Source organism: Bombus vosnesenskii, unplaced genomic scaffold (genome assembly GCF_011952255.1).
Source record: "Bombus vosnesenskii isolate JDL3184/JDL3185 unplaced genomic scaffold, Bvos_JDL3184-5_v1.1 scf7180000013265, whole genome shotgun sequence".
Lineage (NCBI taxonomy): Eukaryota > Metazoa > Arthropoda > Insecta > Hymenoptera > Apidae > Bombus > Bombus vosnesenskii.
The window spans coordinates 9452926-9597104 of record NW_022882925.1 but is presented as its reverse complement, the minus strand read 5'-3'; the positions used below and the strand labels follow the sequence as shown (position 1 = coordinate 9597104).

The 144179-nt window shown below is 37.1% G+C and overlaps 1 protein-coding gene across 1 annotated transcript; it reads right to left on the bottom strand.

The window, feature by feature from the left end:
• Positions 1 to 30973: 30973 nt before the first annotated feature.
• On the bottom strand, positions 30974 to 135723 carry LOC117243109 (lachesin-like). Its single transcript, XM_033510319.1, has 11 exons — positions 135462 to 135723; positions 135073 to 135275; positions 91361 to 91452; positions 78733 to 78839; positions 56614 to 56799; positions 45057 to 45140; positions 40746 to 40869; positions 37574 to 37711; positions 37340 to 37459; positions 33486 to 33653; positions 30974 to 31318 (listed from the first exon to the last, which is right to left on the bottom strand). The coding sequence occupies exons 2-11, from the start codon at positions 135096 to 135098 to the stop codon at positions 31023 to 31025; spliced, it is 1341 nt and encodes a 446-aa protein (XP_033366210.1). The 5' UTR covers positions 135099 to 135275; positions 135462 to 135723; the 3' UTR covers positions 30974 to 31022.
• Between the last annotated feature and the right edge of the window lie 8456 nt (positions 135724 to 144179).

Sequence of the window (144179 nt, the reverse complement as noted above, 5' to 3'; positions counted from 1 at the left end):
TTAATATATCGAGTGTTAATATAGTTTGGCACTTTATTTGCACTTTTAGTATACAAGCAGAGTTTGATGTTCTGATCATGACGATTGTACGACCTTATTGAGACTAAATAAAATGTAGTTTTTCACGACCGGTAAGACGTTCTGATGAAGACTGTCGTAATATGTTGTGGATACTGCCCCCGGAAGCTTCATCTTGTCCTTATATACTAACTTTACGTCCTCAGGTTTTCCATGGTTTATTGTCCTTTCGTGGGCGCATATCTTCTGGTATTGCCAGCATTTTACCTACACCCTGACCCATCGGTACTTAAGGTATTTTTTATCCTCTTAATGATGTCCGCAGCATAAGGTTTACAGCTTGGGGAGGTAGGCAATTTGGGCTTTATCAAAAAAGGGAGAGGTGCTGTCCGAGTCATAAACCGACGGCCACTTCAAATCCCGAATAGATAATATAAGCATCAAAATAAATAAATTGAAAAGTAAACTGGAACTAAATAAATTAATTAATTAAATAACATAACATAATATAATGGATGCAGTAATATGAATTATTCTCTATGTGAATCTAATGTGAATTATTCTTCAGTCTGTGGTATATATGTAATATGTATATGTCGGAGTCAGGTTGGAATTTTGGGGCGTTCGATGAGCCTTTACTTACTTTACCGTCGCGAATGTAGCTAATGTTCATCGCTACATGTGGACACTACAAGAGGCTATGAGTAATAGCGGCAATAGAATGGTCGAGAAGATGGTGACAACGAATTCAGGTTCGATAACGAATCCACGGTCCACGGTATAACGAGTGCAAACGTAATACACGATTTGGGTAACTTTCTCGATAACTCAATCAGCAATTCGTCCAACGACTATCTAACTAACCCGTAATCCAAATGAAACTGCCCTTATATATTTCTGTCCCCACTTCTCGGGTTAATCTTTGTTTTTAAGGAGAGCCATATAATCATTCCATACCTCTGTCAAGTACACATCCCTCCCGTGACCGTAGCTACGTCTAGTGACCCGCTATGTCACCTTGAACATGAACCCATCATCATAAAGCCAGATTGGAACATTAGAACTATTTCTCATTTTTATTACTTAAGTGTAGCTATAATAGAAGTCTGGACTAAGGTATTGGGGGTTTTCCCAACATTCCGGACGGGAAATCCCGATGTTCTTTCATCTCCGACATGTATATACAATCGGCAAGAATTAATGGAAGATCGCAGCCCTGAGGAGTAGTTTTACATAGTTATGATTTCCAAAAAGTTCGACAATCCACTATTGTTACACCAATTTCTCACTTGACGGCCCTCGTATCCTTTGGCGAGAAAAAGAGCAAGTTATTGTTCGTGTCACGTGTGTACCTATTGGTATGTTTACAAAAAATAGCTTATCCGAGATTAGTAGGGATTTCACACGAAGCAGTGAAAAGAATAATACGTGAAGGTCTACATCCTTACGTTCATGCAAGAACTTCATAAGATATATTATGTTGTTCGAGAAAAATTTTGTCGCTGGATGTTAAGGAAGTTAGAAGGCAAACCACCTTTTAGGATAAGAGCAGTTCTTGTAGCAGTAATCATCTCAATTGCCAAAATTTGGGCGTATAGGGCTCGAGGTCAATTTTGCGTTCCACTTTTTTAAACAGATCTCCACCGATCCGTAGCTGTAGAATCGTCTACCAAAGCCACGACAAATAATTTTTTTAAACCTTGTACAGAGCAAAGTATGTAACTGGAACCACTTTAATTATTGCATAAGTAATGATATTACTGAAATATGTTTCAGATAGAAGTTGAATGGTTTCTAAGGAGACATAATTATCTTCTTTTGCAGGATTTGTAGATTCTTTTGTAGATTGCATTTGCTTTTTTAAATGGAACTACAATCTCTTTTTTATATATGTCGGGTTAACATTAGAATTTAAGGCACGTAACGATTCTTCGTTTGAGTTAGCCATCGTTTTACGAGACAGAGATTATATTTACGCGAATATACAAGATTTTACAAAATATTATGAATATTGAGTTTAATGAATGATAAGATTAACAAACGATAAGTTTAACTAATGATTAGATTAAAGAATAATAAGTTTAACGAATAATAAGAGTAACGAATAATATGTTTTACGAACAATAAATTTAACAAATAATGAGATTAACGATTAATAGGTTTTACGAATAATGAATTTAATTAACACTATTAACAAGGTTCCTGGGTTCAAACGAATCCACGGTCAACGGGATAACCCTTTTCTATGCGTAGAATAATTTTAAACACAAAAATACGATTGCTGAGACACTCGATAAACTGCTCGATGTATCACTTTCCAAGGCGATCATACGAATAAATATCTGATGAAAATCTTTTTTCGCTATACGACTGCATTTGTTTGTTATATGCTCGCTGGAGGCATCGAGAAGGTTCCAATCGCCGTTGCTAGGCAGTTTCTGCCAAAAGTTTGTTGTATACTCTTTGGAAGCACCGAGAAAGATCCAAACGCCGTTGCTAGGCGGTTTCTGTCCGGAGTTTGATTCCTAATACAACGTGTGTCCCATTATATCGACATCTCCAAAGTACAATTCTATGCGATTTCTAAGGAGAACAATATAACCGATCCACACCTTCGTCGGGCAAAACGTTTATCCCGTGACCGTGGCTACGTTCGGCGACCAGTTGTCACCTCGAACCCACTTTCGCTATCACAAATATCAAACAATTACAAATGACAACAATTGCTTAATTACAGCTATGATAAAATCTAGGCTAAAGCATTACAAGACTTTCTCAAAATTGCAAAGGGAAGGCTCCGGTTTTCCTTTCATCTCCGACATATATATCGATTCTTCCGAACATTTTACGTCAAAAGGTATTCAGGTATATTATTAAAGAAATCAACAACTCGTAAGATATTTTAAACTAAAAAGTGAAATATTGTATATAAAAATCTGAAATATCTCAGGAATTATGAATTTTATTGACATTGTACCGAAACAATAAATTATGCAAAATATTCAAAAGGGTTGTTGCATAATAATAAATATACCGATCTCTTAAAAAAGCAGAAACTTCATCCTTTTTATAAAAAATTGAACAAATTAACTTTTTTCACACAAATCTTTTGTTATTTTCTATGACAGATCTGTTCCTTGAAACATTCTATCTTACAAAGCATAAAGATGCAACGTCAACAAAATCAATAATTCATAAGATATTTCAAATTTTTATATGAAGTATCTTACTTTTCAATTTAAAATATCTCGAGAGTTATTGATTTTTTTGATATTGTACCTTATTACTTATCGACATAGAATGTTCCGAAAAGTTGATATGTGCAAAAGGATATATATTGTAGTTTCTTTTAAAAAAATAAACTTGATCTCTATATATCCTTGCTCATCCTCTTTTAAAAACGCTAAATTATGTTTCTCTCGAAACCAGCCAATTTTTATTTGACGCATGTTTCATTAAAATCATTACTTGCGCAGTAACCGAAGTGGTTTCAGTTACGTGCTAAACTTTGTGTATATATATTATATATTACTACATACTATATACATATCTAGTTAGCTCCAACTGGCGACATGGTATGTAATACTATGTACTAGGTTTTCACAAAAGTTTCTCATGTTTTACAAGAAATAATGAATGCACACTTTTGTTTTATATTATTTTACTGAATTTTGTATGATCCAGTACATGTATTTCGATAGAATAAAATGGAGCATACCAAATTTAATAAAACGATATAAAACAAAGAATGTTGTGCATCTATTGTTTCCTTATAAAACGAAAGAAACGTTTGAGGCAACCTAATATTATAAACCTCCTTCTACTCTTGGGAAATGCATGTATGAATAACAAAGAAACAACAAAGTGACGAACGATTATATAGTGTATCCCTCGTCGAATAAAGTTGTCGCGATTACGGACCTGATCTTTTTTTTCTTTTCGTGTATTACTTCTCTATAAAAGTATATCTTCCCATCATTTACCTATTGAAAATAGACGCTTTAGTTTTTTAGATATACATCTCTTTTCAACCCCAGCTTACAATGTATTGCAGCAGATGTCGATTATACTCGAAATTTACGCTAAACAAAAACAAAATTGCGATTACTAGGAGTTGATAGAGAGTTTTGCAGAAAAAAGGTCAAGTCTTAGTCTGTGTTAATGCTTTTATTCATTAAACTTTACAATATACATATATATGTGTATATAATTTCCCTGAAAGTACAATCTCGATCTACAAAAAATCACACTGTATGGGATTCACACAGTTTTGGAACATAAAAATATCTGAGACTTGATCGTGTGAGAAGCTAAGCCTGGATCGCGCTCGAAGTCTAAACGCAGTAATCGAAAACAAACCATAAAGCAAAGAAGAAATACGACGAGTAGGTGAACGTTGAAAGAAAATTGGAATAAACGGATAACAGAAAGTTAGTCGTAAAACGTGTTTAAGTTTGTGGCTCAGGGTTTGATCCAGGATTTAATGACGTCCACGTCTTTGAAAGGATGGTCTCATTGTTTTTCACCCTTAAACCATGAAATTTTCGCTTTACAAACTCCATGCGGCAGTTTATTGAATTATTCACTAGATAACAAGCCACCGCGGTTCGTACCACTAAGAGGGAAGACAATTACCAGGAAACAGCTCGAGATAACAACAACAACCGACATCCCAGACCCGATGGTGTCGCAGGACTTTGTCGTTGGATATGGTGCCGTGACTACTTCAACAACAAGCTTGCATAGTTGCTTCCCATTTACCCAGCATAGAGAAAGAGAAAGAGAGAGAGAAGCACCTCCTTGCACTGGCATATACTGTTATCTTTATAGTACGGCCTCTATATCGTGATCGGGAGCGACTGTTAATTAACGCGCTTCTTTCATTAAACGCAGCCCGCTCGCTGCTGCGCTGATTCCTTGCGTTTCTCGTCCACTTCCCTTAGCAGTTCCGAGTCCACCAATTGTTCGACCGTGTCGTCGCTCCTTTGGTCCTCCGAGTATTACGGGATTCGTTTCCATTTCATGGACAATCTTAGATCTTTTATTTCCCTTCGTAGAAAACGTCTGCTTTTGACTGTGTTCGGAAAATGAATTTTGGCTCTATTTCGGAATAGTTTCGAAGAGGAAGATTGATGTTGAGAATTTGTAGCAAATGGTATCATTTTATTTTTCTCTAATCGATCAGAATCGAAAAATTGAAGAAATATGAAAGACAGGGAAAAACACGAAGCGGTGTTCTTGTGTTTACGTTGTCACCCACATATTAAAAATGACAAATTAAAGTCAAAATATCTGCTAAACTAGTAGTTTTTCGGCATACATAGGTTAATACTTTCTTGTAGAGAATACAGAGATGGATCGACTAATGTATTTTAAAGAACGCATGATTCCATTAAAAAAAAAAACAAAAGTGATCCTCGTGTCTCTTTTACGTATCCACTTTTCAAGAAACCGCTATTAGCATATTCTGTACTCCTGTAAATCCTATAATATTATGATACTTGAATACGCTCATTTCTCAATGTAACAGTTCATTTTTCGGATTTAATGATAATTGATAAGTAAAATTTCTTCTGTAACTCAAATCCGACTTAATTTCATAACTAATCTCTATTCCCGTATACCTAACGCAAAGTTGACACAAGTTGATACAAATGTCCCAAACGTTAAAGATATGATGTATATATAATTTCGAATATAAATATAATATTTTTGTGAATATCTCGAAAATTAAGGCCGAGCGACGGTATCATATATATATAGGGAAAAGCTGTTCAGAATTCCGCACCCGATAACATATTTCAACGTCGTCATCATCAACATAAATATTTCATTTATATATAATTACCCCATATTTTTTCCAAATAAAATATTTCTTCCGCACCCCTTATGTATATATATGTATTTGTTATGTGAAACGAACAAGTTCGATTTTAGATAATGTTTATATTTTTTATTATGTATTATGTTGTATAGTTATGTTGTATATTTTTTATCTTCAACATCTTTGTAACATTGGATGTCACAATACAATTCAGAACTTTTACGACTCGGTGTGGTATCTTGGTGAAATATTTGGTAATTTTTATTTGGATTTATGTTACTGTATACGTGGTCCAACATTTTGTTGCGAGTTGCGAAAACGTTGAATAGGAATGTGTATTAAATATTCTGCCATCATAGTATGGACTATAGAAAATGCATTTTTCCATAAATGTAGATCGAGCTTCGATCTCGCGCAACAAAATTTTATTTTACACTGCTTTTTGCATTTACGTAATAAATTCAACTAACATCACTCATTTATACGCGTCCTACCGCCCCGTTAATATATCTGAGAAAATTTCCATCGCAGTATAAAACGGATTTATTATATATTTTCCATTATTTTCTCACTAAAATACCTCCAGAATATTTCATTCTTCCAAATAACAAGAAGTATTTGTATGATCGTTAATATTTTGTTCCTCTTTTTCTTTCTTCTTCACAAGAAATTAGTTAATTGTTTTAACTCACTTTTTTATCGATATATTGTACATAATATCTATTGTTACGTGTGTTTTCCACCTGCTTGTTGTTAACCGTTATTCCTTCTGAACTTTCCATTTTTATTATTTAGATATTTTTCCAGTGTCTCCATATGTAACTGCCCGATCGCCGATATTAAATTTCCTACCTGTCAACAAATTCCATAATATTTTGAATAAATATTTTAAACAAATTTTCTATCGGCAGTTAAAATATACGACATTTCAACATGTAATATTATGTACATATGTAAGAACCTTTTGTCAAGCAAAGTATGGAAATCTTTAATTGAAGTTATACCTAAATGTAACAACAGAAAAAAAGTAAAATTTAACTACAAAATATAAATAACGATCAAAGTAATGTGATAACGGTATATTTATTTCGGTACTATTTTGTTTAATAATCGCATCATGCTTCTTCTATTCCCTTTCTATTCAGATCGAATTATGAGTATCAAATTATTCATTCGCAAGCGTTATCCTCGCAGAATGGTTGCATTGAAAATGTAGGCCAGGCCCGGGCCATGCTGAGACATGTTTCGAGGTGCAGAAATATCGCATAACTCAGGATTACTTTCCTCAACGTACAAACCAGACGAGGAATCGTCTTATCACCGAGCCTGTGCTGGCTTTTACTCGCTGGGGAAGACGTTAAATTCAGCCAGCCAGTCAAATTTACGGCGCTTTATCACTGCAGCAGACTTTTTTCGTATAAATCACGTCGCTGCAAAAAACGTTTGAAGATTGAAAATAAAACGGTTACGTATTTGTTTGGTTCTCAATCTGCGTTTTCGCGAACGAGTTTTTATTTACATCGAGCATAACGCAGTTTTCGTGCATAATTTTTCGTAGTGTTGAGAAACGAAATACAAAACATGTATTTATTAATCAACCATGCAGGATCGATTTATCTCATTTTTCATTAATAATTTCTATTCTTTAACAAATATGAAAATTTCAATTCCGACATAAAATATTGAGAATATGTTACGCCCTCAACGAGTTAGATAAATTTTGGATATGTTGTAGAAATTAACATTTTGAACAACTTTTTCGTATACATATGACCAACTGTCTCACTTGGTTTCCGAGGTGCTCACGCTTACGACGATCGAATTAAGACTCGGTGCAGTCGAACGACATTAAGACCTGATGCAGACGAGCGATTTGAGGCAAATCGCCGCAGCGGTAGCGGGTTGGTCGAACAAGGAAATACATACACATTTATTTTTCTTTTGTGAGACAATGGAACATTGTTTCTCTGTTCTTACAGCGGCATGGCAACGATGCGATACGATAAAATATCGCTCGTCTGCACCGAGCCTAAAGGACGCCTAAACTTAATCTAAATCAAATTCTAATCTTTATATAAACTATAAACATATATCGTGGCCGCCATGCGATGGCCAACAAACAATACCGATGCATATTCTGTCACAGTTTCCTGCAAATATCTCGAGAACTAAACGAGACCGCCGGTTATATATATAGGGAAAAGTTGCTCAAAATATCGATTTCTACGCATATCTAAAAATCATCCAAACCGGCGAGGACGTAACATAAGTCCACTAAATAGTAGATTGAATTTCTATGAATTATCTATTGTTCCAGATTTTAATTTCCGGTTCCTAATTTAGGCAAACATAATATGTTTCACTTTCAAGGATTACTGAATGTTTCCATATATAAGCGTATAACCTTACTCAAGTTCTTCCAATTTATAGAGTTATGCTTATAAAGTACTATTTCCATCAAATTATACACGTATATATGTTTATGTCCTAATAATACTTTCACAACATAATGTGTGTTTAAAGATGAGGATAATATTTATGCGATATTTCTTGTATACCAAAAGATACTTATACTTTAAGAATATAAATAAGAATATATGTAAAAGAATAAATTCCATATATGCTATGTATAAAATATTCGTATGAAATCTTGCCTTTTCTCGTATATACATTAAATTCTATATATCTAACCTAGTATTATCGACAGATATTTATACAACGATTTGTATAATTAATTTTAATTCTATTTTATTTTCATTTAATCTGCAATTAAAATAAAACAAAATTATCACTAGAATTATTTCTTGATATTTCAAACGTCTATAAATTATAAATTCATTCAAACATCTATAAATTCATCGTTTATCGGTGAAACGCTGATTTTATTTTTTATCGTGAAGAGCCACGTTTCCTTGCATTACATAACCGAACGTCGGATAAGTTCCTTTTTACATGAAATATTCGCTTGATAAGTATAGTTGCGTCCTGCTGTCCTTGCTTCCCGTATCGCTGGAGTTATTCAAATTCAGAAATGGAAAAGGACTTTCCTAAGTGTCAAACAAGGAGTGAATAATACAAAATGAACAACAATCCTTTACTGTCATTTACCATCCGTCAATCCTACTATTACGTTCATCGTTAAACAAGAGGATAATACGTATCCTTATTCTACGTGCTCTATGTATATTACTGATTAATTTGGTGCGGTTTAAAATGTCGTAGTATATGTCGGTCGTCTATATACTACATTTTTTCTTAGACTACTTCCGATCTTTTACTATTTCATTTGTACAAGCAGCAACGAATCATTGTAAAACGATCAACTCGTTTTCCGATTTATTGTATAACATAGATGATATAAACCAGATATATGATTATCACAAGAAAAAGTGACAAGTTCACTTTTGTTAAATGTCCTGATTTGTATATTACTTGCTAGCTAAACTAACATATTAAATGTAACATAAAATATGACAAATTCGTACTATTATAATGTTTATGGGTATTATAATGTGTAAATACATACAAATATTCATAAACTAGATAATGAGTCCATCAAATTTTAGGTAGAAATTGTGTAATTATTTAATTAGTTTTAACAATTATAATAGTTGTATATATTTAGTTATGAAAGAGAAATCTTAAAGTAGCAATTTAATTGCGAATAAAAATAATCAAGATAATTGTACTTGAAACTGCTGTAATAATAGTTAGTGGGAGGATAAGATTATCGGTACTCCTTTAATAAAACACTCTTCTTCTTATCAAATTTGCCTGAAGGATGTGAATTACTAATGAGCCTGCACAGTCAATCCCCTTTCAAATTATCGTCGGAATATCTTTGAAATAGATGTGACTTTTTGACAGATTAATCAAAGTTGGAACAAGAGCAAGGCATTTGCGTATCTGCTGTTCGACCAACACACGAACAAACCGATTTTACATCGGAGATGGAATTCAGAGTAAATGAGATTGAATTTCCAAATGGGAATTCTTCTGGTATTTATCCCAAATTATACGTCGAAAATGATAATTTTCTACGTCTACCAAAAATCTACACGTTTCATTCACGATGAATTTGTATTGATTATGAAATGGATTAACTAATACATAATATGTAACAAAATGTATTTAAACAATTTTTTTTCAAGTAATAATTTAAATTTTGAAATTTCATTACAGGTAAGTAGAATGTTTAAAAGATTGATATGAAACAGTTAAAGAAATATATAATAGTAAAATTGTAATAGCGATAAATACCAAAATAACGAACTTTTATTTTGAATGCTCTTTCGTATTATTAATAAATCAATTCCAATGCTATCAAATTCTTTTAATGGATTATAATGTCGGTATTAGTTTCAATAATACAATTAATGTAATTTTTAGAAAAATAGCTGTTTGCCGAAGTATTTCATTTCTCTGATAAACAACTCGTTTGACTCTTGACGTTACAAATATTATGGAAGGATCAGAGATAAAATAACGACTATAAACTAATAATTATGCTCTGATTATCAAATATTGATTTCTCGTAAATGTATAATTGGACGCTGATTATTCAAATAAGCATGATAGTAACAATTTTCAATAGCTCTTGGTCTCATTTGCTCAGATAAAATTATTATTTCCTATTTCCATATTTTTAGATGCATGTATTTAAGTAGTGAAAAATGAAAAAATTGGAGTTCATAAATTCTTATGGAGATTAAATCTCTATTAAGACAAAGTAAACTATTTCGCCTAGAACAATTAGTCTATGAATAATGTTAAACCGTTCCGTTAACTAATATAATTTAATTCGACCACTAATTAAATTCCAACTTGTGTCTCCAGAATTCGCCTGAAGTGCTTTGAACGTAGGTAACAGAGTAATAGCCAATTAGTGTTTTTTGACTAGCTCCCTGGTATTTGCATATGTAATAATATGCACGTTATTGCACATTATTGCACGTGTTGATAGTCGCCACATATCTAAACTGACGCGAAGCGTTGTGTATTTTTCAGAAAAGAAGGCGGGTTTTCCCGCCAGTACTGTTACATGACATCTTATTAAATTAATTTTTGGAAATACCAAATTTGTGTAGGAAGTGTTGTTGCTGTCAGGTGAAAAGAGAACGTGCGTTTCGTCCCGGGACTACCGGTGGACTCGTTAGTAAGGCTATGCCCAGTAGTCCCTGCCTTAGACGTAGAGGGAGTCTCGCTAGGTGCGGTATTTGTATCCTGACACCGTATATTCGACCGCTAGCGAGACGGACAGACTCGTTGTCGTCGTAGTAGTCCTCTGGTGTTGGCGGTTGGTACCCGCGGATCGCCCGGGAGGTGTTACGACCGCGTTGATGCCTCGACCTGTCGACGTCCTGTTGGTACCGATCCGCCACACACATATCACGTTTTCATCGATTGTGAATATGAAACAAACTAAAAATTTGAAAAACTACCTTGCTGTTTATTCCCCTTTGAATTTAAATATTCTAACTGAAAAATTCCTTTCCTCGTCATTTCTGCTATAAGCTTTATTAATAAAGATTCACGTGTTCATGTTTTTCCTCCTTCTGAATGAACAGATTTCGAAGTTCGTTACTTCCAAAAGTATCCAACACTGCCGATGAACAGAATTTTACTTTTCAAGAAAATATATGAATCAGTATCACACACATCCTACTCCATGAACACGCTAATAGGAAGCAACAGAATTTTCAAATTTCATCATATAAATTGTAAAATAAGTGACGAAAAAAATCCATAGTGAGATAAAATTTCTTTTTTTTCTATGTTCTCTCTCTTCTCCTTCTTCTCCTTCTTTACTTGCCTAATAGTTTTAACGTAAGCACGACGAAAAGTACGTCAAATGGACGCGCCCGCCGACTCGGCATATTTTATTAGAAACAAATATTCATGTCACATATCCGGTGCCGGCTGGTGCCAAGTGTTTGACTGTTACGCCACGTTGCACGTGCGTGAAAGACCCAGCATATCCTTCGACCGTGTTTCAGAGAAGTTTAAAATAATATTGAACGAATTTTTCCTTCCACCTCGTGGAACCTCCTTACGCCTTTCCATTTCATGCATAATGCGTAACCGGATGTTCTTCCCCTTCTCCAGATAAAATTTCTCAGTAGGCCTATTAAATAACATTCAATTTCCGAATCTTACAGTATCTATGCGTATCGAACCGCAGATATTTTTGTTTGAATCTCTTCTCTGGAATCAATTTCATGCCAATCGGAACATATCGTTTCAACTGCACAATCACAGTTTCCTTGCTTCACTGTTGTATTTTGATTTTACATCCGAACTTTGATTTTCCTTCTATTTGCTTTTCCTTTCTTCTAGTACCCGAAACATTCTACCTCAAACCGATTTTCTAAAAAATTTACTTTTCTCGTATAAATAGCTGTGTCACTCCTCTAGCCACGTGATAATAGGACGTATGATTGTAAAAGTGTGGATGTCAAATACAGAGCATTTCTGTTTATAATTTTATATTAATTAATTTCTAGTTTAAACCTGTGGTTCCTTTATTTCTTGAAATTAATCTACAAACATCTATCCCTACAAACATCTTTAAAAGCCAATGGAATTGCTGACAGGGCTTTCTGGGATGTGTAGTTCTCTTGATTTCTAGGAAAATTTCTTGGTTAAGAACTGTTTTATTTGTACGAAGAACACGGAGGAAATGCGCAGACCCAATAATTTCCAAGTTTATAAGAAGTAAATAAGTAAAATGTTTAAGATGAAATTGCAGAAAAACTATCTTTCCTCAAATTTCGCCGATTTTGAATTACGTTATAAAAATCAACATTATTGAACAACTTTTTCTCCTTAGACCGACGATCGGCTTTAGTTTCCGAGATAGCCACAAAATACTGTCGGTATTACTATAGTGAATTCTGCCCATAATTGTACGTCCGTGGTAGCGTATGTCGCCACTGTAATACCGCCGGCTACCAAACTGACGCATACGCTGCCACGGACGCACAGTTGTAAGCAGAATTCATCATAGTGGCACTGACAATTTTTTTGCAAATATCTCGGAAACTAAGTCCGATCGCCAGTTATATGCATAGGAAAAAGTCGATCAAAATATTAAGCTTTACAACGTATTTGAAAATTATTGAAGTCGGAGTGGAGCTAACTTTTCTGCAGTTTTGCCATATTTAATTTATTCAGTGGTTTAATTTATTAGTAGATTAACAAAAAAAAAGAAAAATACTTAAGAAATTTTCCATTAATCTAAGAAACAAATAACTCTTTCACATTAAAAATTTCATTTTGGTTTCGAATACAATGTATTATATCAATGTAAAACATTCGTGGAAATATGCAAGATGTTTCATGTTGAAATTTGTTCTCGATCAATAGATTGCTTCAATTTAAATCGCTTCGTGTTATAAAGGAGAATAACATTGGCAGAGAATTAATTTCGTTTCGTTTTATTTAAAAGTGTCACTTCCGTAGTAGTATTTGTATCCGCAAAGTTTAGTTTCCGCTTTCTGTGAACGTCCACGGAATTTTCTTCACCTCCAAAGATTCGTGTTGCTTGTCTTGCTTTGCTTTACGAGCACGTATTTCACATGTGTATCCGATATCAAATTGCTGGACTGTATCGATCTATCGACAGAAGCATACCAAACAGAATGTAAAACCCAGAAAGCGCGTATAAAAATATTTCATTAAATTCAAATGAAAACGATATCTATCATTTTTCTCTGTTACTTCAAGAAGTACGTTCCTTTTCTCGATAAATATCTCTGTGGAATAAATGTAATATGGAATATAAAATTGATACGTACCTTACGCATATTTTCTTCCATTTGATTTCGTTTCGCTTCATTTCTGATACATATGAATAAACCTGAACAGCTACTACGATTTTATTTTTCCGTTTTATTTTTACTTGTTTTATTCTCTGCTGTTCACCAATCTCACACCGCATTGATATACGCTTAATGTTTACATATATATACGTAAGCGAAAGCTAAACGAATAAAATTACTATTACGCATCTGAAAGTTTCAAATACATTCTCAGTTGTTCGTTACTCACCATCAGGCATCGGACATTCTCTCGGTGTTCAGTTATATCTCATTACTTTAATACTGGTATCAATAGATTGATAAAATATAGCACAAAAATTCCTTTCTATTTCTAAGGAATAGATTTAAGTTACACATCAGTTTTTTTAGATGAAACTATTGAGAAGTTACTTCTTCTCTGGTTTCAATGATTTTTGGATATTTTGTGGAAATCAACATTTTGAACAACTGTTTCCTATACATGTAACACTTGGTCGGTCGTTTCTACAATTCACTACAGTGAATTTTACATATAGTTGTGTGTTTGTGACAGTACACACGTTAGTATTGGTTACCGATTACCTATTTTTTGTTTATGATATGTACGACAACAATGAAGGTTGTGCGTGCTTAAAGCTCCGTACACAACTGCATATGCGAGACTGCAAGAATGTCCATTATAACTCAATTAAATCAAATTATATCATCAATGTATTAGGTTTGGGTTTCAATTGGATTTTTTAATCCGCGGGACGGCTGTCAGCGCTCTTGTAAGATATTGACAAATTAATTAGAAAAATGCCAGGCAGCTGAATAATTAATGTTATTTCATGAAATAGGAGAATTGTTATTGTTCCATACAAGCATTGTTGGTCGCCTCCGCTGGATTGAAAAGACCTAACTCCCAATACTTTCATTGATGATATTCATTTTTAATTGAATTATAACAGGTATTTATTACAATCTCGCATTTGTAGTTGCGTACGGAGCTTTATCCAACCTCGCCCTACTTTCGTTTGTATAAGTAAACAGAAGCTGTTACAAACGCTGCCACGGATGCATAATTATAGGCAGAATTCACTGTAGTGGTATCCATAGTTTGTTGCAAATATCTCGAATGCTATGGCCGACCGATTCATATCAGTTACATGTACCAAAATGAAAAGATTGTTCAAAATGTTAAGTTTACAACATATTGAAAAGTCTAAATCGGGATGGAAGTAACTTTTCTACAATTTCGCAATTTTTTATAATTACAGATATCCTAATCAGATGTGTAACATAAAATAAATAGATAAACAAAATAAACAATTTAATTGACATTAAATATTGTCACAATGCAAAAGGCACACATATTTATCTTGTGAATTAGACAAGAAACAAATGATTAGCAGGAAGAGATAGTATCTCGAAGTGGAAAAATTGGTTTTTCTCCGTGTTTCAGTTTTGTTTAGTGAATTTCTGTCATTCTTAGTTTTATAACTATCCTACTTACTATTTTGCTACTATTCTCTTCTATTACTAATATTCTATATTATCTATTTTGACAAAATATTGTTTAGTGTTACGAGAGGCCTATATCTTACGCAATTACGACCGAAAGGAGTTAATACAATACAGTTTCCTTTACTAGGTAAATCATAGTACAATTACGAACATATTCCTCCGAACAAATTTAATGTTGAAAGATATTATTGCCAGTTATTTTCAACATATGATATAAAGATCAACTTTTTATTTACAAAACAGCATCAAAATTTTTTAATTTCATCCATTTGTTACAAAATTATAATCGAAATTAACAGTTACCAATTTTGCGCTCCGTTACCTTCATACTTCAATTGCTTTTTTACAATTTTCCCATCATATTGCCGGTAAAAAATTGTGTTTTTATAATTCCTTGGAACCCTAGAATGATGTCCTATAAATATTTTTGGTGCCTGAGCTGCACAAAAATTGATCACCTTCTATTATCCTTCTTTCCCTTACATTCGACTAGCAGTCGTAACGTAATTGTAACCTAATTAGGTGAATACAGCAAGAAGACAAAAGGAAAGAGGTAACGAAATAATCTATATCGTACAGCTTCATATGGGACATACGAAGTATGTCTCTATCTTTATTTCTTCCTGATATTGACTACAATATATGTATTCACAAATATTTACAGGGTTCCCTTGCATCATTCTACATCTTTTATACAGAGTTCTGCATTCGTCGATAATTTTTGCCAATTTCCTGAAGAGAAATCGGCCATTACGACACGAGTGGGTATATAAAATTATCGTACACACCTAATATACATACATTGCACTATCAAACTAATAAGAAACCGTACGCTTGCTTGTTTCATTTATACAATCAATTATGTATCTCTTGTTTCCTTTTTTCGCTGACAAATTAACGGATCAGTTATAATTATACGGCCATTATACCTAACAAATGTCATTAATCGGGCATTATTCACGGAATAAATGTTACAGTATAAAGTAATCGAATCTTCATTATCATACCCTATGAAAATTGCGATTGACTCAATTGTTACGTTCGATAAACAGATATCGAGTACAGATAGATACATATCCGAATATTACGTTCATTCTCAGTCAACGGATAGCAAAATACCTGTAATTTCAACGGTCCCAACAAATTATCAATTGCTTCATCTCATACAGTAATTTAATTACTCTACTGTCCGGATTATCAAAATCCTATCAATTTCTTTTTCTTTACCGATAAAAATTTTGTATACGATCTCTGCAACGTTCGCCATCCGTGCAACTTAATCATTACATACGTAATTTCATTGCATCCCATTTCACAAGCGAAACACGAAACAAAGAAAAGTAAATACATACCCTCATTTGCTTCGCGTGTACTTACATACGTATATAAAATTATGCATTTTGTTGGAAAAGAAACTGGAACAAACTGGGGGAAAGAACTCAGACAATATTTAAATACCTCTTTCACTGGGAAGTGTACATAACTATATTCGTCGGGAAGAAAACTCTTCAATATCACAAATGTTTGAACACTGAAAATGTTTTTGCCATCGATGATTTACATTAACTTTATTTTCTTCCTTAAATACATTTGTTCGCTGCATTTATCGTCATATTCGTTATATAGAAAAATGTTAATACATGGAAGCCATGGATTTGCAACGTTCGTCGCGTCGCATCAAGTATTCTCTTTTCTTTTAGCAATAAGTTTCGAAACAACAACCAAAGAAAAATAAGAAAAATTAAACAGAGAGAAGAGACAGAAACCTATGTGTTAACACTAACCTTACCAGGGCCGGTCAAATGACCGGTTTCAAAATTTAAATTAAAATTGTACATTCATTGTTATTTCTTTCTTCTGTAAATACTTATATCAACAAAAATTGAAAAATTGATTAATCAGCTAATATAGGAATTTACATAAAGTTAGACGAACAAAAGAAGTAACCATGAATGTGCAATATTTAATTAAATTTTGAAGTTGGTCATTTGACCGGGCCTGGTAAGGTTGGTATTAACCAACGAGATACTTGTACAATTCTAGTCGCGCAAAAATTCGCTTCAGACTTCGTAGCCATAAAATAACTTCTCTCTTTCTCTCTCTCTTTCTTTCTTTCTTCTTCGTAAAGATTTTTCCTTTTGCGGGAAAACTAAGGACAAATCCCGCGGCAGGCAACGGGGCCTATTGCAATTAAATTTATAGTCCTCTCTAATATGCGTAAGTACGAATTCACTGTCGTGCCTATAGATAATCCAACAACTGATCAATTAAATATTTCGAAGGAATGGAGAAAATAATAATCAATATAAAAAATAATCAATTGACTGCGATAATGTACATACGACAGATTCTTGTCTAGTGTTATAATCAGAAAAAACGTTTTAAAGCGTCAGCTTTCAGAGATCATCCAGAGTTGACTATGATGTATAAATAATCCTCCTTGACACGGGTTAGACATTACAGATGCCAAGGACGATTCAAAGATCCGGCTCGTGTACTTGTGCGTATGTATATGTTACAGGCAAAGATTATTCCAGTATGTATCATACAAAAAGGCTTTCTCCCGATATGTAGTCGGAGAGTCAGATAAGCCCACTTTATGCCAAATTTCGCAAGACTTATCACCATGGTTATCAACGTTTTTTTAAGTTATAATACTTGTCGATGTCTTTGGAAAACAAATTTCCTTACATTCTTTTAGGTTCGTAAGTCTTTGAAGGCGCTAATAGTAAAAAATTTCACTGATTCGATGTATGTATTTGTTAGGGAAGTGATACATTTACACTGTACATGAGAGTGTGTGTGTAAGGGTTAGAGGGCGTCAAGGTCTTAGTGGAGACAAAAGACTGTTGCCAGATGTTAGAAGAATCTAGGATAGTCAGTTGGCGACCAGCGTGCGTGCAAGACGTTCTTCAGAGAGTAATATAGATGTATAACTGTTGTGTGGGAAATATAGTAAATAATTTGTATTCCCAAATCCTCGAATTTCCTTAACATGGTAGCAGAGCGTGGTTACTAGTTTTGCAAGATATTTAGTGCGTGGTTACGATCTTGCGAGTGAGTTTTCAGTAAAGAAAAAAAAACTTTCAGAGAAAAAAAAGAAATATACTTCGAGCACGTAGGAACGCTTGAGTAAGAAAAGAAAAAAAGGAAGAATCAATTAAAATGGAGAGATCGGAAATCATGATACCTATATTCGATGGTGAGGATTATGGAATGTGGAAGCAAAGAATCACGATGTTTCTCAAATATAAGGAATGCGAGGTTGTTACAACTAGAATGAAGAACGAAAGAGACGATGAAGACTGGGACAAGAAGGACTTGAAGGCAATTAATATAATTTATAGTGCAATATCGAACAGACAATTGAAGTATGTTAGGGAAGGAAAAACGGCGTATGATATAATAAAAAGGTTCGATGAAATGTACTTGAAAGAGTCGACGACACTGCAGATCGTATGCAGAAGGAGATTGGAAAACATAAGACTGGAGAACTACAGTGATTCAGCATCATTCTTTAACGACTTTGAAAAATTAATCAATGAATTAAAAAGTGCGGGCGCACAAGTAAGTGAGAGGGAAAAGCTGAATTACATGCTGAATACGTTACCCGAAGAATACAGCTACATAGCGGACATAATAGACGCATTGAAAGAAGAGGATCAAACGGTAGCGTATGTAAAAAATAAAATAGAGATAGCAGAGAAGAAAAATAAATCCAATCGAGGAGAAAGGCAAACCAACGCCTTTTCTGCAAAAAAGGAAGGATGCTTCAGATGTGGAAGATTAGGACACTTTGCGAGAGAGTGTCAAAATGGCGTCCAAGCGGGAAGCAGTAACGGCTATTGGCATGGGCCAACACGTGGTCGAAACAGAGGAAGAGGGAACAAAGGCAATACGAGCAGAGGACGTGGAAACTTTCATGGTCAATCAACAACCGGCACGGGCGAGCATGGAAACTCAAGAGCAGGCATATGGACAGCAACGGCGCACGCAGCAAACAGCAGTGAGACGAATGAAATAAGTAAGAACGAAATAGTGTGGTTATTAGATAGCGGTTGTACCGATCACATAATTAATAATATAAATTATTTCGATAAATCTATCGACCTAAAAGAACCGGTAAATATATATTTAGGCGATAATAGACCGATAAAAGCGACAAAAGTTGGGAATGTTATAAGTTATTTTGAAGCATTCGGAAAACAAAATGAAATAAATATGAGGAAAGTATTTTACGCGAAAGAAATGTCCGCAAATTTGATTAGTTTAGGTAAACTAACAGACAATAAGAATACGGTTATTTCCAAAGGAAATATTGCGAAAGTAATAGATGAGGATAATAAACTTACAGCTGTAGCGTTCAAAGAGAATGGGACATATAGAATAAAAAGTATATTGAAAGGGAAGAAGCACTTAGTAAACAGCGCCGAACGTAGTGGTATGAGTAAAAAGGAAATATGGCATAGGATGCTAGGACACGTAAATTTTAAATATTTAGAGATTTTGGGTAAAGAGCAGCTAGTGACTGGCATACCGAATGAATTTGAAAAGGAACTTTTGAAATGTAGGGTGTGTATAGAAAGCAAAATGCATAACTTACCTTTCAAAAATAATCGAACTAAGGCTAGGGAAATAATGGAAATTATTCATACGGACGTATGTGGTCCCTTTAAGACCACCGGATTCAATGGAGAAAAATATTTCATTTCATTTATCGATGATTATAGTAAAATAGCTAGGATCTATTGTATAAAATCAAAAGATGAGGTCTTTGATTCTTTCGTACAGTTCGTAAATGAAGCCGAAAATTTAACGGGCAAGAGGTTAAAAATATTAAGATGCGATAATGGTAAAGAATATTTAAATAATCGAATTTATAAATTTGCTAGGGATAAAGGTATAAGAATAAATAATTGCCCAACATACGTACATGAATTAAACGGGACAGCGGAAAGGTATAATAGAACAGTGATGGACATGGCGCGTTGCTTGTTAGCGGAAGCGAAAGTACATAAAAGGTACTGGCCGGAAATAGTTTGTACAGCGGCATACTTGAAAAATCGAATATTAGCGAATACTATAGAAAGAAAGACACCTTTTGAAATATTCTTCGGGAAAAAACCAAGTGTTAAAAATCTACATCTATATGGAAGTAAAGTTTTTGTAAGAAGGCCAGAACAAAAAAGAGTTTCCAAATGGGACAAGAAGGCAGATATGGGAATTCTATTAGGATATAGTGAAGTAGGATACAGAGTCTTATTAGGTGGGAAAATAACAATAGCTAGACATGTAGAGGTCATAGAGACAGACACTAAATGTATCGGTTTTGAGGAAAATTCATCAGAGGCAGATAGAAATGATAGCGAAGATAACTATTCATTGGTCGGTATGGATAAGGAAGAGTTAGAAGGTAGGAAAGATGAAAATAATAGTAGTATTGAAAGCTCAAACACTCCTAGGAGATCTACACGTATTAAGAAAACTCCAGTAAGGTATCCAGAAAAGGAAAATATTTGCGAGATGCATGCAAATTATTGTAAAGTAGATATCCCTCGTACATTTGAGGAGGCGATTTGTTGCGAAAATAATGAAGTTTGGAAACAGGCTATGGATAAGGAAATAGAATGTCTCTATAAGAATAAAACTTGGAAATTGGTAGAAAGGGTAAAAGGCAAAGAAGTATTAGATGTAAAATGGGTTTACACGAAAAAAATCAGAGGACAGGTATAAGGCTAGATTAGTGGTAAGGGGATTTCAACAAAGAAACGTAGCCGATGACATATATTCTCCAGTGGCGAGTAATCAGACCTTTAAGATATTGCTATCATATTGTTGTCAAAATGGATTAATAATTGAGCAAATGGATGTAGAAACTGCCTTTTTAAATGGTGAAGTAAGTAAATCAACCAAAGGGATATGCGGACGGAACGAATAGAGTTTGTAAATTATCGAAAGCGCTTTATGGGTTAAAAGGAAGTCCGAGGGACTGGCATGAGTGTTTTGATAAGTATGTGACGAGATTAGGTTTTAAGAAGAACAATATAGAGCTGTGCCTATATACTTATGGAGAGGGAGAAAATGTTGTTTATTTGTTAATATACGTAGACGATTTGTTGATTTGTAGTAAAAACAAAGGGAAGATACAAAGTGTAAAAAAATTATTAACTGATAAATTTGAAATGAAAGATTTAGGTGAAGTAAAAGAATATCTTGGAATAAATATAGAGTATGATTATTTAAAAAATGAAATGAGATTAAGCCAAAAGAAATACATAGAATCATTAGCAAACAAATATAAATTACATAACAGCAAATTGTACTGTACACCTATGGAGACCAACTTAAAAATTGAAAAAGCTGAGATAAATAGAGAGAACTAATGAAAATCTTCGATGTAAATGTAGACGATAACCCTGTAAAAATCTATGAGGATAACTCTGGAGTAATGAGTATAGCAAAATACGGAACTTTTACAAAAAATTCTAAACACATCGAAGTTCATTACCACTACGTTCACGAGTACGTAAAGGAAAATAAGATAAACATAATAAAAGTAAGTACAGAAGAAAACACTGCGGATATTTTTACGAAGGCACTGTGAGGAGAGAAATTTGAAAGATTTAGGTCATGGATGAATGTAAAATAAGAGAAATGTAAATAAAGCGATAAATGTTAAATATTTTGTTAATTCGACAAGTATGTAAATAAAATTAAGTGTACAGTATAAATGTAAGGAGGCGTGTTACGGAAGTGATACATTTACACTGTACATGAGAGTGTGTGTGTAAGGGTTAGAGGGCGTCAAGGTCTTAGTGGAGACAAAAGACTGTTGCCAGATGTTACAAGAATCTAGGATAGTCGGTTGGCGACAAGCGTGCGTGCAAGACGTTCTTCAGAGAGTAATATAGATGTATAACTGTTGTGTGGGAAATATAGTAAATAATTTGTATTCCCAAATCCTCGAATTTCCTAAACAGTATTATGAATTCAAATTATTATTATTATTTTTTTTATTGTTGTAATTTACATTATTTTGCATATATAAATAAATCAAAGCTGATTAAGAACCTTCGCGCGAAGGTACATACAAATTATATTTTGCATTAAAAGTATCGATTCTAAAACCCATGTTGATTAAACATTTTTTGTGTTTCTTGATGAATACTTGAATCACTTAAACTTCTTGAACTCTTTTTAGACCCTTAGACTCTCAAACTCCTTAGACTTTTTAGACTTACAAACAGTAAAACTAATAGTTTGAATAAAAGTGAAATTCGATTAAGGAATAAAACTCGATTGAACAGAGGCTACTGGGTAATCGATGTCGGTTAGTCTTTATCGATGAAGAAATTCGGATACTGGATCCTCTGATTGTTCGTATTATTTTTGCCTATAACATACATTCTGTTGCTCGTTTGTTTGTTCGCATGCAAACTGCAGAACTACAACGACTTCTATAAATTATATGTACATTCATCTAAATAGAATTTTATTTAATGTAAATTATTCCTCACATGTGCAACATAAACTTATTCTTTGCCCTTTTCTGTTTCTTTACAAAATTCCTTGTTATCGTTTTACTTTTAGTTTAATCATGCAAAATTCACTTACGCGTGGATATTGTCTTCTTTTACAAGAGAATCCAAAAGTAGAGACAGAGCGTGAATGGTCAGACATGAGAATCACTCGATAATTACCTAGAGATACATACAAGTGTTGCTTCGATATGCTACGAGACATTCTTAAAAATAAATACTTACATACGTTCGATCTTTCTTCGTAGACGCTTATAATTACAGAAAAATAAGTCTTCTACGTTTGTAATTGTCGAAGGAAAGATATGTTTATGAAGATATGTTGGAGTTAAAGCGTGAGTGTAGTTAAAGTGTACGCCCATTGGTAAACGTATGCATTTATTATTTGCATGTAGCGGAGAAACACATGAGAAAACACATGTTTTACATATAGATAGGATGGTTATACTCGCTTTTAGCACACTGTGTCATGATAAAAAATGCAACACCATGATAAAAGCGAATATTTTTTACAGATACATACGATAAATACACGTTTTAAGATTAAATAACTTTTTAATAATTTTCTTGGTAATATGATCCAAGTATCATTTTATTTTAATTAATTGTAACATGTTGTCAGAAAATGTAATATATTGTGTATATTCGTTGATGATTTGATTAGTGCATACGTCCACTGTGCATCTTTCACTTTAACTATGTGTGTGTATATAAACATAGGAAAGTATAGATAAACGTTGAAAGTGACAGTCCTAATTTCAATACCTAAATAGCAGTAGTGTTGATTTGATTTTTTTGCCTTATTCAAATCATTGGTCGACAGGCGCCAGCGACATGCCAACCAAAGTGGCAAGCTACGAAAATTCCATTCAAGATTATTGTCCTAGGACGGTAAGGGTGAAGAATGTATTGTAATTGTCTCCCTGATCGATAATAGGCATTTATCTTGGTTAACATCGTATTGAACTTCCGTAAACTATTTTGAAGTTATTTACAATTAGGAAATATTGGAGAGGTAGAGATTGAATTTGACAACATTGAGAAACACACTCTTAAAAACACACTATTAAATAAATGTTGAGAAATTGGTTTAAGTAAATAAATAATTGAAACTCTGTGCAGAAATCTCAAGAAATGATTAAACTGTTGCTCTTTGGCGTACTTTTTAATTTTAACATTTATTATGTATAAAAGGTTTGTACCTTATTTTGTACATAATTCCACGTTTCAATTTATTCGACTTTTACTAATTGTAATAAAAACAAAGATAGACAATATTTGAAAGGAACGTGTAAAATGTAAGTTTTCTTAAATCGAGTGGCAAACAAATCATTCACTTTGGGCGAGCACAGAGACTGTATTTAGGAGCTCTACCTAGAAATATTGTCCTCGATAACAAAAAATCGTCTAAAAATACGTGAACATAACGTCCAGCTTTGAAATATTACGAGCTTCATGTTAATTTCGAGTTTCGAATGAAAAGAAATTTTTTTCACGATATACATTTACTAAGAAATTATTATTCCCAATTATTTCGTACCGATGTACAAGCTTTCTCCTTAAGCTTTTAATGTCAGAAAACATAAAAAGCGAAATTTCATGAATTTCTTTTTCACGCTATTACATTCGATACAGCAAATCTATCGAATAGAAACCAAACTTCATTTCACTCGATTGACTATTAGTTTTTAACGAAAGTAACCGGAAATTCGCAAAAATAAACCTCAACTATTTCATATACTTAACACAAGTTAAAGTCCAAAACAAATTTCTAAATGACAAAGCAGGGCGCCACACCGTGCGCCGTCTTCAGTATTTGCTAAGTGAGTAGATAACGACTTGAGGCGAATTTTATAGAACTTTAAAGATCATCGACCAACCTGTCTGAAAATCTACGAAACCCGCTTTGGAAAGAAAAGGTTTGCACTAGGATAACCACGAACATCCTTGGACATAGGCAAAAGAAAATAAATTGTTAATCGAACGAAAGTAATCGAGAATCCTCTAGGACTACTGGGATCAACGTCGATGATTTTCAGCGGGCTGTGATATCCTGTTGACGACGTGCAATGGTGTACAGGCTCGTTCGATGGGCCATATTTCACAAAGCCATTATGCCGGCGCGGGGTAATAATACCGCACAATTACCGTGGATCTCGAGTTCTCGAAAGAAAGGAAATAAAATCAGCATAAAGTGAGCCACCAAATGGTGCCGGCAGACCTTTAATGAAAGTACCAGTGGCGGAGGAGAAGGCATAAGGAATAGCGGCGCGAAAACCGGGGTAAAGAAGAAGGGGCCGGCCCTTAAATTAATTCGCGATGAATTACGTCCGCACCAGCTGTTCGGACAGTTGTGTTTATTTATGAAGGAACTAAGATCTTCCTCGCGTAGTCCTTAAAGCCGGATTCCGCCTATATAATTCCCTGCGATGACCGAATTCTTTCTCTTCCTTTTAGTCGACACGCCGCGCCACGTTAGCTTTCTTGATGGCTGAACTCATGAACTTGGGGAATTCTTGGGCAGCCTGCAGGGAAATGTATCGTGCAGAAGAACATAGGATAAGGAATTTCCCATTGATGTTACGTTAACATAGAATAGTTTAGAAATGATAATATTTAGAAGATATACCTAGGTGGATTTTTCGGAAATACAGTACCGGTTAACAATTTTGAATCATTTTGTTTTGAATCATTCAATTGTAAAATTTACATGTGTGATATTATACCATCATTACGGAAGAACAATGAACAATGAGTAATAAAAAATATGTTTGATTAACATTGAAAACAAAGCAATTGTTAAAATATTTAGTCTACTTTTGAGTTGTATCAGTCATAAATCCAATAAATATGGTGCGTGTTAACGAGAACAATCCACTTTTACGAATCGTGTCATTACTTTTCCAAAACGCGATATTGCAACGATATAAATTATAAAACAAATCAATTATTAAATGATTTATAAACAAAAGAAGTCAACAAAACAGAATAATAAGTAAATTACGAAAAAATAGCGTTTAAAGAATCAAAAGGGATTATCATGTAAATTTTTAGTCTCATTTGGTAGCTCAGTAAGTTGAAAGTCGTCTCTAATGATATTATGATACTGATTGTGAAATCCTTTTTGAGTACTATCATTTTCTCCTTTACACGGCAATTCATTTTATCTATCTTCAACTTCAAGAAGTAACAGTTTAGTAATATATTTATTTATAATTTAATATAACATTCTTCTTAGAAATGACATTTATAACTACAACAACAACAACAAATAAACAAATGATAAATTATCACTTTTTATAAAATAACACAGAGAAATCAAACAATGTATGACATATAATACTTGTAACACGGAACAAAAGTCAATTAACGTACCAATAATTTCTAAGTTTCTCAGTCTCACCCCATAGTTATCATCCTAGCTGTTAAATGGTAAAAAAGGAAAATTTTTTAGCGCTATATCATGCAAGTACATATGCATATTATAATATTAGGAAGCAAAGCGTGTATCATTGCATCTTTTCAATCATGTTCAAATTGTTGTGTAAAAGTGTTCTTAGCCTACTTGTAACCCCTGGTAACGTTTCGATGTTAGCCATGAACCATTTGATTTGAGGGCTTGGGAACTTCTTTAAATCTTCAAGACGCTGCCTTTAAAAGAAAAAAACGCTTAAGCGTTCTAAAAAGATAAATCACTCTAGCGATAGAAATAGCACAGTAGAGAAATACCTACGCAACCTCTCAACGAAGAAATGCTAGCAGCAGTCGCTAATTTAATCGTTCTCGAGGTTCGAGAACCAAAAAATCTGGAGGACATTCATCTATTTAGTAACTGTCGTGTCAGAAGCGTCCGATGACGCGAAGTCATAATCAGACGTTAAACTCGTCACGCTTTAATTCCCGATTACACGATTTTCAGCTAGCTGTACAAGTTCTCTTCCTTCCTACTCTCATTCTTCTTCCTGCTGATACGAAGGGATTAAACCGAACTTTCCCCGTCGATAAATAACAATTAACGAGAGGAAACACAAAAGAAAACGCTATCAACGGTCGAAAATATATACAAAAATATCACGAATATCTTTCTTTTTCACGCTCATTTACCGTTGCCGCCTGTTTCCATTCAACCAAAATCCTTCAGGAAAAGCAGGATTCGCACATTTACAGAAAACACAACACACTCGCTATGTCTCTTCATCTAGAGTTTAGAAGGAATGAACAAACAAACGGGATCCTCGATGAGGTATCGTGCGATCTGTATGAATATAGAAAAGGTTTACCAATAAGTTGTCGTCTGTAAACTTTTTTATTAGAAATATGCGTAAGCATATATGCATTGTTAGAAGGAGAGAAATTATTGTTCCAAAGGATTATTTTGTAAATGGATCTACGTTATATACGATAACAAAGTTCAGAAAACCTTCGTTTCCAAATGAAAATTTTCATTTTAACTTGCACATACTCATACCTTTTCATTCATCTTTTTGATATGAAAGTTTGCGATACGATTAAACAGTGAATTGGTTCCGAACCGGTTCTATTGACTCGTGATTAATCCATTTACAAAGTTTATGGCAGATGGAAGAGCTCGACTTTAATTCGAAAGATAAAAAAAAAAGAAAATAAAAGATCATTGTAAGTATTGATGGAAAAATCAATTAGTTACGAAAAAGTAAATGTTTTGGTTTTTACCAAAGACGATTACGTGGGAAGACAAATGTACAACAACACTACCTAATCGTAACTATTCATATAAATGCTGCACTATCTAAAATAATGTCATTATCCAGTGTATCATATTCCGAAAAGACGTATACGTTTATTTCTAAACGAAGATATAATAACGTTAAATTGACGTAGGTAAATCAACAGATTGCACGTATCTAATCAAGGTTCGTGAGCGAGTGTGTGTACATATAGATACACGTATATACGCGATGCCTAAAATCACTTGGTCCGACCGAAGGAATCCGTCCGTTAATTAAAGCATCCGGCTTGGCCAAGATGTTTGATACTTAACGCATAAGAAGCTACCGCCGACAGTGATTAAAAACGGGATACACCCTATTAATACTTGCTGCTTACGAGGTCTACTTACATATACAGATAACTTAGTTACCCTGACGTGTCAATATGCACACACATGTACACGTGCGAGCTTGCGTGTGTATGATACATAGATACGTGTACAAGCATATATACATGCACATAACGCGAATTTATTGCCGTTGAAACTGACATAAGAAGTACACACCTGGCAGTTTGTCTTGCGAATATAACGTATGTGTATCATATGTGTATGCGTGTCTATATGTTGCCAGGATTGTAGATTTTATCTTCTTCTATCCTTCCTTGCTTTGTTTCCTCTTAAATTTCTTATTCTTATATCGTCGTTTCAAACCTTTTCTATTTTGCTAGCTTATTATCATCTTCAAAATTAACAGGATCGTGTCTTTTCATAGCTTTTAGATCAGTCATTATTATCGTATAAATTTAATCAGAGCGTAGAATGACAAGGATTGATAATGGTGATCACGATGAATCTTTAAATTACTCACGATTAAAGTTGTTAAAGTATCAAGATTTTCACAAAGTGTATCGAATTTAAATCAGATGAATTTCTAGAAAACTAATTAGTTAGAAAACTAAACTTTTACACGACTTTTGTGTATTAATTTGATAAGGGAACAGGGATTTGTAGGAAAGAAATTTTTACCTATTAAAAATATCAAATTCTACGAACTAAAAATATTCCAAAAAAATAAATTTTTATGAAATTTTTCGTGTAGGTATGAAACGAGGATATAACTTTTATGTATCCAATAGTTTTATTGAACATTCGCGATGCAGTCGTGTATTTATGTGTAGCATTCCCTATGGCAGACCTTATAAAAGACATAAAGTCTCACTTTTTTCTCAACGAGTAAACGAAACAGAATACATATCGATACGAATAATCAAATCGATGCAAACAACATATTCGCATATATCTGTATGTATGATCCTGTTAATATAAATATTTTATCCAGTTTGTTTTCACTCAAAGTACAGCTTTAACATCTCGTTTCATTATACGCTTCCAAATCACGTGTCTCCTTTTCTCTGTTACTTACCTATGTAATACATACATATATACGTGAAATATACTTATATGCTCAAGGTAGATTGTCCACATTTGCATTTATCTCGGACTGTCTACAATTTAGGGTGTAGCTACTTTAATTTCATTCTTTAAGAAACGTTCGAACGACGACGATCTTAAAAAGCAGAATGCAAGCCATGTTTATAGTACAGAACACATTATACCACTCACGTAAAAATACAAGTTCCGTGGTCCGTTCGTAAACTTCTAGTCACGTAAAAGTTAAGCGATATTTTATAATAGGAAATATCTTTTCTCAATTTCACGAATCTTTCTTTATAGGAGATATATCTTCAGAAATTTTCAAGTACCAAAAACAAGAAAATTTTTTAGATTTTTCTCTAAAATGTAAATCACGGATTTCACACATCTGCACGTATCAAAGCGTCATTTTTTGAATAACAGTCTCCATTTCGCAGCACTTTGGGATACTTAGACTTATTTATTTGAATTTGTATGAATAAAATATTTAATTGCAAAAAAAGAATAAACTAAAGGAAACTACCCCTTTCAATTTTAGGATACGAAACGTATCATTTTATATTAAAGTTTACTTACATAGAAGTGACTATTGATTACAGAAATATTAGAACATAGTCCAATTATAGACATATTTAAGAAATAATTTATCAGTTATCAATTAAAATAAAACGTTTAATGGTGGTTTCATATCCCAAAGTCTTTAGGATTTTCTAATACCATCATAAAACTATTAATTGCTCTTATAACTAATTACAAAAGATGTTTTCAAACAAATAGGTGGCTACTAGAATTATCTGCTACTCCCACAAAACACTTCTATTGTAAAAGGAGATACTATACAGTATGAACCTCATGATAGAAATGTCATGGGACATAAAGCACATTATATATGTATATGCACATTTTGATGAATTTATAGGTGTTCCGTCACACCCGATTTTTATGATTTTTTAATATCTTAGAGGAATCAACATTTTAAACATTTTTTTCCTATACATATAACCGTCGATCTGACATAGTTTACGAGACATTCGCAAACAACTGCAGGTACCACTACAATTTCTACCTATAATAGTGTGTCTATCGCAACGATGCATAAGTTGCCGGCCACCGTCCGCTTATCTTCTGTTTATGAACGAGGAGTAGTAAGGTTAAAGGCCTTGTGTACAACATGCATATGCAACGCTGCAAGAAATGTTTTGTTATAACTTATAACTCAATTAAAAGTGAATATCGTCAATATATTACGTCTAGGTTCGAGTGAATTAATAACGATTGTTTGATTTCATAAAATAGTATCAATTATTCACTCGCCTATTACTATTATAATTAATTTGTTATTATTTCACGCAAGCGTTGTCCGGCCATCTCCCAATAACCAGATTAAAAAAAACTAAACCAGATCAAAACCTAAACCCAATAAATTGATAATATTCATTTTTAAGTGAATTATTATAGACACTTCTTGCAGCCTCACATATGCAGTTGTGCACAAGGCCTTTAAGCTCGCCCGACTTCCGTATATAAACAGAAGATACACGACCGGCAACCAATGCTGCCACGGATTTATAACTATAGGCAGAAATACATCGTAGTAGTATCTACAGATTTTTGCTAGGAAACTATAAATATAAATATCTCGGAAACTAAACGAGACCGATGGTTACATATAGGGAAAAATTTTCAAAATATTGAACTTTACAACATATTAAAAAATCGTTAAAATCGGAGAGGACAAAACGATTCCACAAGTTCACCCACATTTTTTTTATAATTTGAGCATTAAATTCAAAATTATTAATTGTTCGATGGATAAAACTTACGCTACTACTGATATCTCCTTTTCTTTATAAGACATTTCTTTCGAAGATACAATCTTAATATAAATTCGTTTAATGTCTTGAAAGGTTTTTCATTCAAATCTCCCAATTTCAAAATCCTGTTCCTATACGTTGCAATGCGTACAATCTCATTTTAATCTAAATCCTTCCCTCGCTTCACCGATTCGCCAAAATCAATTCATTTTTGCTCTCTTATCATTAAAATTACAATGTAAGAATAAGTCACTGAGGAAAGTGAATACGTGCTTGGTCTGCACAAAATTAATGTAAAATAAAGCGCATCGTACATCAATCCTTTCTTACATTATTAATATATCAATATATCTATATCTAATAACAGCAGATTTTCCAAACCTTTATCTGCCTCTCTATTCACTGACATCTCTCACAAGCAATGATCAGCATTAGAATGATGAGGAGATCAGAGGCTCGTCGACGATGATTTGCGTTAGAATTGGCGCTGATTGTTGGCCTCTTCTTACCGATTCTTACGGTCGGCACTGGAGTTGCAACCGATGGATATCCTACGTGTCCACTGATCGTATTGTCTACGGATAGAGGTTTGTTCTCCATTTTCTCGATTTCTGCCGAACCATAGACAGTCTCATCTTCTTCATCGTAAAAAGATGGCCGAGCAACTGTTTGAGTTTTTGTAGGCCCTGAAATTTCTGAAATAAATACCAGAAAAGGCATTTAATTTTAGTTACTTTTTCTAGAAGATAATATTGAAAGGAAAAAATTGTTCTAATCTCCTTTAAATTTTATCAAATTGTAAGAGCTTACAATTCTTAGAATGAAAAATTCTGGTACATTTTTAAAAATAATGTATACACTGAAAAATTGTCTAGAAGGAGTAAATGGAATAAGATTTATCTTTCCTCGAATGATAAATTTATGCTTTCAACTCTTACCATGCCTTTTCTTCCATATTTAAACTCATACAAAAAAATCACTCAAATATTATTGTTATTTACGACAGTCAACAACAGGGCTTTGATATTTTTATTATTAATATTCCTAATACTTGATGTACGTAGAAAGCTTACAGCAAATTTTTCCTTTGACGTGATCGATAAGGATCGTGGAGAATTAGGTATTGAACTTGGTTCTTATCTTTCCATCGGAGATTTTGTACGTGATGATAAAAATACATCGAATTGTTGTTATTTAGAGATACCCATTTCATCGACAAAAAAAACTTTAATAAGAAATCAATAATTTTCATGAGGAAATTAAGAACAAGGTCGATGTAAAGTGTGATCGTGGATAAACAAAATATTTTTGTAGTTGATTAATTACAGAGAAAACCAAAATTTTGGGAAGGGCTGGCAAGAAGAAGAAAACATTTCGATTAGATGAAATTCTTAACAAACTTTGACTAATCAAAGTTCTAGTCATACTTTTCGTGACATACATCATAGTTTTCTCGTTTACCTTCCCTTTTGCAGCCTGTATGGTAAAATCGCCAGCATCTTTCACAAGGTAAGGAATTAGTTTACATGAAAGATTTCTCCCAAAATTATCTTATTATGTACAAAAAGTTGGTAACGATTTTGACAGTTGATACTTTCCGTTAGAATAGGAAGAGAGAGGAGAGAAAATATTTTCGACGCATTAAGAATGGTGGCAGTGAATAATCGACGATGCTCTCACGAGAAAGAAGAATGTGCACACTGCAGTACGCTGTGTGATAAGTAAAGTAGTAGGTAAATCCCTGCGTCAGGGAACAACATTGATTCCTAAAACGCGAGAGGCTCTCGTGACGATTTACGGAGGACACGAGCGTGTGACCGAAGTGAACCAAAGTGCACGGGCTGTTCGTGATTCCCCTGAGTCTGACTCTGACCCGATTGGGAAATCCTCAGGATCGTATGCGAGAAGATAAGGATTGACCAAAAGAAGCCGAATGCTACCAGGGGGTAAATCCTCTGGAGGATTCCGTGACAAAGTGAGGATGCCTGTAAACGCGAGCGTGTTTGAAACGTGCGAAACACTTTCTTATTTCCATCACACCGCGATCAGTCTTTTATCTAATATGCAACCCAGCAAGAACAATTTCCACTCGGATATTCCGCAAAGATTCGTTAACCCGTCGTTTAGGCTGCTGTTATCAGCCGTGAAATAACATCAGAACGGAGACAAATTTCCGATATTCAGCGCAACAACTATCAACCAGTTAAACCCTACTTTGCTTGATACTTAACGATTCTTTCAGCTGGTTTTGTTAAGTGCGACGCTATTTGAATGCAGCTAATCATTCATCTTTTCTCGTTACTTAATATCAATCCGACGACCACAATTACCGTCGTCGTGTCGTTAATTTTCGATTCGGCGTATCTTTTAAATTTTTCTTGCAATGTAAAGTGAAGCCTAATGACAATAATGAAAACACATTTACTTTTATATATGTATGTAATACAGTAGCTACATTTCATGATCTATCGGAGATAGAACTATCGCCAAAGAGAATACGAAAATCACGCAAAAAAGGATCGAGTCACGACAAGTGCTATAATTTAAAAAAAGGCATTTCTGCACATTAGCGCGTTTTTATTAATTTATTTTGTTAGGTTAAAAATTTGGGACCGATAGTTCAAAGAAATACAAGTAAATAAAAGCAAATGTAAAAGAAGCAAAGAAACAACGACTAAAAAGAAAACGATAAGAGAATAACACGATACATATAAATAAAATATGAATATTTTGTTAAAAATCTTTTTTCTGATGAAAACAGAATGTTAATCTTAAGAAAACCAGGAATAAACAATTTTAATGTGACTATAGCTATTTATAAAATTGATAGGAAGTAGATATGTAATTCCAGGTCATACTTACCATACAATCGAATACTGCTCTCGACGTCACCAAGAGAATTTTTGGCTACACACTTGTAAGTACCCACGTTGTCTTTTTGTAAATTGCGAATTGTTAACACCATCCGGACCTCAAATTTTGATTTTTCGATCATCTGCACGTCATGTTGTTGACTCGATATTATCATCGCTATGCAAACAAATTTTATATTATTTTTATTCAGAATATACATATATTTACTCATAATAAACGTATCGTGATCATATTGTATGAATATTGACAGAAATCTGCAGATTTTCACTCGTTATATATATAATGAGTGAATATATTTTCTGGAAAACAAAGCCTCAAACGAAAAATTTTTATTCTATATTTTCGACTTCTTTTTTCGCGTAGAATCACCCCCTTTCCGCTTGTACCATCAGTTACCAACCACCATTATATGTATATATATATATATATATGCTTATATACAATAAGGTAATTAATCTATATTTAACAATAAAATATAAATACGACAATAAGAATAGGATAATTCTTGCAATCCTTCGTAACAGAGATTGTTGTCACACGCAACCAAAGCGATATCATGCACTATAGTTTGTCTACTTATGCATTCCCCGAATTATTGTTGGTTCTTTATCGTTCTACGCCATCTACACCGAAATCGATTCTGACGATTAATTTGGTTTGCTATATAGATCATTATCAGAAAAGACTGCAAGAATACCAGTGATAATCCATATGAATTTTTAACGGTCTGTCCTAATTCATGATAAAAGCTATACTGAACTTACTAAAATCACTTTTTCTACTTTTACAATGACATCACAATTGGACTCCACATAAGAAATGATAACAAAGGTACTGTAAGAAATATTTTCACTTGAAAAATCACTGCGAACGTGCGAACAGAACTCTACAAATTTGGAATTGAAAAACAATAATAATTACTGGATTAATACGAATCCGAGAAATGGAAAGAAATCGTTGGTACTATTAGTACTAATAAATTAAGTAAGTACCACGTATTCTATCCATGGCTATAAGATGCGTACTTAGGTAGTATGTATATCTGTTTAGATACATATGGCGTAGTATATAGTGCAACCTGAGAATATTACAAACAAGCGGAAAAAATACGTAACGACATATAAAAATATGCGAAAATCACTTCTCAGTCTCCGACGAGTCTCTTTATTACAGTTTGAAACGTTCCTTTACACGCACACGCACATACATATATGTGTATATATATATGCATAAATAGGATAGGGAAAAACGGTACGTTGGAGTTTCTGTGTTGGGTAAAAATTACATACGAATAGGAATTAGAACGGACTGCTCCGTAGGAGTTGCGCTGAACCGGAAGCATATTTGCTGCCAGAGCTACAAATGCTTGGAGAATATATTTGCGAACGATCGAGTGTAATTCACTCTCACGTTTGTCTGTAACTTTTTGTCAACTCTGCATGAAAATATTAGAACTTTTAAGGGAAGAGAAAACGCGTTCGTTCTCTGTTTCTTCCTACGTGGAAGTTTCTTTCTACGTTCTAGAAGAAGATCATAAAATGTTACTGGCCGCTTTATTTGAATCGTGCGAGTTAATACTCTTAATTTTAACTAAGGAAGATACTCTCCTGTAGAAAAGTAATTTTCAACTGCGAACATATTTCTAATTCAGTCTCTCGTTTTTAACATAAAGTACCTTTTACCTTCTTAGAAGTCGCGTATCTATTTGAAATGTGTCGCCAGGGTATGTAAACCGATCGGTATGGAATACCGAGTTCTATGTTATATAAAATATATCGATGTAAAATACATAGATGAAAGCTATGTAGCGTTTACATTCATCAACAAATAATGAATCCAACTGCACATTACGAGGCTTTGTTAAATATTAATTCTGTTTTGCTCCACGAAATGAAACTGTAGAAGAGCTCCGCCTAATTCCGACGATTTTTGAATATGTTGTACAACTCAACATTTTGAACAACTTTTTCCTGTTTATGTAACTGTCAGTCGTTTATAGTTTCCGGGATAATCGCAAAAAATTATCAATACCACTACAGTGAATTCTGCCTATTATTGTGCGTCCGTGACAGTGTATATGTCTGTATATTAGTTATTAGCGGTCGAATAGAATGATCTAGTCGAAACGTAAAACTTGTACTTATTTGTCTATATATGCAAACCTAAACCCGATACATTGATGATATCTATTTTTGATCGAAACAGACATTTCTTGATCTCGCATATGCAAATGTGCACGGAGCTTTCCCAAGCTTACTCAACTCTCATGTTTATGTACTGCATATATGTTACAATAAAAGATAAGTGCTAGATTTCAATTGGGTACTTACCATATACCCGTTCGCCGCAAGGCTTGCGGCAAGCAATATTAATGCGACGCTGTTACGGACGTATAATTGATTTCTACAACATATCTTCTTTTCTACAGTTTCATCGTTTCACAGTAATTACTTTACGGTGGCAGATAGATAATTTTACAAACTTCAACAAGTATAAAGAATATTAGGATTTATCGCATAGATATTACCATTGCGCGATAAAATATTTTGGTATTATGCTAAATGATTATAATTAAATTTGATGCAAATACCAAAATACAAGGCGAATAAGTCGATTGGATTTTAAAAATAATAAATATACAGAAAAATAATATGTACCTATTATCATTACTAGAAAGAAGTCTCGCACCGCGACACAGTACTGCTCTTTATCACTCGCCGTCACGCATTCCTATATTGTTTTATTTACTACATTTCATTATATGCACGGTGATAGACTCTCATTAAAAGATCCTCATTTGTTAGAGTATTACTAAAGAAATAACAGTAGTGATGTTGTGTAGAGACCGTAGAAAATTTAAAAAAATTTCTAGTTTTGTGAACTTATCGAAAAGCCCGATTTCGATGACATTAAAATAAGTTGTAAAGCTTAACATTCTGGACAACATTTCCCTGTACATAAAACCAGCGATCGGCCTTAGTTTCCGAGATACGCGGAAAAATATCCCGCTGCTCGGCCTTAGTTTTCAAGATGGGTTGGGTTAGTATTGATATTAATATTAATCCGGACGACCGTGCTGTGAAGCGACTGGTCGACTCTGCGAATCTCCTTATTGATATTGATATAAACAATGCTGGCCAGCCACCTTACGGCACGGCATCCGGATTGCCAAATCAATACAGCTTGAAAACTAATGCCGAGCAGTGGAATATTTTTCCGCATAAAAAGGTTGTTCACAATGTTGAACCTTGCAACGTACTTCAGAATCATCGCAATCGAAACAAATAGCTTTTCGAAAAGTTCACCGAAATAGTGACCTTTAAAGCACAAAATTACTAATATGATACTTCTCTATTGATATTCCAATGAGAGACACCCTTTTCGTGACGATTCATTAGCTTGTATGTAATGAAATGTAGTCGGAACAAATCAAAGTTGTTATACTTCCTTGCTTAAAATTATTGTAGGTGATTATTTATATCAAAGGTCATAACCGCACTGATATGGATAATTTTTGGATATATTGTAGAAATCAAGTTTCCCCTTGCATGTCACCGCTGCGCCGCTGGACCCTAGTTTCCCAAATATTCGCAAAGAACTACTGGTGCCACTACAGTGAATTCCGCTTATAATTGTTCGTCCGTAACAGCGTATGCGTTAGTATTGTTGCAGAACATAAGCGAGAAGGATACCTTCGAAAAGCGATGAAAGCGATAGAAAAGGTGAAGAAAAGAGACGACGAAATTTATACGCAACTCGGAAAATGAAACTATCCTGCGTGGCGAGACTTTTGCAAAGTCACATCAAATTACAAAGCTAAATAGCCAACAGAGAAATATTACCGTTATCCTTGACCCAATAATTAATCGACTTGGGCGAAGCCTCGACAAAACATTCCAGGACAACATCCGTACCCAGAGGTGCACCTACCAGTTGATTAGGTACATGAATTACCGGCGAAACTGTGAAACAGAATCTCAAATAGGATTTGTAGACGTAGAACGCTAGTATATTTCTCTTCGACCGTTTCAAAAGAAATTGGTAAATTATCGGCCAGGATAATCACTATTACTCACAATGAACGTTGATAGAAATACGTTTGCTGACCGCCGGTGGCACACCGTTGATGGCGATACAGAGATAAACTCCCATTTCGTTTCTCGAGATCTTTGTCAGTTTTAGCTCTTCGCCGTGGTACTCGTTTACTGAAGTCACTAAACCAAATAAAAAGCGATAAACATTTTGTTAATCCAATATTACGAAATTTTCTAGAATTAAATTTTCGATACAATTAAATAACACAATTAAATATACATGTACTTGTACATTGTATTGCAGTAATAAAAAGGTTACACCTGTTCTTTTTCTGTGGCGGCGAGAATATTGCCCTGAAACGCACTATCCTTATATGCTATTCTTAATATGTATTGCCGTGTCTTAAACACGTGGAAATATCGACTTTCTTATAATTTTGAGATGTAAGAGTGTGTTACTTCACAAAAATCATCTCATTTAACTATAATGTATAGGAGCAGAAAATAATAGAGTCGTTTGCTACGAACAAACATACATCGTGCGTTTCTGTAGTTTCATTAATGATCATAAGATTCTATCTAGAGATGAATAAAAATCTCTGTTAACAATGTTATTAAGATCTACAGTCGTTAAACGGAAATTTTCATTACTAAAATCTACGAATGTGCTCGAGGCTGTCGTTTTTGCTCTTTGTTCAAATTGTTGTCCGTAAGGATTAATTAAGGAAATTATGTTACACCTTATCGATTAAGATAGTGGCCCTATTTAGCCATGACAATTAAATTTTTTTGCGACAATAAAAGTGTTTTTTGTAGCGAGAATTCGAATTCGCCATTTTACATGTTCTTTTATAACTTGTAACAAATAGGAAATTTCTCTACAAATCCTAAATAACATCACATAATTATAATTCTATGGCACATTAAGATGATTAATACATGCGTATTTCACATCCAAATTTACATACAAACCAAATACTATCTTTTTATCTTCTTTAACAAAAATGTGGATAAGCAACTCGCTAAATAAGTTACATATAATTCTCACAGAGAAAACTGTAACTGAAAGGGTAACTTCCGTAAAACCGTCGAACTGCTTGCTAGCTGTCCCAACGGAAATTGCTAATTAATGAGTTAGTAAATCATAAATCATCGAGTTTCGCTTAAACTCCCAGCGAGGTTATGTTACGTGGTATAACATCAGTAATTACAAAAATATAAGATCCGCGATTTATCAGGAAAACACCGTTTGTTGATCAAATTAAAAACTAAAATTAAATGATTAGTTAAAGATGGAAATACAAGGTAAACAACTTAAGAAACTTGGAGCTTTTAATAATAATTACTGTCATAGGAAATATAGATAACCTTTAATGTATATTATAACCCAAAAATCAGAAATACAAGGAGGATCGTCATAACAAATAATTAATTCTCTTAGATAATAAGGTAAAAAAGTAAAGCTAAGATATACTGAAAGATATTGCTATTACTGCAACTTTAAGGACGACAATAATAGATATTTTGATAAATCTTATTTTATGCATAAATGTTGCACAATGTTTTATAATTCAGATTTCATAGCATATATCACATTTCAATGTTCAAATAACCGAGATTTTACGTTTCTCAGAATCGTTGTATATTTCTCGTCCACAGCTGCCAACTTCTAGTACAGAATTGTACCTACAATATGGCGAAGGTTATAAAATGTGTTATAGATCGTGAAAGATTGCTAAAAAGTTAAAGTTCATCTTTACACATCTTTACACAAAAGTGCATATCCCACAGTGACGATAAAATGAAATTCCATATTCAAATTAAAATCAAGAAACGAAATGTTTTCATATTATATGCAAACCATTGATTTTTGGACGTGTAATTTTCTATAAATGTATTAACATCCACAGTTTAGTAATCAATTTGTTTGGAATCATATCTCGTTATTTTACTGTTTATTGATAGACATATACACGAAATCGAAGTAACGTCTTACAATGGATGAAGTTACAGACCTCGTAGTTAGATTGACAACGTTTCTCCCACGATATCCAATAATTATCGGCATTGTAGGCCAACAATAAGCTTTCCCGTTTGCGCTCAGCTAGGGCTACTGCACTTAGCACATGTCGCGTCGCAAGGGTTTCATTCGCATACATTGCCATGGCATCCTCGACAGGGCGCTGTAATTCGCCTGCTATTAGTAACACCATGCTGAAGTGAATACTAAATACGTCGTTTAGGTCGAAGCATCAACGCAGAACGTAGAGAGATAAGGAGGAGTAACCCCGACCGATGCGATGCGATGCGATGCGACATCTCTATACACCATCAAGTGTCCTGCGATTTTATGAACGTTATCGGCCGATCCTTTTCGTCGACGTGACGCGACGTGAAGTAACGCCACGGGGTGTCCAACGGTTCCATTTTATCGATCGCCACGACGATCCAATCGTATCATTACGCAATATTTCAAGAGCGTTATACAGTTGTACGAATAGCCGATGATATTGTTAAAAAACGAACTAAGTATTAGAAAGAAATCATTTTTCTTTCTTCCTCGTTTGATGTTTAGTTTTGACGCAGCTATTTCATAGTTACATACACAACAATAATATCCGAAATACCATAGTATCCGAATATTAATGTAGTCATGATCTTGATTGCCCTTACAATTAGTAACTACGGCAGTTGAATGCGTCAGAGCATGGATTATATATAGGAATATAAAGTAGAAAAAAAGAAGCAAAGCCAAGAACATTTCAGAAAAATAGATATTTAGTTGTTAATTAATGTGTTTCAATCTGTACAGTGACACTATCATGAGAGTGTTATGATTTCCTAAAAAATTAACTTATTCTATCAGTATCACGCTTGTAGTAAATTGACGATACGCATATCTCAAAATTATTCGCGAACGTGTTTATGTTTCAAGATAAATCAATTCCGCAGGTGAACCGTTAACGTGACCCGTTAAAACCAAGTCTTCTATTGATTCCTTAGGGTGTTGCACAAACTGTTACTTAACAATTTCTAGAAAGTTACGTCTCCTGCAGACAGTTTGGGGCGAATCCGTCGTGGCGTAACGGTTCGCGGTGAAATAAGGAAATTAAAATACCAAGTGAATCCAGCGACTGGGTTCGAGGAAAACATAATTGTATATTCCGCGTTATATCGGCAAAATGGTTGGAGCGTCATCTATATTAAATCTTACCATGAGACTTTTGGTTCAAGGCGCTTCCTGCAAATGGCTTCCGAATTATAATGTTCTTCCCGTCTTCTCTACGCCACGATATGCTGGGTGTAGGCACGCCTCTTGCACGGCACGTTAACTTCACCTGTACGTGTTATGAAACCAAAATTATAAAGAGAATCGAGTTCGTTATTGCCAGCTGCGGAGTCACGTATAAATATGTTTGGAAAAATTAGCTATCTGAGCAAGAACCATTTTATTTGCTTAAAATTATATCACTTGTCGAAAAATTGCTCGCGCAAAGCAAATCAATCATTCGATAAATTAGCTAAGAATCCAATAAACAGAAATGGTTAAAATTGCGATATGCTTTACAATCACTATTCTCATAAAATTCGCGGAAGATTAGTTTTTTCCTATACGGATTCCTTCGATTCTCATTTTCATTCAAAATTTTACTCTACAAAAATTCACATAGATAAATGCATAGCGTATCTTGTAATTTGTAACGTGAAAATTCTAAAATTTATAATAAAAAGGAGGTGGTAATCTAGTTGTAAAAAATAAATTTTCAGTGACAACGGAAGCCGTTGACTTCGAAATTTTCATGATCCGATATTATGTTACTATGCCATTATACTATGAAATGAAAATTTACAAAATTTTTATATAAAACTGTATGGCGTTAATGACCGTTGAGATTTCTTCTCGCTTCTTTACAAATTCATTCTAAGTTCGAGACAACAGTTAATAGAAATTCATACTTTATTCTCGAATATTGTTCATTATCGAATGATAAATTTTATCGCTACATTTCACAATTTAATGATTGTTTATTCGATTGTATCGACGTAAAGATTTTTAAATTGTTTGAGATAAGCAGTGTCAAAGAAAACCATAAGTGGCTTGAATTAATAATGTACATTGTTTCGCCAGTTCGCTGTCATGAGATTTTGTAGTGAAAATATGTCATGCGGGCAAATTAAATTGTCCAACCATCTTATGAACCAATATTTCCTATTGTACGTAGCGAACAATACTAACAAGAATATACATACCACTTCTCGCAATCTATCATTTTCAATAATCACTAAGTTAATAAATATTTCAATGGTGAAACATATAACACAAATGAGGAAATACATATATATTATCTATATGGCTGAAAATAAATATAAAACCATTACGTACGATCGTTACAGAAATCTCTTTATGACATTATACATAAATTAAAAATTGTTAGACATAAAAAAGTGCTCCAATTTTTAAAATTGTGTGATTTTCTCAATCTTACAATTGTCTGATAATTAAATCACATAACATAAATTATATTACGTGTTGTTACCAATAATTACCAATGAAATGTCGGCAATGTTTTGAGCTTCGATATATTAAATTGAAATATTACATTCGTAACATAAGTATCGGAATTTAATTTGGTATACATGTACTCGATGAACATTTATTCGATGAAAGTTGATCGATATCCACGCGCTACTTTCAACTTTTTTCACCAATTTCACAACCGCTGTTTCATATTTGCGAATATCACTTTCGAATTCAAAGAGTTAGTTTATATTATTATATGTTTAAGGCCCACAGCAAAAATCTATGCTAAAGAACGTATGGAGTCGAAGACAATCGGTAGCGCTAGGTGCTTGGATGAAGCAAATTCGTAGCATTGAACCGTGCGCGTATGTGCGTGTGTGTGTATTTGTGTGTGTGTTATGCAGTGAGAAAACACAGTTGAAGAAAGGACTCGAGAGACGCGCGAACATGCCACCTGAGCACTCGGACTGTCCGCCGTAGTGTATGAAGAGTAACAAATGTACTATTTTACGCTCCATGTATTGATATATTCGTCCTGCACGTGTTTTCAAATCGTGTAAGGCGATGGAAGACGCTTGAAAATACAGCAGGACGCCAGAACATGAATAAATCAAGTTGTTAGTATAGAAATATTTATATAATTGGGTGATTTAATTTATCAGATTTCTTCTTTGGTATTAGAATTTAACAGATGCTTAATTCGATGTTGAAAATTGTCTCTTTTCAATCTTTCATTAACATTTCTCATTACGGTAAGTGATTGCGCATTGTGAAAAATGATATTTCATGTTATTTCAACGTGCGACACACATTAATATTTAGGAATTAATTTGATGAGAATTTGAATTAATTAGATAAGATCGTTATTATGTAATAGCGTTAATTTATTTTTATTACTAAATGGAGAAATAGAGGAATAACAAGGATGAAGGAGATTTTACGGTGAACGAATAAACGAGGTACAGTTGGAATAATCGAGATTCTCTTCGAATAGAATTTTGTCGTCGAATGGAACGAGGTAAAGTTTCCTCTATTGGTTTAAAGAATATCGAGTCCCGCTGATCAAATTGTAATCAATTTAGCATTAAATGATAGCAAACGTTCGATTTAGTCAAGGTTTCAAAGTGAAAAACAAAACCGAAATCATGTAACATGTGCACGGCTAGAAAATCAATGACATTCGATTGATCTCAAGAACGTTGCGTATCTGAAAATGGAATCAGCTTAGTATTTTGTTCATTTCCAGGATGAGCTTGCCCTGTTAACGTTAAAATACATTCGTTCAACAACTCGCTTCGATAGTTATTTGGAGTTGTTCGAGGCTAGGGAGGAATTTTTCCTTTTCAGTAGAGAAAGTATTGCGAACAGACTCGGATCGTTTTCTCGATATCATCTCGTGTTTGTAGGATCGTCTTCGCAAATGTCTTTATCAGTTTTAAATTAAGGACACAGGTACGTTGTGATATGCTAAATGTGGGATGATACAGGAAGCCAGTTTCAAAGTTTTAGCCCCAGGTCGCATTGAAATTCAGATAAAGTAGGAAACGTATCGTGTCGCGGAACAGAGAATCTCGACACGCAACGAGAACTTCATAAACACGAGGACCATCACAACCGTGGAAACCGCGCTAGGTACGTGCCATTAATAACAATACTTATCATTTGGATGAAAAAGTATCTTCTATTCGGTTCAATGTTCGATCCCATACTCTCAACGACAAATATTGCCACGGATTCCAATTGAAGTTTTCATTTTGTATAAGCTTGACTCTAAATTCGCCGTGAAACCATGTACATATTTCCTACGACAGCAAAATACGAGGTTGATGTCTATTTTCATGCACCTATCGTTTTTTCTTACCACGATCTCTATCCCGAGATTCAAAGTTATTTTCCCAACTTGTGATTTTCTTTATGGACTTTGGTTTGTAAATTTTAATTTATTTTTTAAACGAACACTGAAACTTATTCGTAACATATTAAACAATGATTATTCAAAAATTCATGCAGATTTCATTTCTTTGATTAGGCATATTTATAAAAACACGAGTTTGCATGAACATCCGCTAATAATAATCATCGTTTCCACAAGGAAAAAGCAGTTATCTCAATTCAACTATTTCATGCACTATACATTAGCATATACGATGGTTATCAAAGTTACAAGTTACAATATATGGAAAGTTTGATAAATCTTAGCGATCCGTTCTGCGCTAATTAGGCGAGTGATTTTATCGCAAAACAGGCAAGAGCTAAATACAAATTCTCCTTTGCTCTCGTTACATGAATTCTCGTAAAAGAGGATATATATTACGTCATTTCATCGTGATTTTTTAATTGTACTCTCGTGAAATGTAGTAGGCGAACTTTAAGTGCCGAATTTCACAGAAATTAGATACTAACGCGATATATACATGATACGTTAGGACTATGCGTACAGAATTTTAACTTTGTAATTTACGTATACGTTGAAACACTATGTATGTACCGATATAAGAAATACAATGAGCGGAACTTGTGGAAAGCATTTTATCAATGATATTCAGAGAGAAGTAATACATATTTCCTGCATCACAGCATCAGTTTTGATAAGAAAACTGGAAAAAGAGAAACCCGTACACGTTATGTATACTAAATGTATGTTTCGAAAATACGCACTCCTATGATACGTAAACACGCAACAGGTTAGTGTAAGATCTCCTAGTAATAGGATTTCTCTTTCCTTCTTTCATAATGCGATAAATCATTGTGAATCTTTCTTAATCTATAGAAACGATAATATCCAAGTATACTACGGTGTAACCGAGAAGTAACTTACATGATGAAAAGTCGATGAAACTTAACCCTAACCGAATTTTAAACCGAATACATATACCCTTCAATTATAATAGATTGGTATCTTTACGAACTGTTACGATAAAGTGCGAGTTAAACGTAGGCACATCGTATTTCTTGACTAACAATAAATAGTATGATGAGAGGATTGATTAAATGTCAATTTACCTGTCCTCCTTCGCGTATCATGACATCGCTCGATGTCTCTTCCGGAATAAAGTCCGGTGGCACGACGACCGACAACATGCCTGTCTGAAAAAATATAACATTATCTTTTATCAATTAACTTCATTCGTTTATTTATTTTACTAATAGGGGGATTAATAGCCCGAAGAAACGTTCTCTCTAAAAAAGACAACAATTATTAATTTTGACTTATTGTGAAAATTTCATCGGAAATATTTCATTTCATTCAATATCGGCCGTGTTGGTAATCCATAAACAAGCATCGTGCTATAACTAATGAAAACACGTTTCATTGATAATAATACGCTACCGTTTCGGAGTAAAAGCGCTAAAGCTGAAAATATAGCGATGAATTTTCGTTATAAATACCATGTCTAGTCAATATAATTGCCGCATATTTTATATGTCGATTAATTAATCCACGAGTGGATGGAGCAAAATTTTATGCGCGTTGAAAAAAAATGGAAAATCGCAAACGAAAATTTCTTTCTAACGAAACATTCTTTATTTAGAACAGAATTTTCGTTGGAATTATAGGAATTTGGCAATTTCTCTGTTATCCCGATCAAGCTCCCAAGATAATAAACTTCTAGAAGAAAAGAATTTGAACGCACTCAGATAAATTTCCTGATGTGAGTACATAGAATTAGAGTGGAAACCGAGCGTACAATTTTATCGGGGGGCTGCTGCGCCTTACCTCTGACTCCTCCGAGTAACGGTATTTCAACGAGCATGCCAAAACTTGCTCCGCGCTACATATATTTTCCGACACGCACCGGAACCAGCCGAAATTTAGTGTTAATGATACGCTTAACGGTTGCACGATGCATCAAGTCCTTTCTTACTGAATCTCTAAATTATATCTATGGGCATTACTGTATTCGCGAGCGGAACTGAATAACGTAGCTCCTAAATCCTGGCTGTATTTCGCTTCCCTTAACCTCTGCTGTAGTAGAAGCTTGAGCAACATATCATGGAGTTGTAAAGCTAGAAGGGGCGTACGAACCCCACCAGTGCCGACGACAATGTTGTCAATGAGTGCCATGATTTTTCGTTAATTAACGATACACCACCGGCCGATATAATACGTAAGTCGACGCGGATGCTACCCAACATTGTTGCGCTGGTTAACAATCCTCGCTTGAATTTTCACATATCTCGCACCGATCGCGTGCTGGTTAAACGTGAACTGTACGTACGCAAATGGGTACGACAAAGAGACGGCGACGAAAAGAGAATACAAAGTTCCGGATAGATTCACCTAGTTCTTCTATTTGCACAGCGAAACTACTGCTCGTTCGTTACTCATTTTCCGCATGATTTCGCTTCTGACTACGCCAGGTTCGAAAACTCAGCAACTTTTATTTGTCTGCTCTCTCTTGCAGGTGTTTTACGTGGGGCGAGCGTCTTTTACTGGTTTCTTCCAACTATGTATTCGTCACTTTCTTGCATTAGAAGATTTATTACACCTGACGCTCGCTGATTGATTGCGGAAAGATTCGTTCGAGAATGTTTTACTAAAATTTTTGCGAATGATTCCTAAGCTGGTCAGTGGGAAGAAGGTAAGCTCTGCGCTTCTTCACGATAAATGCCGATTATTGAAATAGATTTTGGAATACTCATTTTCTTGAAATCTCCAGTATTTAAAAACCTTCAACGCTATTTAATTGAAGGTAAACTCTCTTCGATCCTATATAAAAACTGACAACATTCGGTAAGTAGGACACCGTCCTATATATATACCTATATAAATACCTATATAAGTACCTTTACAAGCAGTGCAGGTTCTAGTCCGGAACGATGCTGGTTATTGACGCAAGTCATCGTTTCAAATAATCGACATTATTGAAGTAGCACCATACACGGAAAATCGCGGTAAGCGCGAAGTCGTACTAGCCGAGTATCTATCAACGAGCAAGCTACTACATTATTTATCGTACTGTTATAATTCCTTTCAGGGATTCGTAGAGAAAGGAATATAGAACGTGCAAGTTCAATCTGCGTCTGGATTTTACGAAATGATGGTGCATCAAACGACAGGTCGTCGCGTCGCGTCGTGTCGCGTCCCGCCGTCGGTATAGTCGAAGGACTTGGTTTCACTCTAATATCTTTCCACTCCACTCACGATTTAAGGAAGCTATCCAACAGTCGACAGAAGATGGAGGCACCTGCTCTTACGTCCTACCGCGAGGTGTGTGCGGAATTACGAGGATGTAATCTACGCTACGATGAAACTTCAATCGTTATAACCGAGTTGTCTCGCAAGTCACTGAACTGCTTAAAACAGTCTCAACGAATACGTCATTAAGGCGAGACAGGCGGGCAGAGGTGTGTGCCCTTCTCGTCCTCTCTGTTTCTCCGTGGTACCCTTATCCTTTATCCCTGCCACGTGACAGTTCAGTGACAGGCAGACACGCGTGCCCAAGCGCGTAAACTTGCCGGTGTCACGAGTGAATTATGAAACTTGGCTTCATTCCACGAATTAATTATCGTCTAGTCGCATAGGACTCTATCAAGGATGTTGATAAATATACGTGTTAATCGAAATAACGTCTAATCGATCAATTCGTTTAGCGGCTTCAAATTCGAGCGAGCCTTATAATCGGCTTTAAAGGATCGTTCATCTTTATGATAATCCGCAGTTCAACGAGGCTATTAATTCCTATCAGGAATTACCGATTCCCTTGGAAAATGCTTCGTTGTTGTTATTTTGTGTCTTTCTCTTGTGAATATCGATCAAATACGTCAGAGATTATATCTCAACAATAAGATTGGTTTTACCAAGTGCGCATTAAAGAATTCAATTAATTAAGAATTCAATCCCATCAAGTATATGCAAATTTAATCAGAGCAATTAAATTTGACAAGTGTAATTTAGAATTGAGCCATTTGGAGAATTCAAAGTTCAATTTGTATTTCAATTATTCGAATACATTCGAGCAACTCATCCGTTCTATTAAAATTATTTTCGATGTTATAATTTTATCTCAATTCGGATTCTGTTTCAGCTATTCGTTCAATTCGACTCGCCTTGTTTTTCTTTCAGGTTCTAATTATCAATCTCTCTTTTGCATAATACGATATAGCTTATTGATAGCAGTTGATATTTATGATACAAAGTTACATAAGCTAATTCGTTGATAAATCATTATTCTCGAATGCTATCGAAAAGTAGGTACTAGGTAATTCGCGTTATGGATTCATCTTAAATATTATAAACGAACTGGGAGATACTGTAATTAAACGATCAAACGAACTTATCTGAAGTAAAGTTCGGTCGAAGTTTCGTTTGAAGAGATTACATATGTAATCTTCTTGTCGATTATAATAAAGGTATCGCAACGTTTAGAGTGAAAAAATCGCTATCCTACACGCGTCTCCCACTCACATTCGTCATTCTTTCAGAATAAGCCTAAAATTGCTATTTTTGGGGTTGAAAGCAAGAGAGAAAATTCTTAGTAAAGAATTTTTTAGGGTAGGATTTAATCTCTTCGAACAAGGCTCTTTATATAATTACAATCGAACTTCACTTCGGATAAGTCCGTTTGATCGTTTAGTTATGTATCGCGCGTCGTTCTTGAAATTACACATTTAGTTGTTCAGAAACGGCAGTTTTTTACTTCATAGTATCTGGATTTTATATTTTAAATGTTATTGTCAAAAATATTTGATATATCGTTCAGTTTGGCTCATTCTCCACAAACGACAAAAGTAAAAGAAGATTTAACAGTGAATTTACATCTCGAACAGAAATTATATACTTTTTTATCCCTGTAACACATGCAGCTTCGGCAAACGCTTTTGAAGTTACCATGTGTCTTGTGGAATTGTTCGAAAATATTGATATTTTTATCCCGCTTCTGTATAGTGTTTCTTTGATCTACGACTGAAGGTTGTTATTTTTTTGATAGATCTCTTTTATCGAAATAAACAGATTTATGATCTCGCCTCTAACTTTTCTTGTTCTCTCTAGATATTCAAGGATTGCCGATGTTACACGCATAATTCTATAGACTGTACGAACCTCGAGAGTATCAATAAGGATTGATACCGATTTGGATCCAAGGAGTTTATTATATCAGGGACCTCTTTTTACACTTTTTTCGCTATTTTCTTTATATTCTCGATTTTTATATTAATTAATGTATATGCGCTATATATTGCCGTAGCCAGTGTTAACAGCATCGCAGCATATTTCCCCATGAAGTTCTTTATTGATTGATTTTTCAAATGGATATAACGTCTTTAAATATTCTAATATCCGAGCTGCGCCCCATGTCAGGGCATACTCAGAATTGATGAACTGTAGGCGCTTCTTAAGAATCAGCACCATGCGATTTTCTTCTACTTTGCCGCTAGGAGTGAGTGGTACCATCGATCTGTATACGTTTAAGGTTCCGTAGGATACGTCAATTTCGAAGAGTACCATCAGAAATTTGAGCAGTTTCTCGAATCGAGCTTATGGTGTTTACGTTATTCTTTTCGCAGAAGTCCGCCATATTATATTGACTTATAGTTATTTATGATATTCTCTCATCGTCGATGATGCCAGCGATTCTAATAAGATAGCTAGCGTTTTCTGCGGTAGCCCTTTCAGTAGGAATGCCTCCCTGATACTCTTCCTACAATCACATGCAGGTGATCCCTTCTCGGGTGCTGCTTTGTCCTCTACATGGAGACAGCAGAAGGTTGGGGCTCGGGTCCAACGTTCGCTCGCATATAGTCATTTGAATACGGGATATCATAGTTAACCAGTCTAATCCAGTACAACTAAGATAGCCTCAGCCTTGTTGTTCTTAATTTTTATTAGAATCTCCAGAATCAATGCGAATAACGGAAATGCACAGAAGTTTAACTCAGTTCATTTTATTATGAAAACGTCAACTGCACTAGTGCCTGGTTCTAGTAACAAAGAGAAAATTTTCTTGCATTTTGCGTTTATGCAAATAGGTCATACCCCAGTCTACCGAACATTTGTACAATCTTATTGAATTCTAAATCGCATAATTCCTCATTTCTATGAATGTATATATGATGTGAATAAGTAGACTTTTTCCTTTTTTGTTTTGTTTAGCTGAACCTAACGAGTAGATGTTCTATTTAACTAGTTTTTTCATGAAGCTTGACTGTATACCCTGAGATATATTCTGTGTTACCCCTTCTCATTCATTTAAATATTCTTCTAGTTTTGTCAATTGAGTGCCACTAGTCGACAGTCAATAGTTGCAGTCATCGATAGCGATGTTAACTACTGATAGCGGCAGCAATCGCATTTCGTTTTTCTCTATTCTCTCGTCTCCTTAGGCGGACTATAGGCACCATAATTGCAAAACCATTGGGACCCGCTAGTCCACGACGCAGTAAGCCAAAGGACGTAATTTACAGCACCCTCAAGTCTTCGCTATCTCTTCCTAGAATCGAGAGTAATGAAATCCAGGCGTCCGCTCCGACCGTGAAAAGATTCACGTTTTCTTATAATATAATATTATGTGTTACGCCACGAGGCTTATCACAGGCTGTATTTTCTAACCGTCACTCGCGGTCCTACAGTGTCGCAGGCAGATCGTCTTGTCTGCCCGACGCATCATATACAATGTATAGACGAGCGCATAGTTGTCGCCCAGCAGCGAGTTCTAGAAACGTCGATTTTTGTCCGTTACGTTTTCCACACAAGAAGGCGGCATACGTGATCATAGGCGCGAACGGTGACGTGACCCGAGCATAGTGGGGGTCGCCTTCCAAACAAGACAAAGAAATGATCGCAGGGCAGTCAGTCCCTTCTGAAGAGCCAAACGTTACACATCGAGAGGTCTGACGAGCAAAATCAAAGACGCATGGTCTAACGAATTCATTGAGAGATATTGCAAAGTCCAGTCAACTTTCTGTAGCATATTACTTTATTCATTGTTAAACAATTTGTGGCGTGTTCATCATATTATTGTCAAATATATTATTATATGTTAACCTGTTAATACAGTGTTAAAGTCATTGAACCACCTCTGTTATCTTAACCGAAACAGGAGAACGACTATTTCGCGGCGTCGATTAACAGAATCGTAGCGAGAATTTACGCCTCTCGCTGACGCGTTTTCCTAGCGACCGCGTCTCTCCGGAAACGGTCGTAACATTATGTTATATTATAAAATAAAAATATCTCTTCGCATACTTTCTTACTATTCTTGACAAAACCACGCATTCTTAAGTTTTAATTATCCTTTTATTCTGTTGCAAGCATAAAGCGTACACTTGAACAATATTGCGTAGTAACTTTACTCTAATTATAGTAGTAGTAACGCAATTGCCCAAGTTTCAATATGACAATTTCTTTTAGAACATATGGCTAATACCTACAGCTGACTTCCGTGGTCGACTATTTGTCGATCACGGAAACAATAAAATTGCTCAGTTTGTTGAGCTCGTCTTGACGATAGTAGTACAAAGAAGAAAGGAAAGAAACGGGGAAAAAAAGTAACGAATATTATTTCAACAAACATCATAAAAAAGTCGCACATGTGTGGTCTGATAACATATAAAAAATTATTTTTTACACACGATGGAATTAACATTATTGTAGTATCGGGTAAAAACCCTGGAGAAAATCTCGATGTACTACAGATAAAAAACAGTAAAAGTGCTGACAAGCCTGGGAAAGATGGGAGGTCCCATCCCCAATTTTCTTTTGTTACCTAGGGACAGTTATTGAAAAATGGTACTATAGTTAAAGGCGAGTCAATTGCTTGAAACCATTCATTTTGAGCCAACTCCGTGAATATTAATAATTAAAGAGACTGTCCTCCATTAAATGTACTACGCAAAGCAACCAGATGAAATTTCCTTTCACCGCCTCTCCCATAAACATATTTCATTCCGAGGTGCATTGTGTTTGCCGCACAATCGGCACGACAAGCATATCCGAAAGGAACCACTGTTCAAATCGCACGAAAACAAGCAGGAAAATATGGTTAGCCGAAACTAAACTGCTTATAGAAATTCGCCCATTTCCTACGGAAAGGTGACATCGAATTTTCCCACTCGACCAAAGTGTATAGAATGGGAGGAAAGGATGGAGGAAAAGATAGAGATAGAAATAGAGACAGAGAGAGAAAGAGGAATTTGAAACTCGTCTAAAATCATTGCAACCAAAGGGATGGATGAAATTTGTATTCAAGCTGTTTCCCACCAACGGACATTTTCGACAGTATTCCTTGCGTTTAGTACTTAGAGATCTTGTAACACTCAAAGCGAAGAAGTGGATCTTTAAGTTGGCAACGATTACTGCTCCTTCTCTCTCTCTGTCTCTGTCTCTCTCGGAAGGAAGGAAGGAAGGAAGGAGGGAAGGAAGGAGGGAAGTAAGGAAAGAAGGAAGGAGGAAAGAAAGACAGGCAGGAAGCCTGGATTCAATCTGAAATGTCGGAAAATTAGATCTCAAAAGAGAAACTCGACCCTATCTCGCGCAATATCACACTGTGTCCAGGCCAGATGGTTGAAAGAGTAGGGAATAGAAAAAAGTCGTACTTTGCACAGTAGTGTGTATGTTAGTGCAGCCATGCTTTAATACTAGAAGGTATAGCTGTCTAGTGAGAAGTCGATGGAACGAAAAGTGACGTTTGTCCGTTGGAGAAAAATTTGTCCTTTAAGCACTCTACTTTTCTCGTGCCTGCGGTTTGGAAAGCACTGCATTTTTCTTGAATCTAATATAACTGAAATATAAAAAAAAGTGACGTAATAAATGAATACACGTTTATGAAATAAAACAATAAATAATGATATGCGTAGTCATGATTAATATATGGTTTAATTATATTCATGGCAAAGTTAGTTTTATCACGTCTGGTAAACACGAAAGTGGTCATCGCTATCGAAGAAGGATAATCCAGCAGATTTTATTTTTACAAGCTCCTTCAACAGGAAAAATAGCTTATAAAAGAAAGTTTCGTAGTAACGATAAGAGGTTAAGGGGGAATTGGAGAACTTGGAGTATGTATTTATAAACAAACTGGAAAATTTTATCACGGAAACATCTGTATTCATGAAACTAGTGCTGGTTAAAAAAATACGTTATAGTCTTAACAAACACAGGGTGGGTTCCTTGAAATAAATATTTCTCAACCGTATTTAAAAGTGAAGCAATTCTATTGGAAGTTACATCTAATTTTACAGTAAACTTAACTTAATATTTATAGAAATTTCATCATTATAAAATATCGATACACTATATTTAAAGTGTTAATTGCAAAGTACATTGGCATTATAATCATAAATAATAATCTTGGTCAACTTCCTAGAATGTTTAATCTAGGGCATGATAGAATTTGGAAAATATAAGAAAGATCGTTAAAAGTTATTGTTACGACCGTTCGCGGAGAGACGCGGTCGCGAGGAAAACGCGTCAGCGAGGGGCGTAACTTCTCGCTACGATTCGGTGAATCGACGCCGCGAAGTAGTCGTTCCCCTGTTTCGTTTAGGATAACAGAGGTAGTTGATTTGAATATGACACAGTAGTAAGTTATATTTCACCGTTTATTCCACAACTTATAACGAGGATAGTTACACTGGTGCGTATGTACGAGATGAGTGAGTGACTGAGTGATCTGCGGGTGTGTATACCCGCTCGAAGGATGTTGACCGTTCGAAGGATGCAAAAACAGTACTCTTGGGAGACGATGCTGTCTCGGAGGAGAGCTAAGGATAAGTGTGTCTAGCGCACGGGACCATCGGATTCGTTGGTGCCGATGTTATTTTGGAGAGTGAGGGAATAGGCTTCGTTTTTAATTGGTTAAACGAATGGTCTTGACCGCCCTCGAGAGAAAGTGGTTAGTGGGAGGAAAGTTGCAGCGTACGTGACAAAAACTGACTTTCCCTTGTTAAGCCGTGGTAGACAATAGTCTCTAGAAATTCCTCCGGACCAGATGTTTGTTTCGTTTGGAGGACCTTTTCTAGGAAATCTATGTGATTTATGGAAGGTCCTTGCAATCATGGAAGATACGCTGCGAATATCCGAAGACATCTGGTTGCCATATTGCCAGCGGTGTGTGGCCTCGGCTAGGTAGTGTTACGCGACGTAACAGTTATGAAGAAATTTTTTTTTAATTATACTTTCGAAAAACATCATTACTGCTTGAATAGAATGCGACTGTCATTTGCCAATTACATGGAAAGCATTATTTTGACAGCTTTTTTGGAATCACGAATGCATTGTACCCCTTTTTTTTAGGAGTCAAATTTTATTCCACCGTGAATTCTATGTTCGGCTGCATTGCAATTTTTTGCGCGGAAAGGAAATGGGTCGTCCCGCTGCTCGTCAATTTTATGCAAGGTTATTTGTCTTGCACGCTTCTAAAAGGGACCAAGTTTGTGGAATAGATAAAAATACAAATTTTACGCGCGCATTTAGATCACAAGCTTATGTGTCGCAGATCATCGATAAGGTTTAACTACGAGTTTTACGATTTTCCGAATTGTAGAATAGCCCATGCCCTGTTCAAATTATTAGAAAAAGAATGTATCAACATTAAGTATGAGAAAAAATCAATCGACATGTTTTACTTTCTTAAATAAAAAATACTGATAAGAGATTTATAGCAAATGTTTCATTAATAGTAACAGAAATACATGTCGTTAAGTAGTATCTAATAAAGTTTACCCTTCGTTACGAAGAAAATGATCGAAGCCTAAGTGTTATTTCCAAGGTGTTCATAAGCGAGAGCTGACATTCCTGAACTAGCTGAGACAGCTTGTTAAGTTTCCTGGTATGCCATGCTCCTGCAGCTTCCAGAGAAATACCTTCGATACTTGCAGAGATTGTAACATCGTAGGTAACTAATACAGCCGCCCCCGCTATCCGCACTAAATTTCCATATTTCAGTTATGTAGTATAGCAACTGCTATTTGTGTCTATCACAACACCAATCATAAAAATCATTAGGACTTGCCACAAATATGACATTGTTCGCTTAATTCGATAGTTTGTATTATTGTACGACTGATTAGATAAATATTGAACTAATATTACTTTACCATGCAGTAATGCTAGGTAATCAGAATTACACGGATGCGAATTCCGTTAAAGAAATTCGATCATATCCCATTTCTGCCATTTAAAGATTTCCTAAAGTAATAGTAATAAGAGCAATGACAATTAATAAATAATATAGCAGTACGATATGTGGCGGCACTCAACAACAAATACCGCCACTCGACACTAACTTCTGTCGGACGACGACAGCGCAGTGGTTCGCTCCTTAGGTTACGAACGTTCGCGACCCGGGTTCAAATTCCGGCGACCGAAGTCCGATTTTTCTTCTACGCATCAAAAATGGAAGAAAAACAGCAGTACCCCAGCAGCGACGTCTACAGCCAGCAGCTACAAGTATCACGGACAACATATACACCTCAGATATATTATACATTTATGTGGTAACTTATGTGGATCTTAGAGTAAGGACAAGTAATGATGTTTTATTTAGAGTTTAGTTTAGTTTAATAAGCGATACTCAATACAAAGGACCGATTACAATATCGTCGCACGTCTTATTATCATACTCTCCGGCTCCTCCACTTACACTCTCTGACTTCTCGACTCATACTGCCCAGTCTCAACTCACATTCTAGCCGTTCTAGCATCCCTTTGTCTTTTCCTAGGCCCACCACACACGTATTCCGCAGACGCTCGTTGCCAGGGTCACGTAGGCCTTTTCTACAAAACTATGCACTTGAAAAGATCGACGACACATTGATGGACCCGACGGCGCCTCGGCTCTCGCGACATTGTTCATGGTTAACTCGATGTTTCTTAGGCCCTTTTCCCGATACTACATTTATGGAAATGAGAGATTTCTCTTCGAAAAACAAGATTTCCCGTGTCTTTTCCTTGTTATTTTTATAAATATGAATAAGCTTTTTTCAACAATTTACTTTGTTCGATGGATCGAGTAACCACTCCGCGAAGACCATTTATTTAACTTGTTCATACATGAATCGTGTATCGACAAATTAAAATGTGCAAATTCCATCAGTTACGTGAAAAGAACTGTGTAGAACATCGTATCGAGAAAGGGTACAGAGGCGAACACCTAATTGGGATTGATGTGCCCCACAACTGACGTGCATCCTGGAACTTTACTGATCTAAATAGTGTAGGTGATACCGTTTCCAATTAGTTATTTCACCAAGTTTCTCGTTCTGCCACGATACGTCCTACCGGTTAAACTATGTGCAAAAAGCTCTGACTCTGACTGTTTGATCACTAGAAACGCTCAAAATAGCAACCAACTAAACGCGCTTAACAGTCATCTGCATTTAAATAAATACTCCGTTTCTTGCATCGATTTTCAGTCTTGAGGAAAGATTAAATATTAAAGAAAATCTTTGAGATTCGAAGTTCTTAATTAACTATTTTTATAATCTTACATTTTTATTTGTTTTTAGTTCATCCTCTAATCGAGTACTTTATACTCGAGTATAATTAGTATAATGAGTATAATTAGTTTTCTATTTCTATTATACAGTTTCACTATTAGAATAATTCCGAAGAAATTACCTGACTTTTCATCGGATCTGTGTTAATCTGACACATGTAAAGCCCCTCGTCTTCCTTTTGCACGTTCTTTATGTGGAGATTCCATGTGGTATGATCGCTATGAGATACCGAGACCCTGTTATTGTGAGTTATTACGTGATCGTGGATCGCCTGGATCGCCTTAGTATCCACTTTCAGCCACCCAACCTGCGGAAATATTTATTTATTACGAGAAATTCAGCGCAACCAATTAATTTGAAAACCTCAATATGCGGTATTGCAGTATTTTAAACTTTCGATAATATGGATTCAATGAAAATTAGGAAAAATCGTTTCGCGTTATTCTTCGTATAAATCACGAAGAAAATCAATTATTCTTCTAAATTCGATTTACTGTCCTATTCTTTAACCATAACTTTGTTCACAAACAAACGTACAGCTTAAAGAAAAAGCTGCGTCATACAAAATCAATTTATTATATCGTTACATAGCTTCTAATTGGAAAAAATATCCGTAAAGCGACGTTTCAGACGTAATGAAACGACGGCTTTTTGAAGTTGGTTTCAATTCAGTTTAGCGAGAAATTTACTAGAACCACGCAGGTTGAACCTATTAGTCAAGTGTAAGTCCTCTCTCCGGTCAGATCGAAAGGGTTAATGAGTCGGTGGCACACCGAGCAAACGAGGACGATCAGAGGGCACAGACGTGTTCATGGATTTCGACGGTCGAGAACACCGCAATTTCCCTATAGATAGGTCGAATACGGAATACAAACAAGCCAGATACCTACGCCACGACCGGAGAGACACGTATAGGCGGCGCGTACGCGTCTTCTATCTCCTTGGCCAAACTTCGGAGCGATATTTGCATTTTCCTTAGAATATTCCAAATCTCGGTAAGTCGCAGAGGCATGCTATGGGGGATCTCGAGAAACGCTTGTATTAACAGAAAAGGGGTTACCGAATGTGCTTGAGGGATGTCGTAATGGTGTTCGAAATTGTTTTCGGAGAGTAGCTCTCGCTGCTAGAAAGATGTAATTAAAATTTATTCCTACAATGTCTGTGGTTTACTAGTGATTCTACAGAAGTGGGAGTTTTTTGCGGCTCCGACTTTTTAACACTTTCAAAAACGTTAGACTGTATTATATTTGCATGGCAGAGGAAGATAAGAGCTGTAACTTCATAAGCAAATTATAAAGAACTAACAATTTAATTTATTGATATTCAAAAATTACTTTTTATACATAAAATTCTCAGTTCCTTACTATGTCACAACTACAAAATTTACTCTAAAACTAAATTTACTCAGTGAACAAATCTTAAGTATTTACTAATTTTCCCTTTTTATATATATGTCGTATCGTGGCCGTAATACGGTCCCGGGTCGCTATCATAGTAAGGGTTTGAGGTATGTAATGAACCTTCACTGGAACTATCCATCTTCTTACACAGTTGAAGTGACGTTTATTGACACAAATAAAGATATTACAAAGATAGCGAAGAATCACGATGGTTAGGCACTTGGGACGCCGGTCTAAGACTCGATAACGAACCGCCGGTCAACAGGTTAGTAGGTTTATTTCTTCATCAAAGTCTAAGTTGGAATTGATACCAAGCGTGGAGTAATCACAGATAGCAAGGTTAGTTAACTCGTCCAGAGCTCGTACACGAGAGAGAGTGACTCTCCGTCACGGTAACGCTGTCGAGGAGAACTATGATGGGGTGCGTCTAACGGCACGAAATCATCGGATTCGTGGAGAGATGCCTTCATTCGGGAAGTGAGGGAAATTGACGTTGCTGTTAATTGGTCAATTTCCATGTTGGTGTTTAGAGAAGGATGCTAGCCGCCCTTGAGGGAAAGTTGCTAGCGGGAAGCGTTGTTCGTCAGAAAAATAGATTTCTCCTATCTTCCCATAGTTGGGACAAAGACTGCTTGTCCGTTTGAAGGACCTTAATTAACAAAATCCTAAGATTTATAGCGGGTCCTCAGGCTAGATGAACATGTACTGTGGAGATGCATCGGCATCTGGTAACCATCATACCCGAAGAATAGAGTCTGCATGTGGCGAGCCACGGGACAGAAACCGTTGGAATGTTTACTGTCGCGTGCTGCTACAAATATTTTTTTTAAGGAGAGCTATAGAATTACTCCATACCTTTGTTAGACAAAGCGTTCATCCCGTGACTGCGGCTACGTTCAGCGACTGGTCGTCGCCTCGAGCCCAAGCTTATTATCACGAATCTCGAACAAATACAATCAGATTGAATGACAATTGTTTAATTACGCTTATGCTAGAATCTAGATTACGGTGTCAAGGGATTTTCCCGAAGTTCCAAAGGGAAGGCCCCGATGTCCTTTCATCTCCGGCACGGCCATCCTGACTATCTCACGTCCTCGGGTGTAACTAAAATATTGGGTTTTCCCACATTAGACTCAATACAATTAACGTTGTTTACAAGTTAGCTAAGTGTCCAAATAAACCAATGGTCCGGTTCAACAGCAAATTTTGTTCGGAGATTTGGTAAAAAAAGGAATAAAAGGAAACAAATTGGTAACATCATGATTAATATTCAAAATGCTGGTTGCATCCTGCGGGTTATCAGTGGGCCTGATGGACCATTCTCGATTTCGCACCCAAATGAATCTCGTTTTTCTGGATCGCACGACCACACAGAGTTCGATTACATTGTCGCCCCGGCTGCATGTGAACTTATCACACGACCTCATCAAGCTTCATAACATTATCACTCATGGTGCATGTGAATCCATTACACGACCTTAACAAGCTTCATAGCATTATCACTCATGGTGCATGTGAACCCATCACACGACCTTAACAAGCTTCATAGCATTATCACTCATGGCGCATGTGAAGCCATCGCACGACCTTACCGAGCTTCATAACATACTCTGCTAGATATTATGGTCATTGTGCTTATGATCCTCCGAGGTCGGGTTACTCATATCACCATGGTCACTGTTCTCGCCATCGCTACAGACATCCAACTCAACGGAAATACAACTATCTGGCATTTTTCTCAATCTGTCGTGACTGTATTTATAGGATCGTTTACCGTGTACTGTTTTCAAAACATATCTATCTCCTTCCAAAATTTCAGCTATTACAAACGGGCCCTTAAATTTTGGATCTAATTTAGTTTGATTTTATTTCCTCGTTTTTGCGCAATACAAAATCCTGACTACTTTAGCTTTTGTTTTGTCAAATCCACCTTTATCGTAGCTAGCACTAATTTCTATATTCTCCATTGCCTGTTGTCTTACATCGGAGATATCTAAATATCTTTCTTCGATATTATTGGGTATCAACATGTCGTAAGGTCTTTGCTGTTCTACCGATTAATAGTTCCAATGGACTCGATTTAGTCACGTGGTTGGTGGTGCAATTCAAAGGCAACTGTATTTTGCCAATCGCGTCTAGCCACGATCGCACGGTCGTTTCTATGATTGTGAACATAATTTTCAACGTATCCATAATACGCTCTACTTGTCCATTGGCCCTACTAGCACCGGTAGCTATTAAGTGGAGTTTAATATGTTTACCTCGACAAAAATCTTGGAATTCTTTACCCGTAAAACATCTTCCTTGATCTGCTATTATCCGGCAGGGGCTGCCGAATAAAAATATAGCAGACTTAAGCGCTTTAATGGTATGAAGGGAATCTATTTTACGAGTATGATGCAGGTATACGAATTTAGTGAAGACGTCGACCAAAACAATGACATATTCTTTCGAATAACTTTTACCGCTTAGTTTGCCCGTTATGTCCATGTGAACTGTATACTAAGGTATGTTGGTGTTAGGTATAGGATGTAATTCAGCTTGTATTTTACCTGAACTTGCCTTCGAAACTTGATAAGCATGACAGTTCTCTACAAATCTACGAACATGTTTCGCCATTCCTTCGAACTAGCAATACTCGTACAGCTTCTCAAGCGTTTTATCCCAACCTAAGTGCATAGTTGACTGGTGCATATGGTTAATAACTGACCACCTAAAACCTCTTGGGACAATGGACAAGAAGAGAGTTCTGCCTTTTCTTTGTATTTTAAAATAAAGGGTACCAGATCGTAATTCTTACGCATTTGCGACATCCTCCGCGAGCTCATCATTTTGCAATTTAGTGACGATTTCTGAAATTTGAGGATCCCGACGTTATTCTGCTAACAGCCAATCTTCTGAGATTTCAGCCAGATTAATGTCTTTTCTTTGACTTTGTTAATTATACTATGATCAATGTCTATGGGATTTCGCGAAAACAAATCTACGTGAGCTATTCGTTTACCTTCTCGATACACAATGTCAAAATTAAAAGTTTGTAAGTAAGCCCACCACCTGTAAACTCTATCATTTAAATTCACCTTAGTACTAGATGTCTTCAAGGAATTACATTCAGTAACAACAAGAAATTCTCGTTCATGTAAATAGTGGCAAAAATGTTTAACAGTGTATACAACTGTTAACGTCTCTAGCTCATATGAATGATACCTACATTCCGCAGGGCTAGTTCTTTTACTATAGTATTCTACTACTTTATTTTTACCTTCAACCTTATGCATTAAAGAAACCCCATATCCATCCAAACTAGCGTCAGTATGTAAACCTATCGGATAATTAGGGTCAAATATCGTTAACACCGGCGCGTCGGTCAGGACGGAAATTACCTTTTGCCTTATTTTTTTTTTTTCATGCCTATCCGTCCAAGTTATGTTTTTATTACCGGAAGTAAGTGCATACAAGGGTTTCATTACCCTTGAAGATTTAGGGACGAATTTTCGAAAGTAAGAAACTAAACCTATGACCTGCCTATGCTGTGTGACGGTCGTTGGTTCAGGCAAAGAACTCAAGGTTTGTATTTTACTCGGGTTAGCGCGAACTTCTCCGTTATGAATTACATATTCCAAATAGAGTACCGATGTCTTTAGGAAAGAGCATTAGGAAAATTAGAAAAAATCCGGCATTTACGAGGTTATTTAATACGGTGTACAATCTTTCTACAGCTTGATCTATGGAGTCGACAATAATTAGAACATCATCCAAATAAACAACAACGTACGAATGGTACGTTAACTGCCACGCGTGTTTTCATAGAAATCTCAAGACTGATCTCTCGTTTCGTTTGTTCGCAACATTAAAACCACTAGCTGTTGTTGAATATAATGAAGGAAAGTATGGTATAGATTATTCTGACCAAATGGTTTCTTATGCCACCACAATTAGAAAAGGGATTAAATGGTACGGAAGACCCGGCATGCAACTCCTTCTGGGGATTTCTGTTGTAAATGCTTTGATGGTTTAGAAAATTGCAGGAAGGAACATAAATATTAGAATATTGTAGTATCGTAGTCGAGGGGCTTAGGGGGGTGTCGTGCGAATTGTAAACGAGCGGTTACTGAGCGTGTGCATGATGAGGCTTAAACAAAAGATATCAGACAAAAGACAAAGGGTTGCTAAGAGACATAAACGAATTAACAGAAGTATGAGTTGAGAAGCCAGAGAATGCGGATTGCGTTGTCGAGATAGTGTTGTTAGCGTTGTTAAGAGAGAGTTGAATCTGTGTTGACGAGAGTTGTAAATTAATTATAATACATTGTCACGATTAGTTCATGTTAAATAACCATTGTTTTCTGTTTAATCCATTTCTTATTAATTAAATTAATATTATTATATTTACGATACTACAATATTTAGACAATTGCCAGTTGCAAAATTATTAGGATTGTCTAAAAATGCAAAAATCCTTGTCTTCGACGGAGTTAGCACAACATCGCCGCTCAGAAAAATGATTCCGGAAGAAACATTAGACGCGCATGCAAACCATGTTATGCAAATAAAAGACGTCGAATAGACCGAACAATGGCACAAAAGGATTTGAAGGAAACAACAACTTATTGACCAAATTGTCCATCGAGGGTAACCAATGCAGTATACTTCCTAGAATTAGGGTGAATAGGGATTTGGTGAAACCCGCTGGCCACGTCCAGACTAATAAAGTATCTCGCTTTTGCAATCTCGCGATTTGATCCGCAATAAGAGGTAAAGGATACCGATCCGCAACCGTATTTTTATTTAGTTCTCGAAAATCTACAAATCATTTATCTGAATCATCGTTCGTTTTCACAAGTAACATAGGGCTCGCGAACAGTGAATTACTAGGCCTTGTGATTTTTTGCTCTAATTAATTCGCTTATTCTCTCACGTACTATTCTGTGCTCCTCCTCGCTAAGTCTATAAGGACTTCTTTGTACAGTGATGTTAGGATCAATTAATTGTATTTCTAACTGACCTGTATTTACGCGAGTACGTAAGAATCCCGTGACGAATGAATCTTTGAATTTTCGAAAAGAAAAATTAATCGACTTTTATCACTTTCACGTACATCAGTGTCAACTTCATTAACATCGATCTTGTTTTCAGCGGTTTTATTACAGGCATTAATTATTTTTGTTTTACACATATCGGGGCTATTTTGTGTAATATTACGTCAAAACCTTGGCTTAAAATTTAATGATCAATCGCGATATCGTATTTTAAATAACTATCAGCATGGACATGAAAAATTTATCTCGAATGTAAAACTCCAATGCATTACTACTATTATCAATCGTTGTTTTGACAGAAAATCTCAAAACTAAGGATTCTTTAATTAGTGAACACTCGGCTCCAAAATTGAGAAGTCGATTCGACGCTCATTATTGAAATTATATTCAGGGTACTGCTTTGTAAAGGATTTTCCTCCATAATCAGATTGACAGCTGCGCACCACGCAGCAGAGTCGGAGCCCGCGGGTTCAGGGTTAAAACGCGGTGGCGAAAAATTGTTAGGTTCCACACTCGATTTTTGCACTAGCGACCGAATTAACTCGCGCACGATGGTCGTAAGCTCTTGCACTGTTATAACCGGCACTGATCCCACTTCTGATATCGAGTTCACATTACGATTAGGGTTAGGGGCGTGAAACGAATCTTCATTTGAATTACACATTGTTGTTATGCAATAGAGAAGACATTGACTAGTGCTATTGAGAATTGTGGATGTTTGAAACCGAAATAATGTTATAGGAACACTAAATTTATACTTAGAATTAATAATTAGAATAGTAATATATTTATTTTATGGACGATTTCTTATATATTCATCGATACACACTTGCACGCGTATCAGCACTTTCTTCTATACCCGACTGTTAACCGACTGAATAGTTTACATTCATCTGTTTTCGAGACGCCGCGCACACACATACCTCCACACACTGATACCCACATACAAGTATCTCTACTACGCATTTAACCCAGTTCAACACAGAAAATTATACATATCCCAACAAATGCAAATACGATTATTACAGAATTTGCCAAGTAACCGTGGTAATTAGATACTCGAGAAGCTAATGACAATGATCCTAGGTCCAATAACGAATCCGGGGTCAACGGGATAACAGAATGCGCTTTCTTCCAAAGCCCAAGTCGTACTCGACTTACTTGGCTGCGGTGCAAGTATTACTAAACTAACTCTTTGTTGAAACGTGGAATATCCATCGAGCATAAAGACGATAAGTAATTCGCTAGTACGACCTCACGGGAGAATGACTTTCCGTCGCGATGATGCTGCAAAGGAAAACTATGATGGGGTGTGTCTAAGGACACGCGATCATCGGATTCGTCGAGGATAGCCTTCGCTCGGAAAGTGAGGGAAATTGACGTTAGTGGTTAGAAAAGGGAAAGCCCTTGAGGGAAAGTTGCTAGCGGGAAGCGTTGTTTGTCAGAAAAATAGATTTCTCCTATCTTCCCATAGTTGGGACAAAGACTGCTTGTCCGTTTGAAGGACCTTAATTAACAAAATCCTAAGATTTATAGCGGGTCCTCAGGCTAGATGAACATGTACTGTGGAGATGCATCGGCATCTGGTAACCATCATACCCGAAGAATAGAGTCTGCGTGTGGCGAGCCACGGGACAGAAACCGTTGTAATGTTTACTGTCGCGTGCTGCTACAAATATTTCTTTTAAGGAGAGCTATAGAATTACTCCATACCTTTGTTAGACAAAGCGTTCATCCCGTGACTGCGGCTACGTTCAGCGACCGGTCATCGCCTCGAGCCCAAGCTCATTATCACGAATTTCGAACAAATACAATCAACTGTTTAATTACGCTTATGGTAGAATCTAGATTACGATGTTAAGGGATTTTCCTGAAGTTCCAAAGGGAAGGCTCCAATGTCCTTTCATCTCCGACATATATGTCGGATTAAGGTTGGGATTTTGGGCGTTCGATGAACCTTCACTCAAATTTACTATCGCGGATATAGCTGATATTTATTGGTACAAATGTGGGCACTACAAGAGACTATAAGTAATAGCGGCGATCGGATGGTCGAGATGTTGATGACAATGAATTCAGATTCGATAACGAATCCACGGTCCACGGGATGACGAATGCGATGTGATACGCGTATAACTCCACGTATAAGTAAAACTTATCTGCATGAACTCCAAACAAATCCAAGTGGAATTGCCCTTATATATTCCTCTCCTCACCTCTCGGGTCAATCTTTGTTTTTAAGGAGAGCCATATAATCATTCCATACCTCTGTCAGGTACACGTCCCTCCCGTGACCGTGGCTACGTGCAGTGATCCGCTATGTCATTTCGAGCCCGAACCCTTTTTTTTTTTTTTGTACGTGGAGAAATCCTCATGGACACTCCGCTGCTGCAATAATCGCGTAACAGCAGAGTAGTGTCGGACTCCTACCGACTAAAAGTCCACGATGACCATCTTATGCGCGTGACAGGGGTGCTCCAGGAACCTCTTATGAATTAACTTCAGTTGCATCCCCTTCTCGCGTTCTCTTGTTCGAGCCGACTATTGAGTAGGCGTTAGTGGGAGGTCGTTGCCCCTAGTGCTGTCACTTCTTCTGGTCGTAGTCCGTTGGGGTGGTGGCGGGGCGGCTCTGGGTCGTCTGACTGCCATCCTTCTCCATCGTGTTATCCTGCAGGGGTGAGAGTTTTTTTTTCTCTGCCTTTCCGCTCGCTCCTTCGCGAGCATAACTCGCTCGCAGAAGAGGCGGACGGCCTCGTATTCCTGTGACCCTCTCAACATCGCTTCTACAATCGTTGAGGGGGTCAACGTTTCTCCTATGGCGTGCCGCAGGGTGTAGCGGGGCAGCTCCCACGCCGGACAGAGCTCCAGGGTTTGCTGCGTTGTGTCCCTGCCCTCTCCGCAGTGGTGGCAGATGTCTGTCGTCTCTCGCCTTATTCTCTTCAGGAACTCGCCGAACACGCCGTGTCCGGTGAGCACTTGTGTCATCCTGAATGTGAGTGGGAGGCCGTGGCGGAGGCCAGTTTGGTAGGACCGCATCCGCGCCTCGGTGTTCGCTTCTCCCGTTGATCAGTTGGGATCGCCACAGGTTCCATGTGTCCTCCTCGGCGGTTCCCGTGTCGTTTGGAGCCGCCTGCTCGGTGGTGTCTTCTCCCGGGTGCCATTCTCTCCGGCGGGTGTATCTCTTTTTGAGCGCCAGCGCCCGCAGCTCCCACGGGGGGGGCGCGGCTAGGGTGGATGCCGACGCATGAGACACCGTCCGGTATCCCCTAATGATTCTGATGGCGGTCACTCTGTGTAGCCTTCTCAGGAGCAGAATGCTGCGACGGCTTGCCATCAGGTCGTCCGCCCATACTGGGACCCCGTACATCACTCGTGACCGAACGACGCCCTCGTAAAGTCGGCGCACCGCGTCTCCGGCCCCGCCGATGTTCGGTTGTAGGCCGCACAGGGCATTGGCAGCCGCTGACACCTTCGGGATCAGTGAGTCGAAGTGCGGCTCGAACGTCCACTGGCTGTCGATGGTGAGTCCCAGATACTTCATCTGTGATCCCACCCGGACGGTTTCACCTGCCATGTTTATGCATGGCCGGGCGGTGGTGTCCCGCGCCTCTTCCTGTCAAAGAACCAGGTTCCGACTTCGCAGGGGAGACTCTCAGGCCCAGTTCGTTCACGGCACGGGTCGCACTGGCCGTTGCGATTTCGCCAATGCGCAGCGTCTCGTGCCAGCCACGACCCTCGACCAGGATTAGGGTGTCGTCCGCATAGCATATCATGGCCGCGCCTGGGGGTAGCGGGCATCGCAGTACCTCGTCGTACGCAACGTTCCATAGTATGGGGCCCAGCACCGAGCCCTGCGGGACGCCACGCTCGACGGATCGCTTTTCCTCTCCTTCCTTACTTGTGTAACACACTCACCTGTCGTCGAGGTAGGCTCGGATCAATCGGACGAGGTAGCTGGGAACCTCGAAGTGGGCCGTCACTATCCTGTCCCATGGCATGGTGTTGAACGCGTTGGCGATGTCCAGGGAAACCGCCAGCGCCACGCCTTTCCGGGAGACCATGTCCTCCGCAATCGCTCGTACGCGTCTGACCGCGTCAATCGTTGAGCGCCCCTTCCGGAAGCCGTACTGGCTTTCGTGTAAACCTGGCACTTGGCCCGCTATGTGTCGTTCCAAGCGGGCGGCGACTACCCTCTCGAGTAGTTTGCCGACCTCGTCCAGTAGGCATATCGGCCGGTACGCTGACGGCGAGGTCGTCGGTCGGCCCTCTTTATGGAGCAGGACCAGTCTCGCCGTCCGCCACGCCCGGAGGTAGACTCCCTCCCTCAGGCATCTTGTGAAGAGGTGCCGGAGTCTGGGGGCCGTGACCCCCATCACTTCCCCCTAGATCCGGCCAGGGATTCCGTCCGGGCCCGGTGCCACGTTGCGAGAGGTCATTCTTCTGGTTGCCTCCCATATCTCCTCCTCCGTGACTTCCCAGTCGTCCCTCCATTCCAGCGGTCGTGTCGTTTCCCGTGGCCGTTCCGCCGCTCTGTTTTCTTGTGGGGGAAAGAGCGTTCCGGTGATCCGCGTCAGCAGCGCAGGTTCCATTTCTCTGTCTGTCTCGACCAGTTCGGACCAGGCACGGTCCTTCGCTTTTTTAATTTCCCTTTGTAGCGAGCGCCGTAGCGCGCGGTACGTCCGGTAGCGCAAGGAGACTTCTTCTTCGTCGCGTCGTCGCCAGCGGCGGGCCCTTAGGTACTGTCTTCGGGACCGGACACATCTCGTCCTCAGTTCCGCGATGCCGGGGTTCCACCAGTAAACTGCTCTGCTTCGCACCGTGCCCGGTGTGGCTCGTGGCACGGATGCGTCGCAGATTGCTGTTATGGCTTGGCGGAGGTTCTCGGCCTCCTCTTCCACGTCTGCTTCGGTCGTCGTTGTCGAGGCCTCCCAGCTCCAAGCTGTTGCTATAGCAGCCGCCCGGAGTAGATCTACATTCTTCTCCTTTATTTTCCATCTGGGTGGTGGGCGCGCGTGCCTCCCCCTCGGCGGGCCGCGCCCGTCGTTTGTCGTCGGCATTCCCGGTCCAGGTGCGTCCACCTCCATGAATATGTAGAGGTAGTCCGACTGCGTCTCGACCCCTTCGGCCACTCTCCAGCCTGAGATCCGCCTGAATGCCTCGGGGGAGGCCCATGTTATGTCAACAATGGAACTCCCTCTGCACGTCACGCAGGTACTGGTCGAGCTCCTGTTCACTAACAGAAGACCAAGTCCCGCGGCCCAGTTTGATAGCGTGCGACCGCGCGCGTTGGTCCTGGCGTTCCCCCATTCCGTGGAGTGCGCGTTGAAATCTCCCAGGACGAGCACTTGTCGGGGGAGTCGTCACCTGACGCAGTCGCCAACTCCGTCCAGGAATTCTTCGAACGCTGCCCGTCCGCTGTTGGGTGACACGTACACCCTCACTACCATCATCCCTGCCCACTCGACCGCGGCGTACCCGTTGCCGCGTTCCAGCAGGGTTCCGTGGGCAAACGCCCTGGGCGTTGATGTCCAGGTGACGGCAACCATTCCGTCCGTGTCTCCGACCCACTCCGGGCCATCCAGAACTCTGTATGGTTCCGCCACCACCGCCAGGGCGACCGTGCTCTCCCGGATGGTTTGGTGGAACAGGTCTTGTGCTCGCTTTGACCTTCCCAGGTTAGTCTGGAGGATGCGCATTCTCAGTTCCTTGATGGCCTTTCCTTGTTCGTGGCTTCCTCCGTGCCTACCTCCTTGTTCGCGGGCTTAGGGTCGCTTTGCGGCGGGGAGCCTTTCTCGCTGCCTCTTGCAGCCGTGGATCCGCGGGCGGCTCCTTTCGTTCCTTTCTTCGAGGGGGCGCAGGCCGGTCCCCCCATCCTGTGCACCGACGGTGCTCCAAGCGCCTCGCAGAACAGGCATTTCGGGCTCGCAGTAGTGCATGCTCTCGCCTGGTGCCCTGGTTCGCCGCATCTGAAGCACAGGTGCCCCTTGTCCTCCTTGGCGGTGCAGGTCTTCCCCGTGTCCTATCCCAAGGCACCTGTAGCACTGTAACGGTCTCCGTTCGATGGCTTCGCCGTCGACCAGCCTATGGCGACCTTTCCAGCCTGGGCCAGTTTCCTCGCTATTTCGAGCCCGAACCCATCGTTATAAAGCCAGATTGGAACATTAAACTATTTCTTATTTTTATTACTTAAGTGTAGCTATAGTAAAAGTCTGGACTAGGGTATTGGGGGTTTTTTCCAACATTCCAGACGGGAAATCCCGATGTTCTTTCATCTCCGACATATATATGTGGAATACTAGTACTAATACTAATACTTAAAAAATGTCATGTAGTGTTTAAGTTAAGTTATAATTCAGTCCTAATTGTTACCAACTGAAGTGAACAATTTCTTTATTTTAGTTTACAATACAGAACGTAAGATTAATCAGTAATTTGTTTATACAAGTAACAAATGTTCATTAGTTTTAAAAATGCAATGAATTTTGTTTTGAAGTTTAACAGACAATAGTCAAGATTTATAACTACTTCGTTTATGATTAATAAGTATTGATTGTTTTTTAAATTTAACTATTTCTTTTCACTATCAAGTTTAAGTAATAATTATCATGACTGATAATTAGTTCGTTTATAATCTAGGTAATTGCTACGTACTAGTAATGTATGATATTGGATGTTCAAATTTCGCAAATAATCCTTGAGAAAACTAATTACCTTTTATCTAATTCCTTGTGATAAAATATGTGAGAAAACATTTGTTTATTTTTCAAGTATAAAGTCTTAAATACAGTTGATTAAACGAGATTTTTACCTCAGATACCTTCTCAGACCCTGTAGGTAGCGTTTAAAAAATTCTGATAGAATCACATATAGTTATTTAAATGTGTGGTCACTTTTGTAGCAATAGACACGTCCTCCGCCAAATCTGAAGCTTGTTACAATTCATAAATTTGGTAAGTAAGTATGTGGACACAACCACTGCCAAATAATTTCCATTTCTGTAAACTCACTCGTATCTGATGCAGAAATTTAAACGGCTAGTTACGAAAAGGAGCCACATAAACTATTCAGTGCTAAAATCGTTAAATAATAAATTAATTTCATAAGAGCCTTTGTCCTCTGTTCTCTATAATCTCTGAATAATCGAATTCTCTCTGGAATCTCTTTATTAATATTAATTTTATTTCTATCGCTGTAAGTATGAATCTGTAAATTGAACAATTCTAATGGAATTTTCAGAACATAATGCAATCAGTTTAATTGGCTGGCCTAAAATTCGTCGGATAGAAGGTACTGAGTTAGGAAATAATCTAGCAAAAATTGCGAATGCACGCTTCATCTGTATCGTCAGACTTACTATGGCTGAACATTAAGCCTTAAATGAAAAATTAGCAGCAGTTGCTCGTTACCACTTTACTCTCGCATAATGTCATTAGACGCTCGTAACCAGATTATTTATCTCTTTATAGCTGTGCCAAAGCGTTCTTAACGAGAGGGAACAGGCTTGTTGCTAGACACTCCTCCCCCTCATCTTCTGTGAACGCTACCCTTTGAATTTTCAACGTCGTCCCTTTGCAATAGTAATAGTGGATAATAATCCACCTATCCATTTTTCTGATTCGTCGAAATTAAAACAGGCGTTGCACGGAGGGTCCTCATTATGATAAACCGTACGATCTTCCATACTTATAGGCTGATGTTTGTTTCAAACGAACAAACATCAATTTATTAAATTAATATTGATAACGTAGAAAATATTAAAGCTACCGTTGGAAAAACTGAGCAATAATAAATTTAATAATAGCGAACAGAAATTTTGTATTACTCCTTTTATAGTTCCTCCCACGTTGTTCTATCTTTCTTATTTCTTTCGTGGAAAAAGTTAAAGGCTTATCCCATGTTCTAATAGAATGTCGCACGACAAAACCGATCGACCGACTAACTCTACATCGAACGGATATACATAACACGTTCTATGACTGCGTTCAAACTGACAACACATACGATGCAACAGCATTTCGAGTTGCTCGAACTGTTTGAAATTTGATCCTCTTTCGTATCGCAATGCACACTTTCGTAATAGAATAGAAATCATACTTTATTGATTTGTGAAGTACAAAAAAGATCTGCAATGGCTACAAAACTTATTTGCACCGTTCGATAGAGCGTCTTTTTATCATTTTTTATATTCCGTTTTCATAGTATCAAACTTTTTAAACCTATAAAAGTACTAGTAAAATGATAGCAAATTTTTAAAGTAGTTGGACCTAATTAGTATATAACATCATATACTATATCATGTATGTATTAATATCGTGTATAGACATTAGTAGCAGCGTTGTTGAACAATTGACCGACGGAAATCGAACCATTTTATTTTTTGTTTCACTTCACGCACAACGTTCGAACCTGACAACAAGCTCATAACAAGCTGTAAACATAAACCAGATTTCGGGTACTCGAGAGGGTTGCTTTCGCCATCATGTGGACGGAACAACACTAATACAACGACGTAACTCTTTTATTTTAAATTTGTTGTTAATCACAACTTCATTAACATATTGATAAAATGTTTTTGATTAAAAACACGATGTTATAAAATTTTATATAAATATAGAGATTGGATACTGTCGCATTGTCGAATTTTATAACAACATCGTATTTAGTTTTATATTCAGCAGAAAAATCTGACCAATGTGTTAATGAAATTTTTATTAACATCAAATTTAAGACAAAAAAGATGTCGTTGCATTAGTGTTGTCTCACTGATACAAAGGCAAAAACGATCTTACTGTATAATTTTGCTGTGCGACCCTTTCAGGTGCCTAGAATCTGGTCAATATTTATTTTCGGATAATTCGACTTACGAGCCTTTCTTTTTTCTAGGTTAGCCTTTTCTCCATCGAATTGTCGCATGACCGACATATTGTCCTTTTCTATATCATATTGTCATACGACCACCTTGTTACCCTTTCCTGTCTACATCGCTGTTCTTCACATCGCCGTGCGATTGGCGTATATGGACACTGCCGTATTGTTACGAAACCGATAGTAAGACAGTCATTCAGACTTGTCTCTGTGCGACGTTCGATTAGAATATAGCCCTATACTTGAATCATATTCGTAACGTCGATAAATTAGCTTTTTTTTATATTTACGTGGAAGAAATCCGCACGAACACCAGGCCGCTTCTGGGAAAAGCGGCGTGGTAGTGTCGGACTCCAACCGACTAAAACCTCCACGATGACCGTCCCGGCTGCGATCGAGAGAGGCCGGGGAACCGACGCGAGCGACACACCAAGCCCCCCCTCCCCCCCAGCGCTCAATACCACAGCTGATGGAGCGGTGTGTGGCCATGTCATACCGCGCCTCGTCGGCGGTGTCATGTAAACTTAAGCGTTGAGTGATAAAATAAAAATAGTTGAGTCGTAACACAACTATTAATTTTGTTTTAATCAAACTGAATTAACATAAATCACAATTCACTCCAACCACGTTATGTAAAACTTAGTTACACCGATACGTTAAGTACGTGACTGTAAAGATATGTTGACAATTCTAAGGATACAGAATAAGTGAAGTTTTACTGACGATACTGTGTCTGAGGAAAGCTAGGGGTGGATGTGTTTAAGGACACGGGACTATCGGATTTGTTGATGACAATTTTGGTTAAAGAAGTGAGGGCAGTCATTACAGATATCCTCGCAGTTCGCTGTGGAGTGCCGAAGAGTGCAGACGTGTCTCTAGTGCCCAGTGTAGTCCAAAAACAACACGTGTCGCCCAACCGTCGAAAGTGAACACAGCTAAGTGATTTCTACCCTTTAGGGAGAAGAAAATTCCACGCACCTAACCCCAACCCAAATACTAGCCTCATAGCTTCACGACTAGTTATTCATTTCGAATTAACTAGCTCGATGATGGCCCAGCAATCGCGACCAGGCCCTCCGGAGCAGACTCGCAACTACCCCGCGCTACCTCCCCAGTGGCAGAAGTGTAACAGAACTCTCCGCACCAACGACGCTAATTTTACCCAGAAACGGAAAATAGAAACAGCAAAACCATACACAATCGACACCCGGAACGAACAATCAACGATACAAATAAACACCCACAACAGGTTCGCCGTACTGCAATCCACTAACGACGCCACGAAAATCGCAGACCCGCCGCCAAACCAACAATCACAGAGAATCCCCCCCTCCCCCACCAATATTTGTGGACGACGTCATCGACATACAGACAATGATCAAGTCCTTAGAGAGAGATATCTCCAAGGAGGACTACAACCTAAAGATAAATAACAATAAAGTAAAAATACTGCCGAGGAACCCAGAAGCTTACAAAAAACTCACCAAGATACTTAGGACCCTGAACGCCAACTTCCTCACCTACCAACTCAAACAGGAAAGGCCTTTCCGGGTGGTCCTACGAAACATCCACCACTCAGCAGATATAAACGAACTCAAATACGAACTCTCAAAACTCGGCCACGAAGTCATCAACGTAAGTAATATAAGGCATAGAGTCTCGAAAGACCCGTTATCCTTATTTTTCATAGATATAAAACAAAAGCCGAACAATAAGGAAATCTACAATATCAGTCGCCTAATGAACGCGATAGTAAAATTCGAACCACCGCTTCTGAAAAAAGAAATAGTGCAATGCAAAAGGTGCCAAAGGTACGGTCATACGCAGAAATACTGAAACCATACTTTCCGCTGCGTTAAATGTGCAGACACTCACTCCACTGACCAGTGCGCCAAATCACCGGAAACCCCAGCGAAATGCATCCACTGTCAAGGTGACCATCCTGCCAACTACAAAGGCTGCTCAGCCTATAAAATTCTATACACAAACAGGTACCCTAAACTCAGAGCAAAAGAGGTAACCAACCAAACACCCAGCCCGCCGAAATTCACGACTACCCCAATCCCCTCAACCAACCAAACACCCAGTCCTACCAAATTCATTACCACCTCAACCTCCTATGCCCAAGCAGTACAAGGCATCCAAAATAACCCGAATAGCCAAAGGGATCTTCCCCAAAATAGTGTCCCCAACCCACCTAACACAGACAAATTCTCTAGGCTTGAAAAGCTAATAGAGAAACAATCAGGACAAATAAATAATTTGCTATCGCTACTAACACTCATCATGGATAAATTAATACGCCCCGACGCAAAATAAAACCAAGGCGCATAGCTCTTTGGAACGCCAACGGTCTAGCTCAACACAAACTTGAACTAGAACTCTTCCTAAAACACCAGCAAATCGACGTAATGCTTGTATCGGAAACCCACTTCACCGACAACAACTACCTGAAAATAAATGGTTACAAATTCTACCATACCCATCACCCCAGCGGAAGACCCACGGTGGAACCGGAATAATAATCAAAGCAAGTATTAAGCACTACGAACTTCCATCATTCCAGAAAGACAACCTCCAAGCAACAAACGTAGCAATAGAAGACTGTCATGGACAATCACTACTTCAGCAGTATACTGCCCTCCCAGACACTCCATCGCCAAAGAAGACTTTGATAACTTCCTGGACACCCTGGGCAATAGATTCATAGCTGGAGGAGACTATAACGCCAAGCACATCCAATGGGGCAGCAGACTGGTTACAGCAAGAGGCAAAAACCTCTTAAACAGCATAATAAACAACAACCTCAACTACCTCACCACATACGAACCCACATACTGGCCCACAGACACCAACAAAATACCCGACCTTCTTGACTTCTTCGTAACTAAAAATATCTCATCAAGACACGTCCAAATCAACTCCTCGGCTGATCTCTCCTCTGATCCATTCACATGATAATAGCTCCATTCACAACCAACACACCAACTGGCAACTCTTTACAGAAGTCTTTACTCACTCAACTTCAGCCTTAACTTCACTAAAAACTAAGGAAGAAATCGAAGCAGCCACGGAATACTTAAACACGAGCATAATAAACGCAATCCGCCTCTCCACACCGACAAAGACGTCTACCAGCAAACATGAATATCCCCAATACATACTAAAAAAAGTTAGCAGAAAAACGTAGACTAAGAAGAGTATGGCAGACCCATAGAACACCGGATTACAAACGCAAACTAAACAACGCAACTAGAAAGCTATCCAAAACCATAAAAAATTACAAAAACGTCTGTTTCCAAAAATATCTCGCCAGTTTATCCCCCACAGCTGACTCCAACTACTCACTATGGAAGGCCTCCACGAAACTCACGCGCCCCCCCACAAATAATCCCTCCAATCCGCCGTCCGCAAGGTGGATGGGCGCGTAGCCCTATAGAAAAAGCCGACCTGTTTGCCAAATACTTGTCTAAAGTGTTCAAACCCCATTCCTCCAAAGCTGCCGCGGACGTTACTGAATACCTGCACACCTCCTTCCAAATGTTGAACCCTTCTATTGAACCCTTCACTTCTGCAGAGACTATAGAATCAATCAGTCGCCTAAGCACCAAGAAAGCAGCAGGGCACGACCTAATAGGCAATAAAGCAATCAAGGAATTTCCCATAAAAGGGATAGCACTCATCACATCGATTTTTAATGCTATCCTTCGCCTTGAACACTATCCTAAGGCCTGGAAAATCTCATTGATTACCCTCATCCCTAAACCCGGTAAACCGATATACGAAACCAGCTCCTATCGCCCAATCAGTCTTTTACCTACCCTGTCCAAACTATTCGAGAAGATGCTCACGAATCGACTTTTTCCACTCCTAGAGAACTTGAAAACACTCCCAGATCACCCATTCGGCTTCCGAAAACAACATTCAACAGTAGAGCAAATCCACCGCATAACTCATACGATCAGCCAAACACTCGAAAAGAAAAAATATTGCTCAACGGTTTTCCTAGACATCCAACAGGCATTCGACAAAGTATGGCATGAAGGGCTACTATACAAGCTTAAAAAGATCCTACCTCACCCTTACTACTCCATCCTAAAATCCTACCTAACCAGTAGACAATTCATGGTTAAATGCCTAGACGCCACTTCCGCAATATTCCCAATAGAATCCGACATACCCCAAGGTAGTGTCCTCGGACCCCTACTGTACTCCATCTACACTGCCGACCTACCTATATCAAACGAGATAACAATGGCGACATTTGCAGACGACACAGCGCTATTAGCTACCCACGCAGACCCGGTAATAGCCTCATCCACTCTCCAGCGAAGTCTCGACTCCATGGAAAAGTGGTTCCATAAATGGGGCTTCAAAATTAACGAAAAGAAATCCTCACATGTAACATTCACGCTCCGAAAACAAACCTGCCCCCAGGTCACCATCAACAATGCAACAGTTCCTAGCAGGGACTCAGTCCGATACCTGGGCATGACCCTGGACAGGAGACTAACGTGGAAGAAACAGATCTCAGATAAAACGAAGCAACTAAAGGACAAACTAAAAAAATTCTATTGGCTCACGGGCCGACGCTCCAAACTAAACATACAGAATAAAATTACCCTCTACAAAACCGTAATAAAATCTGTCTGGACCTACGGAATCCAACTATGAGTAACAGCAAGTAACTCCAACATCGAAATACTACAACGCTTCCAATCGAAAACGCTAAGATCCTTAATAAACGCACCTTGGTATGTTACCAACGAAACTATCCATCGCGAACTCAAGATACCCACAGTTAAAGAGGAAATAGCAAAATATAGCGACAGATATAGCAAAAGAGTCAACAAACACCGAAACCCCTTAATCACTGGACTACTTGATACGACGGACCAGATTCGCAGGCTGAAGAGGCACTACCCGCTAGACCTAAAAGCTAGATTCATTTAGTTATCCAAATTAAGCGTATGCACTTACTTATAATACTTATAAATTATACCTATCTATAATAAGTATTAACTTATTGTAAATAAACAGCCATGTCTCTGCGCCACGCCAGAAAAATTACTGAAAATTCTCAACGCGAGAATTGATTGTAATTTCAACAAATAAATAAAAAAAAAAAAGAAGTGAGGGCAGTAGACACCGTCTCCGATTAGATAATAAGACGGTAGGTGGACCAGGAAGGGTTTTAGCCGCCCTCGTGAGAAAGTTGCTAACGGAACATACAGATGTGAGGAAAACCAACTTTCCATGTTAATACGTGGTAAATAATAAACGTAAAAGGAAATCTAAAACAAGAGATACTCGCTTGGGCCGAAGGACCTTCACTATGAAAATTCCAAGACCCCTGGTGGGTACTTTAAGACTATTGTGGGTACGCGTCAAGGATGTGCAGACATCTGGGTGTCATTCTATCTGCTGTGTGTGGGCTGGTTTCTGATGTGAATTGACGTTACACCGGAGCCACTGTGCCAGGCAGTCCGGTTCCCCTACCGGAGGCGCTGGCGGCCCCGAGGCGCTGAGCCGCCAGCGTCCAAGCCCGAACCCCACTGGGGACGCGGCGGACCCAGCGCGCTTCGCCAACGCCACACGGAGTTCCCAGGCGATTACTCATCCAAGTACTATCCCCGTGCCCGGCGCTGCTTAACTTTCGTGATCTGACGGCGGCATGGGCGTTGGCACGTCGATAAATTAGCTGAACTCTAATCAACTTGATGGGTTTGAGTCGTTAAATTTAAATTCATTTACAACTAGGATATATAGTTGTATTCGGTGTCAAACAAGCTTCGACAATTCGGAGCAACTGATTAATTGATTATAGCAAGAGAGCTACCGCTTTAACTAGTTTAGCTAGTGTTCCCAACAGATATACCAGCTGCGTTCTTACATTTACGATTTAAGTCCTACTTAAAGCAAAATGGTAATGCGTGCAAAGAATAATCTGGCGTCGTTATCTATATAATATGGATAACGATATAGTTAAATTTACACCGTTCCAGCCGAACTCATTAAAGCGCAAAATTAAGATTTTTCAATCTGTTATTCCTTCCGTCATAATATTCCTCTTCATGAGGGAGGGGTAGATAGTAATGTATACACGATGATGCGTAACGAAATTGTCTTCGTTGTGGATATGAAATCCAATACCACAGGGGAAATGGCTCTATTTTTGTGTTCAAACATAAGGATGTGGCGGCAGGACGGACATCGAATTAAAAAGAGTGCTCGTGAATTTAGTGACATATGAGTTGTTTGAGAAATTGGTTTTCGTGACAAAGATTCCTTACTTGGACAAAAGAATGTGATCTAAAATTTACCATGATCGATTTTTCTTTCTGTACGTTTGTATTCGGTCCAGAGAAATAGATTCCAAACCACGATTTGTACAAAAAAGATTCTCAAGTACATGCTATATTTGCTAGTCATGGGTTTAATAAGCTATTTATTAATGTGCATTTACTATTGATTGGATTTTCACTAGATGCACCATACAAGATAGAGGACATTTTTAAATATTTCTACTATTATTATATTTATAATCATATGAATATCTCCTTAAAACAAAGTTACACAGTATTTCGTTTATAAATCCACGTAGCAGATGTAAGGAAGAGTTTGAAAAGACAATTGTATAAAAGAAATTAAGTTCCAATGCATCATCCCTCTACTTCAAGAGCTACTACGATTTTGTGTCCGATCCTGAAACGTGAAAAGATCTGAATAAATCACAATTCCAAGATTGCGATTCGCAATGAATCTTTCCTAAAACCTTTACATGACGAATAAAATGATAGTAAGGTAGACGAGAAAAGAAAGTTAAATGTATTCATTCAAAAATGTGGTTAGTATTGTGTGTTTCACACGAAAATTCTTCGTCAGAAGAATTTTGTATGTCTGCGGTTTGATGAATTTTCACTAAGGGAAACTTACCCTGTAGCCTCCCAAATGATTGACCAGACACGTGAAAGTTGCGTCCCTTCCCAGCGATACTGTTACATTTTGTATAGTATCAGCGAATTCGGGTGGAAAAGCACCGCCTGAAACAGATACAATGCATGTGAGAAACATTCTATATTTGCATATCTTGCTCACTGTAATTTAAAAAATAAACATAACATGACGTTCATTTACTAAGCGAGGCACAGTTGGTAAAGACTGACCGAAGCGGAGAGCAGGAAGCAAGATTAGTTTTGTTCAGTAAACAGAATATTTCATAGTCGTGAAGACGTGGAAAAATCGATCCCGTGATTCTAATTAATAACTAAATATGAAAGTTACTTAAACTCAACGTTGATATGAAATACAATTTTTAAATCATCCAGATATTTACGGAACTTTAATTGTCGTTTCGATCGTAACAAAGTTCCTTCCTTATTTAAAATTTACTAGTAATTTTCCAGTATCAGTTGCAAAATTTGTCGAGTCGAAACTTGTAAAGCTACTGGATTGGCAAATGGAATATTTGATCTAGACTTAATGAAATGTTTTTACATTTCGTATCAGTTACTATTTACTTCGTTGATGTGTAGTAGTACATTCGGTGTTTAACAAAGTTTCCTCTTCCAAACATATAAATTTTTAAATACATACATCAGAAATGATGGAGTACAGGCGATAAAGCACAACACGACATCAATTTAATATATTTTACAATGATACGGACATTTAATTCATTTACGACTTACGTAATAATACAAATTACGATATTTACGATATTTATTATAATGCAATAACTTTCTTTTAATAGCCCTAACTGCCTAAACTGAATTTAAAAGTAATTTCTTTTAAGTTATTTATGTGGGATTAATTTATATTTCAGAAAAATGTAATTTCATAAATACATACATACATATTTGGTAAAAATTAGCGTACCGCCGTTTATTCAAATTTTCCACTTATTGTTGGATAAACTCAGTCTATTAAATGTACTATTTGGTATCGTGATTTTCAGCAGAAACAGATATAAAATTTTCCAATTTTATTAATTTATCCTTTCGAAAACAACCTGTTTTCCACGTGAAAAACTTTAGAATCGTTCTGCATACAGACATACATACATATAACTATCTGAGTACAAAGAAGTTTCATGGTTTCTTAAGGTTGTTTCAAGATGAACGAATTCCGAGAAAAATACTGACTTTTTCCTAGTTTGTTGGATGCAATTTGATTGTAACTTGTAACTGCTTGTCATTTCTTTTCATCTAGTATATCTAGGGAACATATTGCTTCCTCTATTTTTCCGCCTCGATCCTCAACAATGCTAACCTTTCCTATCGATATCCAAGAAATAAATCGAAATATTCTATTATAATCGTTCAACGAAACAACAAGAAATATTCAATGAAAATTCACAAGAATCGGATTCCTTACTGGATCGCTCTTTTTTTATCAAACAACTTTCCTTGTGTGCGTGTGCGTGTGCGTGTGTGTGTGTGTGTGTAGTAAATAAATCGTTAATGCACTCGGAGAAATTTCAGAATACAGAACCACTATTAAGATCAAAATTTTGTGAGGTCAAAAATCGTATAAATAAGAATACTAGTTTCGTTTTTTCCTTTACACTGTCACCCGCGACGTGTTAGAAACTACCCTTTCTCGATCTCTTTCACGAACGATACCCGACATGACATAACCCGGTGAGAAAATGTCGTCTCACCACCGTTCTCATAACAATTATTAGAATCACGTCTTTGAATGAAAAAGCGGCAGAATAAATCTTCGGTTCGTTGTCGCCGTCGCGCAAAATTCCTATTCAAAGCTGCTGTCAACGAACAGAGTGCAAGTCCAATTAGAAGCCGCCGCGGCCAGCGGGAGATCGTATCCCAAAAGCATGAAATTACAATAATTAGCTGGATGCTGTTCGTTCTCGAGATTTTTAAACCTCTTTTCCGCGCCATGTCAAAAGTACAGAGGAAGGAACGGAAAAAATGTCAAGCGACAGCAACCGACAGAAAAGGAAAGAAACAGAAGAAACGTAAAGAAAATGAAAGGAATGGGATAGCAAAAAGGAAAATACGGAAAGAAGGAAGGGAAGAATGGAAAGTTTAAGTAAAAGAGCCGAACTGAGAAGTCACGGAATAATGAAATAAGAGGCATGACACTTTTGAATTAAAGGGGGTAAGGTAGCATTTGTGAGGTAAACTGCAGGACAAAAGGGGCAGAAAGAGGAATTCTGGAACAAAGATAAGCTCAAAGTCAAGCCGTGGGGTCTTGAAGGAGACAAGCTTGACCTATTTGTCTCATAACAACGGTAATAGGATCGGAAAGTATTATAAGTAGAAGTGACAATCGCCGTGGGACAAGCAGTCTGTCGAGTGGCCGGGAGCAAAGTAAATTGATGGTGGCGGCATTACGTGGAAATGAAAGCAAGGAATAAACGTCTACTCAGCACCGAGCCGAGGAAAAATAAAATTCTTGTATTGAGTCTATAACGGGAAACTTTCGCATTATTGTAATTTAAGATTGGTATTTAATTCTCGAATGACCCTTGATGTGCTTACATCCTTTGTTCTGTCCCGGTTTCGAAAAGTTACAAGAAAATGGCCTGGCTTTTTACATTTCTCCGAGTGTCATTTTCAAGAGTCACTCGCTAAGGGTGGATTTCCTACTCGATAAGCAGAAAAACATAATAGTTATAAGATAACACAATTTTTCAAAAAGTGACATATACCTGAAAAAATACTTGGAACGAAGGGATTACCTTTCGTGTGTACTTATTAGCGCGTAGATACTGTGTTATATTGCGTATAGGTGATTATAGTTTTGCATCGACACATTTACATGTTTAAATAATTGCAAAAACAAAGTATTCGAAGCCGTTATTTGAATGAATATGTCAGTTTTAGCACTACAGTAATTTAATTTGAAAGCACTTCGGTTCCTTAATTCAAAAACACGAGTACTAAAAGTTTCATCTGATATTACATAGTACTCTTATTTTCGAAATGTGTATTTACTAGTATCTTTTTATAGAAAACTTGTTGTTTTAAGATAAGGACGTTCGATCCTTAAAGTGTTAAAAATATATTTTGAAAAAATACATTTTTTGATTGCTGATCCTAATTGAATAAAACTTAATCGAGTTGCTTTTGCGCGATATCGTAAATAACTTGTGTTTGACATGATCGAACTAAGGTCAATGCGAAGAAGACGATTGACTAGCAAGTTGACACATTTAGGCAGGATTTGAAATACCAGAAGTGTTGTAATTCGTCGACTCGGACGAGTTAGTTTATCGATTTTGAATTTTTATCGGATACCGATACTGAAATATCAGAACGACGAAGCATTAAAATAAGTCCTGCTCTTTCTTAATACCGTTGCTCGATTGAATGGCTTCTTAAATTATTTATAAAGCGTTATTCCCGACGAGGTCCGCTCGATTTTACATGATTCTATGTCAAGTATATCGAGAATATGAAACATCTCCCACGATATGTTTCTAATCGTTTTACTTACAGAATATGACTGGCGTAAAGAGGATAATAACTTTATAGTATAAATGTCTTTTCATAATATTATTGTTCTCATGAATTACATTTCGTGAAATATAACCAAGTGTCTATGTAGATACTTTTGAACGGTAGTGTATCTCGTGTTCTGACTTTGACATTCCATACTTATAGGTATGTATAATAAATTAGTTACTCCATTAAGTGATTATTCTTTAGGTACATTTTTTAAGCCCCGATTGATTATTATTATTGGATTATTGATTGATTATTATTAAAGGAAGACCGAGAAAAATTTATTGAAAAAGGAAAAAGGACATAGTAAATGCGAGAGAAAAGTTTTGTCGTGCTACGATTAATAAAGTGGCTTATTACGAAACAGGAAGTGCACGTTATGTCCAAGATACTAATCCGACGCTGACGCGAACATTCCGGAAGTTAAGAATTTTACGATATTTAATATAGGTAATAAGCTACCTCGGAAAGTTCGATAATAAGCTGTTCGTGAAAAGTTTTGGTGGCGGAAGATAGTTGCCTGTTGCTCGACTATATACTGAATAAATCTATTGGACACGAGAGATTTATGACAGCAACCGAGGCATTGTTCCTCCTTTTGATTAAATAAGAACAACTCGTTTATACCTGTCCGTGAAAAGTACGGTTTCTTACGAACACGTGAGAAAAATTTATACGACATTTGTGACTGTGAATATTTTCGAAATATATAGCAAGATTTTCACGGTATTTTTCACCTATTTGCGATAATTTCGTGTTCGTACGACCCAAGAGACAAGGAAAATTCTCAAGGAGGATTCGACTATAAGCCTTTTATTTATCATTATCGGTCTATTTGTCGTTAACATCCTGATCGTTCTCTTTTCGAGCGATCTTATGTTTCTAATCGAGGTCGAAATTGTCTCGTTTGTTTCCTTTGTTTCTGTTCCGCCTTCCAGATTTATCCTTCTTTGCTCGTTGTCCCTCGCCTCAGAAAATACGCAAAGCGCAGTAAAAGTTTTCCCCGCATCCGTTATTATCTTCAACTGAAAAGTAGATCACGGTGCAACGAACGTAAACAATATTAAAGGAATACGTTATAGAAGAAAACATAAATCTGTGATACGCAATATCGCGACGATAAAGGCGAACGGAATACGGCATTATAGCAACCTGCAGTTTTTATTGCTTCCTCTACATGTACACTGTACACTGTACACTGTGCACCCGCTTAAGCTTAAGTGATATACACGATTAAGTAAACGCTTAGAGACTCGCTAATGCCAGTATTTGAAATTTTTACCGAGCTAACTTATCTCGTCGACGCCTACTTTAATGATAGACCTTTTTCTTTATTTTCTCTTCCGGCTTTTCCGTTCCTTTTTCTTACCCAAAAGAATGACTTTAATTAAAGCGGTGGAAGGATTTCACGTGAGTTATTTATTCCGGAAGCTTGGTGGTGTCTTTTACGATGAAAGAAGTTCGTTGAGTATAGAACCAAGTATGTGCACCGTACTGAGTGTAAAATTGAACAGGTTCTGATGCGAAGTCGATGCAATGAAAACGCAATACGTCGATTTTTTTTAATGCTCGTGTGTTATATATTCTCTATCGAAATGCAAGGCTCCTGAAAAATAAAATTGAAATCGTTACTTATATTAATGCGAAGAATATAAAGCGACACACAGTCGGCATTTAGGGCGTTGATTAACGATATTTCGAAGCGTAAGTATTTAACTCTAAAGCAGTCACGTATCATGGTAGAATATTGCGAAACTGGCGTGAAATTATTTCTATAGAATTAAATTAAACGGCATTTCATTCCTCTTCCATGTATAGTTGTCCGAAAATAGTTTAAGAGCGTTTTGCAAATACACCATTCCTTTTGGTATGTTAAGTATGTACATAGAAATTTACGCGGGTCATCGATCTGTAATTTTTTAACTCCTTGAAATAAATACACGTTAGAATAGATTTAAAAATGATAGAAACGAGTCCCCAAACGCTCGCGTTCAACTTTATTTATATCTTTATTTATTCGTTAAACGTTCATCGAATGTACAGGTTTCGTTGATATTCGGAAATCAACAGTTTGACAAAGTGAAAAATACAAAAAGATAGAAATTACATTATAACGTTATGACGGCATAGCAGACGAACTTCATTATATTTAAACGATTTTTTATATGCGTAGATTTATGTATCGAATTAATGCTTAGAGATTAAATTACCTTAAGAATTCTAAGTTAAATATTTTTATAAAGCGGTGTGAACGCTTTGAATTCTTATGCTTATACTGTCGCTAGCCTAATGAAGAAACGTGACAAAAAATTCCACGAGACTACAAACTAGATTATTTAAGAATATTGCGACCTTTAAATTTTCTGAAATATTTCTATGAGAGCGAGTTGATATAGTCATAATGTTTGAAAGAAAGATTCTAATTAACTTTCATAGCTTTCATAACATCACATGTAGAGCAATTGTCTGAAAAACTATTTTTATGAGCACGGTGAATAAACGGTCATTCACATTTAGGTAGAAGAATGTTAGCAAAATCGATTTGTGAAAATGTTGAGAAATTGCCTTCCTTACTTTAGTAGCTTTGCATGCTTTCCTATACCTACTTGATATTTGCTGAATTAAGGAACATTTTTCCACCACTTTAACCATCTCAGAAACTGTTTCTATATATTTTCGCATTTTGTATTTCGCACTTTTATATTTTCACTTTTGGACGTCTCAATTCTTCAGAATTCTGTAATTTCTTAGTTTTTCTTCGTAACAGTTTCTCCGTCGTTCTACAACTTGTCCATCTTTCTTATTTTTCTATATTTTAGTTTCTTTAATATCTTCAAGCGAAAGTTCTGTCGTCTTTCTAATGAATTGATTTTCCACTTTTTGTGTTGTTTGTCCATCTAGCCTCTTTGCAATCCATCTAGTCTTTTTCCAATTCGCTCAGCTTCTTTTTTTTTTAATTGACATTTTTTCCTTTTACAATTCTTTCCGCACTCGCACAGATCCATAACTAGCTTGTTTTCTCTTAATTTACGAATTTTTTTCTGTGTATTTTATGCCATATCTTCTTTCTTATTCCCATCCAACTCATTTTGTTATTTTTTCCTTTCCTCTTTCTTATTTTTCGGAATTTTATTTGCTTTCCTTGGCCATTGTAACAAGATACCGATTGAAAGAGACAATAAGAGGGGACACGAGCATGAGTTCGATTTCAAGTCGATCCTGTCACGTTAACACTCATGCTTGCTAACGCTAGGCGCATTGGATTGCACAAATTATAAATATCGATGTTAACACTGGAGAAAAAGTTTGCAATACCTTTAACGCGAATGTTTATGAACAGATAGAAGAAACTTGCGAAAATCGAAAGTTTTTGGGAACCTTTTTTATGAAAGAATGTTTGAAAACCTTTGTTCTTTTTTCAACTTGATCGATAAATTCGAAAAGTTTCGATTAGCTACAACTAACTATCGCACTGTTACTTTTGGGGCTTTTGATATAAGAGTTTTACACTTTTGAAATAATATTCCTTAAAGAAAATGCAAAGAAAAAAATGTTTTTCTAGTTCAAAGTTCTGCGGTAGAACACTCTTTTTTTATACGTATTATACGGTAATTATAGAATGTCTCCGTGTATTTCACTATATATGAGACTTATTTTGATATAAAGATATCTCTGAAAAAATTGAATACGCGGGTTATGTTTAAAAGAAATGTGTTATGAAATGTAAATAGAGTGCAAGTGGTGCAAATATTATGGCTCTCTTCTGTTTATATTAACTTAAACACCATCTAAACAGTTACAGAATTAAAAAATTTGTCTGTATATCTAATACAGTTGTATACTAAATTTCAAAAGTTCTAATAGCAAAATCCATATCTGCGTACAACAAAAATGCAGAATTATATACGTAGGTTGGGTATGCAATATGCGATCGGAGGTTGAATAAAAAAACATAAGTCACCATAATTTTATTATGATATTATGTCGTTATATTGTATTATAGAGAGTAAGAGAGAAGGAAGAGGTAAGTCACAAGTGAAATATTCCTTCACTCTTCTTTCTGTTTTTACCTTTTCTCGATTGCGTTTTAAACCATATAAAATTTCTTCATTTCAGCTGGCAAAATGACACTTGAGCAAGTCCATAAGTGACAGCCAGAACTGATTCGACTTAATTTGGTCTTGAGTTTAACTGCTTATTCTTAAGTTGAATAGCCCCTCTCTTTTCGTTTCGCAGTTCGTTAAGCAGCCGATAAGAACAAGTTCCCAATTGGCCGGAAGCCTGCTTTCAGCACCTCGCACGTTCTTCAGGACCTTATTTATCCCTTTCACTATCGACCATTAGCGCTCGATATTCGATAAAACGAAAACGCTGAACCCTTCGCATTGACCTTTTCACAATTTTACCACCCTTCGCTAAGCCGGAATTATTATTTGTGATAAATCTCTTCCCACCCGAAAATCATTTTATACAGATTCCAGTTGAATAACATGTAACAGCGTGCATCGCGTGATTTCTTGTAGAAAAATAATAAAAAGATGTAGAACAAAATTTGCTTTATCTCAGCTTAGTTTTCGAAAAAAAACGAGTTTGAAAATTTATACTTAGACATGGCTAATTCTGGACTAGATAGTACTAAATAATCGACAAGAAATCATTCTATGTGTGAAAATAAGTCGAAAATGTAGAATAAAGCTTTTCACAGGACGCTTTGTTTTTTTAAGAAAAGCAGATTTGAAAATTTACTACACGCATGCACTAAACCTATTCTTAATTAAATATATTCAAATTCTATTTTCTTCAAAATAAAATCTTAAACGAAAAAATTTTATTTTACATTTCTTACTTATTCTCGCATCGAGAATGACACCCTATTAATGGTTAACTCAACCAGTTGATAATTAGCTATGTTCAAGCATACTTGATAAATTATCAAAGTCAATTTTATCGAAAACTAAATCGAAAATGAAAAAATTATATTGTATATTATTATTTTATCTTTCCTCTTTCCATAAGGGATCATGTCGCGTCCGCTTTTACATGATATTGGATCGGATCCTGTATATGATTTACTCAAGCCTTTCTTTATATATCCTTTTGAATGTATATTTGGATATTTGTATCTAATTTACAAAAGAACTTTGATTCTATAAAATTACCCGAGCAATGATAATTTTATTGAGGAATTATTTCTTTTACATGTATATACATACATACAATACATGTATATGTGTATGTAGGGTGAGGCCGGATGAGTGATACAATCAAGCAAAGGGTAATGTTACATAAAAAATTAAGTAGAAAGAAAATAACATTGTATTTTATTCGAGAAAATCAAGTTTGAAATACACGTGCGGTTGAATAACACTGTTCAATTCATATCTAACTTTGTAACTTTCAGTAGGTAATTCTTGTAGATTTGTATGAGCTACATACGAATCTGCAAACAAGCAGGTATGTACAGTTTTCAAAAAATCAATTTTTTTCATTTCAAATATTCGACTGTAAAGATGTTTCGTATTTTTCTTGCATTTTCTCGCATTTTCTCGCATTTTTTCTTTACATGACAATTCTTTCGACTCTTCCAAATAAAATGATATGGATTGTTATTACATTACAAGCATTTCAATATTTTGAAATAATGATCAAAGTGAAAGGAACATCTAAAACGCGTTATTTTCTCCTTATATTTTTCAATTTGTTTCAAAAACAAAAGGTCTAGGGGAAAATCTAATCACATCACGCGACAGAGCAGGCATTTCTACTAAGGAAAGTATCAAAAAATCTACAAAATCATGATATCGTTTCTATTGTAGTATTAATGCGAATTTGCCGTCCTCGGTTAATCGATAAGAATCGATACTCGATTCGAGGAAGCGATGTCATTGCGGATCATCGAGCTGCACGCTTTCACCGTATCTTTCTTTCTCGTCCTCTTTCTCTTTCTTCGGAGAACTGCACTTATTGCGGAGTGGATGCTTCTGTGAGAATGGAATTACATATGTACTCGAAATAACCGCGATCGCGAAATGTTAGTTCCGCGCTTACAATAAAGATCCAATGCTTGTTTGGAACGAATTCCAACGTCGCAGACTATTCGATGTAATTGCGATTTTGAAAGCGTTATGCATTCTCCAGAACATCTTAAAAACAACTATGATACATATTTGTAAATTGCTTAAGAAATGGAAACCGCAACATGTGAAATGGTCAAATCTGTCAATGGTCAAATAATTCAAATCTATGTGCGTCTCGAATTACAGGAATATGAGCTTCTCTGCTGTAATTCCCCTATTACGTGCTCCTTCTTAAATGACAATCTTTGGAAGGTTCATACTGTTTCTGACAATGGATATTAAGTTTTCCTATATTTTTGATAAATATAATCAACATCAAAGCACGTATCGATTGAGAGTAAGCTCGACGGCAACATAACGACTATCATTCGTAAATGGCCCCCAAACGCGATGATTTCCAATAAAGTTTCAATCGGAATCCGCCATTGTCGGAGCTTCGAGGATAATATATTTAATTTCGCGGAAAGTAAAGCGCGGAAAGGAGCACGATGAAGTTTCGCCGATCGTACGAGGCTTTGGTAGCCTGTGCAAAGGTTACTACGATCGCTCCATATTCATTAACTTTTACAGAAGAATTAACGGATAATGAAACGAAGGAAAAGTTAGAGTAAAGTCACAATTCGTTTGGAGAAACGTATTGGATTGAAGAGTACACGATGCGCGCTTGTATTACTCGCTTTCGTAACAATTCTACTTAATGGAACTCGTAAATAGCTAAATGAGAAATTGAAAAGCCAGTTGTCCTTCATTTTCGCGTATTTATCAGGAAGTCGCGAAAAAGAAGGAACGAACGATTCATCCGGGACGAATTAGGAAGGATCTTTTCGAACGCGTGAAAGGAAAGCGGTCCAACTATTAACTTACTTTCACGGTGAGTTACTGTCAGAAAAGAACATGCAACGAACGTCATTCTACAATAGTAGAGAATTAGGACGGATCAACAGTCAGCGAAGTAGAGTATCAGCGGTAAAGCATAATCTAAAACGGATTAGCTATTCGATCTACATGATATCTTCGATTTTACCTTGTATTTGCTATGACTTTTTTGCTTGTATGCATATGACTTTGTTAATTCAATTTGTATTTGAAAACAAACAATCTTAGCCGCACATGGGTTCAATATTAAAATGCAAACTTGAGAAGTACATTCGTATAAACTGCTGCTGATGTGTATACAATAAATGCTTAAATAGCTAGATTACTTGTAAACAATAACTAGTAATTATACATATTCAAAGAGAATAATACGATGTTGATAATTGAGTTTATTACGATATATCGATAACATATTTTTATCTCTTTTATTGCACAATGCATATGATGGATATAATATGTGAGTACCTCGAGTTTATTATTCATTATTGCATTATACATGTAAAATATATAGAAATGTGAGCGTCTTTCCATTGGATGAATTCATTTTTGATGGAGGTTAAAGCAGGCAAAAATTGAACGATGTTTGTAATTAAATGTCATCTGGCATTACAGGTACATCTCTCCACATTCCTTTGTTAGAAACGGCCCATTGCATTCTATTTCATATTCGTCGATAGATTCTTGTGTTTTAGTTTCATTATATTTCTTTCGAAAATATTGAAACTTACAGACCAAACGATCGATATATTTTTACAAGTCCAATTTCCATTTTTTTGACATTTCATTCGACTCAACCTTTGAAGAATTTTCTTCTTTTCCCTTTTTTGGTTACTTTTAAGTTATCAACGGTCACTTCTTTCATGAATTTTACTTGACATTAGGAGCGTAAAAGATTTGTAGAAAAAGCAATCGATTAATTTCATACCGAAAAAGATATAAAACGTTGGTACGAATAAATAATACGAATCTCTCCAACTATGAAGCACATAGCTCCTATAACACTACTTGTAAATATATTAGATTGTCTTTTTGCATTCACTCCAAAGATATAGAGAAATTTATTTTACCTAAAAATTTTCGCTAAAAATCACCATATAGATGCACATGAAAATGCTGAAAACTTTTCTGAAGAAGTCGCGAGACGCGTAGAGGAAAAGAAGAAAAGGAGAAAAGAAAAAAGAAAAAGACGCGTCGTAAACTGCGTGTGTCTGCAATGAGAGTGATCTCCGTGTCTTTTTCGCGCGGTTGATACAAGTATTTTCGAGAAGTTAACGATTCATCCGGTTTGTCTGTGTAAAGAGAACGGTATAGCTGACTGGATCCGTAAAAAGTAATATTTCATCGGGAGAAAAGGTCGTAGGGCCAATATCAGCATATATCGTCGGTGACAGCGTACGTTTCAAAAGCGAGTTAGTTCCGGTATTGTATTTACAGGTGGTCGTGAAGTGAACGGCTTAGTTGCAAAATTGGTCGTGCGGTTCGTGATGCATCATAACTCGCGGCATTCGTTGTGTTCAGACGGCTTTTCAAATCCTCATGGAAACAACTTTTCACGATAATTGACGCTCTCGAAAGCTAGTTGCTGAATATTGTGAATAGAGACAATATTATTTCTCTTTTTCGAAAAATATATGAGAAAAAATTGATCGCGTGGCAGTCGTATTGTATCGTATCGTATTATTTGAACGAATGAAAAGAACTTGTGATATTATGCAATAATTACTTTAATTGTTTCCACTTAAATCTAACTGTATTTGTTATATAATTTGTTATATATATAAAGAAGATTGATTACGCGGCGGTACACCTGTCATTTTGTTTAATTTCGGTTTAAGAGCTCTGAGATATTGTGACTGTCTATCAACAAATTTTGACCAAGTTGAGATTGCAATTTGAAATATTATCAATTTGTAGGTTTTATTTGTAGATACTAGCAAGACCGATAAGAAATAAATGGAAATAACGCTCGTCCTTTCAAAAAATATTTTAGGTATGTAATTAGGTACATGTAATTTTTAATATTTGTCAAAAAATGCGCCAACTAATTGAATTATTTGAAACATTTATAACGTTAAGCATGTTCAAGTGTATTGTGAAATAAAAATGTTTCATTAAATCTTTCTTTTGCGAGAGACTTACCAAAAATGTCATTTGGATAAATTAAGAGAGCTATTAACACCATTAGAAGTGCTTTTTGCCGATCCACCATTTTGTCACAGTCATCGATCCAGCTGGAACAATAGAAAAAGTTAATTAAACGCATGAGAAAGTGAGTAACACAACATTTGAAATAATTAAACAGCAGCAATTAATTGTTTCTGCTCTTATTAACGAGCAGAACTTTTAACTTTACGTATTAAAATTTCCGTCTGGTTTCATTATTATTATAATATAAATTAAAAACTTTCATTCTTTGTTAAAACGATTTGAATATTTCATTATCAATTTGTCAAAAATACGTTAAATAAATGATGGAAAGAAACGAAAACAACAAAAAACTAAATGTAATTTACCGATCGCCAAAAAATGATTGTCATCTTTCGAAAACTATCTACATAGAACCGAAATCGCTAAATATCTCGTTGTAGCATTCAAAAGCATTCTCTCAAAAGCTTTTTTGCTTTATAAGGAAATAATAGATGCACAACATTTTTTGTTCCAATTCCAACAGAAGAAAATGGATCATACATAATTTAATAAAATAATATAAAACACAAAATGTTGTGCATCTATTATTTCCTTACGAAATGAAAGAAACTTTTGGGATAATCTAATATTTGGTTCGATTAGTGTCTGATTAAATGCGAAGTATTGGCAGAAAACCCGCAATCTGCTTCGATTTGATACCAATTCGTTTCTCTTCCTCTACATACGAGACGGGGTGAAAAGAGCTCGATAGAAATAAAAGAGATGTCTTTTTTCTCGTGGTAATCGTAATATAGTTCGACTGAACCGAGTAAAGTCGAAACTATAAGAAACTTTAAACCGAATTGAAAGAACGAAAGAGATTACTTTATAGGGGATATAATGATAAACTATTATACTCTTCATCAGTTTCTTTAGGGAATAACGAAACTCTTTAAGGACAAATCGATTACATATCGATCGCAAAATATAGATCACTGTGTGTACATTCATATGAACAGCTAGCGATGACTACTTTCGAGTATCCCAGATTCACGAAAAATTGACAAATAAATTTGTTTGATATTTGATACAGTGAATGAAAATAGCGACTTCTTCCCCGAGAAGACTTTTGAAGAATTCCCTTATTTAAAGAAAAAGTATGTGTTCGATCATTCGCGGAGAGACGCGATCGCGGAGAAGCGCATCAACAGAAGTCGTAAATTCCCGTTACGATTGTTCAATCGACGCCGCGAGATGATCGATCCCCTACTACGATTAGGCTAATAGAGGTGGTTAATTGAAGAGTACACTGACGTAACGAGGTTCTAGTTATGGTTTATTATGACACTGAGTATACAGGATGAGTTGAGTTAAATGAATCGGTTGTGATGTTTGACTCGGCCCGAATGTACAACGTAAAGTCAGAGGATGAGAGCGCGAGAGCTTAGGAACGAATGGTTAATGAAACTGATTACGGATCAATGCGATCTGAAACTTCGCGGTGTTGTGACGACTGACTGTAGTCGACTGACTTGAGTGGATCCTTGGTGACGACTGACTTAAACTGATGATTGATCGAGACTCCCTTCGCTCTTATGTTTTTCCGAAGGAAAGCTTGGTGTGGGTGTGCCCTTTGAGCGAAGAACGTGGATTCGTTATTCACAACTTTGTGAATGAAGTGAGGGTGAACGTTCGCGATGCCGATTGGATAGACCCATGCGCATGCAGAAGAAGACGAGGAAGTGGGTCAGGGGTGATTTCATTCCTGGGAAAAACTCGTCGTTTTCGGTGGACATGTGTTGGGTTTCCTCAGTCTACTTGCTTTTTCAGTGTCTTTTAAGAGCCTAATAAAATCAAGGACTTTTCCTAAATCCGGACATAAACCGAAAATATTTCTAGACAAACAGATTGCTTGGCAACATGTGGAAGCAATTAAGCTAGAAGTTGATGTTTTGTGATGGGTCCTTGAGTTTATTGAGGATTGGTAAACAGGTAGGTGGGCCGCTGGCTGCCGGGTAGCGTTGGCTCGGGCGCAGATGCTCCGTGCGACGTAACAGTATGGGTTAGCCTCATGTTTTGTTATGTATTCATTTTTACCTTGATATGTGTTTCGACCGTTCGCGGAGAGACGCAATCGCGAGATAGCACGTCAACGAGAGTCGTAAATTCCCGTTACGATTAAATAATCGACGCCACGAACTGATCGATCCCCTTATTTCTGTTATGACAATAGGGGTGGTTCAAATGAGGTTACACTGATTTAACAGGTATAAATTAATGTTTATTCAAACAACTTTTTGACTAGAGAGATATAATTAAGTTTCGATTGATATCCAAAGCTACAATGTGTAGTACGCAACGTACGCTTAGATGATGACGATTCAAAAAGTGCACAAAGACTGAATTTCTGTGAAGATGATACTGCGGAGGAAGCTTGTTGTGGGTGGATCTAATTTACAAGGAAAAGCTGATTTGTGAAGGGCAAGGTTTCATTGGGAGAGTGAGGGAAATATTTCGCTGTCAATTGGTTAATTTTTTAGGTTGGTTGGTGAGGAAGGGTGCTAACCGCCCCCGAGAGAGAGTTGCTAGTGGGAAGCATCATACGTGAGGAACTAACTTTCCTGTAGTAAACAATAAATCTTTAGAAAACGATATAGTAAAGAGATGTTTGTTCGGTCTGAAGGACCTTCGCTAGAAAATTCCTGAGATTTATGGTAGGTGCTAAGAGTATTAAGGGCACGCAGTGAGATTATGTGGTCATCTCGTTGCCATCCTGCCCGCGGTGTGTGACCTGGCCTAGGTAGAGTATCGCCAGACGTAACAATATGAGTTAAACATGGGTTAGGTTTATGTATATGGGGGGCACGAGGCAGCTACGGGTTCTCAGGGCGTAGGACCACGGACAGGATATTCTCTTATAGCCGGATGGTGACTGGTCGGCGTCTTTGGCCCCCGCCAGTTTGCAGATACGGTGCGGATAACCTAGGAGAAGTTGGTGGGCCCGTCTCTGCCAAGATCACTCACCTCACCTTCTTGTGGGGTTCCCCGTCACCCTGCACCGGCCTTAACCGGGGCAAGGTGCGAAAGAGTGGGTGGCACCAGGATGGAAACCCTTGTTGACGACCTCGGCGATTTCTCAGAATTGACAGAAACCGAATCAAATAATCGTTTATGGTGCAGGGGGGGATATCCCGTACCGGCGCAGCCACGGGTTGTAAAGCGGGCCCCACTGCGTCGTTATCGAGCAACCGTGGCCGTCCGGGGGTGGGCCACCAGGCCCCTGGACACGCTCATGCGTCTGGCGAAGGGGACATAAGAACTGGGGGGTCTCTGAGGGGGTTGGAGGAACCCAAAGTTATGATCGTCGGCCCGGGATCTTCGCGGGATAGGATCCGGCGGCGCTGCGGTCGCGGCGGGGAGATCCGACGACGAAATGTCGTCATGCTCGTCCTATTCGACCGTTGCGGGCACGCTCGGCAAGCGGTCGTACCGCAGGATTACCGAATCCACTGAAAACACCGCCTCCGCCGCCAACGGTCGCGGTAGAGGCGCGAGACGTCGCACACGGCGGAGGGACGCGCCTGCGGGGGATGCGGACTCCGCGCTACTGTCGGCTCCCGATAAAAGGAAGGAGAGGGGCGCGAGGCGCCGACGATGGCGACGGCATGCGGAGGGACGAAATAAGGATCGGACCGGTCGACAAGCAAGCGACTGCGCTTTCTGGAGAGAGAGGTCAGTCGTCTCCAAGAGACGGTGAAACGGCTGACCAAGGAATGCACGGAGAGGGCAGCCAAAGTTGATGACAATGACGGCGAAGGACAAGAGGTGGGGATCACCTCTAAGAGGGGGACGAAAAAAAATGCTCCCCGGGCCCCAACGGGAACGGTTATGGGCCCCCCTCCCCCACCTCCCCCACATCCCTGGTCAGCGTCGCGCCGTCTCCGCTGTCCCAACGGGTCGGGGAGTAATACACATACCAACGGATAGATTCAGGGGTCCAGGATCTCGAGATCCACTAAACCCGGAGTTAAGACCGAAGAGGGCGATCACGGGGGCGCTGCTGTTTGAAATCCCAGGCCAGGACGCTAGGGGCAAAGCATCGCGACTAGCCGAGGTAACCGTGCCGCGAAGGACGGCCGAGCTAAGAGTGACCCGGCAGCCGCCCTTGCTGAGTCCGGGGGCTCCCACGCCGATGAGGTCAACACCACTCACCGATGAGGTCAACACCTGCCACTCACTGGTCCTCGGGGACTTCAACGCCCACTCAACGGCGTGGGGCTCCCGCAAGAACAACGCAAGGGGGCGCGATGTACAGGACTGGGCGGCCGCACTCGACCTCCGGCTTATGAACCGGGGGTCATCCAGCAAGTGCGTGGCGTGTCGGGGCGAGTCCATAGTGGACCTCACATGGGCAAACCCTGCCGTATCCCGCCCTGTTTCCGGTTGGGAGGTCTCCCCGGAGGAGACCCTCTCGGACTACCTCTACATCTTGATGGAAGTGAAGAAGATTTCCGCGGTGGGCGGTGACCGCTAAAGCCGTCGATTGGTTGGAAGAATCCAGGACCGACGAGGACGCGGAAGCGGGAGCGACCCGGCTGAGGCGCCACATGCACGGGATCTGCGATTCGTGTATACCGCGGTCTGGAGCCCCGCGCCGCGCCGGCGCTGTGTGCTGGTGATCCGAGGAGATCGCTCGTTTCAGCGAGGCGTGCATCCACGCTCGGCGCCAGTACACCAGATCCCGCTGTAGGTGGCGGGTGGACGAACCAGGCGGGCCTAGGTCGAGCTTCTGGCCAACCTCGACTCTGATCACTGGGGGCGCCCATACAAGATGGTGTTGAACAAACTCCGTCCATGGGCGCCTCCCTTAACGGAGAGCATGGACCCTCGGTTCCTGGAGGAGGTCATCGGCACCCTGTTCCTGGGAGCAGCGAACGAGGGAGATGGCAGCCTTACCGAAGAGGAGGAGCGTCATTGTGGGAAGTTCGAGCCCGGAATCGAGGGTCACTGAGGAAGAACTGGCCGGGGCCGTCGGGAGGATCGGAGCGCGGAAAGCTCCGGGTCCCGATGGAGTCCAGGCCCGCCTGTAGAAGGACGTCGCCGGAGTCTTGGTCCCGGGACTAATGCGTCTGTTCGACGGATGCCTGTCTCGAGGTAAATTCCCCGCTTAGTGGAAGGAGGGGCGGATGGTCCTGCCGCCGAAGCCGGGGCGATCGCCGGACTCGCCCTCCGTCTTCCGACCGTTGTGCCTTTTGGACGAGGCGGGCAAGCTGCTGGAGAGAGTGGTGGCTGCCCGCCTGGAGTCGCATTTGTCCCGGAGTGTGCCTGGACTGCACGACGGCCAGTTCCGTTTCCGGAGAGTGCGTTCTGCGACCGACGCTGTCGCCCGTGTCCAGTCCCTTGTCGAGGGGGCCGAGCGGCGTGGTTACGTGGCGCTGGACGTCTTCAACGCCTTCAACAGCATCCCCTGGGACAGGATATTCCGGGCCCTCGAATTTCATCGGGTGCCCGCGTACCTGCGGGGTATGATCCGGCCGTTCCTCCGGGACCGGCGTATCGTCTACACCGTCCGAGGCGGAGGGGTGACCGGGAAGACTGTACACGCGCGGGGTCCCGCGGGGTTCGGTGTTGGATCCGTTGCTGTGGAAAATCGCGTACGACGCAGTGCTTCGGACGCCGATGCCTCCGAACTCAGCACTGGCGTGCTACGCCAACGACACGTTGGTGCTGGTCTGGGGCACGGCATGGGGTAGAACTAACCCCCTGGCGGAGCTGGCGGTAGCCTTTGTGGTCACCGAGATTAAGGAATTGGGACTGAGGGTGTCCCCTGAGAAGTCAGTGGCAATGTGGATCTGCCGCAAGGCCGATCGCGGGACGCCTCCAGCGGGTTATCGCCTAGATTGGAGGGAGCTGAGATAGGGGTCGGAACTAGCATCAAGTATCTGGGCCTGGACCTTCGACGCTCACTTCGAGCGCCTGGCACCGTCTGTCTTGGCGACGGCGAACGCCTTAGGACGTTTGCTACCTCGGCTGGGCAGGCCCGACGTCGGAGTGCGCCGACTGTACGCCGGCATGGTACGATCGAGGCTCCTCTACGGAGCTCCGATCTGTGTGAAGACCAGATGACCAACCGCCGCAGTCTACTAGCGGTCAGGAGGCTGCACAGGACCATCAGGGTAGTGAGGGGCTTCCACACCATTTCGGCTGCAGTAGCGGCGGTACTCGCCGGGTTTCCCCCGTTCGAATTGCAGGCCCTGAGGTGTCGCGAGATTTATCTCCACACTCGGGGTCTGTCGGGCGGGGTCGGCCCGTGGGCGCCGACGTTAGGGTTCGGGCTCGGCGGGCTCTGCTCGACACATGACGCGCCAGCCTCGATACCAGAGCGGGTGCGCTGGTTCTAAGGGTCCGCGAGGCCTCCCTTCCAAACTGGGACGTTTGGTTGGACGGGGGCAGGCTTCCCCCGACCTACAGGGTGACGCAGGTGCTCACCGGACACGGTTGTTTCGGCGAGTATCTGCACCGAATCGGGAAGGAGGCGACCGCTTTTCCCCAGAAGCGACCTGGTGTCCGTGCGAATTTCCTTCGCGTAAATATAAAAAACAAACGAAAAAAAATGGTTTATGTATATGTCGGAGATGAAAGGAAATCGGAGCCTTTCCTTTGGAATTTTGGGAAAATTCTCTAATACTTTAGCCTAGATTCTATCATAGCCGTAATTAAGCAATTGTTGTCATTCAATCTGATTGTAATTGTTCGAGGTTTGTGATAGTGAGATTGGGCTCGAGGCGACACAACTGGTCGCCGAACGTAGCCACGTAGATCACGGAATGGACGTTTCACCTGACGGAGGTGTGCAGTGGTTGTATGGTTTTCCCTAGAAATGTGGTTGTGGCATACGGCCTCAAGAACGGGCCTAGCCACGGGTGATTTTACCTCGGAGGTGCCAATATAATGGGACACACGTTGTATGAGACCGGAGTCCAATTTTTCTTCCACGATTCTTAAATTAAAAGAAAAACAGCTGTACCCCAGCAACGGACATCTACAGCCAGCAACTACAATTACCACGAACAACACTTTTATACCTCAGACCCTTCCGGGCCTCAACTACTTCTTTTTTAACACTGCGCGTCAACTTCTCCGATACGCACGAGCCATGTCACGCTGCACCGCAACACTCTCGGACGTTACTATAGTACGTTGCGTTACGCGTACTGAATATTAGATATTCACCAGTTATTTAAGATTACTAGGTATTTAAATACATGCAATAAAAGTCAAAAGTCTCCATCAGGGTTTCCTTTAGTACGCGGCAGTATAACCTGATCCAAATTCAAATATCGATAAGGCAATATTAACACAATGATGGAACTTCTTTAGTTTTGACTTTCTTTTAATTAAGCTTTTACTAATGTACTTGTGAGATTTTTCTGATTAAATTAAGACTAAACACGATATATTTTATTTAACAAGCGAACCAACTAAATTAATATCATTAAATTAAAGCAAAATATTATTATAATCAATATAACCTTACATTTACTTACATTTGTAGAAGTTTCATTCAACGAAAATAAAAAGTAAAAATGTTTCATCTTATTAGTATCGTCTGATCGATGTTTCTTGTCTTGTCACATCGGCAAATAAATGATACATCGAAATAATATTGACAAAGCTCGCGTGTCGTGTTGTATTGTATCGCTTTTGTAGAAGTGTGTGCTCCTTCATAGTTGCGAATTACGAAATTATAAGGACAGAGTTCGCGTGACCCGAAGTAACATTGTATCCTCAAGACTTGCTTGTTAAAACGACCGGCATCAGTCTATTCTTAATTCCCGTAACTTTCCATATGTCTTTAAAACGGAAACAGAGAGTCGCACAAGAAGCTAATCTACGTTTGAAATTTCATCCCTGACGAATTTAGAATGAGCCTGCCGGCAAGCCGACCTCTTTAAGCGTGTTCCACCGATCCGTTAATTTAAGGAAATTTTCAAATAAAGTTCGCTCGTACATCAAACCGCACGAACAATCAGCTGCGTAGAAGGGAAATTCATCCTGCTTCCACCCAGAGATTGTACCTACATATACATACATATACCGAAGTTTCGCCTAAATGTGACGCGTCCCATATATTTTTTTTCTCCTTTCCCATAAAACACGTGAAAAGTGATTTACCCCGTGGAATTTTAATTTGGCTCGTGATTAAAACGGAATTTATATTCTGTCTTTGTGATTACACTTTTTCCAGTAGGGGAAGTTGACTTCGTACGCAATATCAGTTTTATATTATTTTTTATGAATATTTTAACCTTTAACCAAAGAGGACATGCCTCTGAAATTGCCAATCTCTTGGATATAGCAATGTTTTCATTTATGTGTATAGTCTTCCTAGATTTTAATGCGTCTTATCATTTCTAACAAAAATAAATTATGCTATATACTAACTGTCATAGTAGGTATAATATTGCTATAATATCGTTTAAATATATATCCCTCATTATAAAAATAGAATTATAAATGAAATTAATAATTTATTATTTCTAGGCAATACGATAGTGAGAAAATAACTACGAAAAAAATGAAATCTTTCGAAATGATACGAAGTAGTGATAAAAGTGTCTCATTTACTTTGCGATGATAAATACAGATCACTATTGTAGCGTCGGTCCAAAGATGTAATGAGACATGATATATTCGCACTTCAAACTGTTTATTGTTACTGACTTTCGATACCCTTCGGTACTGTTGGAGACACTATCCCTATTACCGCTTAACTGTCTATACTAACATATTTGCTGTATTAACGTACCTATGTATATCCACATATATGTATGTATAGACATAGAGTATAGACTCTTTGCATACATACTACATCTTAGCATCTACGATACATCTTGATTTATGAATCATTGTTACTCTTAAATAAAACAACAACTACCACTTAATGTTAGGTACAGAAAAAGAATGAATGGAAGAAAAGCACGCGGAATGTTGTAATTTTAACTCAACTCTCGTTAATTTTTCACTGACCTGCCAATATCAAGAAAATGTGGAACAAATATATTTATTCTGGAGCGTCGTTCTAAGTCTTAAAATAAATTTCTCTATCAAAAACTCAATAAAGTTCTCTCGAGACTTAACGTGATGTATTACCATGGTGTTTAATAACAGAAAGTGAAAAAAATTGATTAAGCAATTAAGACGTTTCCTTCAATTAATAATTACAGATTCTCCGAATTACTCGAGATTCAAAGCCACTTCCTCAACATTTTATTTTCACTAGATTTCCTTCTGTCGATATTTTTCATTAAAATAAAGTAATTCTAGTTGGCAACGTATCATAACGCAGTTCCCGGCTTTTCAATGGTATTATAATACGTCGAAACGAATGAAACGTGGTAAAGAGAAAAGGAAAAAGCCCTCTGTCATTCCAATTGGGTGGACATTAATTGATATTGGATAGTCTTTGCCTTATTTGAAAACTAATACCATGTTATGATCGAAACGGTTTTATTAAAAAAGAAAACCCAAACTCTCTGTTTCATTGACGAATGAAAGATTATGACGAATATTTTGAAAAAGGTTGTGTTCGGTGCATTAATATTTGAGAAAGTATTGGAAGAGAAGAATGTTGGAAGAGAAAAATAGAAATAAAATAAAGTAGAAAAATAAATGCTGTTATAGAGTGAATAGAGTGTGCAAATAATTTTAATCTAGTGCAATTGTAATTCTGAGTATCTTTTGAGATGTATGTACATGTTTCGTCGATTGATTTAATTTAAAAAATATTCTAGTTCAATTTAGAATACGTAAGAAAAAATAATACAAATTATGTATTGTGAAATATATTATAAGGCTTATCAATTAATGTTAAATTTCATCTTATTATTATATACAATACACTGGCGACGACTTTTTCGGGGACTTCCCTATTTGACTGTACGGGGCTAACGTGACCTCGTATACATTTTCTTAATTTACATTGATTTGTGGGTGTCTTTGTGTTTTGAGGCTGTACAGTTACCGCAAGGTCGTATGGGTTTGCTACGTCGTACGTCGAACAAGCAAAGGTATCGCTCTTCTCTTATGATACCACTAGAAGTGAGATAAGCCCCGTATGACGAATTGTTATATGTGTGTATATCTACATTCTTGGTAGTACGTGATCAATAAATCCCGTACGATTTTTTGCTATGTTATGTTGTTTTATCTTATAAAGATTCAATTAATGTTTATTGCGGTAAAAGTAGTATAAGAATGACGGAAATATCAGTTTCATACGTAGCAGAGATTCAATGAGAAACAAGTACAGGAGCAAGCAAGGTACGATATGTCATGGCGCCTCTATGTCTCGTGCTGCAGTGAACGCGATAAAAGTTATATAGTTTGTTCTTTCTATCATCGTTATGAAAAATTTAACATCACTTTATTTCAAGAAATGAAAGAAACAAGTAGGGAACAAGATATATATTTCGTAACAAATTTTATATCGCGCGAATAAATAATTTCCCATGAATTTCGTAAATATTCAACATGGTGTAACGCTTAAAAGTAACCCAATTACTTGACAAAAAGTTTAGTGACCCATGAGTAATGAGATTAATCATGATCTAGCCATACTTTCGCTGAACAAACAAGTCGATTTTGCGCGGGATTGACCCGCGGAACAAAAAGAGGTTAATTAATTACTTTTAGTTAGCATGTTTCCACGCGATAAGGGAAGTTCGTTCTTACAGTTTTGCACTTTATTTACCAATGATGTTACTCATTATTGAGCCCGAGTGAAACGTGATGACGTGTCGTTTTCTTCAAAGAATTTTACCAAAATAAAAAAATTCTATAAAATTATCTCATTATGTACTAAGTAACTCTATAGTTTTGCTATATTATTCGAATAAAAAGTAACGATAGATTAAATTACGTTGATGATTTTACAATCTATTTTTCAGATCCTTTCTTTGTTAAACATATAATTTAAACTTTGTTAGTATGTTGTATATTCTAAAATATCAATCGCTCAAAACAAAAAGGACAAGTTTTATCACATCTTTTACAATTGAAAGATTTGGTAAAGTAATAACATTTCCTTTGCTACGTCGAACACTCAAATTCGATTGTTAAACATTATCGCTGTTTATATTCACAATTCTTTTCACTTTCTACTCTTCAATTTCACTTCATATTGCAATAGTATCTTTGATTTAGATAAAAAAAATTAATTTTTAAAATATTGAAGAATCCTTCAAAACTTAGAATACAATACAATTGCAATTTTTTATCCTTTGTTTCTTAGCCTCCTACCGTTCTCCAAAAAAAATCAATTTAAACTTTCCTAGAAAATTGCGTATTCGCATATGTACACTTTTATCAAACATAAAATACAAAATTGCAAAAGGTCTTTATGTGTATGTAATCAGAAGTGTGTGTAATTAATCCATTGGAAAAATTTGAATTCCAGTATAAGTGGCTCAGCCAATTAGAAATAAGCACAACGAAATTAGCACGCAGAGCATCACTCAAAAAATGTCGTATCAAAATATATGTCACCTCATTTCAAGTGTGCCATTTGAACTACATAGCACTTTCATCGTTATTCCATTACTTTTCATACACTACTACTAAGTTCGTTAGTTACTAGAAGTTATTAGTTTATTAGACGTTATTTACAAACGAATAATTGTTTCCATTGATTGCCTATTTGACAGTTGAGGTTATCGGTATCCTGTATCGTATGTTTTTCAGACAAAATATGATGATTTATTACTTTATTTGAACATACGTAACTTATCCTAGTTTTGTTTATGTATGTTAAAGCTCTAGTTTTCTTTGTACATATCATCGACTAATCGCAGAAATAACTTGAAAGGAATGAGGACTTATAGTCGATAATTGATAGTAAATATATTCGACGGGTTTTCACACACATTTGATAACATTTGATTTATGACAATCAAGGCAGACGTATATATGTATTTCTATTGTCCTTTTTTTAACCATGGATAATAACTATTCATTATATATATAATAATTAACATATTATAAATATAAACTGGATAAATAATTCATAATACATATTCGACATGCAATGCGACTAGAAAAGAAAGGCTTAGAAAATAATTCAACCTTGGTTTTCAATAAATCTTTAAATTTGTTATAGATCATATAGATTTTGTTATATTTATACAAGAACTTGAAATAACTTTTACGCTTTGTTATATTTTAATGGCGAATTCTCAATATAAATTTAATCGTTAATTAAGTCGTTAAATATCCGTTAACAATTTTTCTCATTTTTAGATGCGTTAAGAGATGTTTCGATGCAAAAATAAACGTTCCTTTTCCGTACTGTTCTCTCTAGGATGTCCTTGGGGATTTATGTTTACTAAGGAATTTTGATTTGTTGCAAGCATTCTCGAATATTTGTAAAACGCGACATAGATTATTACTAGAACACGTTTCAGGATTTGATAACGAATATTCACAGTACGTACATATAACTCTCTCAAATAGATTAAAGTACATTCACAATATTTATAAATACATATGTATCAGGAAATATATTACAATAGAAAAATGATGTTTTAAATATATTCCGTTTTCTAAGTAAGATACTTCGTTATTAATAACAAAGGGATAATAATCAATTGACAGTTTTAGAAAAGCAGCAATATTTTCTTGAATGAGCTCTCGAAAAAAAAAAAATAAAAACATGAAAACAATGTATTTTACTTCTTTTCTCGCCCCTCCCTCTCTCTATATATATATATATTTTTTTTTTATTTAATTACTAATATACATATTTTATTTAATCTGCATTAAGATCGACATATATATATATATATATATATATATATATATATATATATATATATATATATATATATATATATATACATATAATATAATATATGTCGAGTCAAAGTCCGAATCTGGGCCCGAGTCGTCCTCGTGGCGGGGGCTTGGGGCAGGTAAGGATTCCTCACTGAAGCTATCCATGTTTTTTTTTTTACACTAAAGTTATTCTTATTGACACACACAAAATTGTTACAGAGTTGACACAAACTCACAATGATCACACCACTCGCGACCCTAGTGACAATGGTCTTAGGTTCGATAACGAATCCGCGGACAACGGGACGGTCGTAAGCACTCGCAAAAATCTAAGTCGGATTCTGTGTTAATATTCACTGACCGTAAGGCGTTAATCTTTTTTTTGTCAATGAGATCGCAAGAGAGAATGACTTTCCGTCCCGGTGATACCTCAGAGGAAAACTATGATGGGGTGTGTCTAAGGACACGAGATCATCGGATTCGTCGAGGATATCCTACGTTCGGAAAGTAAGGGAAATTGACGTTGCTGCTAATTGGCCAATCTCCATATCGGTAGTTAGAAAAGGATGCTAGCCGCCCTCGAGGGAAGGTTGCTAGTGGGAGACGTCGTTCGTGGAAAAATAGGTCTCTCCTGTCTTCCTGTAACTGGGACAAAGACTGTTTATCTGTTGAAGGATTTTAGGTAACTAGATATTAGTGTTTATAACGGTCCTCGGGCTAGCCGATCACGTACTGCGGAGACGCGTCGGCATCTGGTAAACATCCTGCCCGAAGAATAGGATCTGCGTGTGGCGAGCTATGGGACAGAAACCGTTGGAATGTTTACTGCCACGTGCCGCTACAAATCTTTCTTTTAAGGAGAGCTATAGGGTTACTCAATGCCTTTGTTAGATGGATAGTTCGTCCCGTTGACCGCGGCTACGTTCGGCGACTAATTGTCGCCTTGAGCCCAAGCTCATTGTCACAAGTCTCACACAAATACAACTGAGCAGAATGACGGCAAATCGCTTAATTACAACTGTAGACTCCAACTACAATGCACCTATGGATCCTCCCGAGGTTCCAGAGGGAAGACACCGGTGTCCTCTTATCTCCGACATATATATATATAATAATATAATTGTAGTATCGTGGACAAATTGTCTAAGAAGTATCGGGTAAGCTATAAACAATGTTAGGAGAAATCCTAAGTGCCGAAAGGGTCGGGAAACTTCAACAGGCCAAGTAACTGATGAGTCATGAAAGTATCGTCGGTTTTTCAGTCGAATAGTTACGCGGAAGAAGGCGTACGTGACCATGATCGTCGACGGTTACGGAACACATACATGGTGGGGGTATGAGAAAAGACAAAGGAATGTTTAAGGGAGGAAAACGAATTAATCGGCATTTGTTACCTAAGTGTCGAGTTGTGAGGAGTTGAGAGTTGAGTTGCCAAGTTGTTATGAGTTGTAAAGTATTAGTTGTGAGTTGTGAATTATCTATTTAGTTGTCTTAGTTATAGCATATTACTGTTTTGGTCCATCTTAAATAACCATCGCTTCTTGCTTAATCCATTGTAAATAGATCCATCTATCAATAAACTTGTCATTTAGGATAGAAATCATTGGAAAACTTAATTTCTAATATTTCTGAATAAATTGCATCATTAAGAATCATAATCATAAGAGAAAAATAATTCAGAATACTAGTGTAATAAAATAATGTAAAATATAGGTAAGTAGAAAATAAACCATAAATAAATAAATGAAAAGAATATAGTTCTTGTTTGGACCTATTTCACTTTTTTTTTGCTATTAATTATCCTATTTATATCTTAATGGCAAAGAAAGTGAAGAATATCGACATATTTCATTGGTATAATATTTCATTAGTTTATACATTTACTGTTTAACGAACAATCTTCAACTAATGAGTTCCGCGATATGTATTTTCATTTGGAGCACAATCTCAGCCACGTTTTCGAGCGAAATTTTATCAAAAAGTTCGCAACTGTTGGTATGCTGCACCGGTGCCCATTTCGAATACGCGCCACTGTTACGACCAACCATTGTTCCACCAGACTCCTTTAATATCCGCCATTAAATCGGTCATACAGTAGTATTCATTTACCGTATGACTGGCGTAATCAAAAGCTCTGTTTTGCTTTGCTTTACAGGAAATTTTTAATTGGCCAAGTTGGACGGATTGTGTTCGAATGCGATTATTGTTCGAATACCACTCGAATACACGAGGTTAATGGTTTTTAATCTCCGTGACTCGATCTCGTTCGAGAACAGAGCGTGATCGGTGGAATTCAAGTTTGAAAATGGAAGCACGTTAAAGGAGATGTGAGTTGGCCTTGCCATGGGTCACCAGTGACAATATCACAGATTCCTTTTCTCATTACGAACAAAAACTTTGATAGAGAATTTTCCCGGCTATCAATGTATATATGCGTTTTCTTGTGCGGTCTGTCTGTTCGTCTACCATTCGCTGATTTTCCTTTCCTTTTCTGTTAGCCCTGCTCTTCCTCCCGTCTCTTTCTTTCGTTTATGATGTTAAGCAGCTCAGTAAAAGGCACTTGCAAACAAATTACGATTACGGATCCTTCGTCGGTTGTCCTTGTCATCATCCTCGACATCTGAATTGTCGTGCTGAATACGGCGGAGGGTTAAAAAAGAAAAAATAAAAAATGAAGGTGGAATTGGCCATTATGCGCTGACGGAGAGAAAAGGAGGATGCTCGCAGCGAACAATCCGACCAACTTTGAAAATGTTTCAAGAGAAACTCGAGCCCATTTGTGTACCCGTGGGAAAATTAATGCTCGCTTGTTGCGGGGAATAAATTTCCGGCCGACGTACATTTGTTTCGTTTCGTTTTCAGTCTCGATCTCGGACTTGCTCTCGATTTCGATTTGGATTCTAACCGGACGCATAGGTTTCGGCGCGGCACAGTACGACGTGTAATGGCTGTCGATCTCGACTCGATATTACGAATATTCTTCTTTGCTTAATTAAATTATCTCCGTAAAAAATGAATCACCGTTGAATCAACGCTGCTTTTATTGTATCTTTCGTTCAAGTTACAGTTACGGGTTACTCTTAAACCAAACAAAATAATACTGGCGCGCAAAGCTTTTATTCAATTTCGAAATGTGACAGGGTTCGTCCTGGTTCTGAACATTTGAATTATGCCCAGCATTTCCATAATTTATGGAATATAATATAATATAATATATAATAATATATATATATTATAATATATAATATAATATAATATAATATAATATAATATAATATAATATAATATAATATAATATAATATAATATAATATAATATAATATAATATAATATAATATAATATAATATAATATAATATAAATAACATAATACAATATAATATAACATAATATAACATAATATAACATAATATAACATAATATAACATAATATAACATAATATAACATAATATAACATAATATAACATAATATAACATAATATAACATAATATAACATAATATAACATAATATAACATAATATAACATAATATAACATAATATAACATAATATAATATAATGTAATATAATGTAATATAATGTAAATATAATATAATATAATATAATATAATATAATATAATATAATATAATATAATATAATATAATATAATATAATATAATATAATATAATATAATATAATTCGTAGTCTTACTTCCTTTTAATTTAATTCGATTTCATTTATTCCAATACGTGTATGACATACGTGGCGTGTATGGTTAGACAAGGGTTACATGTGTAAAATATTTTGACATAACGTTGTAATATTAGTTTAGGATTTTTAAAGAATTTTTGCAATTACGTGTAAAACAAAGGTTACTGTTTACCTAAAAACTACCGCATGTTGTAAATTGCACGGCATAAGGGGGGTAAGGTTTTAAAAATTTTTTTTTGCATTTTTTTTTATTTTTTTAATGGAATGCATAACATCTTAAGAATATTGTGTCAAAATTTCAAGTCGATTGGAGCAAAATTGACGAAGTTACGAGTATTTTTATACATGTCGGATGATATTACCTACTCGACCCGAACGTGCTATTGTTACTTCGCAGACATTTTTTTCTCTATATAATCCTAATCTTACCCCCAGATCTATTTATAGTACTTAACGACTTAAGTACAAGCCTCCTTATACCTGTACTGTATATTTTGTCAGTGTAGAGTAAAAAAATTAGTGTAGGAGTAAATATTCCATTTTCATTAAGTTTTGTGTTAAATTATTACTAAAATTTACTACTAAAATTTATTACTAAAAAAGTTACTAGATCTGATAGACAATCAACTGGTTTGAGATTATATTGACCTAGAAAAATTGTACCTCCGCATAAACGTAAATATGAAGGCACTTCAACAAATAGCGCGTCAGCTAAAAAAATAAAAGTGACTGTTGAAGATCAAGTTACGAAGGGTCGTGAAAAATATTATAGGATAATTGATTTTTTATTAGTCTTTTCAACAATTGCTACGCTAGTGAAGAGGTAAACCGATAAAATTCGCTTATGAACGTTTTATACCAGATTTTTTAGTGTTCAAAACTTTAAAGCGTTTTCCCCACAACTCACGTTTTCCAAGTCGGTGCCCCCAATTACTTCAAAACTACTAAATCAATCCTTTTAAAATTTTTAAAACTACTTTTGTACATAATTTGCGAGGTAACGCTGTAGTGTAGAGTTTTTTCAAATTTATTAATTATTTTTATTTTAAAATAACTAATTAGCTGAAAATTTTCGCACAAAATCGCGTTTTTCCCTTCAAAGTGTTTCAAAAAAGTGAAAAATTGAAATTTCGAAAAAATCTTCACAGCGTTACCTGGGGAAAACTGTTACCTAACAAATGAACTTTAATTTTTTGATTTCTGATGATCCAGTACCAAGTTCTAAGGGGCACCGCAATTATACTTTTTTCCGAGACACGTCCCAATAATTGCTGCCATTGCCGTATTTTTTAATATTTCTCCATGAAAATTTTATACAATATTCTTCGAATGTCATACTTTAATGTACTATTGGTTTTAAAAAAGAAATTTTAGCTGTATCGTCAGAAAAAATTCACAAAAACATGCCTTTTTTTGTACGAATTAACCTTCCCCCCCCCCCCCCTTAACGTTAATTTTGTTACTAGCAGCAGTATCTCATGCATAAATACAGTTGTACAGTTGTGCAAAGTGTGCAACAAAGAAACTAATTTCTCCCATTTCCATTTTTAATAAATATGTAAATACTTGATGCACTGCCAAGCGTAATAGAGGAATACAAAATGTTCACTTTCTTATGACTCATAGTCAATTCATACGTACACTTACAGTTTTCTTTTCGCTTTCAACTTTTACATTGACCAAGATATCGAATTAGTTAGATTAAACAATATTCCTTACAATAGTTATTTTATTCACGGAATACTAAAATCGAAGTTTACCGAAATCATTTGATCATAAATGTAATACCTCCTTTTTAACCAATCGAAAATAATTCAAATTTCATTGAATGTATTACTAATTGATAAATACTATACTTCTAGATCCTAGGCATGTGTCGAATACGAATACTACTGAAACTTGTTAATTTTTTATTTCAATTTGTGACGTTTTTGTGTTACATAACTGTTACATGAAGTAAGGATAAATGAAACCATACTATCTGATGTTAAAGATAAACATAACTCTTTCGTTCTCCTATCGATAACAGAATTATCAAACCGTCAGTAAGAGGAGATTTTTCTTGCCTTCTTATTTGCAAAGCGGTAGCTACTCTCGGACGAATCAAACGAAGGAAACAAATGGCAAGCATATATTAAATTGTCCCAAAAGTTTCTTTCGTTTTATAAACAAATAATAGGTGCACAACATTTTTTGTTCTATTGGGAAAAAATGGATCGTATATAATTCAATGAAATAATATGAAATAAAAAATATCGTGCATCTATTATTTCATTATAAAATGAAAAAAATTGTTGGGACATCCTAATAGAATATAAAGCAGTTTGAAACCACGAGTCTACAACGAAACAGCCCACATGTCGCTTAGACTCCGCCATCAAACCTGCAGCACAATAGAAAAAGAATCGTAAAGCGGAGAGACCGCGTTGCTTTTTTCCAAGATTCGCCATAGGACGATGTTCTACATTGGGAAAAACAAGTCGTCAAGGAGAAAGTCGTCATGGAGGTTCAGGCTCTAGTTGTCTCTGACGTTTGTTGACAAATGGTCAAACCGAGGGTTGAATTCCGTGGTTAGTGATCGATTGATTAATGTATCCCGAAATTAGAAAAACTGGCAGTACCATGGTGCTCGGTTTACAAATTTCACGAGCAAATAACGGTGAAAAGAGAAACGAGGTTGATGCATAAAGGGTAGAAAGAAGGGAGAAACGCGAAAACAAATGCGGTAGAGATCGCCTTTTCATAATGGAACAGAGGCTCGTTTCCGAAGGAACTAAAGGAAGTCGTGTCCAATGCTGAAAACTTTTCCAGAACTTGTCTGTCTCTTCCATCCGTCAATTCTCTCCCTTTTGTATCTCTCTCCCTTTCCTTCTTTCTTTCTTTCTTATCGCCCTCCCTTCTTTGCTTTCCGGCCTTTGGTTGGAAAACCAACACCGTTAGACGGTAAAAGCCACCCCTTCCCTGACACCTTGCAGCTTGTAATTTTATGATTTTCCGGGAGTTTTGGAAAACTCTGGGCCACGTGTTGGTGACCCCCTTGTGACGGCAGACTCGATGTAGAATTTATATTCCGGTATTGAGACGTAGGGGTTGAGCGATTGAGTAACGAATTTGACGTCGGTTTCGCGTGCAGCGAAAACAGAAATGGCAAATGTCCTTTCTTTCTCGGCGGTCTTGGAAAATTTATCTTTTCATATGTGTTTTCTTTCTTCATAGTTTGTAATTCAAGTTCCAAGTTAATTCGAGGAATTAAAGGCATACCTCTCTTTTATAAGATGACAAATATTTTGTTCAAATGCGATATAAGTAAAAAATCATTACGTCCTTAAGGATCAAGCAGTGGAAGTAATAAAAAGGGTGCTTAAAGTAACTTACTTTGTTTGTTCAAAATTGTAATACTTGGATAATAAAAGAAATATGTACGAGAAAGTTATTAGAAAAATTGCTAGATTTCTTTCCCTTTCACAAGCACAACATCAAAGATTGATAGATGATCAGTACGCGTAAAAAGAAACGCAAACACGATAATCCAGAAGAGGAACAGTAATCATACAACACGTGGATGGAACGTCATTTCTTGAAATTCGTCCAATTGCAACAATTACTCAGTCCAAGTGTCTATACAGATTGGTCAAATGGAACTCGAGATCTTGTAGTTTGTTTAAAATTTGAGTCTCTTGAGAACGCATTCGAAGCAACAAGGACAATTCCAGCATGGTTCTCCTTACAGTGCAGGTGTACAGAAAGTACACACGCAACAAACTTGAAACTCAGAAAACAGTTTTTCCATGAAACGTTTGATCATCAGCAACGTGAGAGAGCGAAAAATTTCGAAAACGTTACATTACAAACCGCAAAGGACCTGGAAGTAATACGTGTTTATCCTTTGACTCTGGAGTAAACGGGATCTTTATAGAAATTTTTCTTTTTATTTTTAACCTGTAGGGTAAAAAACCTGTAGGGTTTCTTTTTGTTTTCCTTAAACAAGGGAGGAACCATCCTCGAGGCACAGTAAGGAGCTTGCTGCGGTAATTAATGAAAGTGAATTTTCATTAGGGATTCTTTCCTCGCCTTTTTCTTTTTATTATTACTATTTTCTTTGCCGTTGAAATATAGCATTATACGACGTTTCATCAAATTAATCGTAGGAAACTTTAAGAGATAAAACTCGCGACCTTTTTGCATACCCGTTCGAATCGTGAATTTCTTTGCTTGGAAATATTTGCTTTTTAAAGAACGACCGAATGCATATTCGCAAATGTTTGAGAAAAGATCATTGTAGTTTTTCAGTGTAAATAAGTGAAAATTTTATTTCCCGGAATATTATGACAAATCTGTCGTTCTGAAACGACTAACGTTTAACTGATTACAGTAATAATTGAATATAATAAAAAACAAAATTTTCCGATTAAAAACTACAAAAGAAGCTTACGATTGTAGGAATGTTTATTATAAATTAACAGAAAAGACAGTATGATAAACACAATATTGTAACACTCTCACAAAATTGAATATAATATCGCACTTCACGAATTCGCTTACCACTATTTCTACGTCACAGCAACACGATGAACTTCTCTCGATCACGATTAATTCAACTCTCACAGCATTACCATTACTGTAACAAACCCTGGCAAGGCTCACAACACTCCTTGACAACATTAACATATCTTAACAACGTTTATAAACAATCAGCCACGTCTTTCGCTAACGTCACACCATCCCACAGTCTTTCGCTAACGTCACACCATCCCACACGATTGACATAAAATATATCGTATTTCCATTTATTTCTTAAAATAACAAACATATTAGACGACAATAGTCATACAATAAAACACTCGTGTACAACGTTTTATTGTCTTTTCAATCTTTGAAAGCTATTCTCTTTCGCGATAGATCTGTGTTCAAATCGTAGATTTTTACACGCACGAAACGTTTCAAACAGAAATTCTTCCGGTATACGTTACATTGAATTTACAGTTTTATTTACGTACATCTTGACTCGTAGTAGTCAAAAAGAACGAAAATTCATCGTAATTTTGTTTGTTACCCTTCGCTCTTTAAAATATAATGGTCCCTTTGTTATCTCGATTCATTCTCAACCTTCAATCTCTTGAATTTCACTCAAATTGATATAAAATTATTTCAGTAAATAAAATAACATTACGATACATTATGATCGCAAAGAGTTAAGTAATTCACGTGAAAGACGTTTGAATTCACGTGAAAGACTAATTCGTCGATCGTAGTTCGCTCTATTAGTCAGCCCCCGTAAGTAAGATTAAATCAGGCAGACGTACCGAACCTTATACACCGTCCTCCGAGACCAGTTTCGGTTTCAGATCGAGTTTCACATCTCCAAACTTCCATCTATTCCTACTCTTGCCAACGCGAACGTGTCGAATCGCAAGTTTATCGTTCCATCCAAACCTTATTGAAATCTAAAATAATCATCGTGAGGAGGGAAAAGGTCGATTCTGCGTGCGGAAAGCGAGTTTAATCCTAAGAAGAGTACGTCCTGATATTATCTCTATGGTTAGTTGGAGCATCTGTCAAATTTTATTTCTACATGTATATTATTTTTCATGTGAATAATTTTTAGGATACGATATTCCCCACATTTATAATCAAAGAGAACAGAATACGTTTTCGCGAGGTATCGCAAGCACAACAAACGTCTGGAGTCTCTTATAAGGATAACATTCCGTTAAAGGGATTAGCGCGAGGTGATAGCTGGCATGTAGGCGTGCGCCCGTCTGTCACAATAACAGGGAAGTCGCCGGAACAAGAGGTGTCCATTCCCGAAATTCCGTAAATCCCGTACACAGGCGGTGTAATGCGTTGCCGCGCTATGTTAACTCTGCTGACTTTTAGAAATTATAGATGAGACAGGGGAAGGGGTTATCGCCAGATCGTCGCCGTAAAATAAATCACAGTACAGACCGAGAGATGTACCGGCCGATATATCTATAACATATAATATATTCTGACATGTCAGATGTAGATATACTCATCCGTAAATTCTCTAGATCTGTGAAGTTGACTCTCTCAAGTGCATATAAAGAACAGACAATATTCCTTCGTCCGCGATTTGTTCGCATTTGTGCAATCAAAATTTTCGTTCGTCTATCCTTCAAAACAGACAAAAAATTATCTCCAAATTAAAAAATTTGACATTAGCGCCACATGAACTTTTTCATTAATTTGCGATGTGCGCAACCGATCCAGCGTGTCCGCATTTTAATATAACAACAATCTTTTTCAATTGTAACTCGTCTAAGAATATGCTACATTTTTTGTTTCTTCTTTTAATTGATTCGTAGAAAACATAGGATGGACTGCCGTTGTTGCGCGTTGAATTTCCGTGACACAGCGAGGTCGGCTAGTATTCGATTCAAATGTGCATCGCGGCATCCAAAATAACCCGAACAGCCAAAGGAACCTTCCCCAAAACAGTGACCCCAACCCACCAAACACAGACAACTCCTCAAGGCTTGAAAAGCTAATAGAGAAACAATCGGAGCAAATAAATCACTTGCTATCGCTACTAACACTCATCGTGGAAAAATTAGCACGCCCCGACTCAAAATAAAACCAAGGCGCATAGCACTCTGGAACGCCAACGGTCTAGCGCAACACAAACTTGAACTAGAACTCTTCTTAAAACACCAGCAAATCGACGTAATGCTCGTGTCGGAAACCCACTTCACCGACAAGAGCTACCTGAAAATAAATGGTTACAAATTCTACCATACCCAACACCCCAGCGGAAAGGCCCACGGTGGCACCGGAATAATAATCAAAGCAAGTATTAAGCACTACGAACTCCCATCATTCCAGAAAGACTACTTCCAAGCAACAAACGTAGCAATAGAAGACTGTCATGGCTCAATCACCACCTCAGCAGTATACTGCCCTCCCAGACACTCCATCGCCAAAGAAGACTTTGATAACTTCCTGGACACCCTGGGCAACAGATTCATAGTTGGAGGAGACTATAACGCCAAGCACATCCAATGGGGCAGCAGACTGGTTACAGCAAGAGGCAAAAACCTCTTAAACAGCATAACAAACAACAACCTCAACTACCTCACCACATACGAACCCACATACTGGCCCACTGACACCAACAAAATACCCGACCTTCTCGACTTCTTCATAACTAAAAATATCCCATCAAGACACGTCCAGATCAACTCCTCGGCTGATCTCTCCTCTGATCATTCTCCCGTGATAGCAACAGTCAGTTCAACAATCATCGAGAATACACCTAATGGCTCCATTCACAACCAACACACCAACTGGCAGCTCTTCAGAGAAGTCTTTACACACTCAACCTCAGCCTTCACCCCACTAAAAACAAAGGAAGATATCGAAGCAGCCACGGAATACTTAAACACGAGCATAATAAACGCAATCCGCCTCTCCACACCGACAAAGCCATCTAACAGCAAACAAGAATATCCCCATTACATACTAAAAAAAATAGCAGAAAAACGAAGACTAAGAAGAGTATGGCAGACCCATAGAACACCGGAGGACAAACGCAAACTTAACAACGCAACTAGAAAGCTATCCAGAACCCTAAGAAACTATAAAAACGACTGTTTCCATAAATACCTCGCCAGCTTATCCCCCACAGCCGACGCCAACTACTCACTATGGAAGGCCTCCAGGAAACTCACACGCCCCCCACAAATAATCCCACCTATCCGCCGTCCGCAAGGTGGATGGGCGCGAAGCCCTATAGAAAAAGCCGACCTGTTTGCAAAACACTTGTCAAAAGTATTCAAACCCCATTCCCCCCAAACCGCCGCGGACGTTACTGAATACCTGCACACCCCCTTCCAAATGTCCCCTCCTATCGAACCCTTCTCCTCTGCTGAGACTATAGAAACAATCAGTCGCCTAAACCCCAAGAAAGCAGCAGGACACGACCTAATAGGCAATAGAGCAATCAAGGAACTTCCCACAAAAGGGATAGCACTCATCACATCGATTTTTAATGCTATCCTTCGCCTGGAACACTATCCTAAGGCTTGGAAAATCTCATTGATTACCCTCATCCCTAAACCCGGTAAACCGATATACGAAACCTGCTCCTATCGCCCAATCAGTCTTTTACCTACCCTGTCCAAACTATTCGAGAAGATGCTCACGAACCGACTCCTTCCAATCCTAGAGAACTTGAAAACACTCCCAGATCACCAATTCGGCTTCCGAAAACATCATTCTACAGTAGAGCAAATCCACCGCCTAACTCATACGATCAGCCAAACACTCGAAAAGAAAAAATATTGCTCAGCGGTCTTCCTAGACATCCAACAGGCATTCGATAAAGTATGGCATGAAGGGCTACTATACAAACTTAAAAAGATCCTACCCCACCCCTACTACTCCATCCTAAAATCTTACCTAACCAATAGGCAATTCATGGTTAAATACCTAGACGCCACTTCCGCAACATTCCCAATAGAAGCCGGCATACCCCAAGGTAATGTCCTCGGACCCCTACTGTACTCCATCTACACTGCCGACCTACCTATATCAAACGATATAACAATAGCGACATTTGCAGACGACACAGCGCTATTAGCTTCCCACGCTGACCCGGTAATCGCCTCATCCACTCTCCAGCGAAGTCTCGACTCCATGGAAAAGTGGTTTCACAAATGGGGCTTCAAAGTCAACGAAAAGAAATCCTCACATGTAACCTTCACGCTCCGAAAACAAACCTGCCCCCAGGTCACCATCAACAATGCAACAGTTCCTAGCAGGGACACAGTCCGATACCTGGGCATGACCCTGGACAGGAGACTAACGTGGAAGACACACATCTCAGATAAAAGGAAGCAACTAAAGGACAAACTAAAAAAACTCTATTGGCTCACGGGCCGACGCTCCAAACTAAATATACAGAATAAAATTACCCTCTACAAGACCGTAATAAAACCTGTCTGGACCTACGGAATCCAACTATGGGGAACAGCAAGCAACTCCAACATTGAAATACTCCAACGCTTTCAATCGAAAACGCTAAGTTCCCTAATTGACGCACCTTGGTATGTATCCAATGAAACAATACACCGCGACCTCAAGATACCCACCGTCAAAGAGGAAATAGCAAAATATAGCAATAGATACAGCAAAAGAATCAACAAACACCGAAACTCCCTAATCACTGGACTACTCGATACGACGGACCAGATTCGCAGGCTGAAGAGGCACTAACCGCTAGACCTAAACGTTAGATTCATTTAATTATCCAAATTAAGCATATGCACTTACTTATAATACTTATAAATTATACCTATCTATAATAAGTATTAAATTATTGTAAATAAACAGCCATGTCACTGCGCCACGCCAGAAAAATTACTGAAAATTCTCAACGCGAGAATTGATTGTAATTTCAACAAATAAATAAAAAAAAAAAATGTGCATCGCTTCAGATTATCGTATTCGTCAGAATATGCGGCACAGAGATGCAATCAATCCCGATGTTGATGCGAATAGAATCGAATTATCAAGTGTTCGTACGTACTTAGTAAGAATCAAGTAGTTTAAGAGCGAGGGCGCTACGTGAGATTCATTTATCGAGATTCATAGGAAGAGAATTTATTCCTTCATCTAGATTATCCTTCCACTTTGTAATTCTTAAGAATTTTTTGAACGACAAGACGAATAATGTGATTCCTCCTTCAGAAAATCAAAAAAAGAACAGCTATATTGTTTTCGATGCATTACCTCGACCAGAGCATATACGGAAGAGGAAGTATAGAGAAAGAATAAAAAATTACCTACTTCTATATAGTAAAAAAATTAATGGATACATATTAATTAAAGCTGAGTCGATTAACGTTCAAATTCTATAGGGCAGCATTCTTTTCATTGTTCTGTTCCACCCTAAAATGAAACCACCCTTCTCTAAAATGATGAAAATTTGCTAAATGATGAAAACGTGCCTAAAGTAGAACATTGTATTGCCTCTTTTCGTGGATCCTCACATGAGGCTATATACGTGGCTTTCTATATATATACTTATCTTTGAATTCCAACTGAGCAATAAGGTCGTATTTTATGATAAATGTTCGCAACGTTAAGTTTGCACTGTTGCTACGATGACATCTAGCAAAAACATTTCTAAGGAATTTCTGCAAAACGGTTTGTTTTGTAAAAACGTTGTTCAAGCTCATGTATTTGCAATAAAATAATTATAATTAAACATTCTATGAAACTTACTAGCACTTATAGAAAAAATTGACGTACAGTAAGAACATTATGTTTATTATTCGTAGAATTTTTCCATTTAATTTAAACATTTGGTATATGATCCTGTGTAGGATTCTGTTCATGATATTCTTATTCTTGAATTATTCCAAAAATAGGGAAGAAAGTTGACCCTTTGTGCATATATTTTGATATGCATAAAGCATAAAAAGGAAAAGAAAAATGTTCAGTATCAAAATTGTGAAAATCTGGAAATAAAGAGAAATACGGACTAAAACCTAGTGACGAAGGATCATGTTCGAAAATACTCGAATCTTTTCGAACGTTAGGTCGCATTCGCATTGCGATTCGATATTTAATCCTTCATAATCAGGTCAGTTTTTTCCATTTGCAATTTTCCCAGAGTCAGAACGTCTGACGCGGTAAATTGTGGGCTTGATCCTTATTAAACTCTCGCGATTCCTCTTTTCCACGTCAGCCTGTATATTCTCCTAATGTCGAAGTCGGTCCAAGTTAGGATACGTCCACATTTCGCTGTAAATATTTGAAGAAGAATTCCTCTCCGACATCGTAGTTATTCGCCTCCTCGTATACTACGCTATTGGCCAGAGGTATGAGGCCATGTGACTTGGTTTTTATCTTTTATGACAGCCGAGCTTGCTACAATCAACTTGCGTCTGTTTTAAAAGCAACCCACTTAATATTTCACTACGTGGATTTAGTCGAGTCATCTTTTCACTTTGGGATAGCGTTATAACTTTGCTTCTAACGCGTGGAAAGTAATTCTGGATAGACCTCCATTGATTATTACTAATACGTTAATTTTTGTGTTTGAAGTACTATCTAAATATATGGTTCATAGAAGAGGGATACCGAATAGAGAAAGAGTTAAGAGATTTAATTGTGGAATGAAGAAAAGAGTTAGAGAAAATTCTTCCAAGTTCCGACTAATCTTCTGCTAAATAGAACTTTTCCGCGGAAGAAGATTGTCTGCTTAAGGAAGTCACTCGAACAGCTAAATTGGAGTAAAGAAAGTCTTCGCATGGAAAACTTTCATTTGTCGTTGACAGTCCCACCAATTACTTAAATTGTGCTAATAATAATTTAACGTATTCTTCTTATTGCGTTTATCGCACAAACGGGATGGGACGGTAATCGTAGTACAACCGGCAAGGCGTGATTCTATGAGAAAAAATAAGTCGAAAATATGGGATAAAATTTTTTTATATGACATTCGTTTCCGAGAAAATCAAGATTGAAAATTTGTCAAGTATGCTTTAACTTGGCTAAGTACCGAGTAGGTATGAGTAAACAACCAGCAAGAAATTATTATCACGCTAATCTCGCGTGTACGCCTCTGCACATGATAAATTTTCAAGTTTATTTTCATCGAAAATAACGCACTTTATGAAAAAATTGCATTCTACATTTTTGCCTTATTTTTAAATATAGTTTAAGCTCCTGTCGATTATTTACCCTTATTTAATCCAGAATTAGCAATATTTAGTATAGTTTTTAAACATTCAAAATCGATTTTTTTTAAAATGATGCGTCAAATGAAAAAATGTTATACCAAATTATTTTCTTATTTTTTCACGTAGGATCACCCTCTGCCGGGTTATACTACGATTACAGTTCCACTTTGTATTTGTTATCGAGGAAATTTCGATGTGCACGACATGCATAAAGAATTTTACTCAATGGTTTTGTAGCAAAAATAATTTTTGAATTCTTTTTTCGTACATCAATAGTGCGTTGATGAGTTTCGGCGGTGCAGTTTATGTTAGTTTCTTTGACAAAGCTCGTACGAAACAGGTCGAAAGTTAAATCATTCGCCATACAGACAGGAAAATTCTGGCTTTTAATAATATAAGCATCTCCACAGGAAGTTTGGCGAAGAAAATTTGACAGTTCTCTGGATCCTTATCCACTGAGGTTTTGTTCGGGTTCTCGGTTGAAGCTCTTTGTAACACGCATACCTTGAAACTTTGTACTGACAGTCACGTCCTTTCGCGCGCTCCGTTTCCGGCAATCGTAAAAATGGAAAAAAGCGTTCCGATGCTGTAAGATCTTTTTTTATCCTTCTTCCTTTTCCTCTTACTTACTTTTACACTTCTGCTCTAGCAGTGAACTCTATTTCGAATTCGCCCAAATGTCAGGGCAAATTGTAGGGAATCAAGTTTTCCGGAGGGAAAGGTGGAAATGTATTTAGGTAACTAAAACTTGTGTAGAAGTACGAGCTTGTTGTTGAATTTTGCATCGATCGTTTACAAAAAGCATTGGGCAATAACACAACAAACAAAGGAAAATAAAAACCTTTTATACAACTTACTAAACAATATAACTTACTAAACCTTTGTCAAATGCTGCATCTGTTTTCAATTTCCACAACAGGATATACTACTTTTTAATGACTTCGTTTACATATTTTAAAAATTAAATAGAATAATAAAAAAATATTATAATGTAGTACCGTGGACAAAAAGGCCTAAGAAATATCGAGTAAACCATAAACAATATCGCGAGAGCCGGGGCGCCGTCGGGCCCATCAATATGTCGTCGGTCCTTCAATTGGATAGTTTCATAGAAATGGCCTACGTGACCCTGGCCACGAGTGTTTGCGGAACATGTGCGTGGGTGGGCCTAAGAAAAGACAAAGGGATGCTAGAACAGGCAGTGTCAGTGTAGAATCCAGAGAGTGTGAATCGAGAAGTCAGAGAGTGCAAGTTGCGTTGTCGAAATAGAGTGTTCCTAGCGTTGTCGTGAGAATGTAGTCCGCGTGAGAGAGAGAGCGTTGGATCCGTTGTAACGAGAGTTGCAAATTAACTATTGAGTTGTCTAGATTCTAGTATGTTACTGTGATTAGTTCACGTTAAACAACCATCGTTCTTCTGTTTAATCAACATCTGTACAATCCATTTATTGTAAATAAATCATCATCAATAATAATATTTTATTTCCGATATTACAATAAAATAAAAATAAAAAATAAAAAAAGAATAATTCGTGAAGAACGAATGTATCCGTGTAGCATTTAAATTGGATAGATGCATATTGACAAAATGGTTTTCAACGTTAAGGGTCTTATTTACCATGACGACAGGCGATTGTCGATTATTCCTTCGCAAGCACGTGGTTTTCTACGCGTTCTCTTTACATCTAAGTTCAGAGGTATAAATCGCAGCTTTTACATATATGTGTATATACCGTTTCCCATAAATCTTAGAAAAATTCTTTATCGTTTCGCCACGCTGCACACTGTATGCAAACATGTAACTTATACCCATTAGTGGAATTTCTTTTGGTGGAACAGTGGAGACTCTTAAAATTTGTTAATGTAAACTAGAAACAAGATAATGAAGGGGAAAATAATTGTTACATCTGGTGACTCTCTACGATCGAGGCGTCTATAAGCTGTGTATATATAATTAAGCGGGTCGCAATAAGCCTAAGGAACGGCCATAAAACGAGGCTTCCTGAATTGCCGTAAAGTCCGTCAATTGGCATAAAACAGCCAGGAAGTTCCTTATGGTTATTGCTTGATCAGGTAAAAATAGGGGAAATCTGGGTTTTCCCATGCTTCTCAGGATTCCTCCCGCAAGCGACCAGTGGTGGAGCGATCATCACCGAACAAGTGTTTTCTTTAGCAACAACATTGTCACCGGAATTCACTGCCAAGTCACCTACTGATCAGACAACATCTCGGACTGCTTCTACTACATTACTACATTCAACTGCTCAGGACTTGTTCTACAACGACAGGACAGTCAACATATCTCCTCGGACTCGATCGCGCCTATAGATCAGTCAGCATATCTACACTGATTCTCTAACCTGAGAACAGTCAGCGTCTCTCTATCGGGTCTTCACCCGTCAAACATTCGTCTACGACACTTACACACTTTACGCAACAGCGTAACTCTTTCTTATACTAAGTTATTGGAAATATAGACATTATAACTTGTTAATCGCAATGTTATACCACACCAACCACCCCTATTATCCCAAAAGAAATAAGGGGATTGATCTGTTCGTGGCATCGATTATTATAATCGTAACGGGAATTTACGACTCCCGTTGACGCGCTTCCTCGCGATCGCGTCTCTCCGCGACTGGTCGAAAATACAGTGGTTCTTTAGAATGACCTGTTAAATCATCCCACAAGTTATGTGTTTACTTTGACGAGGAATTGAATTTATAGCGACGGATCTACATATTATGAACTTAGCAGAAATATGGCAATCAATTATCTTACATTTATTACTTTGCTCCCCATTGCTCAAATCGCATAACGTATGCAACGCTTTAATAAATTTAATTTGGAAATCAGATTATATCGATATCTTCCATTAAAAGTCATAAAAGTTTTCCAAATATTCGATTAATGCAAGCAAAATTATTTATTTATGTTGTATCTTCATCAATCGCGATTTAATAAAAGAGACTTGGGTCAAAATGGATCCGATTCTGGATTAAGCAAATTCATGCAAATCTATTCTTCAATCGGCATTCGATTAAGAATATTTTATTTTTATAAATTATTCCTATTATTTATCATTTCTCGTGACATTAATTAAGAATAAAGTTAGAATAATCACTTATGCGAATAGAAAACGGCTTCGACCGACTCGATTGAAATTGCATATGAAAAATTAATTTGTATCTCTTCCATAGTATTCCATATTTATAATGGTATAGTTAGCAAATTGATAAAAGTATTTGTTTCGGTTATTCGTTGTCGTCTATTTTTACATTTGAGTTTTATTATTATCAAAAATTGAACGTGAAATATAAGAAAAGTTGAAGTTACTTATTATATTCGCAAAAATCGATAGCAAAAGATTGAAAATGAAAAAAAGAATAAAGGTTGATGGAAAATTCGGTAAAAGGAACGAAAGCATCGCCTAAGAAAAATACGGCGAGGAAAATCAACTGTAGCTTGCCAATGTTTTTTTTTTTTTTTATTTAGTTGTTTACATTCACATGCCAATGTGTCTCACAGAACGGCCATAAATATAAACATAAGTGGTTCAACCTTCACACTGTCTTTGTTATCTCCACCTGGCGAATTTATCAGCGACGAAATATTACGTTTTGTACAATTGTGTCGAAATTTCAACGAGAGTACATATCTAATCGCTCGAGATCACCCACGATTACAAGGAAAATTTTCACTAAATTTTCTAGCGATTTATAAAACACAAAAAATTTCAGTTATAAACTTGATTTCCCATTTTTTGATGTTAGTTATAGTTGACACGACGCTCAATTTATATCGTGATTACAAATCGCACACAGAAAATTCTCCACGGAAATTTTGTTATTCAAACTGATGGTCTAAATATACGTATAAAAATTCAAATGTTTAGAAACTAAAACGTGACGTGCCGCCAAGAATGTTATTTAGAAAAATGGGGAAAAGGGAGGCAAATATGTCTAACAAATAGGAAAGTCATGGAAATAATTTCACGAATCCGTGCATTATACATAATTTACTCGGTGGTACACGTGTTCAAGTGAATAACGGAAATACCACAAATTATATCACGAATGACGACGATCATAGCAATATATCGATATCAAATGCTGTTACGTACCGTCTTTTGTAGCAGTATCGTTGGAAAATTAACAACTAATATCGGGTATTTACTCGTGTATCGAATCTATATTATTTCGCTGTTAGAAAAGGGAGAAAAATTGATCGCGTTTGATAAGTCTCGTTTTATAGTCGTTATTAATTGCGATCCTCTGATTACGACATTATCGGTGCAATTAACGAGATTAAAATGCGTCCGAAATTACAATATATAACGGCAGAAATCGTGGTGAACGAATGTCGATTTTGTGGCCACTGATATGGAAACTAAAAACTCAAATAGTGCCTTTGCTATTGCATTTTTGGGGATGTTGGTTGCGCTGAAAATTTGGAATGAAAATTGAATGAAAACCTTATTGTTGGTCGACATTTTATTTTTGTCTATATCTGCAACTTTTATCGTAAAAATGTTACATACAAATAATATCACATTTTCCCCAAGTATCAAATTATTAGTAAGTTTTTAATAATCGATAACCAAGTCATTATTTATTTCTTTCTTTTAATATAACATAAAAAATTTAGTTTTTCTTGTGTATGAGTGCCCGAGTGTTTGCAATTTTCTTCTCTTCTCGCTTTCATCAAAATCTCCACCGTCCACCCTTCTTTCTTGCTGAATTTTATATATTTTTAACTTGGTTCTAAACAATTTGATTACCCGTAACAATTATTTCCAAGCGTAACGCACACGGTCGAGGAATTAATACATCAAACTCGACATCACAAAATTCTAATACACCTTCTGCAAACAACGCATATTCCTTGCTAAGTGGTTATATTCACTATTAACCTAGAAGGCACGCCTTATTAACGGCTCACTACGCGAAATAAATTAGACAATTATTTTTTTTGAAAAGTTCTTGTAGATTATATAATAGCACTAATTTTAATTCAGAAGATACTTTTGTAATTTGAACTCCTTTTTAATTTGAACTTCTTTCCATCGTTTAAATTTCGTACATATTTCAAAAGTCACTGAACGATTTGTTTTGTGAAATGTTAAAAATGCGAAGTTGTGAAAAGGAAGTTTTTAAATTGTCAGTATTGATATATTTTAATCTATTCGATAATGAACCTACAAATTCGGATAAATTTGGAAAGGTTAAACTGCCAATGACGGAAATCGAACAGATAGAATTCAACAGTTGTTCTCTCTGCGCAATGCTACATCTAAATTTTTTAAGTTGTCTGTTGGTTTAAAGAAATTTGGCACGATCGATTTCGAAAGTGAACGAATGTAGCTGTCATAGAGACTAGTGATAATTTAAATTTGTAGTTGGTGGTTGAATTACCGAAACGGTTAAGAATGAACCACGTTAAAGCGTACAGACGAAGGATCGCTTAAGCGCAATTGCTACTAACACGCGTGAATCAACCCCTAAAGTGGAGGGCGAGTGGCACGGCAGATAAGAATGAAAACGATGATCTCACCTTTCGTCGGTATAATTTACGTTTTTACGGAAATGAGAGTAGGTTGGTGGCATAAGACAATCTAAGCAGCGGTAGACGAGCAAGAAAATTAGCAACGTTTGCTTCTGATAAGAGTTATGAGGACTTTGCAGCCAAACTACTCATAAGTATTAAGGGTCATTGCAATAGCCATAAATCCTGGCCACTGTCCAACGCAATATTTATGGTATAGTATCAATTCTGGTAAAAGTAGTGTCGGTTTCTGACATCAATCTAATTTCGTTTTCGATGACATCAGTTAGAAATGCTTTCTGTGATTTTTCAGTGAGATTAACATTGCTTCAATTTTGATTTACCTTTTAACATCATGTGCGAATTTTTATATCAACCAAACTTGACACATGACATTTGATGAATTATTATTCAAACGTACACTTCATACGCATGTATATCGTATCGTTGAACGCATCTCAAAATAAATACATAATAAATGGGTAATAATATTATTGAAATATGTAGTCCGATTTAAAGGATTATGTTTATGTCGAAGTCACTGTAAATATGATTCTAAAATATGAATTTAGGTATTTTATTAAATAATATTAATTACTCTGTTAAACAAACGAAATATTTGTTTCGCATTTTTAATATAGGAATAGTAGCGAAGAAAATACAATTTTTAATGGTTCACCAAGATTTAGGAAGATTTTTTGTGTAGTTAAAAAGTAATGCAATGTACCAAACCCTTTAAATTTTAAAGAACGTTTTGTAATTGAATAAACTTCACATTGAAAATCACTTGGTTTCCTTGAACGTTGGCAAGCTGAAAAATTATTCTGAACTTTCCCAGGAGAGAACTTGCGCTCTGCATAATTACAAGAATTCTTCCCCGAGTTCTCGAAACTAATTTCTTGAAGGTAACAGAACACCTTGCATTGAAAGATAAATTTGTCTATCAGAAGTATACATTTAACAAAAAAATAATTTTTCAAGTTTAGTTTAATTTCCTAAAAAGAATAAAAGTGCACAAAAAATCGTGACGAAAAAAGAAGAATAACAAGAGATGGGAAGGGAAGGAAAGCAAAAATGGAAACAAATGTTATTTTATTATAACTAACAATTTATTTCTGAATTTACTTATTTATCTATAACAAATAATTTCGTAATGGCTTTTTTTTATTTAGTTATTTACATTCACAAGTTGTCCGATTTGGACATATGGTAGAATTTAATGACTTGTTTTGAATTACGATTCACCCCGATCTTGTATCGTTCTCTTTTATTTACGTAGCTTCCTGTCTTACAATCAGAACCTTAACTATGTTTCAATGAACTGTCTAAGCAGTATAATTATGACTCACGATAAGGTAATCGAGTTTCTCGCATGCCGCAGGCATAATTCGCCGAAGAAATTACTGTGCACACGATTAAACGAATCCCGTTCATAAAACATTTCGTCTTTCTTCTTTTCGGTCGATGGAAAAGTAGGAAAAAGAAAAAGAAAAGTGGAAAAGAGGCAAGAAGCTTTTGCAAAAGCTAAAAGTGCCGCAACTCCGGAAAGCGTTTTTTTCCTGATAAATGAATATCGAAAGATACCGATTCGCTATCGTTATTCATTTCCCTGCGAAACGAACTCCATTCTCGCGATTCCAACGTTATTAACGTTTTTATGTATATAATAAACATGAATCACAATTGCGCTCGTGGAACTTTCTCTTGCTACCTTCGTCCCCTTCTGTTTCCCTCCCTCCTCCCCCTAACTTCCTCTACTTTATTTTTTGCTTTTTTTCCGTCGATAAACAGTAAGCTCGGAAACGAAGTTGGAATTCCTTAGTGTTCACTGCATTCCTGGCCTTTAATACGCTAGAAAAATGTTTCACTGTCCGAAACGGTTACGACTAGTCGCCACGCTTCATATCTCACAGAAATATATGTGGCACAAATGTGATGGTAACAACCGAAGTGTAATGAATGAATCTCGAAATTTTTTCGTTTCCTAACAGCCAATGTCCCTATACACGATATTTCAGTGTGGTTTAGCTAAAGGATTTACGTTATGTAGGGCTTTGGAAAAAAGAAACAAAGAGATTCTCTTTTGTATGTTTGAACAATTTAGAATTCCTTCCCTTCTTGTTTTGAGGAAGGGGGACATTTAATTTTAACTAAGCATATCAATTACATCTTAATATTTTTTTTATTATATACATATATATATATCGGGTTGGCGTTGTGGGTAGGGTTGTGGGTGTTTGATGAGTCTTCATTGAAATTAGTCATCGTTGTGGTATAACAAAGGTACAATTTATTAACACAAGTATGGATGCTACAGACTTGACAATTAACGGCGGCGACTGGGAACTCGCGACCCTAATGACAATAGCCTCACGTTCGATAACGAATCCGCGGTCAACGGGATAACGAATTTATTGTTTCGTCAAAGTCTAAGTTGGACTCGATGTTAGAGCGTGAGAAATTCACTGATCAAAACGCTACGTAACTAGTTGCTGAAAGTGCACGAAAGAGAGAGAGTGTCTCTCCGGCACGGTGATGGTGCAGAGGAAAACTATAATGGGGTGTGTCTAAGGACATGAGATCACCAGATTTATGGAGAGAAACCTTCGTTCGGAAAGTGAGGGAAATTGACGTTGCTGTTAATTGTTCAATTTCTATGTTGGTGGTTAGAGAAGGATGCTAGCCGCCCTTAAGGGAAAGTTGCTAGCGGGAAGCGTCGTTCGTAAGAAAAAAATAAAGTTCCCCTATCTTCCCGTAGTTGGAACAAAGACTGTTTGTCTGTTTGAAGGACTTTAGTTAGCTAAATCTTAAGATTTATAACGGGTCCTCGGGCTACCTGAACATGTACCGTGTAGATGCGTTGACATCTGGTGATCGTCTTACCCGAAGAATGGGGTCTGCGTATGGCGAACCACAAGCCAGAAACCGTTGGAATGTTTACTGTCAAGTGCCGCTACAACTATTTCTTTTTAAGGAGGGCTATACTATTACCACATATCTTTGTTAGACAAAACGTTTATCCCCTTGACCGCGGCTACGTTCGGCAACTGGTAGTCGCCTTGAGCCTAAGCTCACTATTACAAATATTGAACAAATGCAATCGGATTGACTAAAGAATCTAGATTATAATTTTAAGGTTTCCAAAGTTACAAAGGGGAAGCTCTGGTGTGATTTGGAATTCTTCAGAAAACCCCTCAATATTTTAGCCTGTATGACTTAACTCGATTATAATTGTTCGAGATTTGTGATATATATATATATATATATATATATATATATATATATATTTATATATATATTATATATATATTATTATATATATATATATATATATTATTATATATATTATATATTATATTATATATATTATATATATATTTATATTTGTCTTAATATTCTGTTTATGTCTATTATCTTGTTATTAATATAAATGATTATATATGTAATTCATATATAATTCATATATATAATTATTTCAAAAATATTAAAAGATGAAGTAAAAAATTTGAAGAATTGGGAGAAATCTGTGTTTCACAGGTATATACATATCGTATTTCCGGTAAATCTCTCCAGACAATTTTAGTAATAAAGAAATCGTTTACGGTATTACATAGTGATGATTCGACCCATATATTTGCCCAACGGACTTAACAGTAACGAAATGATGTTTCTTACCCACGGCCCCGAAAAACAAGGTTGCTAAATAATTATTACACAGGAGGGCATTTTGGGGAATTACAAAAAGAAAAGTAAATGCTCTTTTTGTTTCTGTTATTCTTTCTGAACGTTGCTTCTCGTGTGTCCGCAAAATAATGGGTAAACGGGCGCTGAGATAAATCATGGACTTGCAATGAGAATAGCAACGGGCACGAATAACGAGCTTAAAGGAATCGAGTTTCCTGGACGTGAACACGGGGTTTCATCCTGGTCCTCTTTGGGAATGCGTCGACTCGATAATCTGTTTCAGCTATTTATTTGAAACATGATAGAACTATAGCTTTTTTCTTCTCCCTCCCTCCCTACACATAAGTGTGTAGTAGTGACCAAGAACAGCTAATTTTCAGAACAGTACAATTAAGTGCTGGCTTTTGCCAACATATCGAATGCAGCGAGATACTGCATCAAATTATATGTCGGAGATGAAAGAACACCTTGTTGTGCAAAATGTACGCTGAACTGAGAGGAAAGTTTAGAAAATCGAGATTTTTTACATTATTGTAATACCAGTTGTGAATGATTCGTGTGTGGGAAAATAAAGACGCTAATAGCTTATAAATATTTTGATCAATAAAATTATCAAATAAAAAGTTTAAAAAATTGAAAACACTTGCAAAATAACGATCTTGGTATTCCCGACACTCTTGACAATTGTTGTAACATCAAATTAAATATCCAGCAACACCTGCTGTTCGTTAAAATTTAATAAACTACTCGGGTTCGCGATTTAATCGCTGATTCACAGCTTATCATTAAATCGATTAAGATGAGAAGCGAGGAAAACTTTTTTTCACGTTCTTCTTTATACGATAATAAAATATTATTTCCATATCATCAAAACTTGACAATGATATTTAAGCATCCGCCATGCTGCGCTGCTTCATCCAGATTCGAGATATTTATGCAAATAACTATCGAATCGAATAAAGGATCGACGAGAACATCAAAGGCAAAACATCGTCACGATTTTTCCGATCCATGATCAGAAATAGACAGAAAGAACAGCAACGCGTATACTTGTAGATCAGTGAAAGTACAAACGCATTACAAAACAACAAAATGGAATATATTATTCTTACAAAATTATTATTTGCAATTGGTGCAACGCTAAATGTAACGGACTAAATTAGGTGGAAAGTAAATAGTCCCCTACACGGAAGAACCTAAAATTAATATTCTAATATACAACTTTCATTGTTATAATTGGTATTACACACGTACAAGATGGACTATTTAAATCTAAAGGAAGAATACATATTGGTCTTTGACTGGTATTATCGGTACTCGTTCCATGAGCAGAAAAACCATAAACCACAAAGCAATTTAACTTGTTAGTTCGAAACAGTGGGTCATGCACGTAGCCTAGAGAAAAAAGACTTAACTGCTCATTACAAGTGAACCGAATAGATGTAGAAGGAAAGTCTTTTTTTCACAGTCTTTTGTATTGCAACCGGACGTGAATTTCCTGAGAGTTCAACGAATCGCGAAATTTTGCTGCGGAGAAAGTTTTTTATTTGCTATCCCGTCTTGCTGGTCTTTCTTTCTTTCTTCGTTGCCTAGTATAGTGGGTTCTAGTAAGCACGTTGTCCTTGCGAATAATCGACCGGTTTCGCTTCAGAAATTTGTCGAGAAAACTTGGTGAACGTGTGCAGAAACGTGAAATCGTAGCTAGTTGCTGCTTTTCTTTCGATCCCCTTGTTTCGATGGTGTTCCTCTGGATGTTGCAATGCGTTGGTTAGAGGGATTCATGTGTTCCACTAGTCTCGGGATAAGGAAGTTTTCAAGTTGAGTTACTTCTCGGCTTTCTATGCTTCTGGTGTAATAATGATTCGTCTTTGTTTCTTGCTGCTTCTCCTACATTGAAGTTTCCCAATTTATCGGTCGTAATCCTTTGAAATGACAATTTCATATTAGAATCTTTAAGTTTCATTCTATTAAAATTAAACGAGCCTACAAGGACGAGTAATTTCGGCCAAATATTGCTGTTTCTTCCTTTTCTCCTATTATAACTTTATCCCAGTGAAACAAAGCTTTCGTACTCGAGGAACTTTAACGAAACTTTTCAACGACCCCGGCCCACAATGTTCTACGCGTCCTGTTGTTATATGTTATAAATAAATTCCTCGCTACGATATCGGCCATAAATGAAAGAGTTCCAAATTCTGCTAAACGTTTGAACGTACAGCCTCGGCAATTATTCTCAGTCGCGAAAAAAACACTTGGGAAGAAGTGAATCGTGTTTGATTTATGCTGGATGCGTCGGAAAAACTTGTGAACCGTATTTGAAATTCGCGAATACGCCTGGACGGGATCCGAGAGCACAAAACAGTTGCAAAATTTATAAGGCGAATTTGTACATCGATGAACAACGGATCTAGCAATTCACAAAGAACGTAGAAACAGGAGAAGCTACATAATTCCTTTCCTCGCGAATATGGCGCTCTCGGCCTTTTGCGGTGGTTGTTGTTCCTTGCAGAGCAGTCGGATGGATGAAGGAATAGATGAACGAATGGATGAGCGAATGGATGAACGAATGGATGAACGAATGAATGAACGAGTGGATGAACGAATGGATGAACGAATGGATGAACGAATGGATGGAAAAAAGAAACGGTGCAACGCGACGTTCTTAACAAATAACGGAATTAACGGTTCGAGGGGAAATGATCGAGCATTTGCGATCCATTTCTCTGGGAACAAGAATTGTTTTTATTGCAGTTTGCATCGAACGAATATAAACAAATAAAATTTTCCATTGAGAGTATTGAAACATAGCTTGTGTAATTTTATCGTTTAATTTGATCGGTCTTTGGTATAGTATAGGTAATTGTATAATAGATTGTACGAATTACCTGTCATCGTTTCATCGGAACGAAGTGGATGCATTGTTCTCAATCTTGCGATTTCGTTAATGTAATTAAAGATTAGTCGAACGATTAGAAACGTAGATACGGTTAAGGACAACCATTATATTTATTCAATTTTGTTATAGATAAATTTTTACGAAATAATGGCAGGAACGCAAACAGTAAGAAAGACGATAGAAAGCAAAGAATTAATTGAGCCAAGTAAAGTATCGCGCAATGAATAACCAAGTATGGATACTAATTGTAAGAAGCAGGTAGGAAGTGTTACGTACAACGGACAGTAATTCTAGCGAGTGCTAGATTATTTAATCGTTTACATTCATATTAGAATGATAATAACGTAAATACGCCATCTGTTGAATATATAACAAATACATATATCGATTTTCTAATTAGCTTCAATTTGCTAATTGTATGTACTATACAACACCTATAATAAATATCTCGATTCTGTACATATTTAAAAATAATTTGGTGATGGGAGAATAGAGTTATTCAATTCCAAATGGATATATTCGGACTTTTAATCGCCCTTTTTAGCAAAACCACAAATTGTTATATAACAATAAACTTGATTTCGATATTAAAAAACATTCCTTTTTCTTCTGTTTCGAATATAACATAACTCGCGTTAAAGAAATCTCGCTTTTCTCGTGAAAAAAAACTGAAAGGAACTAAATTTAGGAACAAACATAATCCTATTCTGCTTCATTTAAGTAGGAATGACAGTTATTACGTATCGCCAATTATACATATGCATTATAAACGGGGTACCTTGTAAGTTGTATATACAGAAACGTAACATTATAAACGCATTGTTCCATTGTATTCACCACATTTCACTGTATATTTACTACACATTATAACTTCATCGATGCATGGTTAATGTGGTCCATAAAAAACAAACGATTGGATCGTTGATATTTACAAATTTGTCTGTGCTGTCAACTATGTTCTCAACAACGAAACTGTCGAAAACGCGAAGAAACGCATCCGAAAAGCGAATAAACTTGCGAAAGTAATGCATTCAGAACCCATCGTTAACATAGAGCCACAAACCCACAGCACCGTGTCGTGAATTACATTTCAGAATCGTCGAAGCATAAATACGAAATGTGAGGAACGAGGAACTGCAAAATTTTACTCTATATCTTTGCGTCTGGCGTATTTTCTCTCTTGCACACATGGATTACACGAATAAACGCACATACGGACTTGAGGGCAAGAAAATTTGAAGGAAAATGAGCGCATGAAAATCTGATGGAGGCGTGTGCAGTGTAAATCAATTCCCGTATTGTTTCACGCGATCCCCCGTGATTAGAGGGCTCCTAGTAATTGCTCAATTATCGTAAATTGCAGAGACGATCGAGAGGCCTCGAAAGACGCGGCAGCTACGATGCCCGTGGAATTTTAATTTTCGCAAAGAACCGACAACCTGCCCCGATACAACAATACCAACCATCCTCTTTGCTTCGTTGTGTAGTCTACTGTCTAGTACGTATATTTCCTGGGCAAGCATGCAAATACAGACCCGCCTGGCGAGCGCGTGCCTCCGTGTACAATGTGTCTCAATTAAAAAAGATAACGAAGATACCGAGCAGAAGCACCAATCCAATTATTCCTTGCGGCATTTTCGCCATTTATTTCTGTGCCTAAGGACTAAGGACTCAACGACCAGTGTTTCCTCGCATTTCGATACACACTTCTGAAAGAAAGAGACAAGAGGTCAATATTTTTTCTTCAACCTTTTTTCTTCCTCTTTCCTTTTTTGCTTTTTATGATTCTCTTTTTTGGACGAGGAAGCGATTTTGGCTTCTCGTTTCTTTTTTTCGTTTCAGTTGGAACTAACAGGGACGACAGATGCGTGCCCGGTATCCAACAGAATGAGAAAATCTGTCGAGTCCGCTCGGAAAATTCAGAGAATCCAGAGAACTTCTCTTAGCCGAAACACGAGTCTACTTCGTTACACCAGCCGTCGAGTATCGCGTCGAATCGGCGATTTTAATTAAATGAATTTCACACGGACGCGCGGCCCAGCTTTCATTAACGTTAACGCGATCGCTCTTTTATAGATTAACGAAACGACCCCACGGATTTCCAGGGTCTTGCGAGCAGGCGCGTTTTGTTGGCCGAAAAGAATGGGTTTGTTTAAAAGTTTCCAGGTAGGGTGGGAATAGAAACAACTAGTCTGTAGAGAGAAATCACGAAGAGAGGCCTCTTAATGGAAATTCGAGTTTCGTTGCACTGTAATTCATTGACTTGTTCCTGTGTTTTTCCAATTATAAATTGTCGTAAAAAGCAACTAGATACATCAATGCTATTAGATCCGTTTAAAACATGGATATCATCCGTGTAGTCATTAGCGTCGTCTAGTGAAACTTTTTTTCTTTCCTTTTCTCCTTTTTCTTTTTCCTTGCTTCGTAAAAAGTAAAGTAACTTGGGCGAATCCAATTGATTTTACGTATCCTATTACTCTTACGTATCTGAATACTCTAATCGATTTGCAAAAACTAATAAAAACGACAAATTAGTGGCTACAACCGGTATTTACTATCTTCTTATACATATACATATGTAGTTTTAATTATTTTTGTGAGATATTGCAAAATATTTTAAACCAAAATAAATAGCTTCGAAATAATGTTAGTAAAACCTATTTACATTTTTCCTCAGGTTTATAGATCTACTCCAACATAAAATTCTATATTCAAAACACACCAAGTGTATTCTATATTCTATATCTATTCAAAACACCGTCCACCGGAATCCACTGGAATCCACCGTCTAATATTACTTGACAATTTTTGACAAAAGTCTGTTTAAAATCTATCCGTATCCGAGTTGTTTTAGAACAAGGACGTCTTCCATACGCAACAGTGCAAGAAAACTAGAGATGCTTTGAAGAATACGGGATTTCATAAACATCAGTTTTTCGAAGATATTTTGAATTATCATTTACGATTCACTAACACATGTCTCGTGTTTAGTGTATCCGACTTAATCGTTTCAACCGCATGATGGAACGAATGACACGAGAAGCTGACTACATTGAAAGGTTATCGGAATGATAAAGGTAAACGGAATGATCAAGGAATAACCGTGAATATGGAAACGAAGATCGCGTGTTTCCAACTAGAACATGAATGACCAATGACTACCACAAACTAATTTTTATTTCGAAATAAGGAAATAAGAAATTCTTTTCTTCATGTTTAAACTGGATCGGAAAGGGCATTTCTCTGTCTGCTTGTCTCTCTTTCCCTCCCTCTCTGTCTGTCTGTCTCTCTCTCTCTCTCTCTCTATCTCTTTCTATTTCTATATATCTATCTATCTCTTTCTTTCTCCGTACGCGTTAATTTACTTACGGTGAAACGTTGGATGGTTTCCTCATTCCCGATCAGCCTTCCATTAGCACCACCGCAATCGAGTTATCAACATGGAGACGGAGTTCCGTGCGAGGTTCGATGAAACTTACGTAAATCTTCAGCTCCATCGATCTTCATCGTTATGCATCGATTCACAGAATCTTAGAGTTACCTCCAATATAAAAACATTCCCCTGAACGAACCTAGAAAATTCGTCCCGTCCTCGTTGTCAACAACTCGTCACAAAGTGAACTGCGTTTGCACGTATGTACATACAACGAACACGCGGAGATCTTCTTTCAATATGCGAAAATGACGGCCCCTTTCTAGATTTCACGCGTGAAATAAAGGGGACCAGACTGATCCGACTAAATGAATTTATCTCAAACCTGCACCGTTATCCTCGAAGAAGTTTCTCAAGGTCTCCCAGAGGATCGCGAGTCGATATTCCTCGGATGTGGAAACTTCTCCAACATTCTGAATCCTGTGTGAAAACTAACCAAGGACTTTCTCTCTCTCTCTCTTCCTATTTGCTTTCACGGTTGCACGGTCGCCTCGGTGAGAGTCGGAGAGAGTCGGCGTCTTGTGTGGATGCACGTGATCGACGGCACGCGGATCACTGCTACCAGACGCGTACATACGGACTGAGGGATGCCGGTAAACTGATCGGAATCCTGACGGTGGTCCTCCTTCGTCGAGGAGACCTCTTCTGTACAGGATGAGGCGCGCAAGCTCGCTGGAGCGCAGGAGTGACGAAGAGTAACACGCGGACACAAGAGAGGGAGGACCGTCACGTTGGCGAGAATGAAACGGAGGGTGTAAAAGGTAGGAAAAGGAGACCACTTCGAGAAAGCGTTGGACCACGTTTGAAATACGCTCGCGAAAGCCCAATATAGCAAAATCATGGGTCATTATATCAGTAAAATTGTTTGGAAGTTATTAAATAATGATAGTAAATGTAATAATAATAACGGTAAATGTTATTACGTGTTACATTATTTTAATAAGCAAACTGTTATTCTTAGAATTACTTCATTGTTAGATTATCTTATTTGATATTTCGTACTCAAATACATATTTCTCGAAATAATCTCTCAAATCACATTCTGATTCTGTTATCTCGCAGCATGAAGCAAAGTTAATTTCCTCTTATGTTATTTTTAGAGTAGGAATAATAAAATAATCGAAACGACTAATTATGTCGAACTGATATCTTTCTAATTGATTGATTTGCCAAAGTCTGTAGGTAAGGTAGGAAGTCTGTAAGTCGTAGCGAGAGAAAAATAAGAGGGTGGAGGGAATGGGCAAGTAATGATCGAAATGATCGACAAAGAAAGAAGGGTAAGAAGAGGGCTAGGAGGATGGCCAAAGTGGAGAAAGAAGAACTGAAAGTAGTCGAGTCTTGGAGGCGAAAGGTGAGGATGATAGTATGATACGACCAAAATGGAAGAGTGTGATAAATAACGATACAGTAGGGCTAAGGATCATAAAACAAACGATTTTGAGGAAGTGAGATATAAATACAAAAAAAAAAAAGAAATAAGCGAGTGACGAGTGAAGATACTATCGTCTAAAAAGATCTGGTAAAATTGTAGATACGGGAAGAAAAGAAAATTAAAGAGAGTTAATCAAAAGAGGAGGAGGGAAAGTGTAAAAACTTATTCGACAAAGTTAAAAGTCAGCCATAGAATAGATATGTATATAATAGATGAAAACGCTATGACATAATAGAGTGAACTACCAGTAAAGTGGTAGGTACGATAAGATTTGTAGAAGCGAAGAATATTTAAGGGAAAAGCGTAAACGAAATAACGGAGACGTCGAGACGTCCTGAAAAGTGAAACTTAGTAATAAGCTGAGATGAAAAAGTAAAGGAAATGAAAAGTTTAGAATAGCAAAGTAAAGAATACAAAAAAATGGTGCATGAGAGGAGAATATGTGAAGAGAGAAAACGACCAAGTGACAAACTAAAGGAACGATTGTTGAAGATGATCGGAAAAAATGATTGGTGAAAAATGGAGATAAAAAGAGATAGAAGGACAGCGCACGCTGGAAGTTAATGGAAAGTCGAGGAAACAGATGGAGAAGGCTCAGAAGAGACAAAAACAAAAGAAAATGGAAAGAGGGGATGCGTGAAGAAGATGGGAAAATTGGTTGAAAGTGGTAGAAAAAAAGAGAAGACAAAGACAAGCGGAACAAGAGCCTAGAGAAATAAGTGGTACTTTGTTATCGTTCAATTCTCAAAGAACTTAATTCGCTTGTTCTTAAATGAAAAAGAAATAAAAGAACCGTGACTTTTGACTATACGTAAATTAAAGAAAATTGGAATTAAGCTGGGTTCGCATTAATCTAGTAGCATTCCAATCCAGTGATCCAATCCAGCATTGGATTGCAATCGTACTAATGCAAATAGTGTTTTTATTCCAGTACAATGCATCATTCCAGCAAGTAATCCAGTCAAACGATTGAATTGAAAGTCCGCAATAATGGATATCGACCGATTTCTAGTCAAACCACTGGAATGCGATCACTAGATCCAGCGACTAGACTAATGTAAATCCAGCTTTACGCTATCCTTTTTAAATATGGCATTGTAACTTAAATTAATTACCGGCGACTACGAACGAAGAAGAATCGAGATATCGTTTTCTTCTTTTGTACATTTCCTATCGTAGTTAACATTTCATTACACAATTCATTGCATAAAAACAACGGAAACCGATACAAAGAACGTCTAAATAAAACTAAACGGAGGAAGGTGGAAATGAGAGCAAGAACAAAATTCAAAAGTTAAAGAGGAATAGAATGAGGCAGTTCTTGGAAGGATAACAGGGTAACCATCGGAAGGAAAAAGGAGGAAATAAAAAGAAGAAGAAATGCGCGAAATCAAAGCAAAAGACAAAAAAAGAAGTAAGTGGGAAGCAACGGGAAAAGAGAAGGGACAGGAGAGAGAATGGAAAAGTTGAAAAAGAGAAACCAGTCTTGATCTAATCGCAAAGACTGCAGTCCTTCAAAGGATAAAAAGCTTCGGTAATTTGCACCGAAACGCGGACAAGGGGAAACGTGAAAGACAATTGGTATCGCGAAGGTTGGTCGACGTCGATTACAAACAGAGAAGAAAAGAGAATTCCGTTCCACAGAGGAAAGTGCATTATCGTTATTAGATTTATGAAATCTTAATATGCGAAGATGTTGGTTAAAGCTTGATTGGAGGGAATCTCGGAGTTGGTGGTTCGTCGTCAATCAGTGTGGAATACCATCGTTGAAACTGTTCACCAACTGTGTGCGACGACTAATTTGGATTGTGATATTGTATCAACGCACGACGTTGAGTATCGCGTATACGAAATTTTCGTAATTTTGAAATGGAAAATATTTTCGAATGCGACACATTTGTGAAATTTCATATTCGAAGATAAACACGAAGATGGTAAAATTTGGCTGCAAACTTGAAAATTAAAGTATTCGTAGATTTAATTTCCCGTTTTATCAAAAATTCAAATACGTTACTACATTATCAGTTACTATGAACAATGACCCGTATTTTACGACTTTATAAGAATTATTTGTTGTATCTTTTATATTAATTTACATTGTATATTGTATATTTATATATACATAATTTATAGATACAATATGTTGCATCTTATAAATACGCCAAGCTGCGTTAAAGAGACTTTGATTATTATTTTTGTATTATTTATTTAACTTTACTCAAGTAAAATGTCGTTTGCATATTTATTAGCTGTTGAACATTATCGATCAAGAAATTAACTAATGTATGAGATTTGTTTGATTTCAAAAAGAAATGATAATCAAATCGACGCTTATTTCTCAAAGCAACTCGTATTATCAATCAGTAGTGAGATTTAGTACGCTTTAATGATTACAATCGTTAAAAGTCAGTACGCTATCAAAGGAATCTTTCGAGAAGACACAGCAGTTGCGCATTGACACTCTGCGTTTCGCCTTTGGACCTTCACCTTCACTACGTTCCTTTTTGGTCAATAATTGCTCACAAACGAATTTCTCATTGAATACATATTACTCTAACTACGACCAACTTGTATTACTTGAAAATTTTCTCTTCTCCTGTTACATTACTTTTGTTGATCAAAATAGATTTTATATTTTATGTTTGGGAATAATTAATTCGATTCCATTATTGGAGATATTTACAGAATTATAAATAGATATAAGTTGAAGAAAAAAGTACAAAATCATTTCGCATGTATGATCAGTCGAAACGAGTTTTAATATAGGAAAGATAAAATCGTTTGAATCTTTCGAAAAACATAATGGAGATGGAAGAAAGAAACTTGAAATAAGAAAGAACACTATTGTAAGTTTAAAATAACTTTGTAATTCATTATATTATATGTAGAAAAATAACAGCGAGTTAAAGCAACAGAAATATAGGGCGTTTCTCCTCTTTTATGGAACCACCATGGAACACTAACGTACCTGATAGACGACGATTTCATAAAACTGTTAGACGACACCTTGGACAAATCTTGTCCAAGAAGACGGGAAGTTTCAGGCTATCCTCTCGGTGTATTTCCCTCACGCAAGTCTGATTAGGTATCCAGAAAGTTGTAATCACATTAGGCCATCAAGGGCTGTCTCACTGTTGGCTGAAAATTAATAGACGCCAAGCTCCGTCAAATATACGCAGAGCTCTCTAGGCGCTCTTGATGATAGATTTCATGAAGAAGCCGAATGCCTCTCAGAACGTCGCATACTATTGATAAAACGTGCTCGGTTTATGGATAACTTGGAATCATTGATTTTATATTGGCTATACAATGAGATTAAAATAAATGCATATTTTAAGCACTCATTTTATACATTTTTCTATATCGTTCTCCGTTTTAACGAAATAGATAATTTAATACATTCGTTAGACGAGAAAATTTTAGATATCTTTTGTTCGTCGTTTAACCTTAGACTAGTATCGTTGGGTCGTAGACTGTCTACGATACTCGAGTTACTATTTTGCTTATTTATTTTATTCTTACATGGGTATATACATATATATATCGCGACAGGATAATTATATCAAAGTAGTTAAATATTCAACGAACGACACAGAACGATTATGTTGATCGAGGTTATTTCGTATCAATACATTAGAGCATTTTCCTCGGAAAAGATATCCAAGTGACATGAAAACTACCGTCTGATGGATAACAGCTAAGGAACAACTTGCATGTCATTAAGCAAGTTAGGCAGTGCTGAAACCTAATTAACTCGTTTCGATACTGCCGGCAGGTTCGTGTTTCGCAATTGTTACAAAGAGCGTAGTAATTTCAATCTGCGACATTTGCTCGTGAATCGAATAACATAATTAAAAGTTAAGCAGTTAGAATTTTCAGTGAATTACTCAAACGATATTTCTTTCACGATTAGCATTCACGAGTTTCGTATCATGGATTTCTTTACCCAAGTAATATTAAAATAACTTGGCAATAAAGACACTTTCCATTCGAACAAATGAAAATTCTATTATGACACAAATAAACTTTTCGTACAAATACTTTGACATTTTCCTACATTTTGTTTCACATTTACGTACGTAATTGGTAATTTTCGAAAAAATTTCGAAAAATCTTGTGATAATTCGAGGTTTCATCTTAACCAACTTTAAAGGGGAACAAGTTTTCAAATTTCTCGGTTTCATCGATTATCACTATCGATCCGATTCCTAAAATGAACATGGAAAATTCGGCTATATAAAAATATCTACCGGTTCATGTATTCCTCTAGAAGAAACTGTTGGATAAATCCGCCAAGTTCAACCCATTCAATCCCCGAAAATAGAGTTGAACTTATTCTGAAATAACAAGAGAAACGTCATGTGCGAAAGATCTTAGCTTTGATCAGTAAAACGCGCCCGAAATACGTGAGAGATTGTTCCTATTCTTTGTACGAGCCAATTTATATTAATTCAGTTTCGATATTACAGGAACAAAAATTGATCAATTGATAAGAAGTGATTTTTTCTTATACAACTCAATATAATTAAGTTGATTGAAATTGGCAAATTCTACTCCTGACGTTGAAATATGAATTCTTTCGTACCGCTTCTTTCGATTGTTGATGTATTTCACGTGTAATGGAAAATTATGAAACACCAGATACTAAATTAGGAATAGCCAACAGTCAAAGATCTAATCGTCCCAGTACAAAATAGTTTCGTTACCGGTAGATCTGTAATAGCGAACTTATAGTACTACCATCATCTCCTCGATTGAAAATGGCTATCAGGTTGACTCTATTTATGTCAATTCCAGAAAACCCCCTATTTCTATTTGCTATTCCATTTTATCTAAAAAATTAAAAACAGTTGACATTGGAGGTTGTTTACCATCTTGGTTATGTAGTTTTGTTAAATGCAGACGTTCAAATTGTTAGATATAATCGCTCTTTTCCTATAACAATTAAGATTAGTTCTGAAGTATATCTGAAGGATTTCACCTTGGAGTTCTTCCATTTGATATTTTCGTTAATGATATCGATTTAATACTTCAATCCTGATTCTTTCTCTTATATGCTGATGATTTAAAAATATTTTTTAGAATTAACACTCATACTAACCAATTATCATTGCAGAAAGATTTTAATAGACTGGAACAATGGAGCATACGTAATCATCTATTCTTCAATATCTCTAAATGTAAAGTTATTTGTTTCTATCATAAAAGATCTCCGGTAACAGTTAGCTATACTCTCTGTGGTATCAACTTAACATGTATTCAAACAATTTGTAACTTAGATACTTACTTTACTGACAACTTAGTCTCTTTCGATTACCACATTCGAGTTATTACAGTTAAGAATCCTACAGCTCTTGATCTCACAAATATTTAGAATATCAAAATTAATCTACAACATTAATACTTAATTTGAAATTTGGCTCAGTAATTTGGGCTATGTTACAGTAATATGCTCGACTGAGTACAACATCGTTTCCTTTGATTAGCAGCTACTCATATGAACTCTCCCATGCAGACTACATCTCACAACTATAAGCCTGTTCTATTCTAAGAATGAAGCTTATGACGTTGGAAAAGAGACGAATTATGTCTCATATTTTATTGATTTCTGCATTTATCCATAGAATCATACTGATTGCCCAAAACTGCTGTATCTTATAAAACTCTATGCTCCGACTAGAACCATTATTTATCTTTTTTATACATATCAATCGCCTTTGTAAACTGTGCAATAAGTATTGCAAATCATATTTTTCGACAACTCGATGTTTTAAGGTATTTCTCTGAGTACAATTGCGCGCAAGAATATAGGTCGCGATGCGTCAGAAAGTGCATATCAGCACACGTGGGAAGAAAAAGATTTTTTGGAAAAACTGAATGCTTTACCCTACCTCTAACGTAGACACGCGTGGAAGTTTTATATCTGTGCATACGCATATTTTATATTCACTCAAAACTACATCGATTTGCATACCTCGTACTTCTTTTAACACAATTTCACGTTATATATTAATTTTTTGAAAAGTTGCTAAGAAAATTTTCGCTCCAAATAAATGAGAATGTCGCCTTGGCGGCGGCTTAATGTAAGGATTACGCATTAAACATGGAAACTTTGAGGATCAATATCTCGATTTCTGTACCGCTAGATTTCCTTAAATTTTAACTACATGTGCATTTTGAACATGTAGTTAAAATTTGAAGAAATTTTTAAGGAACTCATTTCCTCGGAAAAATACCTTAAAAACTCGTTTATCAACACCCTGAACTACTAATATTATTCCAAAGGACTTTCCCTCGTATACATAGATGTATATTTATACACGCATATAAATAAGAATGAAATCTTTCAAAGAAATTTTTTTTACAAAAAATCTTGCAATTTTATACTTTTCCAAGCGATAAAAATTTCAGTTACAACATAGGAACAAGGCACCACAATTAACGACGATTAATCGGTTAAGCAAAACTGGAATAAAATTACCACAATATACATAAGTTTGGTGAAAAAGATAAGAAGATAGGAAGATAGAAAGAAAGAGTCAATAAAAGAAAGAGGGAGAAAAAGAGGAATCGAGCCTAGACAAAGGGAAAAAGCAGATAACTAGAAGCGGGTGCGCGCGGTTCGTACAATTGACGACGGGCACGGAAACGAAACTCCATTTGCTCTTCATTTTCCGGGGTTGCGTGGATGATACACACAGGCCCGAATGAATACGCCGGACTATAGCAATTACCGCCGTTGCGAGAATGTACGGATCGTCGCAACGTGTTAAACGACACCGATTCCAGTAAAGTTTCTTTGATGTTGCGCCCGCGGATTAGCCCGTGTACGCGCATTTAGGGGCTGCTCGCAAGAACGCGGCTGTTCGAAATTTCGTAATGCTCGTAGAACTTGAAACCAGGACGTTATCCGGCTGTGAGTCCTATTCCAGGAGAAGTAGTTTCGCGTTGATTTTTGTCGGTGAACGGATGTTGGAAGTTTAAGGACTCTCGGAATTGATGACAGAGAATCTCGCTTTGTTGGGGCGAGAAATAGTCGAGCTAACAGGGATGAGGAAGAATCCTTTGGAATACCGGTGAAGTCGACGTTAACGTGGAATCGGGATAAAAATATAAAAAAATATTTTCAATGTGTTTTTCTGCTTAAAAAACGCGTTACTTGTAATAACGAAATTTTATCGAGACATTTTATCTAATATTATCGGAAAGTTGGTATAGAAATTTTAAGAAAATTGTACGTACGGCAGCGTATTTGTACAGAATTATTGTTTTATTAAACAGTATGCGTACTGTTCGTTCCGTAACCTTTAAAAACTCTTATTTTACAATAAAGCGTTAATTTAATAGTTTAAATAATGGTACTGATGGTTAAAAGAGTAACGAGAATATTACGCAACGTGTCGCGAAAAATTGCGCCAAGCTTTTTTACAGCGTTTAAGGACCCCCTTGAAATTTAGTAACTACAGCAATTATCGCGTATGATGAAATACACGGGCAGACAGTCGCGACGAATTAAGCGGGTCTCGGAGTTTTCTTTGATGTCGCACGCACAAACTGCGACGGAACTTTAATAATAATTAGAAACGGTTGTGCGGTTTGCTAATGACGATC

Excerpts from the sequence above, each read along its gene's own strand:
- LOC117243109 (XM_033510319.1), bottom strand. The coding sequence starts at position 135,098 with ATGAGGAAACCATCCAACGTTTCACC. Across the intron at positions 45,141-56,613 it reads CAGATCCGATGAAAAGTCAG|ACAGGCATGTTGTCGGTCGT; the intron begins GTAATTTCTTCG and ends ATATTTTTTCAG. Across the intron at positions 40,870-45,056 it reads TGATACGCGAAGGAGGACAG|GTGAAGTTAACGTGCCGTGC; the intron begins GTAAATTGACAT and ends TAACACGTACAG.